This window comes from Anomaloglossus baeobatrachus, chromosome 4, assembly GCF_048569485.1.
Source record: "Anomaloglossus baeobatrachus isolate aAnoBae1 chromosome 4, aAnoBae1.hap1, whole genome shotgun sequence".
NCBI classification, from domain to species: Eukaryota; Metazoa; Chordata; class Amphibia; order Anura; family Aromobatidae; genus Anomaloglossus; species Anomaloglossus baeobatrachus.
The window spans coordinates 53715747-53859925 of NC_134356.1; the positions used below are offsets into that span (position 1 = coordinate 53715747).

Genomic DNA, 144179 nt, shown 5'->3' on the forward strand with positions numbered 1-144179 from the left:
TCAACTGATAAATGTCTTTATTTTCTAAGCTTCCCCATTTCTGAACCCCTTTGTAAAATATTTAAAAAAAAAATCCAGTTTAATGCTGGAATGTTTCTAACTATCTGATCAGTGTGAAAAAAAGCCCACTGAGCTACAAGCTGTCATGCTAGGTATGGGGAAATACAGAGTGAACAGCGGAAAGAGAGGGGAGGGAAGAGAGAAACCCTGTGTCTAGGGGAGGGGGAGATGGTGACCCCTGATAAAGTCTTTTGCTGGCCCCTGGCTCCCCTGACGTTCCTAGATAGGTTCCCTACCTTTGTGCCGAGCAGGATACCTGGCCTTGGTTGACCCTGAACTGGGCCTAAAGGCCGCTTTATACACAACGATATCACTAGTGATCTCGTTAGCGATGTAACACGCCAGATCGCGCATACGATTTGCCGAGATCGCTCATAGGTCGTGTTTTATACAGCGGTCACATGAGCGATCTCGGCAAATCTTATCTGCGATGTGGCGTGTCACATCACTAACGAGATTGCTAGCGATATCGTTGTGTGTAAAGCAGCCTTTAGGTAATGAACGGATGGGATGAGCGCTAGTCAACCTAACTGAGTGCTAATCAACACACAGGTAAAACAAACAGAGGAAAGCAAACAAAAAACTTGTCTCCAAGATGACTGAAGGGTGCTTTACACACTGCGACATCGCTAATGATACATCGTCGGGGTCACGGTGTTTGTGACGCACATCCGGCGTCGTTAGCGACATCGCAGCGTGTGACAGCTAAGAGCGACGATCAACGATCGCAAAAACGACAAAAATCGATGATCGTTGACACATCGCTCCAAATCATAATGTTGTTGGTGTTTCATTCCGCAGGTTGTTCGCCGTTCCTGCGGCACCACACATCGCTGTGTGTGACACCGCAGGAACGACGAACATCATCCTACCTGCATCCACTGTAAAAGAGGAAGGAAGGAGGTGAGCGGCATGTTCCGGCCGCTCATCTCCTCCCGTTTTCTTCTATTGGGTGGCCGTTTAGTGACGCCGCTGTGACGTCGCTGTGACGCCGAATGCACCTTCCCCTTGAAGAAGAGATTGTTCGGCGGTCACAGCGACGTTGCTGAACAGGTATGTGCATGTGATGCTGCCGTAGCGATATTGTTCGCTACGGCAACGATCAACACATGTCGCATGAACAACGGGGGCGGGTGCTATCGCTAGCAATGTCGCAGCGTGTAAAGCACCCTTTAGGGTCCCGTCACACGTAGCGACGCATCAAGGATCCCACCAGCGATCCGACCTGACAGGGATCGTTGGTGCATCCTACATGGTCGTGGGTGAGCTGTCAATCAAGCAGGTCTCACCAGTGACCAGCCACCAGCGACTCGTGTAACGATGCTGCACTTGGTAACCAGGGTAAATATCGGGTAACTAAGCAAAGTATTTTGCTTGGTTACCCGATATTTACCCTGGTTACCAGCGTACACCGCTTACAGGCTGCCAGCGCTGGCTCCCTGTATACGTAGCTAGGGTACACATCGGGTTACTAAACAAAGCGCTTTGCTTAGTTATCCGATATTTACCCTGGCTACATGTGCAGGGAGCCAGTGCTGGCAGCCTGTAAGCGGTGTACACTGGTAACCAGGGTAAATATCGGGTAACCAAGCAAAGCACTTTGCTTAGTTACCCGATATTTACCCTGGTTACCAGCTTACGCTGCTTACACAGAGTCGGTGCTCGTTGGTCTCCCGCAGTCAAACACGCCGATGCGTGTTGCACAGCGGGAGACCAACGAGCAAAAAAAGGTCCTGATCGTTTTGTAACGATCAGTGACCTCACAGCAGGAGCCAGCTCACTGCTACGTGTCACACACAGCGACGTCGCTAGCGAGGTCACCAATACGTCACAAAACCTGTGACGTTTCAGCAATCTCACTAGCGATATTTCTATGTGTGTCGGGGGCTTTAGGGTGAGGAACAGCAACATATAACAACGTTTCTATAGAGGATTACAAGCCAACTGCTTGCCATCAGGACCGTATAGAGTCTTAACTCTATCACCAGCAATATACCAAGGAGAAATGCAGGTATATAAAGAGACAGAGGGATAACGATTAGCAGCTGAATGGAAAAGATCTCCGCAGGGTCCTAAAGGGGGAAAGAGTAAACCCTAACAGGGAAGACACACAAAACTCCATTCACACCACAGATTAAAGGATGGAATATCAAGGAGCAGTTTGTGCAGCCAAATGCAGCGACCATCTGCAGCCGGACACCACAGGGTTGTCTGTCAACCGTGACACATCCATGACAGAAGCTTGATAAGGGCATATGGATATTAGAGAGGGAAGAAAACCAAAATGTATTTTGATATTAATGTAATTGACCTAAGCACCAATTCATTATTTGCAGGGGGTTTTATGCATTTTTTTTTTGGTCTTCTGTTGTTTGATAACCTTTTTTGTGGCAAATTCTTCCCAATGCTACATAGGAGTTCATCATTTTTGCACAAAATCAAAAATTCTCTTTGGGTCCAATTCATCATTACATTTTTCCCATTTTTTTGGGCATAAATACCTGTCAATAAGTGACTTTTTTATATGCGAAAAAACGTTTTCTGCCTTTTTTTTTTTTTTAAATTGTCCTTGGTTATATAGTTCATTTTTTTATTTTTACGCCTATGTGGTTTTTCCAAATGTTTCAGGGGGACTCATCAAATGTGACTTTTTGCACAAATGTATCCCACCCACCATCACAAGTGATTTTTTTTTTTTTTTTTTGAATGGCAGCAAATTTTGCTAAATTTTATGGAAAGTGCAACTTTTTTTTGTTTAAAAAGACACAATAAAAAAAAATGAAAAAAAAGTGTTACTTTTTGAAAAATACATAAGCCACGCGCAACTTTTTGAAAAATTTGGCACAAAAACTGTCATAATGACTATTGCAAAACAAAAAAGGAAAAGTGACCAAAAAAAAAAAAATACAAATGATGAATCAAGGGCTGGGCGTCTCTTTTTGTGTGTTTTTATTTATTTTTTTAGCCTATGCGATTCTGCTGAAATTTCACATTTGTGCAAACATTTCAGACCAGAAAAAAGTCAAGTGTCGAGTGGACAAATATAAGAAAAACAGGCAAATACATAACCGTAAATGGAATTCAGAAAAAGCACAAGTGAAAAAAAAGGGGAAAAAAGGAAAAAAAAAAAGCAATGAACTTCAAAATTTACAGGAAAAAAAGCAAAAATGCAATAATAAATCGGGTCCTTTCAGCTGCGATTTTACAGTATTCCAGCTCGGAACACTAGGTGGCGCACTAACAAAAGTTAACCGCTACATGTAGAAGTATGAATTACTTCACCAGCGAACACATATATAGCGGTATAATATAATGCATATGTTTTCTGTTTGTTATGGAAACCTTGTATCCATGTAACTATGTACAGAGAACACGGCCTATTCTAGAAGATCAATACGGCCAATAGCGGATGCAAATACACAGGAATGAAACTATAGCTTGTGATGCGTTAGACAGTTGGAGTAAGATAATGACTGTAACTTCATATTATACTTATTTGTAAGTAAAAAACCAAGGAGAAAAATTGTAGGAAAAATACCCTGACTATAAATAAATAAATTGCAAGTGCTTAATAACAGGGTACTTAGTATATACATTTTTGCAAAAAGGTAAGAAGCTGTCTCACCTCGTCACGGTGTACCCATCTGAGACAGTCCCTAACCTACTAAAGTTAAAAACATATTCTGTACCTGACTTGTGTCATGTCCAAACTTCAATATGAATGGTAAAGTGGTCAGCTGGGTCCCAGATTAAATACACAGCAAAAAGTGAGACGCAGGTAATTGTTCAGCCTCAGTATCAGGAGGGCTGCACCCCCAACTTGCATAAAAGCAAGATAACAGACAAAAAACACAAAAAAACTGAGCTGTAACAAATGTTCAATAAACATGCAACATTACAAGCATGTGAATTGCAGCCTCAAGACAAGAAAAAAACCAAGGAGAAAAATTGTAGGAAAAATACCCTGACTATAAATAAATAAATTGCAAGTGCTTAATAACAGGGTACTTAGTATATACATTTTTGCAAAAAGGTAAGAAGCTGTCTCACCTCGTCACGGTGTACCCATCTGAGACAGTCCCTAACCTACTAAAGTTAAAAACATATTCTGTACCTGACTTGTGTCATGTCCAAACTTCAATATGAATGGTAAAGTGGTCAGCTGGGTCCCAGATTAAATACACAGCAAAAAGTGAGACGCAATTTATTTATTTATAGTCAGGGTATTTTTCCTACAATTTTTCTCCTTGGTTTTTTTCTTGTCTTGAGGCTGCAATTCACATGCTTGTAATGTTGCATGTTTATTGAACATTTGTTACAGCTCAGTTTTTTTGTGTTTTTTGTCTGTTATCTTGCTTTTATGCAAGTTGGGGGTGCAGCCCTCCTGATACTGAGGCTGAACAATTACCTGCGTCTCACTTTTTGCTGTGTATTTAATCTGGGACCCAGCTGACCACTTTACCATTCATATTGAAGTTTGGACATGACACAAGTCAGGTACAGAATATGTTTTTAACTTTAGTAGGTTAGGGACTGTCTCAGATGGGTACACCGTGACGAGGTGAGACAGCTTCTTACCTTTTTGCAAAAATGTATATACTAAGTACCCTGTTATTAAGCACTTGCAATTTATTTATTTATAGTCAGGGTATTTTTCCTACAATTTTTCTCCTTGGTTTTTTTCTTGTCTTGAGGCTGCAATTCACATGCTTGTAATGTTGCATGTTTATTGAACATTTGTTACAGCTCAGTTTTTTTTTTTTTTTTTTTTTATTTGTAAGTAAGGAGGAGGCTCTGACTTGAAGTTGTTTTTTAATATTAGTCATAAAGAGTTCTGCCCTCTTCCATATTAGAACCCTATCGAATCAGTTCTCAGAGCAATTTTTGCCCCTGATACCACAAGAGGAAGCTGCAAAACATTCAAAAGGAGAGGGCTCCGTCCTGGAGTTGTCCTTTAATATCAATGACAAAGAGTTCTGCCCTTTTGACAAATTAGAGTCCTACCTAATCAGATATCAGAGCAATTTTTGCCCCTGATACCCCAGAGGAAGCTGCGAAACATTCGAAAGGAGAGGGCTTTGTCCTGGAGCTGTCTTTTAATATCAATGACAAAGAGTTCTGCCTTTTTAACATATTAGAACCCTACCTAATCAGCTTGCAGAGCATTTTTTGCCTCTGATACCCCAGAGGAAGCTGCGAAACATTCAACAGGAGGGAGCTCTGACTTGGAGTTGTTTTTTAATATTACGGTAATGACAAAGAGTTCTGCCCTTTAACATATTAGAACCCTACCTAATCAGTTTTCAGAGCAATTTTTGCCCCGATACCCCAGAGGAAGCTGCGAAACATTGAAAAGTAGGGGGCTCTGACTTGGAGTTGTTTTTTTTAATATTATTGACAAAGATTTCTGCCCTCTAACTATAATTAATAGATAATTAGTGATGTGAAGTGAAGGCTAATGACTGAATCTCCTGGAAATTAACCCCATAACCCTCCATGATACTTATATCCATCATGACCATTTTTAAATTAATGCTCCATGATGGATCAGATGACCATGAAGCTTACAGATAAAAGGACAGGGCTTGTAGGGTAGAGGAGCAGAGCAGATAAAAGTGTAATGGGAGGTAGGGGAAAAGTTAAAGGGTAAATTAACTTTCATATAACTTTTCAGAACAAGTTTTCTTGTGTGTACATAGGGAATAATACAGTTTCTGGTCATTAAATGGGCACTATTGTTTCAAGAGAGTGAGAAAATGTGCAGAGATAGACCAGACAGGAAGATTTGGCTACAGTTAGTGAGTAATTTAGTGTATCCAAGTGCTGGATTCACAGCCACACAGCTCAATACTGCTGTATTATCTCTATAATAGTTGCTCCTGCTTTGATTTATGCAAAGTTACCCACATTGCTTTTTTATGTTTTTTTTCCTTGCTTCTTTTAAATCAGTAAAAGCAAGGAAAAAGCATCCCTGCAAAATCTATGAGAATCCTGACTGCTGTGCACACGCTGCTTCTTTTTTCATTACAGTTTTTGTTGCTGAAAAAAAGAAGCAGCGTGTCAATTATTTCTGCGTTTTTTTCCCCTGTTTTTTTCACCAATTAACTTCAATGGAGTCAGTGAAAAACGCAGGAAAAAAAAACGCATGTGTAATACACACGTTGCTTTTTTTGTGCTTTTTTGATGTCACCGGGGTTCCCTGCAGCCATTTCCTCATCTCGTCTTTACTGTGCGACGTTGCTGCAGGGAACTACGGTGATGTCACAAGGTGAATCGAGTTCATGTCAGTGGATCACCAGGGTTTCCTGCAGATCCGGTGGCATGAACTTGGTTCACCTTGAGATGTCACAGGGGTTCCCTGCAGCCATTTCCTCATCTCACGGTCTTTACTGCTGGACCTTTCTTCAGGAAACATCGGTGATGTCACAAGGTGAATCGAGTTAATGCCGTTGGATCACCGGGTTTTGCTGCAGATCCGTTGGCATGAACTTGTAGCGCCCCTGAGCTGCTCAGGACACTACTAGGTACTGCATCCTCACAAGGATGCAGGGCCTATCCCCCCCCCCGGGACCTGGAACACCAGTGCCAGTAGCACCTGCACACACCAGGGAGCATGGACTAGTCATACCCAAGGGAATGGCCACCTAGAGGGTGGAGCCAGACCAGGGGACTAGACGTCCTGGTGGGAGTGGACAGTAGTCAGTCGAGTGAGGAGTCGAGAAGTAGTGGGTGGGGGAGTGAAAGGTGCCTTGAGCTGGGTCGTGTAACGGTGATCTGGGGGCACAGGAGAGTAGTCACCAGGGTCGGTAGACCTGAGTACCACTGGAACCAGAGAATCGACGGGGCACAGGGCCCTAAGTCAGGTGTCAGTTTCACACGGCCTGGCAAATACCTGCACAGTGAGAGGACCTTCATGGACCTCACTAACTCACAGATCCAGGTGCACCAGCAGTAAAGCAAGCATCAGGGTTCAGGACACAGACCAGCCCTACAGGGTCCACACTGCCCGCCGTACGAACGAGGAGACTGCCACAACAAGGGACAGTCGGTCCCCAAACTTCTCCAAGCTACGGGGACCCAAAACACACTGAGGGTGCCGGGGACAGTGCAACCGAGTCATCAAGCTGGCACTGGAAGTACAAGGACCTGAACCAGCCGTCCAAGGGCCCATGAGTGAGTAGAGACTGTTAATTACACCCACGGTTTGGCCTCCCTTATTCTGGCACAAGTCATCACCATACAGCTCCCTAGGCTCAGGCCTACCTGCGGAGGACCTACCACCACAGCTGCCATTGCCACCAGCCCTAGGGACAGCCAACCCAGCAATGGCGGTTCCACTATCTTAACCGCAACCCGCAGGTAGTGTCACACTAATGACTCTAATCTTCCCTGTAAATACTCCACATTAAAAAGCCCCCCAAGGCATGGGACTGGGCAACGGCCACCAAAGTGACATTCCCCAGTGATACACTGCCCGGGACTGAGTACCCCATTCCCTGGGCGACACAAACTTGATTCACGTTGTGAAGTCACCAGGGTTCCTTACACCTAGGTCACATAGCCAGTGTCAGCAGGCATTTTCTCATCTTGCGGTCTTTACTGCGGGACCTTGCTGCAGGGAACTCTGGCGAAGTTGGTGCCCTGGTCTGTGCGGCGATCCGTACCTCAGTGAGCCAGGGTCGTCCTGGTGACGACCCAGGGTTACCATGGCAGCGATGGGGTCCCTGTGATCGCATTACAGGGACCTGATCACCAGGGAGAGGTAAGCGAGTCCTCTCCCTGCCTCCTGAATGCTGCGATCGCACTTGGAAGTGGGGCTTGTGGTATAAAAAGAAGATCATGCAGTCAGGCTATGTGCCTTGCCTTCTGCCAGCAAGTGAGAACACCCACCTGCCCTGGGCTTGTGGTAAGGGATTGTTTTTACACTTACTGGTCATGGTTTAGAGTTGTCACAACATTGGCAGTGTCTTACCCATACTCATAGAGCATGAACGTTTTTACCAATATGAATGTGCAATTAAATAAGTACTTAATAAATTTAGTATAATAGTATAAAAACTAAATATAAAGAAAACAAACTATAAAAAGAGTTTCTAGTATACTTTAAAAAAAGACAATTGGAAGATGCCCGAGTGCCTTTTTGAGTATATTTGTAGTGTTTTTGGTTTAGAAACCACTAGTTGTTTATTCATAATTGAGTTAAAAATAAAAAAGTGACCAGAAAACAGTAAGTACAAAAGAGGACCCCAATTGTCATAAGTGTATCTTGCTAGGGGAAGACCCCGGGTGAATCTGGTGTCAGAAAGTCACTGGCAGGTTCACTACTGTTATTTGATAACATCTTCTTCCTTGTGGGGCTGTAACGATTAAGCTCCTTTTCCTGCCTGGCTGCGGGCTGTAGCTTCCAATCTCAGGTGTGGCTCTTTGGGATCACTCCCCTTCACTATTTAAGTCATGTGATCTGATTACATCATGTCTGTGATAGAAACTGAATCCCTCATTTCTACATGGTCCACTTTGGAAGGAGCGAGCTCTGGAAGAAGTTTGTCTTGTTGTGTGCAGCAGTGGTGTTTGCTGCACTGAAGCCGCCTGGAGTGTTTTTCCATTGCATGTCTATATCCCCTGTTGTTTGTATTTCCAACCTTGTGTTTCTGTATTGAAGTGGTGAGTCTAGTGATCTCGTGCTTCTACTCACTAGCCAGGGTGAGTGTAGGGCTATCTGAGGGCCCAAGGTATCCGGCTCAGCGACAGGTTGCAAGAACCTGTATAGGGACACTAAGGAGCTCAGGGATCAGCTTGATGGGGAGTTCAGGAGGTGTCCCCTCATCCCTCTCCCTAGGGGCAGGGACCTCCATTGTATTGTGACCCCTGTGTGTTCTTATATCTTCTGAGGCTTTACCAGGTATCAGGTAAACCCTGCTAGTCACGTGAGTGACACCAATAGGATGGAAAAATGCTCCAACAATAAGGAAACGATCAAATGCATGCAACAAAAAGAAACTTTAGCACAAGAACGCTGACATGTCCTAAATCATCTTCCTCTTCGAGCACTCAGCAGCTTCGCCCACATCTAAAAGACATCATGGGAACATACCCTAACCCATAAGATGTCTGCGTCTTTAATTCAATGGATTAGGAAGGTCCCACAATTGGCTGTGAGAAAAGATATCATGTTCCTAAAATCATATGAACTGCTGAAGCCTTGATACACTCAATTCTGCTCTGGCTGAAACAGAGAAAGACGGCTTTTGTCATAGCAACTCAATAAGGTTCCCATGTACAGACTTGGCGTTACCCACTTCGTCAGCAGGTCTGGAGGAATCCTGAGATTCCTTTCAACCTCAACTCCTATATCTAGATCTGAATTTACCACAGGGCCCTCTAGGTTGCATCCACGGAGAAGCAGCTGGTCAAAGATAGTCACACTAGTTTCCCAGTCAGTAACTGCATTGACAGAATGAACCTGAAGGCATGAACAAAGCCAAATTGTTATTAACCTGTCCCGGATCCGTGCTCTGCTTCTTACACCCCAGTCCATTAGACACTGTTGTGCTCCACGTTGGGTTTTGCAGATTCCCCTGCATGATTTCATGTGATCATCCACCAGTGCCTGTATATAAGGCTCACCAAGACACACACCTGTGTCTTCTAAGACTTTCAGTTGGTCTGTGTACCTCAACCTGCTCTATACATCTCCTGCCTCTGGTTTCCATATCGCACCCACCTGGATTTGGTCATTTGAATGTCCCCTGCCTGTCAGCAGTTTCCATATCGCACCCACCTGTCTGTGGTCTTCTGATTTCCATATCACACCCACCTGTCTGTTAACAGAGAGAAGTAGAGAGGGGTGTTTAATGCCGCGCCAAATGATCACTGTTCAGTAGTCAGATTAACGTGTCTTTATTGTTGGCATAGGCCTACGCGTTTCAGGAGCTCTGCTCCCTTCCTCAGGACCGTCAAGCACCAAAGAAACATCAAGTGATTTGATGTTTCTTTGGTACTTGACGGTCCTGAGGAAGGGAGCAGAGCTCCTGAAACGCGTAGACCTATGCCAACAATAAAGGCACGTTAATCTGACTTCTGAACAGTGATCATTTGGCGTGGCATTAAACACCCCTCTCTACTTCTCTCTGTTATCTGCCTCTGGAGTGGCTGCAGCCTTGATCAAAGTTATACACGTGAATAAAGTAGTTGTGACTGTCACAACTTCATCTGGTGAGTATATTACTCCCCTCTCCTCACCCCGCATATATTGGGGTAATACCCTATCTGCGCTTTTATTTCCACAGTTTTTTCTGTCTGACCCACCTGTCTGTTGTCTTCTGGACATCTCCTGCCTCCTGGCGGTTTCAGTATCACTCCCACCTGTATGTGGTCCTCTGGACGTCTACTGCCTGCCTTCAGTATCCATATCGCACCCACCTGATCGTGGTCCTCTGGATTCTGGATGTCCCCTGCCTGCCAGAAGTTTCCATATCACACGTACCTGTTTGTGGTCTTCAAGATGTCTCCAACCAGCCTGTGGTCTCCAGTGCCTCAGCCATCCATGGTATGTCCTGCATGGTCCACCCATCTGCTGCACCGACGCTTGTGTGCCCACCTTGGACCTTTGGTTTGGAGGATCCACCTCATTAACACAATTGAATAGCTAAAATCAGATGCCAGAAGATCAGTCAGTGTGATCAGACAGGTTGAGATCAAGATCATGGAAATTACAGATGGTGACATAGTAAGGGTACAAACCAGGTCAAGATCACGGTAAAAACAACAAGAAACAGGACCAGAGTAACCCAAGCACAATATCTGGCAACTCTCAACAGTAAACTGGGAGTTGAAGTAGGGTGTGGTACAGTCTCATTGGCCACAGTAGGGCGCTTATTACTCTTGCAGAGCTGCTGGACAGCTCATTCCCAGCCCAGTACTGGCCTTGACGTCTCCTCTCTAGCCAGAGAAGCAGGTGTCATGGAAGCAGGTCTAGGAAGAGAAGGGACAAAGCAGAGAACATAACTATGGGCCCGTGGTTGCCGTAATCCGCATATTAGACCCAGCTACTATAAGTATTAGGCTAGTTTCACACTTGCGCTCAGCGGAGTCCGTCACTATGGAGAATAGCGCAGTCCGTTAACGCACTGCGCTATTCTCCATAGACTTGTATGGACAACGCACTGTAACGCAAGTGTCTGCGTTGCATCCGCTGGACGACGCAGCGTCGTTATTTTGACGCTGCGTCGGGCGGAAGGAACACAGCATGTAACGTTTTTTTGAGCAGCGGAATCCTCTGGATCACCAGGCGGATTGCGATATTTTGTACGATCCGTAGCATTGCGTTGTGCCACTATATGCAACGCATCCGTTGCATGCGTCACACAACGCAATGCTACGGATCCCGTCCAATGCAAGTGTGAAACTAGCCTTACTTGTTAATATATCCTAAAAAATATTTAGTCTTCCTTCTGGGATCAGACGTCTGAATGAGCCCCTATGTGTCCCACTATCTCTAGAAATTCCTAGTGGCATTCTAAGAAGATGAAGAATGATGTTCCTCAGTGAAATATCTTCTCTAGTTCTAAGCTTAGACGAGTGCGTGACTCCAGGGTATCTCTGTATACAATAGCACTTTGAAGTCCGTCTCCCACACACCAGCGAGGTATGACATCTGCTTACTCTTATCTGTTGCCTCTTATGGACCAGAGGGTGGATATAAATAACTTCTTTCCATAGAAATCTCTCCACAGCTCTGATATTCCAATGTCCTTGGAAAGTGGGGAGCTCAGAGACTTCTGCTGGCACAAAGACTGCTATGCAGCGTAGTATGTACAGTATACCAAAAAGTAAGTACACCCTCACATTTTTGAAAATATTCTACTATATATTTTCATTGGCTAATACTGAAGACAGTTTTTAGAACAGCATAAATTTGGTGCCATCTAAACAGCACAACACAGCCATAATTATCAAAATTGTTGCCAAAAAAGGTGAGTACAACCCTAAGAGAAAATGGCCAAATTGTGCCCAATTTGCCATTTTACCTCCCTGGTGTCATGTGGCCTCATTAGTGTTACAAGGTCTCAGGTGTGAATGGGGAGCAGGTGTGTTACATTTGGTGTTATCGTTCACACACTCTCATACTGGTTCTCGAAACGTTAACATGGCACCTCATGGCAAAGAATTCTCTTAGGATCTGAAAAAAAAGAATTATTGCTCTACATAAATATGGCCTAGGCCAACACCCAGAAACGGAGCTGCAGCACAATGGCCAAGACCATACAGCGGTTTAACCACACAGATTCCACTCACAACAGGCCTCTCCATGGTCGACCAAAGAAGCGGAGTGCACGTGCTCAGCATCATATGGAGAGGCTGTCTCTTCAAAATAGACATAGGAGTGCTGCCAGCATTGCTGCAGAGGTTATAGGGGTGGAGTCCGCCTGTCAGTGTTCAGACCATACACCACACACTGTATCACATTGGTCTGAATGGCTGTCATCCCAGAAGGAAGCCTCTTCTAAAGTGAGGCACAAGAAATCCTGAAAACAGTTTGATGAAGAAAAGCAGACTAAGAACATGGATTACTGGAACCATGTCCTGTGGTCTAATGAGATCAATATAAACTTATTTGGTTCATATAATGTCAAGTGTGTGTGGTGGCAACCAGGTGAGGAGCCCAAAGACAAGTGTGTCCTGCCTACAGTCAGGCATGGTGGTGGGAGTGTCATGGTTTAGGGCAGCGTGAGTACTGCCAACTGTGAGAGCTACAGTTCATTGAAGGAACCATGAATGCCAACATGTACTGTGACATACTGAAGAAGAGCATGCTCCTCCAGAAACTTGGCAGTATTCTAACATGATAACGATCCCAAACACACCTCCAAGACGACCACTACCTTGCTAAAGAAACTGAGGGTAAATGTGCTGGACTAGCCAAGTGTTCCCAGCCCTAAACCCTATTGGGCATCTATGGATCCTCCTCAAATGGAAGGTGGAGGAGCACAACGTCTTTAACATCCACCAGCTCCGTGATGTGATCATGGAAGATGGAAGAGGATCCAGCGGCTCTTGTGAAGATCTAGTGGACTCCATGCCCAAGAAAGTTAAGGTAGTGCTTGAAAATAATGGTGGCCACACAAAATATTGACACATTGGACATAATTTGGCCTTTTTTACTTAGGGGTGTACTCTTTTTTGGAGCCAATGGTTTAGACATGGTTGTGGGAGTTATTTAGAGGGCACCAAATTACTACTGTTAGGCCACAGTAACTCACCAAATAATGTACACAGTAACTCACCAACACATGGCCTTATGGAAGCTGTACACTAACTACTTTACATTGTATCAAAGTATTATATCTTTAGTGTTATCCCATAAAAAGATAGAATATTTACAAAAATGTGAGGGATGTACTAACTTTTGTTATATACTGTACACAGGGCAGAGCATCTTTATATCTATATTCTCAGAAGAATAGATGGTATGTGTAATTTTACTCTGGCATAATTCATCTATTATGTACTGATCCTGACCTATAGTCTTGAGTTACAGTCCATATTGGAAACAATCAACAAGCAGGATGGCAAGCACCACCTTATAATACTTAAGGTGTATTTGTGCTTTGTGATGTGTAATATAATAAATTGTGCTTTACTTACCCTCCCCTGGTCCAGTGTTGCCTCCACGACACCACTGCGGCATCGTTCTTTCTTGATCTGCTGCAGCCAATGTCTGAGCTCATCTGATATAGACTGTATGAGCAGCTGAACACAGTGACTGGCTGCAGCGCTGTGCACATAATGCCACTGCTGCAGCCAGTCAACAAAGACCGGGAGAGCAGTGATTGCTGGACCATGGGAAGGTAAGTAAAGCATAATTCACAGCGCCTTGCGAAAGTATTCGGCCACCTTGAATTTTTCAGCCTTTTCCCACATTTCAGGCTTCAAACATAAAGATAATAATTTTAATGTTCTGGTGAAGAATCAACAACAAGTGGGACACAATTGTGAAGGTGAACGAAATTTATTGCTTATTTTAAACTTTTGTAAAAAATAAATAACTGAAAATTGGGGCGTGCAATATTATTCATCCCCTTTACTTTCAGTGCAGCAAACTCACTCCAGAAGTTCATTGAGGATCTCTGAATGATCCAATGTTGTCTTAAATGACTGATGATGATAAATATAAGCCCCCTGAGTGTAATCAAGTCTCCATATAAATGTACCTCCTCTGGCCTAAAACACACTTCCGCAAAAAAAAGGTCCGTGTGACACGGTCCGTTTTTCGGGTCCGTGTTCCGTTTTTTGGGGGCGTTTCTCCGGTATGTATGGCATCCGTGTGATGGCGTATGCGAGCCGTGTGTACGTGTAAAATGTCCGTGTTTGTGTGTAAAATGCCCGTGTATGTGTACGTGTAATGTCCGTGTGGAATGTCCGTTTGTGTGTTGCACAATGTCGTTGATACATGTCGGCTGACAGCAGACAGAGTTGCGCGATGAGAATGAACTCGGGTGAACTTCACCTGACTTCATTGTCATGCCGCGGCTCTGTCTGTGTGCCGCGTACTGAATAGCGGTCACCTGTGAAGGATTCACCAGTGACCGCTAATACCCGAGTGACTGAAGTGAGCAGCCCTCTCTCATACTTACCTTATACCTTACATTCCCTTCATTAGCTGCGTGGAGGTGACAGGAGCGGCGGTGTCCTCTGCAGCTCCGGTCACCTCCATGCAGCAGAGCTGGAAGTGACGCTGGACCATCCTGGAGTACACCGCACATGGAGGGCTTTTTCGGGCTTATTAAAGTGGTGAACCAGAGTATATGTTTGTGTTTTTTTTTTCTAATAAAGGATTGTTCGGGTGTGTGTGTTTATTTACTGTAATTTACAGATTAATCATGGAAGGTGTCTCGGGGAGACGCCTGACATGATTAATCTAGGACTTATTGGCAGCTATGGGCTGCCAAAAACTCCTTATTACCCCGATTTGCCAACGCACCAGGGCAAATCGGGAAGAGCCAGGTACAGTCCCAGAACTGTTGCATATAATGTATGCGGCAATTCTGGGCGGCTGCTGACTGATATTGTTAGGCTGGGGGGCTCCCCATAACGTGGGGCTCCCCATCCTGAGAATACCAGCCTTCAGCTGTATGGCTTTATCTGGCTGGTATTAAAATTGGGCGGGACCGCACGCCGTTTTTTTTTAATTATTTATTTATTTATTTTACTGTACAGTATAGACACGCCCACCGGCTGCTGTGATTGGGTGCAGTGAGACAGCTGTCACGTAGCGTGGGGGGCGTGTCTGACTGCAACCAATCACAGGCATCTGTGGGTGGGGAAAGCAGGGAATATGAGATTGATTAATGAGCGCCCAGCATATTCAAAGTAATTGTTGCCGCGTATTCTCTGCACAGCTGTTCCTCGCCGCGCTGGTGATTGGGGAGCGGTATGAGCCGGGGGAAGAAAAAAAACGAGCGCCAATGTAAGTATGACTGAGAACAGCAGAAAAAAGGTAAGTATACTGAATTTAATTTAAAAAAAACAAAAAATAAGATCTCTAGTGTAAAAACGCACTCGCACGAAGCGTGCTGAACACGGACATACTCCGTGTGCGGTACGTGCAGGCACGGACCCATAGACTAAAGCGGGTCCGTGCCTGCGTGCTGCCGGCCAAAAACGGACATGTCATCCGTGTAGAAAAGCGCACACATGTACTTACTACACGGTCACACGTTCCGTGTGATTTTACGTGTGTGTGCCATCTACCATTGAATAACATGGGCCTCCGTGTGTACGTGTCTACGGTACGTGCAAATACGTACCGCTTACGTACAAATTAAACGGATGTGTGTTGCGGGTCTCTGTGATAGTCTCAGTATTCTGTGTAAAGCACAGAGAGCATCATGAAAACCAAGGAACACAACAGGCAGGTCCGTGATACTGTTGTGGAAAAGTTTAAAGCTGGATTTGGTTACAAAAAGATTTCCAAAACTTTAAACATCCCAAGAAGCACTGTGCAAGTGATCATATTGAAATGGGAGTATCATACCACTGCAAAATCTACCAAGACCCGGCCGTCCATCCAAACTTTCATCTCAAACAAGGAGAGGACTGATCAGAAATGCAGCCAAGAGGCCCATGATCACTCTGGATGAACTGCGGAGATCTACAGCCGAGGTGGGAGAGTCTGTCCATAGGACAACAATCAGTCGTACACTGCACAAATCTGGCCTTTATGGAAGAGTGGCAAGAAGAAAGCCATTTCTCAAAGATAACCATAAAAAGGGTTGATTAAAGTCTGCCACAAGCCACCTGGCAGACACACCAAACATGAGGAAGAAGGTGCTCTGGTCAGATGAAACCAAAATCAAACTATTTGGGCCCAATGCCAAATTATATGTTTGGCGTAAAAGCAACACAGCTCATCACCCTGAACACACCATCCCCACTGTCAAACATGGTGGTGGCAGCATCATGGTTTGGGCCTGCTTTTCTTCAGCAGGGACAGGGAAGATGCTTAAAATTGATGGGAAGATGGATGGAGCCAAATACAGGACCATTCTTGAAGAAAACCTGTTGGAGTCTGCAAAAGACCTGAGACTGGGACGGAGATTTCTCTTTCAACAGACAATGATCCAAAACATAAAGCAAAATCTACAATGGAATGGTTCACAATAAATGTATCCAGGTGTTAGAATGACCAAGTCACAGTCCAGACCTGAACCCAATTGAGAATCTGTGGAAAGAGCTGAAAACTGCTGTTCACAAACGCCTCCATCCAACCTCACTGAGCTCCAGCTGTTTACAAAGGCAGAATGGGCAAGAATTTCAGCCTCTCGATTTGCAAAACTGATAGACACATACCCCAAGCGACTGCAGCTGTGATCGCAGGAAAAGGTGGCGCCACAAAGTGTTAACTTAAAGGGGATGAATAATATTGCACGCCCCAATTTTCAGTTTATTATTTTTTAAAAAAGTATACATTTTTTCGACTTCACAATTGTGTCCCACTTGTTGTTGATTCTTCACCATAACATTACATTTTTTATCTTTATATTTGAAGCCTGAAATGTGGGAAAAGGTTGAAAAACTCGTAACAAGCAGTCATAAATGGAAGACAGAGGGGATATTGAGCATTTTTCTGGAAGATCTTTCCTTTGACTGTCATTATATTCGGATAGTTGGGTGCTGGCCATTGAAGCGTCCAACTGCTAGTTACAACACCCCCGAGCATGGCAGTGCTCACTCATCACTATAAAGCAGCTTTATTTAAAGAATAACACATCAAACAGAGACAAAAAAATGCAGCATCCAAAAAGTGATAATGCATGTTAACCTCTTCCCGAAATATGATGTACCCCTTACATCATAGTTGAGAAGGGATTTTTTGACCAATGATGTGTGGGGTACATCATGGCGATCTAACGGGCATGCAGGAGCTATGCCCACGCAATCGTCATCGAGAGCTTGGTTTACGTGACAGCTGAAACCTGGCTCTTACAGCCAGAAATAGTGGCTGTTTAACCCCCTCAATAGTGTGACGCCCCTGGACTATCGGGTCGTCACAGGGTATTGCACAATCTGCCCTCCCGTGCAGCATCCACCTCCTTCTTGGTTTTGGGTCCCTAACTACATGGTGTTGCCTACATCAGCTAAACAAATCCTAGATACACCCTGCACCACACCCACCAAACACACCAGTGGACGGCCTGAGTGGAATAGAGTCGCCCACCTGGGGGGGGTTGGAGAGGGGAGGTGAGGAGTGTCAAAAGGTGAGTCTGAGGAGTGAAAGTGAGAAGAGGTCGGGAGCGGGGCTCCTGGGAAACGATCTAGGTGGCAGACGGTGGTCTGGGCCTAGAGGAGCAGGACCCCCGGTCGCAGGGGATTGTGGCAAGGGGAACGGACCTGTTGAGGAGGACAGAAGGCGGCCTTGCACCATCACCGGTCCGGGACCGAGGCACGACAAGGTACGTGGACCCTAGGTCGGGGAGTAGCTTCAGGCAACCCGATAATTTACCCAAGAAGAACGGAGCCTTCAAGATCCGCTCTCCACCCGCTCTAAAATCGGACCATTAGCGCAACGAGGGGGATAGAACTTTCCAATTCAAAACGGTCCAGAAAATCCCAAGCGTGAGCCCTGAGCCATAGTGGGGAGCGGGACCCAGCAAGTTTCATACTACCGGGACCAACAGAGAAGTAAACTTAGTGCCAGGAGGCAGGTCACGGATCACCAGGCAGCACCATCGGGGACGGGACTTGAACTAGCTCCCCTCAGCAGCAGCGGTGTCCAGAGCCTTGTTTGACTAGTTGTCGGTGTCTGCTTAATGGACTGAGTGAGCACCACAGTGATCCCCTGCATCCAGCAGCATCCCCCTCCCGATGTATTCCCCCTACCCGTGGAGGGTTACAACACCTGGCTGCCCCATTCCATCATCCCCAGGTACTCCCCAACTGCAGCGGTGGTACTCCTAGTTACCACATACCACGGGTGGCGTCACAAACTCTATAATACCCCTTGTAAATACCCCCTTCATTTGAGTGGCCGCACGACCCCCACGTCCGGAGTCCCTCGAGCCACTGAGAATCCGAATCCGAGCAGCTCGGCTGCTGACGCGGGGGCGGCACAATAGTAATCGCAGCATTTAGGGGCTGAGAGAGGGCGTGCACTCATCTCCCAAGCAATCGGAACCCCCATGATGTGATCAGGGGGTTGGGATAGGAGATGACAGTTGGTGCTTAAAGTTCTATGAAGAACTTTAACTGTCATTCCAGGAGAACTTGCAGCAGAATGTCTGTGTCTACCTGTAGCTCCTCCCCTCCATGGAATCTTATAAGCACCAACTGCCAACGTTCATCTCAGTACTTTGTTGAATACAGATTATATCCATTGAATTGAAGATCAATCCAGGAGAAGAAAGAAGCAGATTTCTCTGATTAGATATATTACAATGTTGCTTATTTTCTTGTGTACTATGGATTTATAGAATAAAAATTAAAAAGACGATTACACTTTAAGGAACAACAATACAAAAGACAAAGTAAAGTAAAATGTTGTACTTTCCCTTTAAGACCCATACTTTTATGTTGGAATTAGTAGTATTTTGCAGAAATGAGCGGCGGTGGTATCGTGCATAGAAAATGAGTATATTTTATTTCTGTAAAACACATTACAACATGACCATTTGGACTTTGAGACGACCAATGACGATCTATATCTGGTTTTTAGTCAAAGAAAAAATAAAGTGTAACCTTTGGCACGGTGGCCAGGATCTAGAGATGTGAGCGCTATAACAGATACAGTTGGGATAGAAATCAGTAACCACAACACTCAGTCCAGCCCCATCTACTCACATGGGAGGAAGCTAGTCCCAGCTACACACTAATGCCGTAATGATCCTAATAGAAGAGCTGAGCCCTAAGATGTGTGCTTGGTACTCGAACTGAGCAGATCAGTCCCTCGGACAGGCGCGACTCGTACTCTAGGGCTATGTTGGCCCATTATTCTGTATGGAGGACTATGTGGGGCCATTATTCTGTATGGAGGGCTATGTGGGGCCCATTATTCTGTATGGAGGACTATGTGGGGCCCATTATTCTGTATGGAGGACTATGTGGGGTCCATTATTCTGTATGGAGGGCTATGTGGGGCCCATTATTCTGTATGGAGGACTATGTGGGGTCCATTATTCTGTATGGAGGGCTATGTGGGGCCCATTATTCTGTATGGAGGGCTATGTGGGGCCCATTATTCTGTATGGAGGGCTATGTGGGGCCCATTATTCTGTATGGAGGGCTATGTGAGGCCCATTATTCTGTATGGAGGACTATGTGGGGCCATTATTCTGTATGGAGGACTATGTGGGGACATTATTCTGTATGGAGGGCTATGTGGGGACATTATTCTGTATGGAGGACTATGTGGTGCCGATTATTCTGTATGGAGGGCTATGTGGGGCCATTATTCTGTATGGAGGGCTATGTGGGGACATTATTCTGTATGGAGGACTATGTGGTGCCGATTATTCTGTATGGAGGGCTATGTGGGGCCATTATTCTGTATGGAGAGCTATGTGTGGTCCATTATTCTGTATGGAGGGCTATGTGTGGTCCATTATTCTGTATGGAGGGCTATGTGGGGACATTATTCTGTATGGAGGACTATGTGGTGCCGATTATTCTGTATGGAGGGCTATGTGGTGCCGATTATTCTGTATGGAGGACTATGTGGGGCCATTATTCTGTATGGAGGGCTATGTGGGGCCCATTATTCTGTATAGAGGACTATGTGGGGCCCATTATTCTGCATGGAGGACTATGTGTGGCCCATTATTCTGTATGGAGGACTATGTGGGGCCCATTATTCTGTATAGAGGACTATGTGGGGCCCATTATTCTGCATGGAGGACTATGTGTGGCCCATTATTCTGTATGGAGGACTATGTGGTGCCGATTATTCTGTATGGAGGGCTATGTGGGGCCCATTATTCTGTATGGAGGACTATGTGGGGTCCATTATTCTGTATGGAGGGCTATGTGGGGCCCATTATTCTGTATGGAGGACTATGTGGTGCCGATTATTCTGTATGGAGGGCTATGTGGGGCCCATTATTCTGTATAGAGGACTATGTGGGGCCCATTATTCTGCATGGAGGACTATGTGTGGCCCATTATTCTGTATGGAGGACTATGTGGGGCCCATTATTCTGTATAGAGGACTATGTGGAGCCCATTATTCTGTATGGAGGGCTATGTGGGGCCCATTATTCTGCATGGAGGGCTATGTGGGGTCCATTATTCTGTATGGAGGGTTATGTGGGGCCCATTATTCTGTATGGAGGGCTATGTGGGGCCCATTATTCTGTATGGAGGGCTATGTGGGGCCCATTATTCTGTATGGAGGGCTATGTGAGGCCCATTATTCTGTATGGAGGACTATGTGGGGCCATTATTCTGTATGGAGGACTATGTGGGGACATTATTCTGTATGGAGGGCTATGTGGGGACATTATTCTGTATGGAGGACTATGTGGTGCCGATTATTCTGTATGGAGGGCTATGTGGGGCCATTATTCTGTATGGAGGGCTATGTGGGGACATTATTCTGTATGGAGGACTATGTGGTGCCGATTATTCTGTATGGAGGGCTATGTGGGGCCATTATTCTGTATGGAGGGCTATGTGGGGACATTATTCTGTATGGAGGACTATGTGGTGCCGATTATTCTGTATGGAGGGCTATGTGGTGCCGATTATTCTGTATGGAGGACTATGTGGGGCCATTATTCTGTATGGAGGGCTATGTGGGGACATTATTCTGTATGGAGGACTATGTGGTGCCGATTATTCTGTATGGAGGGCTATGTGGGGCCCATTATTCTGTATAGAGGACTATGTGGGGCCCATTATTCTGCATGGAGGACTATGTGTGGCCCATTATTCTGTATGGAGGACTATGTGGGGCCCATTATTCTGTATAGAGGACTATGTGGGGCCCATTATTCTGCATGGAGGACTATGTGTGGCCCATTATTCTGTATGGAGGACTATGTGGTGCCGATTATTCTGTATGGAGGGCTATGTGGGGCCCATTATTCTGTATGGAGGACTATGTGGTGCCGATTATTCTGTATGGAGGGCTATGTGGGGCCCATTATTCTGTATAGAGGACTATGTGGGGCCCATTATTCTGCATGGAGGACTATGTGTGGCCCATTATTCTGTATGGAGGACTATGTGGGGCCCATTATTCTGTATAGAGGACTATGTGGAGCCCATTATTCTGTATGGAGGGCTATGTGGGGCCCATTATTCTGCATGGAGGGCTATGTGGGGTCCATTATTCTGTATGGAGGGTTATGTGGGGCCCATTATTCTGTATGGAGGGCTATGTGGGGCCCATTATTCTGTATGGAGGGCTATGTGGGGCCCATTATTCTGTATGGAGGGCTATGTGGGCCCCATTATTCTGTATGGAGGGCTATGTGGGGCACATTATTCTGTATGGATGACTATGTGGGGCCCATTATTCTGTATGGAGGGCTATGTGGGGCCCATTATTCTGTATGGAGGGCTATGTGGAGCCCATTATTCTGTATGGAGGGCTATGTGGGGCCCATTATTCTGTATGGAGGGCTATGTGGGCCCCATTATTCTGTATGGAGGGCTATGTGGGGCACATTATTCTGTATGGATGACTATGTGGGGCCCATTATTCTGTATGGAGGGCTATGTGGGGCCCATTATTCTGTATGGAGGGCTATGTGGAGCCCATTATTCTGTATGGAGGGCTATGTGGGGCCCATTATTCTGTATGGATGACTATGTGGTGCCCATTATTCTGTATGGAGGGCTATGTGGGGACATTATTCTGCATGGAGGACTATGTGGGGCCCATTATTCTGTATGGAGGGCTATGTGGGGCCCATTATTCTGTATGGAGGGCTATGTGGGGCCCATTATTCTGTATGGAGGGCTATGTGGGGCACATTATTCTGTATGGAGGGCTATGTGGGGCCCATTATTCTGTATAGAGGACTATGTGGGGCCCATTATTCTGCATGGAGGACTATGTGTGGCCCATTATTCTGTATGGAGGACTATGTGGGGCCCATTATTCTGTATAGAGGACTATGTGGAGCCCATTATTCTGTATGGAGGGCTATGTGGGGCCCATTATTCTGTATGGAGGGCTATGTGGGGTCCATTATTCTGTATGGAGGGTTATGTGGGGCCCATTATTCTGTATGGAGGGCTATGTGGGCCCCATTATTCTGTATGGAGGGCTATGTGGGGCACATTATTCTGTATGGAGGGCTATGTGGGGCCCATTATTCTGTATGGAGGACTATGTGGGGCCCATTATTCTGTATGGAGGACTATGTGGGGCCCATTATTCTGTATAGAGGACTATGTGGGGCCCATTATTCTGCATGGAGGACTATGTGTGGCCCATTATTCTGTATGGAGGACTATGTGGGGCCCATTATTCTGTATGGAGGGCTATGTGGGGCCCATTATTCTGTATGGAGGACTATGTGGGGCCCATTATTCTGTATGGAGGGCTATGTGGGGCCCATTATTCTGTATGGAGGGCTATGTGGGGCCCATTATTCTGTATGGAGGGCTATGTGGGGCCCATTATTCTGTATGGAGGACTATGTGAGGCCCATTATTCTGTATGGAGGACTATGTGGGGCCCATTATTCTGTATGGAGGGCTATGTGGGGCCCATTATTCTGTATGGAGGGCTATGTGAGGCCCATTATTCTGTATGGAGGACTATGTGGGGCCCATTATTCTGTATGGAGGGCTATGTGGGGCCCATTATTCTGTATGGAGGGCTATGTGGGGCCCATTATTCTGTATGGAGGACTATGTGAGGCCCATTATTCTGTATGGAGGACTATGTGGTGCCGATTATTCTGTATGGAGGGCTATGTGGGGCCCATTATTCTGTATGGAGGGCTATGTGGGGCCCATTATTCTGTATGGAGGACTATGTGAGGCCCATTATTCTGTATGGAGGGCTATGTGGGGCCCATTATTCTGTATGGAGGGCTATGTGGGGCCCATTATTCTGTATGGAGGGCTATGTGGAGCCCATTATTCTGTATGGATGACTATGTGGTGCCCATTATTCTGTATGGAGGGCTATGTGGGGACATTATTCTGTATGGAGGGCTATGTGGAGCCCATTATTCTGTATGGATGACTATGTGGTGCCCATTATTCTGTATGGAGGGCTATGTGGGGCCCATTATTCTGTATGGAGGACTATGTGGGGACATTATTCTGTATGGAGGGCTATGTGGGGCCCATTATTCTGTATGGAGGACTATGTGGGGCCCATTATTCTGTATGGAGGGCTATGTGGAGCCCATTATTCTGTATGGAGGGCTATGTGGAGCCCATTATTCTGTATGGAGGACTATGTGGAGCCCATTATTCTGTATGGAGGACTATGTGGAGCCCATTATTCTGTATGGAGGGCTATGTGGGGCCCATTATTCTGTATGGATGACTATGTGGTGCCGATTATTCTGTATGGAGGGCTATGTGGAGCCCATTATTCTGTATGGATGACTATGTGGTGCCGATTATTCTGTATGGAGGGCTATGTGGAGCCCATTATTCTGTATGGATGACTATGTGGTGCCGATTATTCTGTATGGAGGGCTATGTGGAGCCCATTATTCTGTATGGATGACTATGTGGTGCCGATTATTCTGTATGGAGGGCTATGTGGAGCCCATTATTCTGTATGGAGGGCTATGTGGAGCCCATTATTCTGTATGGAGGGCTATGTGGGGTCCATTATTCTGTATGGAGGGCTATGTGGGGCCCATTATTCTGTATGAGGGACTATGTGGGGCCCATTATTCTGTATGGAGGGCTATGTGGGGCACATTATTCTGTATGGAGGACTATGTGGAGCCCATTATTCTGTATGGAGGACTATGTGAGGCCCATTATTCTGTATGGAGGACTATGTGGGGACATTATTCTGTATGGAGGGCTATGTGGTGCCCATTATTCTGTATGGAGGGCTATGTGGGGCCCATTATTCTGTATGGAGGACTATGTGAGGCCCATTAATCTGTATGGAGGACTATGTGGTGCCGATTATTCTGTATGGAGGGCTATGTGGAGCCCATTATTCTGTATGGATGACTATGTGGTGCCCATTATTCTGTATGGAGGGCTATGTAGGGACATTATTCTGTATGGAGGACTATGTGGGGCCCATTATTCTGTATGGAGGACTATGTGGGGCCCATTATTCTGTATGGAGGGCTATGTGGAGCCCATTATTCTGTATGGAGGGCTATGTGGAGCCCATTATTCTGTATGGAGGACTATGTGGAGCCCATTATTCTGTATGGAGGACTATGTGGAGCCCATTATTCTGTATGGAGGGCTATGTGGGGCCCATTATTCTGTATGGAGGGCTATGTGGAGCCCATTATTCTGTATGGATGACTATGTGGTGCCGATTATTCTGTATGGAGGGCTATGTGGAGCCCATTATTCTGTATGGAGGGCTATGTGGGGCCCATTATTCTGTATGGAGGGCTATGTGGGGACATTATTCTGTATGGAGGGCTATGTGGAGCCCATTATTCTGTATGGAGGACTATGTGGTGCCGATTATTCTGTATGGAGGGCTATGTGGAGCCCATTATTCTGTATGGAGGGCTATGTGGGGCCCATTATTCTGTATGGAGGGCTATGTGGGGCCCATTATTCTGTATGGAGGGCTATGTGGGGCCCATTATTCTGTATGGAGGACTATGTGGTGCCGATTATTCTGTATGGAGGGCTATGTGGGGTCCATTATTCTGTATGGAGGGCTATGTGGAGCCCATTATTCTGTATGGAGGGCTATGTGGGGCCCATTATTCTGTATGGAGGGCTATGTGGGGACATTATTCTGTATGGAGGGCTATGTGGAGCCCATTATTCTGTATGGAGGACTATGTGGAGCCCATTATTCTGTATGGATGACTATGTGGTGCCGATTATTCTGTATGGAGGGCTATGTGGAGCCCATTATTCTGTATGGAGGGCTATGTGGGGCCCATTATTCTGTATGGAGGGCTATGTGAGGCCCATTATTCTGTATGGAGGACTATGTGGTGCCGATTATTCTGTATGGAGGACTATGTGGAGCCCATTATTCTGTATGGAGGGCTATGTGGGCCCCATTATTCTGTATGGAGGACTATGTGAGGCCCATTATTCTGTATGGAGGACTATGTGGTGCCGATTATTCTGTATGGAGGGCTATGTGGAGCCCATTATTCTGTATGGATGACTATGTGGTGCCGATTATTCTGTATGGAGGGCTATGTAGGGACATTATTCTGTATGGAGGGCTATGTGGGGACATTATTCTGTATGGAGGACTATGTGGGGCCCATTATTCTGTATGGAGGACTATGTGGAGCCCATTATTCTGTATGGAGGGCTATGTGGAGCCCATTATTCTGTATGGAGGACTATGTGGAGCCCATTATTCTGTATGGAGGACTATGTGGAGCCCATTATTCTGTATGGAGGACTATGTGGTGCCGATTATTCTGTATGGAGGGCTATGTGGAGCCCATTATTCTGTATGGATGACTATGTGGTGCCGATTATTCTGTATGGAGGGCTATGTGGAGCCCATTATTCTGTATGGAGGGCTATGTGGGGCCCATTATTCTGTATGGAGGGCTATGTGGGGACATTATTCTGTATGGAGGGCTATGTGGTGCCGATTATTCTGTATGGAGGGCTATGTGGAGCCCATTATTCTGTATGGATGACTATGTGGTGCCGATTATTCTGTATGGAGGGCTATGTGGAGCCCATTATTCTGTATGGAGGGCTATGTGGGGCCCATTATTCTGTATGGAGGGCTATGTGAGGCCCATTATTCTGTATGGAGGGCTATGTGAGGCCCATTATTCTGTATGGAGGACTATGTGGGGCCCATTATTCTGTATGGAGGGCTATGTGGGGCCCATTATTCTGTATGGAGGACTATGTGAGGCCCATTATTCTGTATGGAGGACTATGTGGGGCCCATTATTCTGTATGGAGGGCTATGTGGGGCCCATTATTCTGTATGGAGGGCTATGTGAGGCCCATTATTCTGTATGGAGGACTATGTGGTGCCGATTATTCTGTATGGAGGGCTATGTGGGGCCCATTATTCTGTATGGAGGGCTATGTGGGGCCCATTATTCTGTATGGAGCACTATGTGAGGCCCATTATTCTGTATGGAGGACTATGTGGTGCCGATTATTCTGTATGGAGGGCTATGTGGAGCCCATTATTCTGTATGGATGACTATGTGGTGCCCATTATTCTGTATGGAGGGCTATGTAGGGACATTATTCTGTATGGAGGGCTATGTGGAGCCCATTATTCTGTATGGATGACTATGTGGTGCCCATTATTCTGTATGGAGGGCTATGTGGGGACATTATTCTGTATGGAGGGCTATGTGGGGCCCATTATTCTGTATGGAGGACTATGTGGGGCCCATTATTCTGTATGGAGGGCTATGTGGAGCCCATTATTCTGTATGGAGGGCTATGTGGAGCCCATTATTCTGTATGGAGGACTATGTGGAGCCCATTATTCTGTATGGAGGACTATGTGGAGCCCATTATTCTGTATGGAGGGCTATGTGGGGCCCATTATTCTGTATGGATGACTATGTGGTGCCGATTATTCTGTATGGAGGGCTATGTGGAGCCCATTATTCTGTATGGATGACTATGTGGTGCCGATTATTCTGTATGGAGGGCTATGTGGAGCCCATTATTCTGTATGGAGGGCTATGTGGGGTCCATTATTCTGTATGGAGGACTATGTGGGGCCCATTATTCTGTATGAGGGACTATGTGGGGCCCATTATTCTGTATGGAGGACTATGTGGAGCCCATTATTCTGTATGGATGACTATGTGGTGCCGATTATTCTGTATGGAGGACTATGTGGAGCCCATTATTCTGTATGGAGGACTATGTGGAGCCCATTATTCTGTATGGAGGACTATGTGGAGCCCATTATTCTGTATGGAGGGCTATGTGGGGCCCATTATTCTGTATGGAGGACTATGTGGTGCCGATTATTCTGTATGGAGGGCTATGTGGAGCCCATTATTCTGTATGGATGACTATGTGGTGCCGATTATTCTGTATGGAGGGCTATGTGGAGCCCATTATTCTGTATGGAGGGCTATGTGGAGCCCATTATTCTGTATGGAGGGCTATGTGGGGTCCATTATTCTGTATGGAGGGCTATGTGGGGCCCATTATTCTGTATGAGGGACTATGTGGGGCCCATTATTCTGTATGGAGGGCTATGTGGGGCACATTATTCTGTATGGAGGACTATGTGGAGCCCATTATTCTGTATGGAGGACTATGTGAGGCCCATTATTCTGTATGGAGGACTATGTGGGGACATTATTCTGTATGGAGGGCTATGTGGTGCCCATTATTCTGTATGGAGGGCTATGTGGGGCCCATTATTCTGTATGGAGGACTATGTGAGGCCCATTAATCTGTATGGAGGACTATGTGGTGCCGATTATTCTGTATGGAGGGCTATGTGGAGCCCATTATTCTGTATGGATGACTATGTGGTGCCCATTATTCTGTATGGAGGGCTATGTAGGGACATTATTCTGTATGGAGGACTATGTGGGGCCCATTATTCTGTATGGAGGACTATGTGGGGCCCATTATTCTGTATGGAGGGCTATGTGGAGCCCATTATTCTGTATGGAGGGCTATGTGGAGCCCATTATTCTGTATGGAGGACTATGTGGAGCCCATTATTCTGTATGGAGGGCTATGTGGAGCCCATTATTCTGTATGGAGGGCTATGTGGAGCCCATTATTCTGTATGGATGACTATGTGGTGCCGATTATTCTGTATGGAGGGCTATGTGGAGCCCATTATTCTGTATGGAGGGCTATGTGGGGCCCATTATTCTGTATGGAGGGCTATGTGGAGCCCATTATTCTGTATGGATGACTATGTGGTGCCGATTATTCTGTATGGAGGGCTATGTGGAGCCCATTATTCTGTATGGAGGGCTATGTGGGGCCCATTATTCTGTATGGAGGGCTATGTGGGGACATTATTCTGTATGGAGGGCTATGTGGAGCCCATTATTCTGTATGGAGGACTATGTGGTGCCGATTATTCTGTATGGAGGGCTATGTGGAGCCCATTATTCTGTATGGAGGGCTATGTGGGGCCCATTATTCTGTATGGAGGGCTATGTGGGGCCCATTATTCTGTATGGAGGGCTATGTGGGGCCCATTATTCTGTATGGAGGACTATGTGGTGCCGATTATTCTGTATGGAGGGCTATGTGGGGTCCATTATTCTGTATGGAGGGCTATGTGGAGCCCATTATTCTGTATGGAGGGCTATGTGGGGCCCATTATTCTGTATGGAGGACTATGTGGAGCCCATTATTCTGTATAGATGACTATGTGGTGCCGATTATTCTGTATGGAGGGCTATGTGGAGCCCATTATTCTGTATGGAGGGCTATGTGGGGCCCATTATTCTGTATGGAGGGCTATGTGAGGCCCATTATTCTGTATGGAGGACTATGTGGTGCCGATTATTCTGTATGGAGGACTATGTGGAGCCCATTATTCTGTATGGAGGGCTATGTGGGCCCCATTATTCTGTATGGAGGACTATGTGAGGCCCATTATTCTGTATGGAGGACTATGTGGTGCCGATTATTCTGTATGGAGGGCTATGTGGAGCCCATTATTCTGTATGGATGACTATGTGGTGCCGATTATTCTGTATGGAGGGCTATGTAGGGACATTATTCTGTATGGAGGGCTATGTGGGGACATTATTCTGTATGGAGGACTATGTGGGGCCCATTATTCTGTATGGAGGACTATGTGGAGCCCATTATTCTGTATGGAGGGCTATGTGGAGCCCATTATTCTGTATGGAGGACTATGTGGAGCCCATTATTCTGTATGGAGGACTATGTGGAGCCCATTATTCTGTATGGAGGACTATGTGGTGCCGATTATTCTGTATGGAGGGCTATGTGGAGCCCATTATTCTGTATGGATGACTATGTGGTGCCGATTATTCTGTATGGAGGGCTATGTGGAGCCCATTATTCTGTATGGAGGGCTATGTGGGGCCCATTATTCTGTATGGAGGGCTATGTGGGGACATTATTCTGTATGGAGGGCTATGTGGAGCCCATTATTCTGTATGGAGGACTATGTGGTGCCGATTATTCTGTATGGAGGGCTATGTGGAGCCCATTATTCTGTATGGATGACTATGTGGTGCCGATTATTCTGTATGGAGGGCTATGTGGAGCCCATTATTCTGTATGGAGGGCTATGTGGGGCCCATTATTCTGTATGGAGGGCTATGTGGGGCCCATTATTCTGTATGGAGGGCTATGTGGGGCCCATTATTCTGTATGGAGGACTATGTGGTGCCGATTATTCTGTATGGAGGGCTATGTGGGGTCCATTATTCTGTATGGAGGGCTATGTGGGGCCCATTATTCTGTATGGAGGACTATGTGGAGCCCATTATTCTGTATGGATGACTATGTGGTGCCGATTATTCTGTATGGAGGGCTATGTGGAGCCCATTATTCTGTATGGAGGGCTATGTGGGGCCCATTATTCTGTATGGAGGGCTATGTGGGGCCCATTATTCTGTATGGAGGGCTATGTGGGGCCCATTATTCTGTATGGAGGGCTATGTGGGGCCCATTATTCTGTATGGAGGGCTATGTGGGGCCCATTATTCTGTATGGAGGGCTATGTGGGGCCCATTATTCTGTATGCAGGGCTATGTGGGGCCCATTATTCTGTATGGATGACTATGTGGTGCCGATTATTCTGTATGGAGGGCTATGTGGGGCCCATTATTCTGTATGGAGGGCTATGTGGGGCCCATTATTCTGTATGGAGGGCTATGTGGGGCCCATTATTCTGTATGGAGGGCTATGTGGGGCCCATTATTCTGTATGGAGGGCTATGTGGGGCCCATTATTCTGTATGGAGGACTATGTGGGGCCCATTATTCTGTATGGAGGACTATGTGGGGCCCATTATTCTGTATGGAGGACTATGTGGGGCCCATTATTCTGTATGGAGGGCTATGTGGGGCCCATTATTCTGTATGGAGGGCTATGTGGGGCCCATTATTCTGTATGGAGGGCTATGTGGGGCCCATTATTCTGTATGGATGACTATGTGGGGCCCATTATTCTGTATGGAGGGCTATGTGGGGCCCATTATTCTGTATGGATGACTATGTGGGGCCCATTATTCTGTATGGAGGGCTATGTGGTGTCCATTATTCTGTATGGATGACTATGTGGGGCCCATTATTCTGTATGGAGGGCTATGTGGGGCCCATTATTCTGTATGGAGGGCTATGTGGGGCCCATTATTCTGTATGGATGACTATGTGGGGCCCATTATTCTGTATGGAGGGCTATGTGGGGCCCATTATTCTGTATGGATGACTATGTGGGGCCCATTATTCTGTATGGAGGGCTATGTGGGGCACATTATTCTGTATGGAGGGCTATGTGGGGCACATTATTCTGTATGGAGGGCTATGTGGGGCCCATTATTCTGTATAGAGGGCTATGTGGGGCCCATTATTCTGTATGGAGGGCTATGTGGGGCCCATTATTCTGTATGGAGGGCTATGTGGGGCCATTATTCTGTATGGAGGGCTATGTGGGGCCCATTATTCTGTATGGAGGGCTATGTGGGGCCCATTATTCTGTATGGAGGACTATGTGGGGCCCATTATTCTGTATGGAGGGCTATGTGGGGCCCATTATTCTGTATGGATGACTATGTGGGGCCCATTATTCTGTATGGAGGGCTATGTGGGGCCCATTATTCTGTATGGATGACTATGTGGGGCCCATTATTCTGTATGGAGGGCTATGTGGGGCCCATTATTCTGTATGGATGACTATGTGGGGCCCATTATTCTGTATGGAGGGCTATGTGGGGCACATTATTCTGTATGGAGGGCTATGTGGGGCACATTATTCTGTATGGAGGGCTATGTGGGGCCCATTATTCTGTATAGAGGGCTATGTGGGGCCCATTATTCTGTATGGAGGGCTATGTGGGGCCCATTATTCTGTATGGAGGGCTATGTGGGGCCATTATTCTGTATGGAGGGCTATGTGGGGCCCATTATTCTGTATGGAGGGCTATGTGGGGCCCATTATTCTGTATGGAGGACTATGTGGGGCCCATTATTCTGTATGGAGGGCTATGTGGGGCCCATTATTCTGTATGGATGACTATGTGGGGCCCATTATTCTGTATGGAGGGCTATGTGGGGCCCATTATTCTGTATGGATGACTACGTGGGGCCCGTTATTCTGTACGGAGGGCTACGTGGGGCCCGTTATTCGGTACGGAGGGCTACGTGGGGCCCGTTATTCGGTACGGAGGGCTACGTGGGGCCCGTTATTCGGTACGGAGGGCTACGTGGGGCCCGTTATTCGGTACGGAGGGCTACGTGGGGCCCGTTATTCGGTACGGAGGGCTACGTGGGGCCCGTTATTCGGTACGGAGGGCTACGTGGGGCCCGTTATTCGGTACCCATGTTTTTCTTTGGAGTTACTCACACAGACAGTGTGACCCCTCGTGGCCCTGCTTGCACACACGCAGACATGTCCATATTTTTTCTCCAGCAACACAGGTGTCACACAGACCAAACACTGATGTGATCCATGTGACATGTACTGGAGAAAACACGGGTCTTTAAAATAAAAAGATTTTCTTTATTCACCTGTATCCAGCGATGTTGTGGTCTTTGGCTCTGCTGTCTCCCGCTTCTGACCCCCTCTCATTATATTCATTGATTATTCACTGCACTGAGGACCTGGAAGCCGGAGCATCGCTGGGACAGCAACGCCGGGGACAGGTGACTATTCAGCAAGCAGTGTGTGTGACTTAAGCTACGTGCATACGCTCAGTATTTGATCGCAAAAATTTCTGCACCAAATCTGCATCTCCTGGTAGAAAAGAAAAAAAAACTGCACATTTTTTGCAGTGTGTCTTTTTGAAGCGTTTTTCATGCATTTGGTATGGGAAAAACATTGGCAAAAATTAGAAAGAATTGACACGCTGCAGAATAATTTTCTTCACCAAATTGATGGGAAAAATAAGCTACGTGCACACACTGCAGAAGGTTTCTGCACCTCAAAACTGCATCTGGTGTCAGAAAAACGCACATTTGGCCGAAAAATGCATAAAAAAAACGTACTTTTTTTGCCTTGTTTTGGTGCGTTTTCAGTATGGTTTTTTGGGTGTTTTCCCCATGCATTTTATTTTTTTTACTGTATTCAATGGAAAAACACAGGTCAAAAACGCACAAACAATTGACATGCTGTTTCTTTTTTTTCTGCATTTAAAACTGCAAGGAAAAAAGAAGCAACATGCGCACAACATTTCTGAATTCTCAGACTTTGCTGGGAGGGTAGACATGCAATTTTGGGCAACAAACTGCACTCAAAAAGGTGGCAAAAAAACACAGCGTGCGCATGTGGCGCCCCTGAGGCTTCAGGCACCACAGAGGTACTGCACTTCAGCCAGAGGTGTGGTATCCCATCCCTGGGTAAGGAAGAGGTCATCCACCGGTTCACACAAAACACAAACACGCACTCATTTAGCAACACTTCACTGGGACCGTGCTTAGGGCTAGTTGATGCGCCATTAGAACACACAGTCCAGGCCAGACTGGGGGGGTGGAGTCTAGTTAGTGGGGGGCAGACTGTAGAGAGTTAGACAGTTGGAAGGAGCAGTGGAGACCTGTGGTCTGGAGCTGGTGCAGCTCGACCCAGGCACAAGACAAAAGTGGTCCTAGGGCCCATGGGGAGTGCGCCAAACCCCTGTGGACTTGTTCCACATACAGAACATAGGAGTGGAGGGACTTGGTCACAAACGGGGATCTGGTCCCTAGACTAGAGAAGAACCAACAAGCTCATCTAGTAAAACCAGAGGCTTAGGTCACTTCAAAGGCCAAAGCCAAACCCGCTGGAAGGTGACCACATAGAACCAAAGGGACCAGGCCGACAGGCTCCCCTTGTGAAGGATCCGCGGGCACCGGCTCAGGGCACTGTGCGTAGGCGAGGGGAGTAGTCAGCGCAGGAAGACAACCAGGGAAGGAACACATGAAGGGTGCAGCGGTATTGAACTCCGAACTACCCGGGATCGACTGGGGCCCATCACGGTGAACCCAGCACTCCAAAGACAGCATTTGATTGTCCGGACGTGATAATCTGGAACCTGCCTCAGTCAGTAAAAACATTGAGACTGCATCCCTGTGTCGCTCTGTTATTCGCCTGTGCCTCTGGCCCTGCACCCCCACCATCATTGACTACTACCCCCATCCACCCTTGGGCCCCGCTCTACCTGTGGAGAGCTATACCAACCAAGCTGCGTCACCCCGGAGGTCCCATCCCACAGCGTCGGCCATCACTGGCTGAATACCACAGGGGACATCACGACAAACTACTATCCCCATCATTTCCCCTTTTTAACGGCACCGCCAGGGTCACGGAACCGCAGCTTCCCAGAAACAGAACCGCAGCCCGGTAACGAGTGATGCACAGCCCCGGTGGGCGCGTCACGAACAGGGCCGAATTCTCAACGACATTGCTGGCAAAAGAATAGGTATGCAGATTAGTAACAAAACTGCATTTAAAACCGCATAAAAAAGGCAGTGTGTGCACAGGGCCTTACACTTTCCCTCTGATTGTTCCACTCCTGGATTCGGCTACAAATACGGAGGTAAAAACTCCACAAATACTCAGTGTGTGCACAAGTGAGAGGAAATGCAAAAAAAATAAAATAAAAATAAAGCAACAGGTACAGAAAAAGTTTCAGGAAATGTAACCACAGAGAAAACCGCTTGAGGACAAAACAGCACCCAGGAGCGTCTCCCCCAGAGGTGGTAAACCCCTTGGCACTGGCAGAGCCCCTGTACCAGGCTCCAGACTGCACCCCGTGCCAGGGCAGGCAGCCGCCATCTGGAATATATATATCTAAGCACAGGCAGCAGCTGTCACCTGGGGCCCTCCCCTCCAGACTCTGCCGCTGCGCAGCTATTCGGGTGATTACGGCCACAATAGTTTTCTATTGCCTGAAGTTTGTGAGAAGTTTTGTGTGGAGGAGACTGAGCAGCTACAGGAAGGAGACCCAACGGGGCAAGATGTGACCCCCACACTGCAGGCTGCAAACCCTGGGGGCAGGCATGGGCTGCCGGGCCAGCAAAACCTGCTGCTGCTGCCTCCATGGAGCCAGGAAGAAGGTACTGTGTCCTCTCTGCTTGTATTCCAAGGGAAACACCATTAGAGGAAGTTGTGGGTTTGAAAACGCCAAAGTTTAGCCTCCTGGGAGGGAAGGGGTTAACGCTCTGCACTGGGCATTAACCCTTACCCATCCTGTGCAGATGATGAGTGCAGGGGGGCGCAGTGACGTCATCCACCTTTGCAAGTGACCGAGTGACCCTAGGCTGGGAGCCATGGCTGGTGGTCGGAGAAGGAAGCTACCCAGAAATTTTTTTTTTTTTTTTTTTTTTTTTTTAATTTTATTTGGGCTTTACACCTAAAAGTGTGTTTTATGCATCACTATAAACTGTCATTCTTTTTTTTATGGGGAGGGTATTAGTATGTTATGAGTATGTAGAAAATGACCCAAAATAAAAAATGGCGCAAAAAAAACCCCTTGATCACGTTCACATGTACATGTTTTTTGACGTGGACAAAAAAAAAAATTGACTCGAGTGTCACCCTAAGTGAAGGGTGAAAGCCTGTGTCATGCAGGTGAACGGGGGTGCACAGGCAAAGAGTAAAAAGTCAGTCGGGTTTTTTTTTTTTTTTTTAGCACCTTGTTGCGGACCCCTAGAGGTTGCAATATGACCCACCCATTACGCCGTGATGTAGAAGTGGCGCAGCGCCATTTTTGGTGGCACGCGTAGAGTCGCTTCTGATGTCAATGTGTAGCTCCAGGTATGAAATTTGGTAAAGTCTAATCTTTGTTGCTACTGTAATATGTTATGGAGGAGTGTTGGAATCAGACTCACTTTATTCATTACATAGAATGTCCGCAGATTTTTTTCTATGTAATCTGACAGCATCATAATATAGGTGCAGAGACCCTGATTCCAGCCATGTGTCACTTACTGGATGCGGCAGTTTTGATAGAATCAGTTTTCTCTGCTGGAACGCTCGGAATGCTGAATTATGTATAACCCCGCCCACACCACTGATTGGCAGCTGTCTGTGTAATAATATAATAATAATATTTATTCATTAATATAGTGGTATTAATTCCACAGAGCTTTATATACATTGGCATCACTGTCCCCATTGGGGCTCACAATCTAGAGTCCCTATCACCCCTTTGGAGTGTGGAGGAAACCTGGAAACCCAGGCAAACACGGGGAGAACATACAAACTCCTTGCAGATAGTGTCCTTGGTGGGATTTGAACCCAGGACCCCAGTGCTACAAGACTGCAGTGCTAACCACTGAGCCACTGTACCGCCCATACACTGTATATTGACAGAATCAGTGCTGGGCGCAGGGTTGGATCAGGAAGCACAAGCCACCTACTCTTGTAATGATAATCTCTTGCTGATAAAACACTGATTTTATTGAAAGAGCAGCACACAGCCCAGTAAGTGACACATACTAAGAAGAGAACTCCGGCACACTACCCCAATAATTGTAAAAACAGAATTTCTGATTTAAAGGGTTCTTTATTACATAAAAAAGTCCATACAGAAAAAGTCCACACTGTATGGACTTTTTTCATGTAATAAAGAACACTTTGAATCAGAAATTCTGTTTTTACAATTATTGGGGTAGTGTGCCGGAGATCGCTTCTTAGTATTGATCTTTTTTTCCCCTGAGCACCTAGAAGGTGAAGCAGGGTCCTAACTTTTTTGTCAGTAAGTGACACATGGCTGGAATCAGGGTCTCCGCTTCTACATCATGCTTATTTCAGATTACATAGCAAAAACCTGCTGACAGATTGGCATTAAGAAACACTTTGCCATAGGGGCTGCAGTAAAATTGAGCTAAATGCACAGGCGCGAGATTATGGGCGGGTACAAGGATGACGCTGGTGAGGTCATGCACAGCACCGCCCATAATCTCGTGCCTGCGCATTTAGCTTACCGCCGCGAGCGAGGGCAGCTGTTTTCTGCTCTGCCTGCGATATGGCAGAGTGAACTGCGCCTGCGCGAGCCGACAAAAAAAGATCCAAATGCAATAATGATTTTGGCCTGAGAGCAGGTTGGTAACTGGATTGCAGTGATTTTTATTTTTTCGGACTGCTGTGGCGGTCAATATGAGGACACCTGTGGTTGGGACATACTGGTATGTGGGCCTTAGGCTACTTTCACACATCAGTTTTTTTCCATCAGGCACAATCAGGAAAAAAAAAAAGATAAAACGGATCCGGCGCCGGATCAGTTTTATCCCCATTGATTTGTATTAGCGCCGAATTGTGCCTGATAGCATTGTGTTGCATCGGGCTTATGCCGGATCCGTCATAATTGGCTAACGCGGCGGTCGGATGGAACGTCTCTTGCAACGTTTTTTGTCTGACAAAAAAATGCATAGCGCCAGATCTGGCGTAATTTACAATGGAAGCCTATGGACGCCGGATCCGGCGTAATGCGGCAAAAAAAACGGATGCGGCGGCCGCCGGATCCGTTTTTTTAAACTGAGCATGCTCCAATTTATTGTAAAAACACGGATCCAGCAAAAAAAACCGGACAAAATGGATGCAAAAACGGATGCGCCGGATCCGTTTTTTGGCGGATCAGGTATACTGGATCCGTAAAAAAAAGGATCTGGCGCATCAGTTTTTGCATATTCTGTGCCAGATCCGTTGCATCAGGCGCACGCCAGATTGGGCCTTATCCCAAAATACTGATGTGTGAAAGTAGCCTAAAGGCCCTGTCACACACAGAGGCAGATCTGTGGCTGATCTGTGGCTGATCTGTGGCTGATCTGTGGCTGATCTGTGGCTGATCTGTGGCTGATCTGTGGCTGATCTGTGGCTGATCTGTGGCTGATCTGTGGCTGATCTGTGGCTGATCTGTGGCTGATCTGTGGCTGATCTGTGGCAGATCTGTGGCAGATCTGTGGCAGATCTGTGGCTGATCTGTGGCTGATCTGTGGCTGATCTGTGGCTGATCTGTGGCTGATCTGTGGCTGATCTGTGGCTGATCTGTGGCTGATCTGTGGCTGATCTGTGGCTGATCTGTGGCAGATCTGTGGCTGATCTGTGGCTGATCTGTGGTTGCAGTGAAATTGTGGACAATCAGTGCCAGGTTTGTGGCTGTGTACAAATGGAACAATATGTCCATGATTTCACTGCAACCACAGACCTGCCAAAAATGTATCTCTGTGTGTGACGGGGCCTTTAGTGGCCAGAACATTACTGCTGCCATTGTTATCTATAGGGCGGTGGTCTGTTACGTTCATAGGGCGGCTTGTGGTTTCCAAAAGTTGAAATCTGCTGTGCGGAATACGATTTTTCTGTTTCTCTATGGCAACTTCCCACTTCTAAATCTGTCGCTGGTTGATGACAGGACCTGGCACACGGCAGTGCGGATGTCTGGGGGGGCTTTGGAGACTTAATGCCAACCTGCTATTGCTGGCGTGCCCTCACTAACAGCTGGGTGATGGTGAGCGGCCTCTTTGCTCAGCGCTGTGTTGATGGGCAGGAATGTTCACTGGCTGTTTTCAGCGATGGCAGAGCTGACCTGCGCTGCTCCTCGCATTCTCACACGTGTGTATATACAGACACCACTACACCCACACACTCCGCCACTACCAGAGAGCTCGGAGCAATGGCAGCAGCAGATTATGTTCTAGAAATCGATTACTTACTTACCAATGGTTCCTAATTTCGGATAACCGTCCCTAGACATGTTACATTAGGGTATGTGCCCCCAATCGGGCTTCCCCGTGTTCTAGATGCTGCATCTTTCCTCTTGTGGAGACGGTGTTCTTTGCGGAGACATACAATCAGGGATCTGGGCACAGCGGATTTTCGCTGTGTTCGCTTCCACAGTGCCTTACAAACATCAGCACTGTCCCCATTGGGGCTCACATTGTAATTTCCCTATCGTTATGTCTTTAGAGTGTGGAAGGATTCTGGAGGAAACCCACCCAAACACGAGAAGAATATACACACTCCTTGCAGATGTTGTCCTTTGTGGGATTTGAACCCAGGACCTGAGCCACAAAAACAAAATGTATTATTTCCCGTCCACAGTGTAGGGATCGCCGATTCAGGGGGTCCAAAGCATGGAGCAGTAGTGAGCATGTGCAAACTCCACTCCTATAGACTGTGAATGGAGCAGTGGTTGTGTCACGGGCGGAGGAGGGGACGCTGCGCTCTCCCACTGCTCGGGTCCGGCTGCTGCTGTGGCCGCTGCTGCTCGGTGGCTCGAGCGATGTGCCGGATCCCGGGGACTCGAGCGGCGCTCCTCGCCCGTAAGTGAAAAGGGGATTGGTTTTGGGGATTTATTGTCCGTGACGCCACCCACGGTTGTGGTGATTTTTGGTAACACCACCGCTACTCTGTATGGGGATCCCGGGAGCGGTGACAGGGAGCAGCAGAGCTGTTAGATCTTCCCTCCGTGGGTAGGGGTTGGTTGTCCCGGGGCCCAGTGATGGGGTAAGGATGGGTGATGGCAGGCCAGGTGTGGGGCGCAGCGCTGTGCCTCACGGCACGGTGGTACTCACTTAGCCTGAGACGATGACACTGTTCTAGGTAAAACACACGGCTGGAAAGACGGTTCCCACGGACGGCTGCTGTTGCTTTTCCCCGGTAGGTAACGGTGACTGTCTCTTTTCCTGCACCTATGTTCAATGTTGGTAGCGATGGATTCCCACCGGTAACCCGCTCCCCGACTTGGATATGAGCCAGAGGAGCCCCTCTTGGCCCGCAGGCGCTGGCCCTGAGAAACTGGTGCCTTGGCGGTGGCGGTGTCTCTCTCATACGGTTGGACGGTTGTCTTCAATCGGGACTTAGTTGTTTGGAGACCCGGAGGTCCCCTTCACTGACGGATTTGGCAAATTAACGGCAACTCCTACCCTTGCCGGGATCCGAAAGGCCCCTGCCAATGGTGCTGGCTTCTCCTTGTGTACCGGTCCGGTACCGCCGGGCCACCACCTGTCCGCGGTCCTTACGGTAACTCCGATAGGCTACTCCTGCAGACGGTCACCGCCGTCTGCTAACCTTGCTGTCTCGGTCAGGGCACACACCCGGACCAACTTCAGGCTTTCAAACTGTCACTTTTTCTCTTTCACTACTGTCCCTCCTTCTACTTCAAACTCCAAACCTAATCTGCCTGTGTTTTCCTGCCTCCAGGACTGTGAACTCCTTGGTGGGCGGAGACCAACCACCTGGCTCCACCCCCTGGTGTGGACATCAGCCCCTGGAGGAAGGCAACAAGGATTTCAGGTCTAGCTTAGGTGTACCTAACCGGGGTGTAGGGTGTTACATCTCGTGGCTCTCCTGAGGCAAGGACTGAGGCAGTCTCCCATTCCTTGCCTGCCACGAGCGCTCCTGCTCAGCAGCGCCGAAGGTCTGCCAGACTGCGCAGTGTGCAGGAGATACCTTCTCAGAGAGGCAGCAGAAGGGCGACACCTAGTGGTTCTCCTGTTACAAGGAGTGAAGCGGTCTCCCATTCCTGGCCTGCCGCAGGTCCTCCTGCTCAGCAGCCCCGAAGGTCTGCGAGGTTGCGCAATGTGCAGAGGTTTACTGCTCAGGGAAGCAGTGAGACTCCCGTTATCTCTGCACATTGTGAGACCGAGGATCCCGCCTCTATTTCCCAGAGGCAGGAGGGTGAGCATGTGCTATGCGTGGTGGGTTCTGATTCGCCCACTGACGTCACACGGCTTGATGACAAGGCAGGTGACGCGGTGAATCCTGACTGGCCAGGCTGGGACGTCGTGGACCCTGATTGGGTCAAGTCCGTCATCTCCGCCTCGCGCCCGCCCTTGGGTGGAACGACACCTCCTTAAAAGCTCCTCCTGCCATCATGGCGGCGCGCGACCGTCCTTCTATGTTTGGATGTCTGGCAGCGTGCTGCCACGCCACTGCTCAGGCATTACTGTCTTCTGTGGGCTTGGCCCTTGCTGCTTAGGCAGTACCTCGTTTGCAGGCCGTGTTCCTGCCTTGCTGCTCCGGCAGTATCCCCTTCAACAGGCCGTGTTCCTGTCCCAGGTGAGCTCCTCAAGCCTCCACCGGACTCACCTGGTTATTGAAAGCACACGTGCGTGGGCACCTCTGTGCTACCCTCGTGCCATATTCTCGTGACTTCCACTGGCACACGTGCGTGGGCACCTCTGTGCTTCCCCGTGCAACAGGTACACCGAGCCGTGAGATCCCTGCCATACAACCCTCACGGGTTAGGGCAGATCGGTGTACATAGATCGTCTGTGACATTCCAGACGATCGCTAGCAGCAACCCGCTCACTCTTCACCCACCATAGCGGCGGTCCCTTACACCGCACAGTGGACCTTGACCGGCGGAAGCTGTCCATTTCCCATCTTGGCACACTTCCCCGGGTCCCCCTCGTAACAGTAGGGTGTGGTGATGTCATTACCTGTGACCCCTGGCTTGTCCAGGGCGTCACATTTGCACATGCTCACTACCATTTTATTCAGACAGGACTTTGGGACCCTTGTTCTTATGATCAGCATTGATGTCAATGGTTCAACTCATAGCAATATATGCATCACCTCTCATGGAGATGAGGTGGGCATCACAGTAATCCTGCAGTTACTCCATACATCTCGGCCTATTCTCGAACTTTGAATGTTGTATGTGTCGCACCCAAGGATATGGGGTACTCTGTTCCGGGTAGTGTACGTCCTGGGAATGCCATGATGGTGGCCGTTATCCTGTTCCGTACCTTGGGCCCTTTTTGTAATGGGGATATTTACAGGGGATTGGTGAATAAAGTTATTCGTGACGCCACTTGCGGTGTTGCGGCTAAGTGTAGGGAGCCGCCACAAAATGCCTCTACTGGGGCTGATGGTATTAGCAGCTAGTATGGTAGTCCCTCCGCAAGTAGGGTATTGCCCCAGTAGGTGTATGGTGCAGTGAGCGTCGGAAGAAGGAGTCCACACAGGTATTCAGTGCAATTGGTTTACTCACTGCTGACATGTTAACTGGTTGCCCGAGGCCGGCTGGTTTCACCTCCAGGTCCCCGTCGTCCCAGTCCCAGTCTGGTTCTCTGGTACATTCTTCCCCTGCACATGTCTTTGTTAAGTGGGTCCCCGTGGTATGGAACACTGGGGGTCCGCGGTCTGTGGTTTGTCCACTTTTGTCCGCCTGACTGTAGCGTGAACCCTGTGGGGTTGGAGTCTCTGGTCCTGTCTCCCTTTGCTACTGAGTCTTTGGATTCTTTAGGGTCAGCAAGGTCCTTGATGGTCCCCTTGCTGTGCAGGTATTAACAAGTCGGCTTCAAGCTCTTTCCTATCCTAGGGTCCTGTACCCCGTCGGTGCGTAGTTCCGGGAGTACTCCACCGGCAACCACTTCTCTTGGGTACCAGGTCACCGTTAACCCAAGTTAGGGTCACTTCATTTCCCTCTTCACACCTCTACAGTCACTACTCAACTGACTATACTCCACAGTCTGCCCCTCCCACCTGGTCAACTAGTGGACTGCAGTGGCCCCACCTCTAGGCGCCCATCCATGGTCCCACCCTAGCTGGGTACCATTGTATGGGGGATTTGTTGGAGAAAACTGGGATTACCTTAGTTTTTGGTGTTTCCGGCACTGAGGTTCTGGGTCCCTAAGGTGGTAGGTCCTGCATCCTGGTGGGGATGCGGAACCTTGTAGCACCCTGATGGATTCAGGGGCGCTATATATGCGTGAAGCTGGCCCAGTGTAATACATTGTTTATGACACAACTCCTTTTTAAGGGTGAGGTTTTATTGCAGCTTTGTGGAGTCATTTTTGTTTAAGAAAAAATCAGGTAGAATACACTACTTTTAAGAGGAACACTCAGAGTGCCTACAGATCCATGTCCTCCTCGCTGTGTGTACGAGGCCTTGTAGACACACTACAAATAGACATTACTTTATGGTGAGCGAAGTCTTCGGGGAATGGGTGCTCGTAACGAGCATTTTGATGCTCAATATTCGTTTATTGGAAGTCACGGAGAACTACAGCATTTTTCTGGAAAATCTTCCGAGCACCGAACAGTTCACTCATCACTGATTACTAGTGATGGCCGAGCATTACAGTGCTCAGTACTTGAAATAATGAGTGAACACTACAATGCTCGGATGTCAAGTCGAGCAAGTCAGACGCTTGGACAGGTTCAACTCGAGAATAATGGAAGTCAATGATTGGGCAGAACGGCTGTCCGACCACATACAGCTAGCCATAATCAGAGCATTTTCGGGGAGGAGGGTTTTTTTTGAGTGGGGGCAGGGGTTCAGTACATCTGAAAATGTTTTTACCCTCAGTGAGAGCCATTCAGAGACTGCAAGTGTCTCTCAAAGGGGGGCCGGCTCCCATCATGCAGCTTTGTGCTTTGTGGTCGCTGTTATATATATATATAATAATTATTTATCTTTTTTTTTTTTTAGCCTTGACACTCAAATTTAAAGCATATGTCATCATAAGGGATTCACCTCAGAAGTGACATGTCACTTCTTTATTCTTTTTTTCTTTCTGGAAAGCGTTTTTTTAAATTGCCTGGTCGGAAAAAATAAAGGGCTCCAATAACTTTTCTCATGACCGCCAAGTTGATTTTACATTGAAATGAATGTCCTTGAAGCATATTTGGGACATATCTGTCTCAAAATCCTCCTCCTAAGACTTAGTGTGCCTAGCCATGGTACTAGCAGGTAATAAGAAGGGTAAGGCCACACATAGACAGAGCCTCCTGGCCATAGATTTGACCATGTCTGGTTTAGGCCTGCCTGGTCATTAAATGGTGCATGGTTTACTTCTCACACATCTAGTATTCCCTGCTATTTGCGGCTCCTAATCTGTGCCATCCCGGCCGCAGAGCTGGTGCGCTTAGACGCTCCACGCTCGCTTTTTATTACCAGACAGCAGAAATCTCGTAAACACTGTGTGACATTACAAATGTGGTTGGCATGAGCTGTGGATCTGTTTCCCAGCACATCGCATATTCCTTCTAGGGATCTGTCCGAAGTACAAAGCCAGCCGTGAGGACAAAGGGAGGGAGGGAATACATTTTTGTAGTACGATGAGTGGTAAATAGTCGTGAGTGAGCGTGCTCGCCACTGCTCCTTACTCCATCGAGCATCAGGGTTCTCAGGCGCGAATCGAGTAGCGAGTATAATGGATGTCAATTGGAAACGCGATCATTTTTAAAGTCCAATGCTTGATCGAGTAACAAGCACACTCTCATAGCTACTGGTAAAGGATAGGATTATATTGAGAATATTGCTCCTCCTTGAGGAGACTAACAGCTGGCGTAGAGAGTCTTATAAGCCAGGCAATGCATCACTTTAAAGACATTAGGCCCTATACAGCTAGACCTGCCTTTTGGTGAGGAGATCGTCTGGAGTTGGATGCTCCAGGGTCATTAATGTGGGTGGACAGTGAGGGTCCTAGATCCTCCAGAAGATTGATGTGCATGGACAGTGAGGGTACTAGATGCTCCAGGGATTGATGAGCATGAAAAGTGAAGGTCCTAGATGCTCCAGAGTCATTGATGAGTGGAGACAGTGAAGGTCCTAGATGCTCCAGGAATTGATGAGGATGAAAAGTGAAGGTCCTAGATGCAACAGAATCATTGACCTCCATGGACAGTGAGGGTCCCATATTCTCCAGGGTCATTGACGTGCATGGACAATGAAGGCTCGCCCATTTGACCTCTTCTCACAGAAGATCTACTGTAGCACAGATTGCTAAAAACATTAATGCTGGCACTGATAGAAAGGAGTCTGTGCACACAGAGCATCGCAGCGGGCTATGAACCTACAGATATAGGTCCATACCTTCTTTTTTTTTTGGGGGGGGGGGGGGGTAGGTGAGAACAGTCCCCACAGGAACATTGTCAGAGCAAAGAGTTAACTGTGTTACTGTAAGAAGAATTTTTCTAGCCTTCAATGGTTAACAGTGACTGTCCTGTGTCTCTCGGATTAATATGGCTGCAAGCGGGTCACTGTCATGAGACACTGAGCAAGGAGAATGTGCACTGTTTGGGCTGGATTCATGTTACTTATTCTTCCTAATTCCAAGAAAGTAGGGCGTTGTGAAATAAATCAGAAACCTGTAGATGAAGATGATATTTCTTAAAGGGGTTGATGACCTGTTCTTAGGACATTGGTGATCTGTGTAGGTTCTAAATGTGCAGCTCCATTCACTATATAGTGGCCATTCTCTGGTTCTATTTACTTCAATGGGTCATCAAAATCAAAGTCCTACACAACCTCTTTAAGAAATTATTTTCACCATCTTTCATTTGACTCCTTATTAAAGAAGTACTTTCTGTCTTAGTATGTTATGTCTGAGAACCTCATTATTGAGGGCCCTACACCCAGAACCCCCATAAGTGAGGAGAGCAAAAGGGCAATGGTGAATTATTGTAGTACCTTTTCTTCTCCTTTCGAGCTTCCAGGAGTCTCAGTAATTGGGTTTGTCGCTGTAAATCTCAGCTGGGACATTTCCCTCTTTCCTTTTTTAGGCTTTGGTGAGATGGAAACTGCAGTATAAATATCTGCACCTCTGAGTCGTGAAAGATGATGGCAGCCATCACAACAGCGAGTCACCGGCAGAAAACATATAAATTTACACCCGCACCAAGGCCTGGCTCATTGATGTTCGCACATTCCTCCTATAGTCTCTGTCATCAATCCCTTTTTTTTCCACTCCGCTTTCCTGTTTTTCATCTGAAACCCACATTACAAATATCTCCTCCATCAAACGTGACAGGGCTGTGTTGGAGCGGGGGCGAGGGGATGTCATCCGTGTGAGCCCCCTCCCCGACAGTTTTCATCCCTGTAATGGTTTCACATGTGCGACCGAAGAAAGTTTTTCTCTCGGATCGCTATCATGTATCCTAGATGCAAAATATTTCGTAAATGTTCGCATTATCTCATGTTCTAACGCTCATCTCCCATTTCTTCCGGATTGCAGAGGTAGTTGATAAAATCTTTGCAATTGGTTAAATATCTACCCTCAGGCTATAAGCGCACAACATCCTTTTAATCTCAGGCGAGCCCAACAAGTTTTTCAGGCAGATGACATTAAGGAATGTCTGGCATTTTTATTTCATATTATTTTTTTTTTCTTATCGATTCCCAAGCAGGTTCGTATTGGATTTTCCATGGTTGTTGTGAAGGTTTTACCTGGTTTTCCATGGTTGTTGTGAAGGTTTTCCCTGGCATTCCATGGTTGTTGTGAAGCTTTTCCATGGTTTTCCATGGTTGTTGTGAAGGTTTTCCATGGTTGTTGTGAAGGTTTTACCTGGGTTTTCCATGGTTGTTGTGAAGGTTTTACCTGGGTTTTCCATGGTTGTTGTGAAGGTTTTACCTGGGTTTTCCATGGTTGTTGTGAAGGTTTTACCTGGGTTTTCCATGGTTGTTGTGAAGGTATTCCATGGTTTTGAAGGTTTCCATGGCATTCCATGGTTGTTGTGAAGCCTTTCCCTGGTTTTCCATGGTTGTTGTGAAGCTTTTCCATGGTTGTGAATGTTCTACCTGGGTTTTCCATGGTTATGAAGGTCTTCCATGGGTGTTATGAAGGTTTTTCAAGGTTGTTGTGAAGGTCTTCCATGGTAATTGTGAAGTCTTTTCTCCCCCCTCGCTACCATGCTCGGGTGCTCGGTACTCGTAACTAGTGATGAGAGAGCCGTAACATGCTCGGTACTCGTAACTAGTGATGAGAGAGCCGTAACATGCTCGGTACTCGTAACTAGTGATGAGAGAGCCGTAACATGCTCGGTACTCGTAACGAGCAGTTGGACGCTCCCACGGCCTCGACTCATGTACCAAGTACAATGCAAGTCATAGACAGTAGTGAAGCACTTGCCCCACAGTCATACCTTGTTTATATGTAATTGTGCTGGAAAAATTTTGTTAAAATCCCCTTAAAAGAAAAACCCCTACAATCTTATCATAACTGACATTTCTTCGTAATTTTTTCCAAAGAGACCTAACCAGAACAGGTTTTCTACACGTCCCGGCATAATACAACACCCCGGTCATAATCACGATCACTACATTTGTCGCAAAGTCCTGGGGTGAGAGAAGACGCTTCTTAAATTCTAACACTCCTTCCCGCCATCCCCATAATAATGGCAGGACCACCATTCTATGCCAGCCTCCATTTACCTTGAGCCGTCAGCCTGGCCTGCATCTGCCAAGAGGGACCTCCTGTGCTTACCTGATTAGATGCCCTGCATGCAAAGCTTACTGTTAATTTTGCAAGCATCATTGTACCAGCCTTCTTATAATTTTGCATCACTGATTGCACAATGTGATCTTTGGTGGAGATGGACTTTTGCAGAGTGTGGTCTTGAATATATGTGTTTCAATAAAACTTGGCACTCAAAATAGAATGAAATAAACTCTTGTATTAAATATATCATTGTATTTTGAGTGCCGAGTCTTAATGAAGCTACGTTACGAATTTGGATCCTACTTGCGCCCCATTTTCTCCATTGACTTTACATATTGGGTAGTGTCCTTTACACAACGCTTACACCATGTAGGCGTATTTTGTTTTGTGCAGCTCAATTAAAGACTTCGCAGTGTACAGTTTAATGACAGAGTGTTATTACTTTGATTGTGGTCACCAGCATTCGCGTGTATCTGTAATTATACAATATGCTTGGCGCCTCTTGCTGGGAAGATATTCCTAATCTATGCTCTACTGCAGTAATCTGGAGATGTCCGTAAAAAGAAAAATCTGGCCCCAACAGGGACCCACGTAGTATAGAGCAGAGTTATGGAGAAATTAGAGGATGACGATCACAATGTTTCCCTGTCGAGAAAAGTGATCATTGCAAAAAATCCTCCATGGTTAGGTTTCCTGTTATTGTTGCTTACAAATTATTTTTTGGGGGGTAAGGAGTTTTTATGTTCTCATTTTTGTGTGGGTTTCCTCCTTGTACAGTGGGTACGAAAGTATTCAGACCCCTTTACATTTTTCACTCTTTGATTCATTGCAGCCATTTGGTAAATTCAAAAAAAGTTCATTTTTTTCTCATTAATGTACACTCTGCACCCCATCTGGGCAGAAAAAAACAGAAATGTAGAAATTTTTGCAAATTTATTAAATAAGAAAAACTGAAATATCACATGGTCATAAGTATTCAGCCCCTTTGCTCAGTATTGAGTAGAAGCACCCTTTTGAGCTAGTACAGCCATGAATCTTCTTGGGAATGATGCAACAAGTTTTTCACACCTGGATTTGGGGATCCTCTGCCATTCTTCCTTGCAGATCCTCTCCAGTTCTGTCAGGTTGGATGGTGAATGTTGGTGGAAAGCCATTTTCAGGTCTCTCCAGAGATGCTCAATTGGGTTTAGGTCAGGGCTCTGGCTGGGCCAGTCAAGAATGGTCACAGAGTTGTTCTGAAGCCACTACTTTGTTATTTTAGCTGTGTGCTTAGGGCCATTGTCTTGTTGGAAGGGAACCTTCGCCCAAGTCTGAGGTCCAGAGCGCCCTGAAAGAGGTTTTCTTCTAGGATATCTCTGTACTTGGCCGCATTCATCTTTCCTTCAATTGCAACCAGTCGTCCTGTCCCTGCAGCTGAAAAACACCCCCATAGCATGATGCTGCCACCACCATTTCATACATAAAAAAAAACAACAAAAAGAGGAATAATTATCCTCCAATAATTAAGCAAAAACTCACAGCAAAGAAGGCAGCAGTTGTGATCTGCCCAGGCCAAGCAACTAATGCACTACCAGGATGCAGCAAGACCCCCAAAAAATGGAGGCATCACAGGTGCAAGAGGAGCAAATCACTCACACACTTCTAAAAATGGAGGGGGTGATTGCTTGGTGGTAAAATTGCACACTTATGGCTTGCATATGCCAGTGTTCACACATGCAGGTGCACAGTATCTGGTAAGCAGTCTATTAGTTACTCCCATATTAGTAGATCAGGCAGGCTGCGTCAGTACTACATATGTGCTCCATACAGGGATGGGGATAAAATATATATGAGGTATTGGTTGGTATTACGGCCAGAACACGGAAGCCCACAATCCACTTCACGGATCCTCATTCTTGTGGGTCCCCCTACACTAATATGTGTGTGTGTGTGTGCGCGTGTGTGTGTGTGTGTGTGTGTGTGTGTGTGTGTGTGTGTGTGTGTGTGTGTGTGTATATATATATATATATATATATATATATATATATATATATATATATATATATATATTTATTATTATTATTATTATTATTATTATTATTATTATTATTATTATTATTATTATTCAACAAAAAGAATAATTATCCTCCAATAATGAAGCTAAAACTCACAGCAAAGAAGGCAGCAGTTGTGATTTGCCCAAGACAAGAAACTAATGCACTACCAGGTTTCCGCAAGACCCTCCCTCACCTGTCTCTCAGACCCTCTGGGGTACTGCAAAGTTCTCACAAAATTGACGCCTCCTCTAAGATACGATCTTTTGACGTCCAACTTGTCATTTTTCCCCAACTTTATAATACGCAAAACCTTAACAAAGTCCAAGTCTGGCCGAAAAGTTGGCTTTGCTTAATCTGGTTGAGGTGTAATTTTCCTTTTGCAGATATTCTATAAATAAAACACGTTTTGCATTATTACAGACTCTTGTCCTATTGAGTGCTAGAGATTTGTTTATTATTGCAGTTTGTTTCCCTTTAAGAACCCTTTTGTCTGCAGTTGAGCCTGGCCTTATTCCTTGACTCTTTGTAAAGGGAACCTGTCACCAGGTTTTTCCCTTATAACCTACAGCCACCACCACTGAGCTCTTATATACGGCAATCTAGAATATTGTATATGTAGCTCCCCTGAGTATATCAGGGTGCCACAGGGAACTGCATTCTGTCACCAGGGTGCAGGGCCTACCCTCCATGGTTCCAGGTTCCCGGAAATCGGTGTCACTACCATCAACACCACAAATCCCAATCACACCTCACATCGTGACCTGTCAGACACACCAGTGGGTTGGTCAAGCTGGAATAGGGCCACCCACCTAGGGGTCAGGCAGACTGGTGGGAGGGAGGAAGAGAAGAGAGTAGTGAGAGCCCTCAAGGAGTGAGGCGCTGGAGTTGTTGCTCCCGGGGAGCTAGACCGAGGTTGTTTTCCCCGTGCTCTGTTTGTTTGTTTGCCCCGTGCTCTGTTTGTTTGTTTGCCCCGTGCTCTGTTTGTTTGTTTGCCCCGTGCTCTGTTTGTTTGTTTGCCCCGTGCTCTGTTGGCCCCGTGCTCTGTTTGTTTGCCCTTTGCTGGCACTGTCCCACCTTGGCACAGCCGCACACAGCTTAAAAATAAAAAATAAAACTTCACCTTCCAGCCCCCGCTCCTCCGCTGCGCGCTGCTGGGTCCCCAGTCAGTTCAGTTCCCGTGCGGTCACAAGACGCCGGCGCCGCCTACTGACGCTCCACTGTCTCCTAGGCAACAGGCCTGCGGCCCAGGAGAGGGGGAGTGTCAGAGGGAGGAGAAATGTCTCCTCTGCTAAACACAACTTTGAACTGCCGGCGCAATCACACCGATCATACCGACAGTTCAAATTGGCTCAGTGTGGTGACAGCGTGCGTGCAGGCACAAAGGGCTCTGTGTCCCCAGTCTGGCACCCGTGCCATAGGTTCGCCGTCCCTGGTCTAGGTGGACTGTCGGCATCAGAAATTCAAAATAACTGACGGTTACCAAGCACGACGCGGTACAGGACCCTAGGTCAGGAGCCGATTCAACATCCTGATAATTAACCTGGGAGGGAGAGTTTCTTCATGAACTTCCCTAAGAGCTCAGAGATTGAAGGTGACAGCACACCGCGGGGGATAGAGCTTTCCAGTAAAGCAGCCCACTGAAATCCCAAGTGCCAGCCATCAAGAGCACAGCTACACTAGACCTAGTGAGCAGGGCCCCAACAGCTTCATGCCAAGGGGCCACAACAGACAACTAAATTGTGCATGGAGGTGGGCTCCGGATTACCAAGTGACACCGGTGGGAGCGGATACCTGGACGGGCTCCCCGCAGTGACTGTGAGGCACATAGACTTTGGTTTACCTTCGGTGTGTGTGTTTACTTTATAATCCCCATCCAGCACCTTGACTACCCACAGTGAGTACCTTGATTCCCCTGCGCTCCCAAATATCCACCAAAACCCCAGAGGTCGGGGCTTTCCCTACCTGCGGAGGGATTAACATCAGGCTGCTTAACTCCATCTGCCCCAGTACTCCTTACAGCAACGGCGGTACTCCCATTACCGGAACCCACAGGTGGCATCACGAACTTCTCCTTTGTAAACAATCCCCTTTCAAGGATTGGAGTGTTTGCCAAGCCCAGGTCCGGACCCCTCGAGCCACAACCACCCCGGTCTCCGTCGGGGCGACACATATATAAGAGCCCAGGCCGCTGTGTAGAACATAAAAAAAACAAACAACTTTTAGGCTAAGCTCACACACTGCATCTATTTCCTGTGGTCACAGAAAATGCAGCTTGTGGTCCAAAAATCGCATGATATTTTTGTTAATGCGTTTTTTAAAGGAGAAACAAAATATGATAGGCGAGAAAAATGAATCGCTAGAATTGATAGAAAAGATAGAACATGTAGAATAGATATAACATAATAAATAGAAATAAATAACAGTATAGAGGGATAGCTAGCTTGGATAGCTGTTTTTTTTTTTTTTGTTAAAAAAATGACCGAGTCCCCCCCACCCCCCATTTTTCTAAAGCAAGCCAAGGTACAGCAGACAACTGGGGGCTAAATTTGCAATGAACTGAGGGCAGAGACACAACATATAAGTTTAGCAGAACACAGCGGGGATTGATCTGCCAGTCCTTCGAAACGCATGGACAAAATGCAAAAAGAGTTGACATGCTGCGTCTTGGCTGCCTATTCAAAAATGCAGCCAAAAAAAGATGCACTGTGCGGACAGCAAAATAGAAATCTCACAGACTTTGCTGAGGGAAGGAAATGCATGCATTTCAATGCATCTTTGCCACCTCAAAAATGCAAAAAAAGATGCAGTGTGTGCCTTTTATTATACTCACCTAGGGGACGGTCCGGTCCAATGGGTGTCACTGCTTTCAGCACCTCATCTATCTTGTGCGATCTCCGTCCTGCTGCCCAGCCCCTTGTGGATGAGGCGTCCTGTGTCATTCACACACAGGCCACATCGCGCTTCTGCACATGAGAATTTTGATCTGTCCTCGGCTGGGCAGCGCAAAGTACTCTAATGCGCAGGTGCGAGGAAAGGTCAAAGGAGCGCAATGGAGGCCTCTGTGTGAATTATGTAGCAGTTGTCAGCCACATGGGGCTGAGCAAGAGGACGGTGATCGCATGAGATGGAAGAGGCGCCAGATCGAGAGCAGCGACACCCATCGGACCAGACCGCCCTCTAGATGAGCATAATAAAGGTGTTCTTTATGATCTATAGAATGGCTTGGGCTCTTATATACAGTACTAGCTGTAGTACCCAGGCGTTGCCCAGGATAGTAACTGTCTTTTTCTCTCTCCCAGTCTGTGTCTGTCTGTCTCTCTCCCAGTCTGTGTGTGTGTGGCTCTGTCTCTTTCCCAGTCTGTCTTTGTGTCAGGCTTTATCCATGTCTGTCTGTCTGTCTGTCTGTCTGTCTTTGTATCAGTCTCTCGTTCCAGGTCTGTCTCTTTTCCCCCTCTGTCTATCTTCCTCTGTCTGTCTCTTTGACTGTCTGTTTCTTTCCCTGTTTGCCTCTTTCTCTGTCTGTGCTTATGTCTGTCTGTGTCTGTCTCTCTCTCTCTCTATCTGTCTCTCCACTGACATCTTATTACCTCACACATAAGCTTCTTATACTAACAATTTATTTTGTTCCTATAGCAACCAATCACAGCTCCTATTAATAAGCTGCAGCTCCTATCTCCATTGACTTTAATGGAGACCGGTGTTTTGGAGAGTAACTGTAAAGCGGGGGTTACATTTTCCTGTCAAAACATAGTCTATGACGTTCCCTGAGTCACATGGAGCATCTGTGCAAAATTTCGTAATTGTAAATGCGACGGTGCGGATTCCTTTAGCGAACACACACACACACACACACACACACACACACACACACACACACACACACACATATATACACTCAGCTTTAGATATTGGATTATAGAATGTAGTATATAAGGGCTCACTGGTGGTGGCCGCAACTTATAAGGGAAAAACCTGGTGACAGGTTCCCTTTAACATACTGGATCGGATGCAGCTTTCTACTACACCGACATTGTACTGCAATGATGTAGTGTGTGCACTCAATAGTCATTCTGGAGTTTTTACCAATTGCCAAAGCTGTTACTATAGTCCCGGCCAGAACTCTTTATGGGGTGTGAGATTAAAGAATGTGTCAGGTTATACAATATCATTTCCTCAGTGTCTGACTCTAATCCAAAAATATACAGGTTGCTGCAAACGGCTTCTTGTTTCATTAAATCGTATTATTCCAACTGTGTTCTGCCAAATGTCTATATTGCTTCTCTGCCCTCAGTTCATTGCAAATTTAGCCTTGAGCTGGAAATCTGCTTTGTCCATATTTATTTTACTCGCTCATATATCGTCATTAATTCCACAGTGCTTTGCAGACATCATCATCACTGTCCCTGTTGGGGCTCACAATCTAAATTTTCTATAACAAAACAATCCTGGAAAACAAAGGAGCGCAAAATGGGGTCTTATGAGAGGACAATCAGGTGAAAAAAACACACTGGAGCAGCTCACCTTTGATGGTTGCAAAAAACCCTATAAAAAATGATGGAAGATAATGTACAAGAGTAGTTGGAAACTTAGCTGGCTGCAATCCACTAACTGCACAAACAGAACTAGAAGTAGCAGTAGAGCGTTCCTAACCAACCTAGACGCCTCATCACCGCCGGAGAACTAGCTAACCTCAAAGATGGAATGAGGAATCCTGACTTGCCTCAGAATAGCCCCAAAGGAAAGAGACAAGCCCCCAACATATGACGGTGATATAAGAAAAAAACAACACACAGATGGAAAGTACAGGGGTTAAGCAAAGTGAGGCTCTGCTAGCTAGATACAAAAGGATAGGATAGATTTGCTGGTTGCAGCCAGTAAAAACCCTAAAAAAATACCAAAACCTGATCATCAAAAATTCCTTTAAAAGATCACACAATCTTTTCTCCCATTATATCAGGAAATCTTGTGCAAATACATGAAATACAAACTCTAGATCAGACAGGGAGGAAAACTCCCTTTCTTGCCGGGAATAAATCGTCCTCCAATCAGAGTGTAGGGAGAGCTCTTATTCACACGCAAGAAACAAAAAGGTGCATGAGAGCTAATTAAATCTCAGAAGGAAAAAACAAAAATACTTATCAGGCATAGCTGCAGACCAGGATGACATGGAAACAAAACCAATGCAAAGGAACAAAAAATCCGCTGCAGACATTCCTGAAGAATCCAAAAACAAGCAGAAAAAATGCAAAAACAGAACCTACAGGGAAAGGCAAAAGCCTCAAGGCTGGAGGACAAAATTCAGGACATTCTCATGGAGCAGAAACAATTATCATCGGCAAAGGCTAGACAGAGACTGCCTTCCTTTATTCCCCCAGGCTAGACTCCATAGGCTTCCTGGAACAGCAATCATCTCCTACACCTGTCTGAGCGACAGATGCAGGATCAGACTCACTACCAGCATTAGCCACCACAGGGAGCCCAGAAACAATCTCGGGAACAGCACCAGCTCTTATGATATTCACAACACAGTCTCCCATGGATGTAGAGTATGAACCATTAGATAGAAGGGGTGATGCTGTGCTGTAATAAGGTGTCTGTATAAATTCCCAGGGGAACACCCCGACACACGTTTCGAATTAACTTTCTCAAGGGGAGTCGGTAAGACTCCTAATGAGAAAGCTAATTCGAAATGTGTGTCGGGGCGTTCCCCTGGGATTATGCACAGGCACCTTATTATGATGCGGCATCACCCCGTCTATCTAAATACCCTGTTACACGCAACGACATCCCTAACGAGATGTTGTTGTGGTCATGGAATTCGTGACGCACATCCGGCCTCGTTAATGACGTAGTTGCGTGTGACATGTACGAGCGACTGCTAACGATGCAAAATAATTACCAAATCATTGATTGTTGACACGTCGTCCATTTCCCAAATATGGTTGCTGATTTTGGACGCAGGTTGTTCGTCGTTCCTGAGGCAGCACACATTGCTACTTGTGACACCCCAGGAACGACTAACAACACCACCATACCTGCGTCCTCCAGCAACGAGGTGGGAGTGACTTTCATGCGGCTGCTCTCCGCCCCTCCGCTTCTATTGGACGCCTGCCGTGTGACGTTGCTGTGACGCCACACAAACTGCCCCCTTAGAAAAGAGGCTGTTTGCTGGCCACTGCGACGTCGCTAGGAAGGTAAGTATGTGTGACGGGTACTAGCAATATTGTGCGCCACGGGCAGCGATTTGCTCGTGACGCACAAACGACGGGGGCGGGTGCTTTCACGGGCGACATCGCTAGCGTAAAGCGCCCTTAACGGTCCATCAATCTAAATTCATTGTCAATCTGCCATGTATTGTGGTGGGAAACCCACGCAAACATGGGGAGAACATACAAACTCCTTGGAGATGTTGTCCTTGGTGGGATTTGGACCCAGGAGCCCTGCAGCTAATCATCCGCTTCACTCTCTCACTTCCTTCGGACAGATCTTTGGTGATCGAGAAGGGGTTGTCTGAGCAGTGAACAATCCCTTTAAGATTTGACAGCTGCACAGTACAGGATGAGGCTGAAACAATGTAGAGAAGTGAGAAAATGTCTATATCGGCCCCTCATCTCCCCTCATTCTCGTTTTCAGCCCTGTGAACCCTGAGTGAACAGGATGTGGTACCGCTGCATCCTGTTCCTACCCTGAGGGAAGACGTCATCACCGTGGTCTCGCTGCAGGAATGAGATCAGCTACGGTGAAAAATAAAGAGATTTGGCCAAGTATCAGCTCACACGTTAGATCTAATTACCTGAGTTTCTGTAATACTCTGCAATACATAACCGTTTCACTGCCAGGAATTTCACTATTTTCACACAAAAAAGTGTGAAATCTAAATGTATATTCTTAAAGTAGATTCTTGGCAAACTGATACCTAGTTCATGTACTGCTGGGTTTAGATGGCCATATTGAAAATCAGACGTGACTGGCTCTGTGTGCAGCTCCGTGTGCTTGTCCATATTGCTGATGGATGCAGGATCCTGCCATTGTATTGAATGCATTCTAGTCCAAAATGGATAAAAGGAGAGCGTGCTATATGATATTTTCCATGCAGATAATTGGTCCATCTGCTCTTTTTGGAGTACATATGACGGTTTGAACGCTTTTTACTGCTTTTTTTTTTTATTATTTATTGTTATTTTTACAACATATATTTTCCCTGCGCAAAAAAATAGACGTAATAACAACCTAATTTACCTTACAGAAATGCTGCAGATAATCTGCCACATCAAAAACTCAACAATTATTTGTCATGCGAAAGTAGCCTAAAGGAGCTTTTTTTTTCAAGATATTAAATTGCTTAGTATGAAATTAAGCAAGTTTGCAATTTACTGTCACTCTTCTACAATGAAAGCTTTTATCTTACATAGTGCACAGCTTGTTTCCATGTAGCTTGGCCTTCGGAGCCTGGGTAAGTGTGTGCACTATTAGGCTATGTGTGCATGCTGCGTTTTTTTGATGCTGTGTTTTTGTGCGTTTTTGGCCGCACAAAAACGCACCTGTGGCAAAATCGCACTTTGTCAGCTCAAAAACGCAGCTAAAAAAAAAAAGCACTCTGCGGATAGCAAAAATGAAAACTCATAGACTTTGCTGGGGAAGCAAAGTCATGCAGTTTTCTGGCGAGAAACGCACCTGAAAAACATGCAAAAACGCACCGTGCGTACATAGCCTTACATTCCAGGAGAGGAGTAAACTCCTAACTCTCCTCTCTTCAGCCCAATGATTTTTATTCAATAGTTAGATGCTCATTTCAGTCCTAAAGAATCAGAATTCCCTGACATCCAGTATCATGACTCTCACTTTCTCGAGCTGTGTGCTTGTTCAAATTCCCAGTTATCTCAATATATAAATAGAACGATAGTAGTGTAGACTCCTGAAGAAAGCACTGATTGTTGAACCTGTTACAACAAAACATTACTACTAATAATACAGTTCCGTTACTCACCAGAACTGTCAATAAAGGAGAAGTTCCTGCCCTGCCACAACCCAGGAAGTAAGGAGACCACAGAGCTGTGAGCTGCTCAAGAGACAACTTCAAAATAACCTTTTTAAAGATAGCAGGAACATGAGCCTTCTGTAAGCCCGTAGCTGTGCTGATAGCCCATATTGTGATAAGAGTACACGTCCTTATTGTGGCAATCATCTTCAAGTTGGTACATAGAAAAAATTAAAGTGCACTGAGGAGCCGTACCGAAGTTCAGTACACACACACACGCGCGCACACACACACGCACATGCGGTGTGTGTGTATGTGTATGTAATATATATATATATATATATATATATTAGTGTGTGAATGTATATATAATGAAAAAAATCATTATCACAAGTTGTATCTGGTGACCTCATACTCTTTAAAGGGACTCTGTCACCCCATCTACTCACCCCATCTGAGAGCAGCGTAATGTAATGACAGACCCTGATTCCAGCAATGTGTCACTTACTCGGCTGTTTGCTCTCATTTTGATAAAATTAATGTTTTCTCTGCTGCAGATATAGTTATACAGAATTCGTGAATATGCTGGACTACCTGGCAATACACGAAGTAGTCCTGTAATGATGATCTACTGCTGATTAATCGGTGATTTTATCAAAACTACACTAAGCAGCTCAGTAAGTGACACATCGCTGTAATCCGGGTCTCTGCCCCTACGTTATGCTGCTCTCAAATTAGGTGGCAAAAACCTGCTGACAGATTCTTTTCAATTTATTTTTTTACTAACCAGATTGTTCTAGTGTATCTAGCTGCGTAGTGCTAACACGTACAGTAGATTATACACATACATGGATAGAGATTCTTATAATGGCATCTCTTTATCTTTTATTTTAGAGGCGCCACAAGGCAAAGAACGGGCAAGAGTTAAATGACGTAAACGGTGAGAAAGTTCTGAGTAATTCTTTGTTGTACAATTAACATCTGAGCATAGGGGGCCGGCAGGGTGTTGTCCATTTCTAAGAATAAACCCATTGCAGTTCTTTTTAAAAAAAAACGAAGAAAAAAACCCCCCACTTATCTAAGGAATCCCTGTTGTTCCTCCATACTGTTTCCAGTGTCCATGGCCAGATTCCGCTTCCTTTATGGAGCATCAAGTGACCGCTGCAGAGTGACCGCTGCAGCCAACTGGCAGTTGGCTGCAGCGGCCATGTTCTTTTGGAGTATCCAACCCCCCAAATTGGTTTTGTTTTTTTTTTTTTGTTTTTTTTAAAAAGTCGCCTGGCACTTTTTTCCACCTTGGATGGAACGTGACCCACTGCAGCCAATGAGCGACCTCGATGAACCCGCCACTAAAGAAAGAGCAACCCAATCGAGCTGCAGAGGGCACTTGTGGAAGTCGAAAGCTGAATTCAAGGTGTTGGGTTTTTGTTTTGTTTTTTTTTTTTTTTAGTACCATCATGGGCCCATTTTTTTTTTTTTTTTAAATATTGATAAGTAGCGGACATCTTTTAATGTTGACCCTCATGTGATCATTATCATAGGTGGTTTACTTCTACGTTGTCCGCAAATGGTTTTCTATTTGATAATGTTATGACTGTATAGAAGTTGCTGGTTGGATTCCACCATGGTCATATTTTTTGTTTTCTTGACCTAATCTTTAGATAATGGGACTCAAAAGACAAAGGACTATGAGCAGGAAATCAAAAACCTCCTTCAGAGATTCAAGGAGGAAAAGGTGGCCCTGGAAAAGGCCAACATCCTCAATCTAGAAGAGCTGGAACATGAGCTGAAGGGACAGGTTCGTTCACATATAGTTTATTAAAGTACAGATTGGGGAGCAGCTCAGTGCTGCGTGTCCGGCTTTGGACGTTGAGACATTTTGATGAATATTCCCATGGGTCGGCCTCTTAAACAAACCTTGATGCTCCCCTCTGCTATTTCCTCTGTCCTAGCAGTGGATTACCATGCCAGTCTCGGTGCATCCTGGCCTCCACCTGTAGTGATCACAAATGATGTAATGTCTCCAAAAGGAGACTAGGATGTACAGAGACCAGCATGGAAACCCTGCTTGGAGACGTGAAATCGTCAGCGGGGTTTCCATGCCGGTCTCTGTACACCTCAGTAGTCATTTGTGATCACTACAGCAAGAGTGCAGGATGCACAGAGACCGGCATAGAAACACCACTGACTATTTCACCTCTCCTTGCAGTGTTTGTCGCACCCAGGGATATGGGGTACTCAGTTCCAGGCAGTGTACGTCTGGGGAATGTCACAGTGGTGGCCGTTACCCGGTTCCGTGCCCTGGGCCCTTTTTGTAATGGAGATATTTACAGGGGATTATTGAATAAGGTTTATACGTGATGCCACTTGCGGTATTGCGGCCAAATGTAGGGAGTCGCCGCTGCAGAATGTCTCTACTGGGGCTGGTGGTATTGGAAGCTAGTATGGTAGTCCCTCCGCAAGTAGGGTATTGCCCCAGCGGGTGTATGGTGCGGTGAGTGTCGAAAGAAGGGAGTCCACGCAGGTATTCAGTGCAACTGGTTTACTCACTTGTTTTGAGTTGGGAACTGGGAGCCCGAAGCCAGCTGGTTTCGCCTCCAGGTTCCTTTCATCCCAGTGCCAGTCTGGTTTCTCTGATACCTTCTTCCCCTGTACCTGTCTCTGGTAACTGGGTCCCTGTGGTATAGAACTGGGGGTCCCCATTCTGTGCTTTGTCCATTTCTGTCCGCCTGACGGTAGCGTGAACGCTGTGGGGTTGGAGTCTCTGGTCCTGTCCCCAGTTCTCCCTTTGCTACTGAGTCTTCGGATTCTTTAGGGTCAGCAAGGTCCTTGATGGTCCCCTTTGCTTTGCAGGTGTTAACAGGTCGGCTTGAAGCTCTTTCCTGTCCTTGGGTCCTGTACCCCGTCGGTGCATAGTTATGGGAGTACTCCACCGGCAACAACTTTTCCTGGGTACCAGGTCACCTTTAACCTGAGTCAGGATGTCACTTTGCTTCCATTTTCACACCTCTACAGTCACTACTCAACTGACTACTCCCCACAGTCTGCCCCTCCCACCTGGTCAACTAGTGGACTGGAGTGGCTCCACCTCTAGGCGGCCATCCATGGTCCCACCCTAGCTAAGTACCATTGTATGGGGGATTGTTGGGGAAAACTGGTATTTCCTGGGTTTTTGGTGTTACCGACATTGGGGTTCTGAGTCCCTAACGGGGTACACTTCATCCTTTTGGCGATGCAGAACCTTGTAGCACCCTGATGGGTTCAGGGGTGCTACATTTCCATGCCAGTCTCTGTACATCCTGGTCTTCCTTTTGGAGACATTACATTATTGGTGATAACTACAACAGGAGGCCAGGATGCACCAAGATCGGCAAAGAAACACTGCTAGGAGAGGTGAAATCGTCAGCGATGTTTCCATGCCAGTCTTGGTGCATCCTGGTAATCATTTGTGATCACTACAGGAAGAGGCCAGGATGCACCAAGACCGGCATGGAAACCCGCTGACGATTTCATGTCTCCTAGTAGTGTTTCCTTGCCGATCTTGATGCATCCTGGCCTCCTGCTGTAGTGATCACAAATGACGGAATGTCTCCAAAAGGAAGACCATGATATACAGAGACCGGCATGGAAACACTGCAAGGAGACGTGAAATCGTCAGCAGAGGGGGAGCATCGAGGTTTGTTTATTAGGCTCAATAAATCCGCATCAAGAACCACATGATTTGGTGCCATTCTGACTGCCTGTAATCCACCCCGTCACCCCCTGGGAGGTGCATTCGCTTTCTGCAGCAGATCCGGTGCATGTGAATAAGCCGTAAATGTTTGGTGTTGCAGGCAAAAAGAGATGCGGATGCGGAAACAGAGCAGCGACTTTTACAGCAGAACTCAGAAATGAAGGCTGAAATGGATGTGAAAATTGCAGGTAAATAATGTACTCTACAGTGAACTACACTGCTGTCAGGGGAGACAATACACAAAAAATGGTGTACATATTAATATGTATTATGGAACTGAGGAGGACTGACAGCAGGGGGAACTGGAGAACACAGCCGGCCAGTGAGGTTATGCTTTACTAGAGAACAGGCTTGGAAACCTTTGCTAGGCCCAACCTGCCATGGCAACCCTTAAGAATTAGTGATGAGTGAGCATGCTACCTGAAACAAGCGGGTCGGACGCTCGAACGGGCTAGAGTATAACGGAAGTCAATGGGGAACTTGAGCATTTTTTTTCTAGAAGATCTTCAGCTTGACTTCCATTATCCTTGGTACTCGAATTGAGCCCGTTCGAACGTCCAACCTGCTCGTTCCGGGTACCGGGCATTCGATCATGGTGCTCAGCTTTATTAAGAATGCCATTAGTGTGTTTTGAGGGCATCACCACAGGAGCTGTGGTGGCTATTCACCATTATCTAAGCAGTCATGTTCTCACCAATCGTGCCTTGATTTATTTGGTTTATTTTCATGAGTTGTAGCATGATACGCGGGACACACACACACACACACACACACACACACACACACACACACACACACACACACACACACACACACACACACACACACACACTATAGAATGGACCGGTTGCCTATGCCTAGGCAACCGTACGATGCCCTTTATCACCAGTTGTCTACACAATAAAGGTGTTTGGTGTCCATACTGCTGACTTGTGCCTCTAGCTGTCACCTCAGACTTTGAGTGAGAAACATAGGGAACATGGAGACGTTAGTGTTGTGTGGTGTTTTTTTTTGTTTTGTTTTGTTTTTTTGTATGATTTTACTTTTTTTAATACTATTAGTGATAAGCGAGTACGACCACGCTCGGTACTCAAAACGAGTAGGTCAGACGGGCTCAACTCAAGCACTGAGCATAATGGAAGACAGTGGTAAACTCAAGCGCTTTTTCCCCAAAGATCTTTCAGAAAAATACTCAAGTTTCCCATTAACTTCCATTATGCTCATTACTCTAGTTGAGCCCATCCCAGCGTCCAACCTACTCATTTCGAGTACCGAGCATGGTAGTGCTCGTTCATCACTAATTACTAAATGATTAGCACATATTTAGTATTTATAATATAGGTTTTGTGATTTTTTTTTTTTTTTTTATATTATTTTAGTTCTTGCAATCCTTACATTTTTACGAATTGTCGTTTTTTTGTTTTTTTTTTTTCCCTTCCCCACAGAGCTGCAGAAAGACTTTAAAGAAGAAAAGGCCTCACTTTCAGTAAGAAGCAAAAAAAAAAATTAAAAGAATATTTTGAATATTTTCATGCGCATTTCTGGGTTTTCCATTGCACTTGTCCGCAAAATAGGTGTTTCTGCTGGAGGGTAATGAATAGAGAGGTAGTCACATATCCGCATATCATGGCCACCTCTCCATTCTTTCTCCCTCTTGATGCAATGGCTAATGACGACCCCTTTTTAGATGTTCATATGTATAATGCGGAAATAAATTATCCCATATATCTACTTTTACTTTTTTAGGAAACCATCACTGACCTGAAAAGCCAGCTGGAATCCCTCCTACAAAAAATTCAGCAAAGCGAGGCATCTGCCTTGAAACAAAACTATGAGAGGCATATTAAGGTAAAAAAAATATTCACCTTTGGTAAGAGTGGGTCACTACAGGACAATTCCTTCTTCAAGCACTACTACTGCGATTATTTATATTTTTTTTTTTTTTTTTAGCGCTATAATGGTGTTTTAAGCACGAGTCAGGTCTTATACTCACCCTTCGGCGTCTTCCTCTTTTATCAGCCCATTCTGGTCCCATGGTGCCCATCTTGTGACTAACGTCTTGCTGGCTGGAAGTCAGACGTTATGTTATAAGCTCCCACTACAAGTCTATGAGAGCCAGAACGAGGCTCTTATAGAGTTGTATTGAGTTGTGACCAATGGCACGCTCCATGATTCCCTGGAGCTGCAGGTCGTCACAAATCGCCGGACACCTATGGTGGCGACACTAATAACAAATGAATATGGTGGCAACTGAGTATTAGACAGGGGGAAGGGGACTTAGATTTAAAGCACCGCTGCAGCAGTGAAATAAATAAAACAAAACCCTGGAGTGGTGATTTAAATGCTCCATGTAGACGAAAAACACTTACCCCCCAGACCCACGCCATCCCGGCAATGTCACCAATCCCAGCTATCACATAACACGTGCCTCTTTGGTATAATAGGCAAAACAGCCACTGATTGACTGCAGCGGTCAGATGACATAACAATATCATGTGACCATTGGGAATCACCGCTCCAAAATCCCGGGAACTGCACCAGTCCATAAGGTGATTATATGTTTTTATTTATTTTACAATAGGCACTATAGCAATGTAGAAGGAATTGGCCAATGGTGGACAACCCCTTTTAGATACAACCAACACCAATGTGGTACCATCACTCATCTTCAATGGGGTTTTCCCTACGAACTCTTAAGCGGGCTTTACATACTGCGATATCGTTAATGAATTATTGTCGGGGTCACGTTGTTTGTGACGCACATCCGGCGTCATTAACGAAATTGCAGCGTGTGACACTTAAGAGCGATCTTAAACAATCGCAAAAGAGGGCAAAATCGTTTGCCATGGAGAGGTCGTCCTGAAACAAAAAATCGTTTTCAGGATGTTGGCGATGTTGTTCCTCCTTCCTGTGGGAGCACACATCGCTGTGTGTGACACCGCAGGAGCGAGGAACATCTCCTTACCTGCGTCCTGCCTGCAATGAGGAAGGAATGAGGTGGGCGGGATGTTACGTCCTGCTTATCTCCGCCCTCTGCTTCTATTGGTCGAATGTCGTGTGACGTCGCTGTGACGCCGCACAACCCGCCCCGTTAGGAAGGAGGCGGGTCGCCGGCCAGAGCGACGTCGCTAGGCAGGTAAGTTCGTGTGACGGGTGTAAGCAAGGTTGTGCGACACGGGCAGCGATATGCCAGTGTCGCACAACCGACGGGGGTGGGTACGATCGCTTGCGATCTCGCTAACGAGATCGCAACATGTAAAGCCGCTAAACACTGTCCAGTAAGTGCTGACAGTTTAAGACTTAACATGCTACGATATCGCTAAAGCGATCTAGTTGGGGGTCATGGTACTTGTGACGCACATCCGGCCGCTTTAGCGATATTGTTGCGTGTGACACCTATGAGCGATTTTGAATCGTCGCAAAAACGTTCAAAATCGCTCATCGGTGACATCCCCCCCCCCATTCCCAATTATCATTGCTGCTGCAGGTACGATGTTGTTCCTCGTTCCTGCGGCAGCACACATCGCTACGTGTGACACCGCAGGAACAAGGAACCTCACCTTACCTGCGGCTGCCCACAATGAGGAAGGAAGGATGTGGGCGGGATGTTACGTCCCGCTCATCTCCGCCCCTCCGCTTTGATTGGGCGGCCGCTTAGTGACGTCGCTGTGACGCCAAACGAACCGCCCCCTTAGAAAGGAGGCGGATCGCTGGTCACAGCGACGTCGCTAGGCAGGTAAGTAGTGTGACGGGTCCTAGCGATTTTGTGCGCCACCGGCAGCGATTTGCCTGTGTCGCACAAATGATGGGGGCGGGAACTCACGCTAGCGATATCTGTAACGATATCGCAGCGTCTAAAGCGGCCTTTAGGGCACATTCTGTTGACAAAATTATAGTATATCGCTCACTTGTCAGTTTGAGAGAATTCCAGGAGGAATAACAGAGTAAAAAAACAAAATAGGGTTCTAAAAAAAAAAGAAAAAAAAAGTTACAGCATTGTTAAAGGGAATCTGTCCCCAGGCTTTTGCTCCCCCATCTGAGAGCAGCATAATGTGGAGACAGAGACCCTGATTCCAGTGATGTGTCACTTATTGAGCTGTTTGCTGTCATTTTGATAAAAATCAATGTTTTCTCTGCTGCAGATCTAGCAGTTATACAGATCTCATGAATATGCTGGACTACCTGGCAGCATGCCAAGTAGTCCTCTAATGATAATCTACAGCTAATTAAACAGGCATTTTATCAAAACTACACTAAGAAACCCAGTAAGTGACACATTGCTATAATCAGGATCTCTGCCCCTACATTATGCTGCTCTCAGATGAGGAGGAAAAAATCTGGTGACCGATTCCCTTTAAATAAAAGTGTTAAAACGGCCATGTCAGGAGTAGTCCCTTTAGCACCTGCATCGTTTTGCATAGAGCCCTACTGTATTTATGGTGTACGTGCACAGTTTAATCCTTTTGGCAAATCTGAATTCCTCAGATCTGTGCGTTACTCATTGTTATTCACATTGTAGTTATTTTGGGGCACAGTGCAGTAATCCTATTCCTTTGATAATCTCTCCACACTTAGGTGTGTTTTGCATTCCTGGCCTCCCTCTAGTCTTGCACATAAAGGCTTAAAGGGCAGGCTTGTATTTTCTGAGCCAGGGTTCTCTTTATCAAACAAAAAAAGTTCAAAAGTTTAAAATTTAAAAGTTTACATTTTCCCCCTTTTGTCCTTTCTGCCGTATGTAATGCTTATTTGTTTTAGGGTTTTGTGTTTCGAGGATGGAATCTGTTTCGTTTCAGTAACGTTCGGCTCACATCATGCTGTGCAGAATCTCCCAACTTATGCAAACATCGTATATATTACCAACGTTGGATCACAATCGTATACTATGTGGTTTACTTTTCTTAGATGGATCCGGAATACTTTATAAATCTTTCTAGTAGTTGCGGTCACAGGATAGAATTGTATCTCCGCACATCCACCACTAGAGGGAGGTTATTGCATACTGATTTTTTTTCCCCCAAAAAACTCAATAATCAGTATGCACAACAGTGCCTCTAGTGGTTGATGTAGGAAGTCATAATTTTAACAATTTTCAATCTTCATACTCCTTTAAATAAACCCTCACCAGATTTCACAATACAAACTGCATACATTATTAAACTGAGATTTTATGACATTGGTGTACTTACTATTAAATTCTACTTAGTTTCTTAAAGGGAACCTGTCCGGTGCAATATGCACCTAGAACCATGAGCAGTTCATATTGCTAATCCCTGCCTAACCGTCCCTGCATCTAGTAGCATAGATAAAGAGATCTTTAGAAAAAGTATTCTAAAGATCCTTTATGATATGCTAATGAGGCCAGGGACTAGTCGCAAGGGCGTTAGTTCCCTTGGCTAGTCGGCCCCCTTAGCATGTATGCACACCCCTTTGGGCTAATGAATGCACAGCATCAGAGGATGGTCACGCTCACCTCTCTGCTGCCATCGCATCCGACTCCTGGATTTCAGCTCAGTGCGCATGATCCCGGACTTTTGGTCTTGCAAACCATGAAGCAGGGTGTACGCATCCTTTCTTCAAACACGTATACTGTGCGTGACTGGAAGTCCGGGATCATCCCCACTGAGCCAAAGTCCAGCGTCAGACGCGATGGCAGCAGAGAGGTGAGATCGACCATCCTCTGACGTTGCGCATTCATTAGAATGTTAGTAGGCCCTCAGGGGCCTGCTTACATTCTAAGGGGGCCAACTAGCCAAGGGAACCAACGCCCTTGTGACTAGTCCCTGGCCTTACTAGCATATAATGAAGAATCTTTAGAAACACTTTTCCTAAAGATCCCTTTATCTATGCTATTATTGGCTGGAATTGATAAGCAAGGATTAGAAATCTGCACCCAGAACAGCTCTTGGTTGTGGGTGCAGATTGCACCTGACAGGTCCCCTTTTAAAGAGTAGCTGTCACCATTCTAAAGAGGGCACTTTTTGCTCCTATTCTATTCCTTCTGCTTCCCAGTGTATTTTCTTTTAAAATCTATTATACCATTCCAGAGAGATGGACCCTTTTATTTAATGGTAATTTGTATGGCCTTTATGAAGGGGGTGTGGCTGAATGGCTCCTCGGGGGCATGTCTTTAGGCTGGTGTGCATTAGTACTATATGAGCCACACCACTTGGTAAAAAAAAACAATAAAAATTTGCGTAAAAAAAAAAAAAAAGCCTGTATCTCTGGCAATATATCACAGATTTATATCAAAAGCAATATACAAAATAAGCGGGAATAAAAGAAGAGCAAAAACATTTGACCTTGTGACAGGTCCTCTTTAAAGGTGTTTTCATTTCACTTACTAATAGTTTTCCAGTATTCTGATATGCACAAGAGTTGGTGCACATCGATTCACACTACCCGATGTCATCGTGTCCTGGTTATATGTGACGTTGCGACAAGTTGGCTAATCAAAATAAGAGCCGTGTGTGCGGTCAGGTAGGAGGCAGTTCTCACGGCTCCTGTCCAGGGGTCAGATTTTTGTAGGGGCCAATGAACCGGTTGCACAAAACTATTTGCATCAACTCTAAGCTGCGCCAATCCTGCCGCACTGCCAGGTTCGTTTTTACACGCATAAGTAACTTTCCACCCTTTTTAGTGTTGGAACATGCCAATGGCTGGCTTAAAGGGAAGCTGTCATCAGGTTTTTCCCTTTTGAGCTGTGGGCATCAGCAGTGAGCCCTTATACGTAGCATTCCAGAATACTGTATATAAGAGCTCAGGCTGCTCTGTACGCTGTAAAAAACACCTTTATAATACTCACCTAGGGGGCGGACCTGTCCGATGGGTGTCATTGCTCGCGAGTCCGGCGCCTTCTATGTCCCTTCCATAGCCGTCCTCCTTCTTCTCAGTCCAGTGTGGATGATACGTCCTATGTCGTCCTGCGCAGGCGCACTGTGATCTGCCCACAGAGGGCAGATCAGTGTTTTGTAGTGCGCATGCGCGGGTGGTCTTTGACCTTTACTCGCGCCTGTGCATTACAGTATTTTGCTCTGCCCTCAGCAGGGAAGATCATACTGCGCCTGGGCAGGAGCGCAATGCTGGCCTGTGTGGATGATGTAGGGCGCGTCATCCACACTGGGCTGAGAAGGATGAGGGTGAACACAGCATAGAGGAGGCGCAAGACCCGCGAGTAGCGATGAATATCGGACTGGACCACCTCTTATGTGAGTACTATAAAAGTGTTTTTTACGGTATACACAGCGGCCTGGGCTCTTATATACAGTATTCTGGATTGTTGTATATAAGGACTCACAGCTGATGAGGGAAAAACCTGGTGACAGGTTCTCTTTTAAAGGTCTATACTTCTAGCATTTGCAGGGTAGTGGTGGGTAATTCCGAGTTGGCCCCATAAGAAGCGCCTATACTTTGTTTGCCGGCTATCAGTCTACAGTAGTTGTACAAGAATAATCTTCTCGTTAAGATCCCAGTACACTGCGCTGTTTCTGATCCATATACACACACTCCGGTCATTGAGGCCAATGCTGCGCCTTTGTTTCCTCATGATATCACCTTTATGGTATTTACTAAGGATTATGGGAGCCCCGGAGAGTTCTGGGAACAGGAGTTTCACAGCTTATACTTTGTCATCGAGATGAAGAATAACCTGATCAAGGAAAAAGACAAGAAGCTACTGAACCAGCAGGGCATGGTGAGTTATATCATATTGTTCCTGTATTTCTCTTATAGAGGATTTTCACCAGATTTCACAATATATAAGCTGCATTAGATCTGATGAGGCTTATGTACTTACTATGAAAATCATGTATAATCTTGATTAATAAAATTTAGCATTTTGCGTGTCCAAGTAATGGATAAGAACTCATGAGGAGTTCAAGTGTATTCAGTTTCCACTCACCCAGCTAGATTTGCAGCTGCAGCTTGTACTGCGCAGCAGCGGGGAGGAACCTGACAGCTGATACATGCTGCCTGATCCATTGGGCACAGCTGCACAGGATACTGCACAGGATACTAGTAAGGCTGCTTTCACACTACGTTTTTTTTTTAACATGCCTCATGAACCGTTTTTGTTTTTTTTTTGCTGCAAAAGCAGATCCTGTGTTTGCAAAGAGAAATGCATGTAGTATTTTACAGAATCCTGTCACTTGAAGTTTATGGGCGGGCATTGGAGTCATGTGATCGTGAGTGAGTGGAACTGAACGTGACAGACTGGAAATTCAGACACAGCTGGGGGCAAAAGAGAGGAGAGAGAGAGAGGAGAAGAGAGGAGAAGAGAGCAGAGGATAGAGAGGAGAAGAGAGGAGGAGGAGAAGAAAGGAGAGAGAGCGGAGAGGAGAGAGAATAGAGGAGGAGAGAGAGGAGAAGAAAGAGAGAGAAGAGGAGAGAGAGAGAGGAAAGAGGAGAATAGAGGAGGAGGAGAAGAAATGAGAGAGCGGAGAGGAGAGCGAAGAGAGGAGAAGAGAGGAGAGAGAAGAGGAGAGAGCAGAGAGGAAAGGGGAAAAGAGAGGAGAGAGAAGAGAGCAGAGAGGATAGAGAGGAAAGAGGAGGAGGAGAAGAAAGAGATAGGAGAGAGAATAGAGGAGGAAAGAGAAGAGAGAAGAGGAGAGAGGAGAGAGGAAAAGAGAGAAGAGAGGATAGAGAGGAAAAGAGAGACTGAGGAGAAGACAGGAGAGGAGAAGGGAGGAGAGAGAAAAGAAGAGAGAGCAGAGGAGAGAGAAGAGAGAGAGGAGAAGAGAGCAGAGGAGAGCGGAGAGGAGAGACTGTGATCACGCCAGGCTGATTTCTGGCCAAGCAGGATCCTGTCTATCAGCATGCCAGCGTTCACATGCGTTTGTGAGCTGTTTAGTCAGGATCCAGCGATTTGCAGTATTTGCACGCAGTTCAAAACGCTACAAGTAGCGTTTTGAAAAAAATTAAAAAACTGCAAGTCGCTGGATCCTCACTATAACGCACGCAACCGCATGTGAACGCATGTTGACGCGAGTCCACTGCAAATGCATTGAAATGAAAACGCATTTGCACTGGATCTATTTTTGCGTTAAAAAAAAACGTTCAGGACGCATGTTAAAAAAACGTAGTGTGAAAACAGCCTTAGACAGGCGAGTCCCTGGCGGCTTCTTCCCTGGAGTGACAGATGTCCACCCGTACATGCACACAGGGAGAGACCTGTCAATCACTGGTAGTGGGTGGAGAGAAGTAAAGTACTTTTTTATGTGACACGCTGCAGCGTTAGTCTAACATGCATGGCTGATATGATAAAACCAGTGTCTGATACATAATGCCTGTAGATCGGATAGCATGTACCTCCAATCAACTTCTCTTTAAACTTTCATATAGGATTTTACAAATATATATTTTCATAGTAAGTACAACAGCCTCATAAGGTATAACTTCTGTTTTAATAATGTATTCTGTTTTATTGCTCAATCTAGTCACATCCAAATCAAAGGGATGTTCAGGTTAGAAGCAATTATGGTGATCAATACTAGATCGATTTGGGTTTGCCGGCCAAAATGTGGACAGATTGGTTCCACCACATCCACAGGATCGTGGCTATGAGGAGTTCGGATAAAGCAGTGATTAAGGATGGCCTGTAGAAATAGACGAGTATGGTGGCTGTTCCCATCAATACTATGGAGCCCCCTTTTTGGTGATCGGTGGTAGTCCTAGTAGTCAAACCCCTTGTCTTGCCTTATTTCTTGTGATCTTCATCCCCCTTTTAAATAAAACCTCACCAGATTTCACAGTACAAACTGCATACATTATTAAATGGACATCTTAGACCTTATGAGACTGGTGAACTTACTATTAAATTCTACAAGTTTCTTAAATTCTGTTTGACTTTTTCGGCCCTCACTTATTAACGTACGTATTATGCTTGCAAAACCAATTCTGTGTGTTATCGGCAGATGGAGAGGATCCTTGCCCTGGAGGACAAGATGAAGATGCTCCAGCAGGAGAATGAAGCTCTCCAGGAGCGGACCCAGAAGCACTCCACCATCGCAGTGTGAGCCCTGCACTCCGTTTTCTATTACTTTACATTTCGGCTCCACATTTGTTAGATGATTATCTGGGATTTTTGCATATTCAAAGCAACAAGAAAACAAACTTCTCACAATCCTGTCCTGCCGCCTTTATACAGCACAGGATAAATGTGATATTTCCTCCACAATATACCGTATTTTTCGGACTATAATACATACTTTTTTTTTCCCCGCAAATGTTGGGGGAAAGTGGGGGGTTTGTCTTATAGTCTGAATGTGGCTGCGGGAAATGAGGGTGCTGCGGTGGAGCGGGTCATCTGTGGCATGAGCAGGCTGTACCAGCCTGCCGTGACCACGTGGGCCCGCTCCGTTCGTATGCACGCCCATCATCCCTCAGCGCTGAAGCCGGCGGGATGATGGGCGGGGGGTGCGCGCATAGTAAAGATCCTGCCCGCGTTATCACCCCTGGCAACTATAGCCTGGAGTGATCATGTGCGGCTGTATTCACTGCTCCCCGCCCATCATCATCAGCACGGGGGGCAGTGAATCAGTATACTCACTTGTCACCGTTGTCTGCAGCATCGCTCGTCCACCTGTCTGCCGGCCAGCTGATCTGTGTAGAGAGCGGTGAGCACAGCGATGACGTCATCGCTGTGCGCACCGCTAGTCTCCACACAGGTCAGCTGACCGGCAGACAGGTGGACGAGCGATGCTGCAGGGATTGTGGCCGGCTCCACACTCCAGCGGCGCTGCTGCCGACACTGACAGGATGAGGTGCGACGCTGCATGGAGTGAGGAAAGGTGAGTATAAATGTTTATTTTTTTTTGTGTGCCACAGGATACAGACCATATAGCAAGATGGGGGTATATAGCAGGATGCGGCCATATACCAGGATGAATGGGGGTATGTATCAGGATGGATGGGGGTATATAGCAGGATGGATGGGGGTACAGTGCCTACAAGTAGTATTCAACCCCCTGCAGATTTAGCAGGTTTACACATTCGGAATTAACTTGGTATTGTGACATTTGGACTGTAGATCAGCCTGGAAGTGTGAAATGCACTGCAGCAAAAAGAATGTTATTTCTTTTTTTTTTTTTTTTTTTTTTTTTTTTTTTTTTTAAAATTGTGAAAAGTTTATTCAGAGGGTCATTTATTATTCAACCCCTGAAACCACAAGAATTCTGTTTGGTTCCCCTAAAGTATTAAGAAGTATTTCAGGCACAAAGAACAATGAGCTTCACATGTTTGGATTAATTATCTCTTTTTCCAGCCTTTTCTGACTAATTAAGACCCTCCCCAAACTTGTGAACCGCACTCCTACTTGGTCAACATGGGAAAGACAAAGGAGCATTGCAAGGCCATCAGAGACAAGATCGTGGAGGGTCACAAGGCTGGCAAGGGGTACAAAACCCCTTCCAAGGAGTTGGGCCTACCTGTCTCCACTGTTGGGAGCATCATCTGAAAGTGGAAGGCTTATGGAACTACTGTTAGCCTTCCACAGCCTGGACAGCCTTTGAAAGTTTCCACCCGTGCTGAGGCCAGGCTTGTCCGAAGAGTCAAGGCTAACCCAAGGACAACAAGGAAGGAGCTCCGGGAAGATCTCATGGCAGTGGGGACATTGGTTTCAGTCAATACCATAAGTAACGTACTCCACCGCAATGGTCTCCGTTCCAGATGAGCCCGTAAGGTACCTTTTACTTTCAAAGCGTCATGTCAAGGCTCGTCTACAGTTTGCTCATGATCATTTGGAGGACTCTGAGACAGACTGGTTCAAGGTTCTCTGGTCTGATGAGACCAAGATCGAGATCTTTGGTGCCAACCACACACGTGACGTTTGGAGACTGGATGGCACTGCATACGACCCCAAGAATACCATCCCTACAGTCAAGCATGGTGGTGGCAGCATCATGCTGTGGGGCTGTTTCTCAGCCAAGGGGCCTGGCCATCTGGTCCGCATCCATGGGAAGATGGATAGCACGGCTTACCTGGAGATTTTGGCCAAGAACCTCCGCTCCTCCATCAAGGATCTTAAGATGGGTCGTCATTTCATCTTCCAACAAGACAACGACCCAAAGCACACAGCCAAGAAAACCAAGGCCTGGTTCAAGAGGGAAAAAATCAAGGTGTTGCAGTGGCCTAGTCAGTCTCCTGACCTTAACCCAATTGAAAACTTGTGGAAGGAGCTCAAGATTAAAGTCCACATGAGACACCCAAAGAACCTAGATAACTTGGAGAAGATCTGCATGGAGGAGTGGGCCAAGATAACTCCATAGACCTGTGCCGGCCTGATCAGGTCTTATAAAAGACGATTATTAGCTGTAATTGCAAACAAGGGTTATTCCACAAAATATTAAACCTAGGGGTTGAATAATAATTGACCCACACTTTTATGTTGAAAATGTATTAAAATTTAACTGAGCAACATAACTTGTTGGTTTGTAAGATTTATGCATCTGTTAATAAATCCTGCTCTTGTTTGAAGTTTGCAGGCTCTAACTTATTTGCATCTTATCAAACCTGCTAAATCTGCAGGGGGTTGAAGACCACTTGTAGGCACTGTATATAGCAGGATGGGAATATATACCATGATGGCGGTATATAGCAGGATGGGAATATATATCAGGATGGGGTACATATATACAAGGATGGGGATCATATACAAGGCAGGAGGATCAGTACGAGGCTGGGGTACCTTAGTAGAGAATTTGGGGACATTACCCCTATAACAGTGTCAGTAGCAGATCCTCGCCCCATAACAGTGTGTCATGATCACATTTTTTGCTTAAAATTTCATTTTCCTATTTTCCTCCTCTAAAACCAGATATAGTCCGAAAAATACAGTAATAGTAACCGATCTATAGGTCTTGATTAAAAATGTCCTATTGTACAAATTACTCTCAGATATACCAAAATTCTGCATTTGTAATATACCCTCAGTGTATAAGAATTTCCGATCAATCTATTTTAGCAATGTGACAGGTTCAGCATTTATATAGTGAATTTGTACAAATTCCAAAGTGAATATTGTCATACTTTCATTCCATTTTTATTTATTTTTTTTTAAGAATTTTTCCCTCTTAATGGTAATCTTTGGGTTTGGGGGACCCTAAAAAAGGACCTATCGTTTTGCATCCACAGTTCCTTACAGACCTATGTATCTCTATGGTATCAGACAACAAACAAGTCTTACATTCTATCAGTCAGTAACTAGGTAGAGAGCGGCTGCAAGAAACTGCAGGATCATACGGCATCGGGGTTTTGGTGTCTTACCATAGAAATACATAGGCCTTTATAAGATCTGTGAAAAAAAAAAATCTTAATCTGGGCCTGTTGTAAAGTTTTTTTTTTTTTCATTTTAAAAATTCTGCTACAATAACAAATGGTTGTGTAGCCAGGTTTCCTAATAAAAATAAAATAATATATATTTTTATATATAAACATTTAGAAGGAGCAGGTTTTTACTACCTCATCTGAGAGTAGCATGGTGTAGGGACAGAGACCCTGATTCCAGCAATGTATCACTTAGTTTACTGGCTGCAGCTGTTGTGATATTACACAGTATTATACACTGCTCCAAATGCTGAGCTGTGGATAACCTGCCCACACTACTGATAAGCAACTTTCTGTCAACATACCGTGTACAGAGAAAGCTGCCAATCAGTGGTGGGGGCGTAGTAGGACTAGGCGATACAAGACAGCTAGTCCTGTAGTGATAATCTACTGCTGATAATACACTAATCTGTATTGAAACAGCAAAACAGCCCAGTAAGTGACACATTGCTGGAATCAGGTTATTTGCACCTACATCTCAGATTACATAGCGAAAACCTGCTGACAGATTCCATGTAAAGTGTACTTGACAGCTGATGTGTGCTGCCCAATGTATCAGACATAGGTTGTACGATCTCAGACGGGTATGTCAGCGTTTCGGAGCAAAACCTAGTGTAAAAGCCGCTGGGTCCCAAGCTGTGTTGGAGATTAGTTGGAAAGGTGGGTTCCCTGCGGTTTCATCCCGCTTGCTTACCCTGGACTGTCAGGTCTCTGTCTATGTGAGCGTAAAGGTGGACTCCTGCCCAGGGCAGCGGGTGAGGGGAAGCCACTGGGGACCGAGCTGTGCTGGAGATTAGTCAGAAAGGTCGTTCCATAGCGGCTTCTTCCCGCTTCCTTTCCCTGGATTGACAGGTCTCTGCCTATGGGAATGTATAGGCAGACACGAGAGCAGCAAGCGAGGGAGAAACCGCTGCGGACTGATATGTACTGGAGATTAGTCAGAAGGGTAGGTCACCGGCTATTTCTTCCTGCCTCCTTCCCCGGACTGACCGGTCTCTGCCTATGTGCGCGTATAGGAGGACACCTGTCCAACCAGGCCAGCCGGCGAGGAGAAGCCACCAAGGACTGAGCTGTGCTGGTGGTTAGTCGGCAAGGTGGTTTCTTCCCGCCTGCTTTCCCTGAACTCACAGGTTTCTGCTTATGTGCGCGTATAGGAGGACACCTGTCCAACCAGGGCAGTGGGCGAGGAGAGGCCGCTGAGGACCAAGCTATACGGGAGGTTAGTCGTAAAGGTGGTTTCTTCCCGCCTGCTTTCCCTGCACTGACAGGTTTCTGCCTATGTGCGAGTATAGGAGGACACCTGTCCAGGGCAGTGGGCGAGGAGAGGCCGCTGAGGACCAAGCTATACGGGAGGTTAGTCGTAAAGGTGCTTTCTTCCCGCCTGCTTTCCCTGCACTGACAGGTTTCTGCCTATGTGCGCGTATAGGAGGACACCTGTCCAGGGCAGTGGGCGAGGAGAGGCCGCTGAGGACCAAGCTATACGGTAGGTTAGTCGAAAAGGTTAGTTCCCAGTGGTTTCTTCCCGCCTGCTTCCCCCGGACTGATAGGTCTCTGCCCATGTGCGCGTAAAGGTGGCCACCTGTCCAACCAGGGCAGTTGGCGGGAAGAAGCCACCGGGGAACTACCTTTCTGACTAACCTCCAGCACAGCTCAGTCCTCGGCGGCTTTTGCAGTAGGTTTTTCCTGTGAAATCCCGCGACTTTTCACAATCGCACATACCTGGTTGAGAGCGTACAGCCAGTTCACTTTAAAAAGATGAAAACATTTTTTTTTTAAACTATGCTTTGTATTTTTAGGAGTCTATCACTTGACTGCACACTAGTATATAGTGCCTATGATGAGGCCTAACAGCTGGCACCCACCACATATCAAGCATACTGCGCAATGCATGCCCCCTTCACCTGTAAGCTGAGTGCTCCCTCTAGTGGCCACTACAGGAATAGCAATGCAGCAAGAAAATAATTCAGCGGCAGGTCCCCTCTCACCGTAGGCCACACAGGAGTGGTGTGATTTTCTTCTAAGGTGTCCCACTGTTTATTTTTCTGCTTCTGATCTCGTAAATATCCACCGTATATTGAATTATGTTCCGGATTATCAGACTCTGTTATAATGGATGTGAAGTAATCCTCCATTGTGTTACAGGTGTATGACCGAGGAGCTGCTGAGCACTAAAGCGGCCCTAGAGAAGGAAGTCCAGCTCCGGGAGCAACTGCAGCACGATAAAGAGCAGCACGTGTACCGGGCCGTCAGCGGAGATGGATCCCGGCCCTACTCTTTGTCTATATCCTCACAGGACGTGGCGGTTTTGGTGACTTAGACCAAAGAGCGGTGGAAATAACGGACTGATTGTTCAAGAATCGTTTTATACTGACTGAAGCTTTGATCCGAGCATCATCTCCTCTCCTGGACGGCATCGGACGCAACGTTTTATTTATTTATTACTTTTAATTATAAAATCAATAAACCCAGTTCTTGTCACTGGAGCGCATGACGGAAGTAGTGCTTCGCCTCCACCACTACTCCCATCATCCATCTTATTATACTCTGTCATTAATCCCAAAGTGAAGAACACAACTGTCATTAAACTCGCTGTATATCTTTACTTCATGTTACTTTGTGACCTCCGCAGGATGAAGGCGTATAAGTGAAAATGATCCTGTACGTCCTAGATCCTCATGACCTCATGATCTCCGACCCCCACTGATCTGCAGAAAAATAAATATGTTTTACAACACAGAAAGGGTCTGATCTTCAACCACCACTAATCTGCAGAAAAATAAATACGTTTTACCGCACAGAAAGGGTCTGATCTCCGACCACCACTGATCTGCAGAAAAATGTTTTACAGCAAAGAAAGGGTCTGATCTCCGGCCACCCCTGATCTGCTGAAAAATACGTTTTACAGCACAAAAAGGGTTGTCTCCAACTTTATGCGGACACTTACGCAACAGAGATCCAGCGAGGTCCCTCTTTGCATTAGATTTCTCCGCCTTTGTTATTTTTCAGTCGATGGCATTGTATCAGTGCTTTTGTTTTTTGTAGTACGTGCTGTACTTTTTATCCTTACTACTTTGGGGTACATTATACTAGATATAATCTATTTTTTGGGGGGTGCCCAAAAAACAGCAATTCTGTGATTTTCAATCTCCTTCCATTCGGCGTTCATCCTGTCATTTTATTATATTGAACAGTTACACTGTGATACCAAATATGTAAATTCGTTCTTTATTCTTTATGTTCTGAGAAAATGTGGTGATGCGAAGTTTCAATTATTTTTTTATTTCGTTTACATTTTTTTTTGGTATCTCCTAAGTGATTTTTCACAATAAACTACAATACTGTAATATTGCAGTGTATTATAAATCTTTGTTGGGCGTCTTTTTGTTAAAAAATACCATCAGCGGCCCAAATCGGGTTGTGGGTTCATTGATTGGGGTTACGGTAACTGATTGGGGTTACAATGGCGGTTTAGGTGAATGATTTGGGGTTACAGTGGCGGTTTAGGTGACTGGGGTTACGGTGGCAGTTTAGGTGACTGATTTGGGGTTACGGTGGCGGTTTAGGTGACTGGGGTTACGGTGGTGGTTTAGGTGACTGGGGTTACAGTGGCGGTTTAGGTGACTGGGGTTACGGTGGCAGTTTAGGTGACTGGGGTTATGGTGGCAGTTTAGGTGACTGGGGTTATGGTGGCAGTTTAGGTGACTGGGGTTACAGTGGCAGTTTAGGTGACTGGGGTTACAGTGGCAGTTTAGGTGACTGGGGTTACAGTGGCAGTTTAGGTGACTGGGGTTACGGTGGCAGTTTAGGTGACTGGGGTTACGGTGGCAGTTTAGGTGACTGGGGTTACGGTGGCAGTTTAGGTGACTGGGGTTACGGTGGCAGTTTAGGTGACTGGGGTTACGGTGGCAGTTTAGGTGACTGGGGTTACGGTGGCAGTTTAGGTGACTGGGGTTACGGTGGCAGTTTAGGTGACTGGGGTTACGGTGGCGGTTTAGGTGACTGGGGTTACGGTGGCAGTTTAGGTGACTGGGGTTACGGTGGCAGTTTAGGTGACTGGGGTTACGGTGGCAGTTTAGGTGACTGGGGTTACGGTGGCAGTTTAGGTGACTGGGGTTACTGTGGCGGTTTAGGTGACTGGGGTTACGGTGGCGGTTTAGGTGACTGGGGTTACGGTAGCAGTTTAGGTGATAGATTTGGGGTTACGGTGGCAGTTTAGGTGACTGATTTGGGGTTACAGTGGTGGTTTAGGTGACTGGGCTTACGGTGGTGGTTTAGGTGACTGGGGTTACCATGGAGGTTTAAGTGACTGATTGTCGTTACGGTAGCGGTTAAGGTGACTGAGGTTACAGTGGCGGTTTAGGTGACTGATTGGGATTACAGTGGTGGTTTAGGTTTACCCCGAAAGGAAAGTACACCCCCTAAAAGAATCGCACTTACCAGACCCCTAACCACTACAGTTGGCAAATGAATGGGCTCTCACATACAAATGTGCTTCGGTGTTGGGTCTCCCAGTGTTCTATAGCGGTTGGCTTCCCTGGTGACTGGAATCAGTATCACTTGCACGGAGTGATATTTTAAGCATACTCAAAAAAAGCCCCAAAAATCCTACTAGGGCTTATTTTCAGGGGAAGGTCTTATTTTCAGGGAAACAGGGTATGTACATTTGCACAAGTGAGAAGGGGTAAAAAAAAAAACCCAAACAGCCCCATGACACAGATTGCGTGTATAGATAACATTTAGGTGGCCCTTGGGTGAATGAGAGGCTTTTTGGGATTTGGGCACAGATGTTCAATATGGACGATACAGAGGGGATAAATCTGGAAGCCCCCCCCCCCCCAACCCCTTTGTGCTATGATGAAATTTTGTTAACAATTCGTACATTTTTGCTTATCTTCACGTGTAGCCAGCTGTATGTGACAACGTATAATGTGGTGACCGGGGTGTCAACCCACTCGAGATACCACCACTTACCACAGTTATAGGAATATATGTCTTATTAATATTCAGAAACTTAAAAAATTGCAGTCATCTTTGGCCCCAATCTCCTCTCGGTCATGTCCTGACTAATGAAACGGTGCAAATTGCTCTGGACACCGCTCATACACATAGAGGAACTCGTCAGACGGTGGCAGCAACCGTGGTACACGCTACAAACGTGAATGAGAAGGATTCCCAAGAAAGCCACGTTTTTCTTAATATGTAAATGAGCTGGAAAGATCTCTGTAGCAGATTATCACAGGGCAGAGATCTCTTCGGCTCATTTACATATAAGAAAAACCTGCACTTTTTGGGAACCATTAATTGGATCGCAGATATCAAGGTATCATTTGATTCAACCTTCTACGCCCTACATGCCTATATAGATGTGACGCCCCTGGACTATCAGGTCATCACAGGGTACTGCACAAGCTGTCCTCCCGTGCAGTATTCAAATCCCTCTTGGTTCTGGGTCCCTACTTAAGTGGTGTTGCCTCCAACAGCAAATCAAACCCTAGAGACACCCTGCACCACACCCACCTGACACACCAGTGGACGGCTTGAGTGGAATAGAGTCACCCACCTGGGGGGGTCAGGGAGATGAGGAGTGTAGTCAGTCTAGTCTGTCTGTGAGTAGAGAGAGAGTTGGAAGTAGCCCTCGAGCTGAGAGGAGCTCAGAGGAAGTCAAGAGTGGTGACTCCTGAAGTAACTGCCTAGGTTGCAGACGGTGGTCTAGGCCTAGAGGAGTCGGACCCCCGGTCGCAGGGGATTGTGGCGAGGTGCTCGGACCTGTCGAGGAGGACAGCCGGCAGCCTAGCACTATCACCGGTCCGGGACTGAAGGTACGACGGGGTACACGGACCCTAGGTCGGGGAGTAGCTTTAGGCAACCCGACAATTCACCTGAGGAGAACGGAGCCTTTACGATTCGTTCCCACCCACTCCAGAATCTGCGCATTAGCGCAACAAGGGGGATAGGACTTTCCAACCAAAATGGTCCAGAAAATCCCAAGCGTGAGCCCTGAGAGCAAGCTCCCACACTTAGCCATAGTAGGGAGTGGGGCCCAGCTAGTTCCATGCTACCGGGCCATCAAGTTTAAGTCAAACTAAGCACCAGGAGGCAGGTCACGGATCACCAGGCAGCACCACTTAGGGACGGGACCCGGACGAGCTCCCCTCAGTGGCTACAGTACCCAGAGACTTGGTTTAACCCAATACTGACAACTGCTTATGAACTGAGTGAGTACGAGAGTGACCCCTGCACCCCACGGCACCCCTCACCGAGTCCCGGGGCACCCCCTACCCGTGGAGGGTTACAACACTTTGCTGCCCCCGATCCATCATAGCCGGGTACTCCCAATGGCAGCGGTGGTACTCCCAATTACCACACACCACGGGTGGCATCACGAACTATAATTCCCCTGTAAATACCCCCTTTCACTCCAGTTGCCGCATGACCCCCAGGTCCGGAGACCCTCGAGCCACAGCAAACCTGGATCCGAGCATCTCGGCTGCTTCCACGGGGGCAGCACATAGACGTCTTAAGAAGGTCCGTCCTACTGACCGATGCTCTTTTAAGATCTCTAAAACATTACAGTACTCAGCCAAAACAGTTTTCAGGAACCCATAGGCCACACAGTTTTTTTTCTCCATGTTCCAGAATTCATGCTTTCGTACAATCCCACCTCTTCATTCCTGCTCACCTCCTCCATACAATCTCCCCCGGGTGCACCTCCCCTCCTCCTGTAAGGAAAACACTGTGGATTCCTGTGACCCTCCATTGCTGTCCTCTACACACATTTCTCACTCTGGAGAGGAATTTACAGGACTAGTCATGGATTATAAACTGCTGCTGATCCTTCTACCCGGCCTCATACTTCTAGGTAAGTTCTGTCCCGTCTGTTTCCCCCATTTCTGATGATATATCTTATCTTCCCCTTAGCTCCGCTCACACATCTAATGTACGTCAGTGGACAGAGGGATTATTGTACTGTACGAGGAGTAAATTTACAGCCAGATTTTTTCCTTAAATCCTGAAAGTCATAGTTTTTTTTTGTACATTTTGAGACGTTGCCGCGTACATAATGCAGCCCAATTAAATTACATAACAAATGCATTTGATTAGTCCATATTTATATGATTCCTTGCTTATTTTGTAAGTTATTATTATTATTTATTATTATAGCGCCATTTATTCCATGGCGCTTTACAGTGAAAGAGGGTATACATACAACAATCATTAACAGTACAAAACAGACTGATACAGGAGGAGAGAGGACCCTGCCCGCAAGGGCTCACAGTCTACAGGGAATGGGTGAGGGTACAATAGGTGAGGACAGAGCTGGTTGCGCAGTGGTCTACTGGACTGAGGGTTATTGTAGGTTGTAGACTTGTTGGAAGAGTAAAGGCTACTTTACACGCTGCGATATCGGTCTCGATATCCCTAGCGTGGATACCCGCCCCCATCTGTTGTGCGACACGGGCAAATCGCTGCCCATGCCACACAACATCGCGCAGACCCGTCACACATACTTACCTTCCCGGCGACGTCGCTGTGACCGGCGATCCGCCTCCTTTCTAAGGGGGCGGTCCGTGTGGCGTCACAGTGACATCACTGAGCGGCTGCCCAATGGAAGCGGAGGGGCGGAGATGAGTGGCCGGAACATCCCGCCCACCTCCTTCCTTCCTCATAGCGGCCGGGAGGCAGGTAAGGAGAGCTTTCTCGTTCCTGCGGCGTCACACATAGCGATGTGTGCTGACGCAGGAGCGACGAATTACATCGTTACTGCTGCAGTAACGATAATTGAGAATGGACCCCCATGTCACCGATGAGCGATTTTGCACGTTTTTGCAACGATGCAAAATCGCTCATTGGTGTCACACGCAGCAACATCGCTAATGCGGCCGGATGTGCGTCACAAATTCCGTGACCCCAACGACTCCGCATTAGCGATGTCGCAGCGTGTAAACCCCCCTGTAGGTCTTCAGGTTCCTCTTGAAGCTTTCCACAATAGGGGAGAGTCTGATATGCTGTGGTAGAGCGTTCCAGAGTATGGGGGAGGCACGGGAGAAATCTTGTTTGCCCTTGACAAAGACATGAACAGTCTATAATTTTAAGGGTAGGTTAATTTTAACAGTGAGAGATAGAATATCCTAAATATAATCCAAAAATATCACATTGTATAAATTTATTTGCATTTTGCAGAGAGAAATAAGTATTTGATCCCTCTGGCAAACAAAACTTAAAGGGAAGGTGTCTTAAACAAAAAACAAAAAAAACTGAAAAAATGTAAAGTATTAATGTTCTATTGATTTGTTTAAATATTATTTGTTTTTAATTGAGCAAAATATAAAAAAAAGTTTTATATTTTCCACTCTTTAACACTAGGGGGAGCAGCTGCTGAAATCCTACAGAAATCCTACTGTAGAAGTAGCTCACATTACAGCTGCAGTAAAAGTGGGTGGAGTCTGCTCTTGTGTGTGATGTCACACCTTCCCCTCCCAATCTGGGTGTTTCCAACAGAAACATTACATTCACAAGACCGTTCCGTTTTTGCGCTCCACAAATCACGGTCCGTTTTTTTTCACGGATGCATCTGTCTGCCTTCCATTTTTTTTTTTTTTTTTTGCAGACCGCAAAACACGGAAGCAGCTAGATAGATATATAAGTGGATAGCTAGATATAGATGGATAGAGGGATATATAGAGAGATGAATGAATGGAGGGATAGATAGAGGGATAGATAGATAGATAGATAGATGAGAAAGACATATATAATGTCCCACTCCCCAGCATTTTGTAATCTTGCACCCTTTAGTGCCTTTCATTTGGCACTAAAGGGTGCTTAGCCTTGTATTTAGCCAAAAAATATATGAGTAAAAAAAACGACGTGGGATCCCCCTATTTTTTGCAGCCAGCTCGGGTAAAGCAGACGGCTGCAACCTGCAGACCACAGCTGGCAGCTTCATCTTGGCTGGTAATCCAAAACAGAGGGCACCCCACTCTGTTATTTTAAATTAAATAAATAATTTAAGACAAAAAACGTGGGGTCCCCCCCAAATTGGATCACCAGCCAAGGTAAAGTGGATTGCTGTGGTCTGGTATTCTTGGACCTTCCCCAGCCTAAGAATAGCAAGCCGCAGCCGCCCCAGAAGTGGCACATCCATTAGATGCGCCAATCCTGGTGCTTTTTCCCAGCTCATCCCGATGCCCTGGTGCGGTGGCAAACGAGGTAATATATGGGGATGATACCAGATATGTAATTTCACCTGGCATCAAGCCCTGTGGTTACTGATGTCACGGTGTCTATCAGATACCCGACATCACTAAGCCAGTCAGTAATTAAAAAAAAAATTAGATGACAAATGTTTATTTGAAAATAGAACTACCAAACACATTCCCTCTTTCACCAATTTATTGAAAAGAAAAAACAAATCCGGGTTCGGCGTAATCCAATAAGGGGGTCACAAGACGATCAATACTCACTGTCCCAGTCAATGAAGAACAGAACATTCCCCATTGGCTGGGAGAGCAGTGCAGTGACCTGAGCTAACATCAATAGGTCAGCCCAGGTCACTGCAGGGGATGACTAGTGCTGACTTTAGGAGGTTAGTGAGGTGCATTACCTGCGGTGATGGAAGCCCCTGCAGTCCTGACATCAGCGCTTGTCACTGAGTTCTATGCCGGCCGTGTTCTAAGATCACCTCTCGCAAGCGGCCTGTGACATCACCGCTAGTCACAGTCTGAGGCCGCCTGCGAGAGGAGATGTGAGAATGGGGCGGTCAGTGACAAGCGCTGACGTCAGGAGTCCAGGAGTTCGTCACCGCAGATAATGAACTTTACTAACCTCCTGACGGTAACGCTTATCATCCCCGCGGCTACTCGCATTGCAATGTGGAAGCAGGAGATAAACTGTGGAAAAAGAAGCGCAATAGGGTCTTACTAATCCACAACTCTCATGATCGGCTAGTCATTGGCGCGGCTTGGAAACCCTTTATCTACTACTCCCTGTTATCCGCATTGCAATGTGGGCAGATGCGGACACATTGCAGTGCGGGCATATGTAGAGTGAGGAGTCTAGAGTGGACAGTGGAGGTGAAAAGGTGTGACTGAGCAACGTCCTGACTCGGGTTAACGGTGACCTGGTAACCAGGAGAGATGGTTGGCGGTGGAGTACTCCCGGAACTACGCACCGATGGGGTACAGAACCCTAGGACAGGAAAGAGCTTCAAGCTGACCTGTTAACATCTGCACAGCAAGGGAACCATCAAGGATCTTGCTGACCCTAAAGAATCCGAAGACTCAGTAGTAAAGGGACAACTGGGGACAGGACCAGAGACTCCAACCCCACAGGGTTCACGCTACCGTCAGGCAGACCGAAGTGGACAAACCACAAACCGGGGACCACCAGTGTTCCATACCACAGGGACCCACTTAGCAGAAACAGGTGCCAGGGAAGAAGGTACTAGAGAACCAGACTGGCACTGGGACGAAAGGGACCTGGAGGCGAAACCAGCCGACCTCGGGCAACCAGTTAACATCTAAAGTGAGTAAACCAGTTGCACTGAACACCTGTGTGGACTCCTTCTTCCGATGCTCACTGCACCATACACCTGCTGGGGCAAAACTCTACTTGCGGAGGTACTACCATACTAGCTGCTAATATCATCAGCCTCAGTAGAGACACTCTGCAGCGGCGGCTCCCTACACTTAGCCGCAACACCGCAAGTGGCGTCACGTATAACTTTATTCACCAATCCCCTGTAAATATCCCCATTATAAAAAGGGCCCAGGGCACGGAACCGGGTAATGGCCACCATGGTGACATTCCCAAGACATACACTGCCCGGAACCGAGTACCCCATACCCATGGGTGCTAAAACCCTTTTTCCTGGCGTCACGAACAGGATTGAACTTGACCGGTCAAACCGGGTCACGTGTGCCTTAAATGCTGTGTTATATGAACTCAACTTTATTGTTTGAAAAACCACCACCATTTTGCTGTGAAAAATAACTGCGCCACAGCAGACCAAAAGGCGCTACAGGCACCCTGCAGGGCGAGCAGCCGCGGGGCTGGTGCGGGAGCGGGACACAGACTGCACCGGCACCCGACGGAGGTCACATGGAAGTGCTTTCGTGCGGCTTCTGGGGATTTTGCGGGCACATTGACTTGTATTGAGTCACGGTTCGTTATTACGGAACAGAATAGGACATGTTCCATAATAACGGAACGGACATACGGCATCCGATGTGTTTTTTGTAGGATCGGATGCACACGGAAGTGCTACCGTGTACCATCCGATCCTACACAAAAGACATTGAAAAAACGGTCCTGTCAGTAGGTCCACAAAAAAACAGGAACTGACCAGGACAAAGGGAACGGTCATGTGAATGAGCCCTAAGGGAAGATGAAATGTAGGGACACAGTGTGGAGCCATTTTGTTGGTGACCGCAGTGATCCTAATGTCTGAAGTATCACCAAAGACAGCTGCATAGTGCTTCAATGTATATTGCGCTCCCCGCTGTATCGCTGTATACCGCAGACCGTTGCTCCTCCTGACACATACACAGGGATATATAGCCTGCAGATCGTCGTTCCTCCTGACACATACACTGGGATATATAGCCTGCAGAGCATCGCTCCTCCTGATACATACACAGAGATATATAGCCTGCAGTGGCAAAACCCTTGTTTGCAGCACAGCAGGCAGATGTTTTTTGTAGTTGATGATGCGGTTTGTGCACAAATTTTGGTTCATTCCTCTTTGCAGATCATTTCTAAATCATTAAGATTTTGAGGCTGTCGCTTGGCAACTCGAAGCTTCAGCTCCCTCCATAAGTTTTCTATGGTAGTAAGGTCTGGAGACTGGCTAGGCCACACCATGACCTTAATGTGCTTCTTTTTTTCCTTGGTTACCTCTATGTTTTGGGTCATTGTCGTGCTGGAAGATCCAGCCACAACCCATTTTTAATGTCCTGGTGGAGGGAAGGAGGTTGTCACTCAGGATTTCATGGTACATGGCTCCATCCATTGTCCCATTGATGCGGTGAAGTAGTCCTGTGCCATTAGTGGAGAAACACCACCAAAACATAATGTTTCCACCTCCATGCTTGACAGTGGGGACGGTTTTCTTTGGGTCATAGGCAGCATTTCTCTTCCTCCAAACACATCAAGCTCTATTTTTGTCTCATCTGACCACAGCACCTTCTGCCAATCACTCTCAGAATCATCCCGGTGTTCACTGGCAATCTCCAGACGGGCCGGCTGCACTTGGGCCTTCTTGGGCAGTGGGAATTTGAGGGCACTGCAGGATTTTAAGACATTACGGGGCGTAATATGTTACCAATAGTTTTCTTGGTGACACTGGTCCCAGATGCTTTGAGATCATTAAGAAGTTCCCCCATGTAGTTTTAGGCTGATCTCTCACCTTCCTCATGATCCTGGATACCCCACAAGGTGAGATTTTGCATGGAGCCCCAGATCGATGTCAATTGATGCTCATTTTGTATTTTTTCCATTTTCTTACTATTGCACCAACAGTTGTCTCCTCACCCAGCGTCTTACTTATGGTTTTGTAGCCCATTCCAGCCTTGTGCAGGTCTATGATCTTGTCCCTGACATCCCTAGAAAGCTCTTTGGTCTGTCTTTCCCATGTTGTAGAGGTTAGAGTCTGACTGATTAAGGCTGGTGTCACATTAGCGTTTTTTTGTCTGTAGGTAAAATACCGCAAACCGCATTTGACTGGTATGTTATTTTACCGCATCCTTCTACTGCTACTTTTCATGGCTGCTGCAATGGATGCAGCAGGGCACAGAATTTATCGGCAGGCACTGGAGTCAGCTGAACTCCTGATCTCACAGCCCGCACACGCTTTGATGGATGTGTCGCGGGCGGGGAGGGCGCTGCACTCACCGCGCTCGGGTCCGGCGCTGCTGCTGCTACTCGGTGGCTCGAGCGGTGGGCCCAATCCGGGGACTCGAGCGGCGCTCCTCGCCCGTGAGTGAAAGGGGTGGTTTGTTGGTGTTTGGGATGTCGGTTTGTGATGCCACCCAAGGTGTGTGGTGAGGTTGGGGTGTTTCGCCCGGGGACCAGGGGTACTCAGATCCGGGCCACAGAGTCACTTCTGTGGGTATCACGATGGCGTGACCCGGTCTGTGATCCCAGGCTCCACAGTAAAAGGGGATTTGGGTAAGGGAGATTGTCCATGACGCCACCCACGGTTGTGGTGATGGTGGAACACCACCGCTGCTCTGGAAGGGGATCCCGGGAGCGATGACAGGGAGCAGCGTAGTTGTTATGTCCCCTCCGTGGGTAGGGGGGTTGGTTGTCCCGGGGCCCAGTGATGGGGTAAGCAGGGAGCAGGGCGCAGTGCTGCAGTGCGGTGCCCGAGGGCACGGGTGTACTCACAAGAAAGTCACACGGAGTCACTGGTGAACTAAGAATTGCCGGTGTCCGCGGCCTCTGGTACGGGGGTGTTAGTGTCCCACACACGGTGCAGCAGCCCTGGTTGTTCCTTCCCTGCAGCAAAGTGCCTTTTTCTCCTCTCTCTCTCTCCTTTCTGCTCAGCCGGGAACGGGGAATCCTCTCCCCTGTAGTGATCCGGGTAGCCAGGTACCGAGGGGCCACCGCCCGGCTCCGGCTACCTGTTCTGGCCCCTTCCTCACTACGGCCTGCCCCGGCCCTTTTGGAGAACGCTTCACTCCCAGCCTGGGAGTTAAACTCCAGACCTCTGTCCTGTCTGCCCTCCACACACTCTCTGCTCCAGCCCCTCCCCTCTCCTCTGCTTTTCCCTTACACGGGGGGCTGTGCTTTGTCTGGCTGCACCGGTGTGAGATCAGATTACCAAGGAGGATTAACTCTTTATGTGACAACCTGGCTGTGCCAGGGCATCACAGGGGCACCACCGCTGCTCTGTACGGGGATCCCGGGAGCGATGACAGGGAGCAGCTGGGATGTTTCTCTTCCCTCCGTGGGTACGGGGATTTTGGTAGTCCCGGGGCCCGGGGTTGTTGTCTGTTTGGTGGATTGTGGGGCTTGGCCAGGTGCAGGGTCGCGGGGCAGCGCAGTGCCAGACGGCACGGTGGTACTTACTCAGCCAGGAACGCACACGGAGTCTCTGGTAAAACAAACGGCTGGATGGACGAGTCCCACAGACGGCTGTGACGGCCACTCTCAGTAGGTTGACGGTAACTGTCTCTCCCTGCACCGGTGTTATGTTCTCGGCCCCGATGGCTTCCCACCAGTGACCCGCTCCCCAGCGGTATGCTGGCTAAGGGAGCCTCTTTTTGCCCGCAGGCTCTGGCCCTGGGAGCTCTAGCTCTGGTGGTAGCTTTATCTCCCTCACGGTTTGGACGGTTGCCTTCAGTCGGGTCTTTACTGCTGGGAAACCCCGGAGGTTCCCGTCACTGATGGATTTGACCGGTTTAACTGCGACTCCTAGCCTGGTCGGGGTCCGTAGGCCCTGCCAGATGGTGCTGGCTTCTCTTCGCTCCCCGATCCGGTACCGGCGGGCCACCGCCCGTCCCCGGTCCTTACGGTTGTGCGTCAATCGGCCTCTCCTGCAGTCGGTCACCACCGTCTGCCAACCTTGCTGTTTCTGTGCCCGGGCCACGCACCCGGACACGGCCAGTCAGCTCCTCTACTACTACTTCCTCCACTCACACTCTAAACTCAACTGCTCCCTTTTCCCGCCTCCAGGACTGTGAACTCCTCAGTGGGAGGAGCCAACCACCTGGCTCCACCCCACCTGGTGTGGACATCAGCCCCTGGAGGGAGGCAACAAGGATTTGTGTCTGACTTAGATGTTCCTAACCGGGGTGTGGGGTGTGTTGTTGCAGTACCTGTGACGTCCTGGCTTGTCCAGGGCGCCACAGATGCAGTCACTGCCTGCTGCCAATCACATGTGACCGTGTGCGGGCGGTGTGGTCAGGAGTTCAGCTGAGTTCAGATCAGCTGATTCCAGTGTCGGCCGATTACTTGTTCTGTGTCCCGCTGCATCCATTGCAGCGTGTGTGGGCTGTAGAATTCAGCTGAGTTCGGCCGGCACTGGAGTCAGCTGATCTGAACTCAGCTAAACGCCTGACCTTATACCAGCAGAACAAGTAATCAGATCAGCTGACTCCAGTGTCAGTCAATTACTTGTTCTGTGCCCCCTTGCATCCATCGCAGCGCGTGCGGGCTGTGAGGTCAGCTGAGTTCAAATCAGCTGACTCCAGTGCCAGCCGAACTCAGCTGACCTCACAACCCGCACACGCTGCGATGGATGCAGGGAAACAAGGAACAAGTAAACGGCCGACACCGGAGCTAGCTGATCTGATTACTTGTTCTGCAGGCTGTGTGGTCAGGAGTAGGGATGAGTGAGCAGTAAAATGCTCGGGTGCTAGATGGGCGAAGCCCATGTCGATTTGTTGGGTTTTTTTTTAAATTCATTAAAAAATAAAAAAACAAAAACCCGAAACACATAGCCCTAACCCTAAGGTTAGGGGTAAAAAAACAATGCATGGGCTCCCGCTGCATTTTCAATTGGTAAGGGTAACCCAAGTAGCTACTGGCTGCTAACCCCCACTGCTTGGACTTACCTTCACTGGCAATGGAAAATCCAGGGAAGCCCTTTTTTTTTTCTTTTTTTCTTTCAGTTTTTTGCCCAAAAACTAAAAACAAATGACATGGTCTTTGCCATATTTTTGTATGCTAGCCACACCTGCCCCAACCCCCAGCTGCCTATTTGTACCCAGCTGGGAACCAAAAATATAGGGAAGCCCTTTTTTTAATTACTTCATGACAGAATTTAAAAAAAAAAAAACAATGTGGGCTTCTCCCAATTTTTGTGTTCAGCCAGGTACAACTAGGCAGCTGGGAATTGGAATCTGCAGCACAGGGTGGCCCAAGCTTTTTGCCCTTGCTGCGAATTACAGTCCGAAGCCGCCCCAGAAAATGGCGCTTTCATAGAAGCATCATCTTCTGGCACTATATCCAACTCTACCAGCGACCCTGGTGCCGGGTGGCATGCTGGGTGATAAGGGTTAATACAAGCTTTGTTTTACCAGCTGGTATAAAGCACAAGATTCTTAATGTCAGGCCAAGTTTGACCCGACCATTAAGAATCTCCAATAAAGGGTTAAAAAAAAGACACCACACAGAGAAAAAAAATACTTTATTAGAAATAAATACACAGATACACTTAGGGACTCCATGTTTATTACTCCCTCTCACCCCTCCACGATTCTGGTCTTCTATCTTCTGTCACCAATCTAGCCCTGCTGTATCAGAAAGTACAGGGGGGAGGAATAACTACTTTCTGGGCATGCTCAGTACAGACAACAGGATCCTGCCTATCAGAGTGCGGTGACTTCCGGTAGAGCAGGATCCGGCACACATTGAACTACATTGCAGGTACTGCCGCAATGCATCGGATCCAGTGACATGCATTATTTTATCCGAGTTCAAAAACGCTACAAGTAGCGCTTTTGAAAAAAGATAAAATACCGCAAAACACCAGATCCAGTGTGTGCCGCACGCAACCGCAAGTCGCCTCTTGCATCTTGCCGTGATTCCATTGAAAATGCATTGAAATGACAACACATTTGTAAAGGATCCAGTTTTTCGGCAAAAAATCCATTCTTGCCGCAGTTAAAAAAACGCTGATATGAAACCAGCCCAATTTACTCTGTGGACAAGAGTCTTTTATACAGGTGACAATTTAAGACAGCTGTTTTAATGCAGGTAATGAGTTGATTAGAAGCGACTAAGTGTCTGTAGGAGCCAGAACTCTTAATATTTGGTAGGGGATCAAATACTTATTTCTCTCTGTAAAATGCAAATACATTTATACAATGAGATTTTCTGGATTTTATTTTGGATATTCTATCTGTCACTGAATTGAATTGATGATGCCCTACAATTTTTTAATTCACTTTTTTTCTCTATCTCGTTCCGTTTTCGAGATAAAAATGATAACTCCGTTGTTTTCCACCAGGTGGCGCTATAGGTGGTCTCATTGCGTAGTGCATGGCTAATTTACTATACCTAGACACCACCTCTATGCCTATAGCTGCCGCCGTTCTCAAGTTAATGGCGGTGGACAGGATATGGGTGGACACACTGTATATTGATGTTTAACGGATTACATCATGAATGTATTTCCAGCTGAATGTGATGTCAAACAAAGACCAGAGAAGGCGGCAGAGAAGAAAGCGGCAAAGCAAGCGGCCCTTGGGGTACCAACCAAATCTACGACAAAGAAGCCCAAGCAAGATCTCATGAAACGTCAGCCCAAGGCTAAACCTGCTCCCCCTTCTTCTCAGGGCCACACAGCAGGGTCCATTCTGTCTCAAGTTGTGGAGAAAGGAAGGTTTCAACCAGTCAGTGACACAGTGACAATAAAAGCTGGTCAGAACCTGGATCTCCGCTGTAAGGGCACTTCTGTACGCTGGAACTATCCTCATTACTTGCAGGAGGATGATGAGGGAAGATTAAAGTAAGTAGGACTGCCAAAATATGGTGTAGACAAGGTTGTACAAGTCATAGATGAACAAGGAGCAGTGTCAGTTAATATGCACACACCACAGTATCGGTATAGATGAAAATATTCATAAACAGTGTTATCTGTATGGAAAAAAAGAAGTACCTATTGAAAATACCAATGTTTTCAATACAATGGTATTTAAATAGCTATATATAGAATGGTTGGATTTAATGCAATAACATAAGACATGAACATTGTCATATAATAGACCTCGAGTTGGGCACAGTATGAAGACAGTTAAAGGGAATCAATCACCAGGATTTTCGTATATAACCTAAAGCCAGTGCTATACTGGCACTATCAGGCTGACTCTATACATACCTTTAGTGGTCAGCTCGGATGTATAGGATTTGAAATCCAAGAAAGTAAAGTTTATAAAATCGGCAGCTGCTTGAGTGACAGCAGCTGTATGTAAAAGATTATGTGGAGGCTCATACTGTATGTAAGGAGTGCTGTGTTTGTGCTCATACTGTATACAGGGGAATGTCAGCATACTTAATACTGTTCAATATTAAGTGATACAATTAATATTAATATAAAATAATAATTAAAATTAATACTAATATTGAGTAGAATTAATTTCAGCCTTTTGCTCCAGCCCTCTCCAAAAGTCACGTGGCCCTTCTGGAAAATTAATTTCCCACCCCTGCTCTATTATGTTATCTATAGTGCTGTACATAAGGGAAAAAATTGTGCAACGTGTTATACAAGTCTTTCTCCCTTTATGTCTGCACATGTGCACATGTTAATATTAATATTGAGCAGAATTCATTTCATCCCATTGGTTCTGTCCTCCACACCAGTCACTGTCTCTTATGTGGCCCTTCGGGAATATTAATTGCCTACCCTTGGTCTACAGTATTTCAGGAATGAGTTGGTGGCCAGAGGATTACCTACTTTGTCTCAGACTCATCTCCACCTTTTCCTGTGACCTAAACTGACCATAGAAATCTGATTACAGTAGAAAGTATAGAAGACTGTTCGGCCCAGGGGCGGACACAGACAGATGAGGGCCCTCTGAGCAAGAACAGTATATGGGCCCTCTGCCGTCCAAAAACCCGTCACAATGTACCCCTTTATGAGTTTGGGACAGAAGTTGCTTCCTACTTTGGGTATGGAAGTGGGCCTCCTTGTCTCTTAGGCCTCTTGGGACCCTGTGAAAATGAACAGGCCACACCAATGTTATGTCTGCCCTGGCTTGGCCATAATTTCACATTGGTCACTTAGGATGTTTGGCTTAGTCAACATTGCAAGGTAAATCAACAAGACAACGCTGTTTCTTTAATTGAGCAAAAATTAGGGTACTGGGCTTAAACCAAGGCTCAAAAACATTGTAAGGAGCAATGGCGGTGCCTTGACATCGGCTGGTCCAAGCCCCAAATTGTGCAGACCATATAGATGTGTTTACATAGCATATCTGAGTAACCCACAATGTCTTTTGATGGCACTTTGTCATCCCATCATCCTTATTAATCATGGATATTGGCTACAAAGTTCTACAGTTTTGTTGTTCTCTCAACCAAAGAGAATCGCCCATGTGCAGTAGGTCATTTGCTTCTTCATGTAAAGATATTAATTTTTGAAGTAATGAGACCTTTTATTCCATTCAAGGATAAAACACTTTGGACGCTACAGTCAGCTCATCCTGGTTAATGCCTCAGCAGCCGATACTGGGGAATTTGGCTGTGGTGGTTACCAGTGCAGTGGACATGGCTGCCATGATGGAGAAGAGAAAACCAGCAAGACCTTTGTGTTTGTGGCAGGTGAGCGTAGAACACTACCACTTGTGTAAAAATATCGAACATGGCCTTACTATGAAAGGATATATACTAATTGATTATACCCTGTCTTCGATTTTACACACTTACATCCTTTTCTCTAAACCTTTTCCTGTAGATCCTCAGGAACTTTTTGTCCCGACAGAGGACTATTATGTGGCTGTCCAGCTTCGAACACGACAGCCAGCATTACTTCCGTGCCAGGTTACCAACCCACTTGCCAAAGTCACTCTACACAGAGAGTTCCCACCTGAGCAAATCCCCGTGGATGGGGCGAAGATTGCTTACGACCAGAAGAAGGGAATGATCATATACCAGCCACAGCCATCTCTTGCAGGATCACTATTTTGCATTGCTGAGCTCGGAAACCTTCGACAAATGTCGACCAAGTACATGCTGATATATGTGCACTGTAAGTGCTCCTACCATACTCCGTTTCCATAGAAGGATCACATCTAATAAGCCCACAAGATCTAACCCTTCCTTAGGGGTGATTTAGTTGTCAATGATTTTTTAAGTACTCAAAAATGGTCCAAATTCCATCCGATTTTCATCAGTGTTTGGTAAATTAAAGGGAACCTGTCACCAGATTTGGGGCCTACAATCTGCGGCCACCACCAGTGAGCTGTTATATACAGCATTCTAACATGCTGTATATAAGAGCCCAGGCCGCTGTGTAGAACATACTGTAAAAAACACTTTATAATACTCACCTAAGGGGCGTTTTGGTGCAGGCTGGTTGATGGGTGTCTCTGTTCTCTGGTACCGATGCCACCTCTTTCGGCCATCTATGTCCTCCTTCTTCTGAAGGTGCATGCCTGGGTGCATGACGCGTCCCACGTCATCCACACTAGCCGGCATTGAGGTCCTGCAGTGGCGCACTACAATACTTTGATCTTCCCTGCTCGGCATTTACAATGCCATGTGCAGGAGCCCTAAATATCATCGTTCAATATGTTTCTTAATCCCTAGATGTACTAAATGATACTAAGAATACAAGTTTTCAATTTCAAAAATGTATACATTTTTTTACAGACCCATCAGCTCCACCCAAACCCACCATTGAAGCATCAGTGAAGTCGATACGAACCGGAGAGAATTTTATTGTCACCTGTACCGTTTTAGGTGAACTGGAAATCAGTGTGGAGTTCACCTGGGAATATCCTGGGCAACAGGTAAAAGATAAGTGACTGGAGCATGTTGGATATTGTAGTGACGCGCCCACGGGGTCGGAGGTTAGCCGTCACCGGGCCGCGGGTCTTCTCCTGGGTCGCCGCGGTGGCCTAGCCCAGTTCCGTGACCCTGTCCGGTGTCAATAAAAGGCTTTTGGGAATGGGGATTTATGGGGGTAGTTGTTTGTGACGCCACCTGTGGTGTACGGCCAGTATGAGCCGCCGCTGTGGGTGCTTTCTCTGCTGGGGCGGATGATGACGCAGCTCGGGTGTTGCAGCTCTCCACAGGTAGAGCTAGGCCCCAGGGAGGATGGGAGTGGAAGTCTTTCAGGTGCTGATAGCACTGTGGCGCGATGGTGAGGGCGCCGGCAGTAACGGGACGACACAGGCGGTGCAGTTCAAGGTCTTTTACTCACTGGTCACACGCTACCATTGGAGCACCGGGCTACGCTGTGATGGGCTTCAGCCGATCCCGGATACTTCAAAGGTCGATGCCGGTGTTTTCCTTCTGTGTGTCACCTTTCGACACCTTTCCCTCCACCTCAGCTCCTGGGCTGTGGAACGGATCACGGGTGCCTTCTGCACTTCCCGCGAACCGTGGGATTCCCCTTCTTTCCTGAGAGCCCGGGTCGAGCCTCCGGCTCCAGACCACGGGCCCCTGACTATTCGTGTCTGTGCTTGCTTGTTCCTAAGTGCGTCCTCACTTGGACGCTGTCCGGTGCTAACTGCTCTCTGTGTGTCTGATGACTCCTAATTTCCCCTGTGGGTGCCCCGCCTCCCAGGTTCCTGAACTAGTGAATATGAGGTCCCATACCTCATGATGGCCACCCCAGCACCTACCCTACCCTAGTCCCAGTGGCAGAATCCCCGTGTTATATGTTGTTTGAGTGTGGTTGTGGTTGTTACAGGCTGTGATGAAGACTTCACCTCAGGTGAGGTGCAGTACCCTGCGGCACCTGCAGCCGCAGGGGCGCCACAGTAGTGATTAGATCTTTGAAGCCATTGTAACCTATGCACTGGCATCAATTCACAGCTCTCTGTTTCTACAGATCGGCAGGCCTCCTTACGTCCGGGAGAACACGTCACAGACAAGACGAGGAGGAACGTTAATGCAGGAGTCCCAAAGTATTTTGTATATTGATGAATCTCGTGCTGTGGATGACGGCACTTATACCTGTACAGCTCAAAACTTACAGGGGAGCACGTCTGTAACCACAAGGGTTAGCGTCCTCCCACCCACGTCTACAACCCGAGTAAGAAACCAAGGATGAGACACCCAGGACTCTATCTGTAGGGAGTAGATGGAGGTTTGTTGCCATCATTAGCTCTTTATGACTGAAAAATGTATTAATAAAATAAAATGTGTCCTTATAGTTTTAATATTTTTGAAAGACTGGTTCTACAGTCTCCTAATAAACACATTGTAAATGTAATTGTATCCAATATGCTTAAGGCCTAATAAAGTTCCAGATTTCAGGGTCTCACCTTTCTGGTGTCAAAATTCCCTTTCATCCAGATCAGTAATGGATTGAGATTCTTGTACTTCTCTTTAAAGGGGACTTGTCACTTTTCCATAAATATGTAATGTTTTCGCATGGTGTAAATGTCGCTGTTCTCCTGAATCCGGCGCTATTTTTCTTTTTTTCCTGCACCTCTCCGTTCCTGAGCTATGGCCCTCTCTTCCCGTATATACATCTAGTATCATTAGCAAAGTGGGCGTGATCATTAGCTCTTCTTGGTAACCACGCCCATTTGGCTAATAAGACTAGATTCCTATACAGGGAAGAAAGAGCCAAATCTTTGGAATGGAGAGTCACAGAAACAAAAGAAAAGCAACGCCGGATTTAGGAGGACAGTGGTATTTACATCAGGTAAAAAAATGACATATTTATGGCAAGTGACAGGTCCTCTTTAGGGGCTCATGAACATGGCTGAATTACCAATTTAGTATTGAGGTGTATATTTGAAACCAAGAATAAAATCAGGTCCAGTTCTGTGATATCAACCCATTTTGCTGAAAGTTCTCCTGATCTCGGAAGTCAGGAGCCAATTCTACCCTCGAGGTTGCACATATGGCACAACTCATGGTCCATTACACAGCAGAATGTCAATCACAGCTGAAGATTATTGTCCATCGTTAAAGACTTGTCCAGAACAGATGCTGAAAGATGAGATGAGTCTGTCATGAGATGAGTCAGGAATGGCCACAGATTGTGTGATTTAGAAAAGGAGAGGAATTTAGAAAAACTATTGCACAAACCCCATTAGGAGATCTTATGTTAATAGAGAGGTTCAGTATTTTCATCTCTTACACCAAAGAGCGTAAAGCTCTGAGCACTGTGTAAAACTTCATTTTCTCTATATATACCACCAATATCACAATCCACTAGTAGGGCCTCAAAGCATATAATTTGATCATATCAACACCAAAGAAGAAATATGCAAGCCAAAATAAAATTAATTATACAAATATCTTTTATTAAATAAATTGGAAAGTCATCAATCACAAAAGAAAGTGAACTATCAATGAGCCCGGTTCAAACAGGGATGAGGAGCGGTTTCCCTGTATACTCGACTCGCATTTCACAACCTCAGTGCTGGACGAAGCACTGAGGTTGCGAAACGCGCGTCGAATGTACGGGGAAACCGCTCCTCATCCCTGTTTGGACTCGGCTCATTTGTATTTCACTTTCTTTTGTGATTTCTTTATCTTACTTGTGATTGATGACTTTCCCATACCGCTGTTATATTTAATTAGCACTTGTGAGTATTTAATTACCTATATACACAGTTTTGTTGCGGTTTTGGGATGTCATTTATCCTTTTAAATTTATTTAAATTGCATTGGACACTCATACACTTGTGTGATGCTGGATTCCATTTAGTTATTGTATTAGGGTATTGCCGGATTTCCCCAATTCATACCATCCGTCTCTTGAGTTGTTCTATTTTTTATTATATTTTTATATTTTAATTTATTTAATAAGTGATATTTGTATAATTATTTTTATTTTGGCTTGCATATTTCTTCTTTGGTGTTGATTTCATTTTCTTTGTTGTGGCGCTGTAGGAAAAATATACAATTACTGGTTTGATCACAGATTACAATGCAATGGATGGAAGGGGAAAGGTTTGTGATCATCTCATTACAAAGGAACTCTATTAACAAACAGCTATATGCATTGATCGATGAACTGTATTTGCAAAATAAAGAAATGTTTTTTTTTACATTAAATCAGTCAATTCCAGTAACTGATTGTCACGATGACTTTAGGATAGTGGGGAATTGGGTCTCCTAAGCTATCTCTCAAGCTATGGGACGCTATGCTATCTCTAATCTCTGCGATACTCCTAATGGTGGAGATGCCTGAGTCTACTTCCTGGCTGTGCTACTTACCAGTCCTGAAGAAAAAACAAAAAAGCTAGCACTAAATGTGCACTACAGCACTAAAAATTCCAACTGTACTTATTATAAATTTGAGATTTTTGGCAAAAAATTGCAATTTCTTGAGCCACCCCGCCACTCCACGGCAAATCTCATTTGGGGCAGTCCTAACACTAAAATATTCTTATAAAATGTGCCAAACGGCCTCACATATGAAATAGTAGAACTGCTCTTAGCAGCACTCACCTGGTCTATTTCAGTCCCGTACCCATGACTGAATCATGGCTGTGGGCGTGACAGGTCCAAGCAAATGCTGCATGAAGTAAATAGCCTGTGGACAGGGCCTGATAACTGAATGTGAACAGTCACCAATCGCCAAAATCTAGACAGATGGAATACATCCCAAATTGGGGTGCATAGCAAGGTGGAGGTCAGCCACCGACCAATTCAATTCAACTTACCAGTCCTGGTCTGATTCCTCCTCCCCCTTAGGGAGGGACATAACAGGAGTGTGTATAAACCACAGAAAAAGACAGACAAGGGAAAAAACAAAATTCTGTCACACAGCACACACTGTTTTGAGAAGTATTTAAAGGGATCGGATACGGCTTTAAAGAAGGCGATTAATTTTATTATAATGATTCAATTATTACAGGAAATAGTGTATGGTGAATAGTGCATAATATAAATCACAAAGGTAAAGTACTTACAATGCACACTACATAGGAAAAACTTCACCAGGAGTTACACGCATCATCTGTCCGGAAACATCAGCTGTGAGAAGCAAAACAGCGAAGACAAAGAAACTCCTGGGATCCACACTGTAGTTTCACAGGTATCCCCTCTACAGGCTTCTGACTTTGCTGTAATCTTCACCAGCTCGCATAACCAATTCTTACACACACTCTAACAGGTTTCATTTGTTCAATATAGTATCCCTTTTCTGAGTGGCCAACTCTTCAGATGTCAATCTACACCGGACAAATACGTCACTGGATGTGACATGCCAAAGCTCCTATTTTCAGACGTTTTACCATACTATAAACACGTACATTCTCACTAAACATTGATAGGAAAACTATGTGATACTATAAACATGTACTTTCTCGCTGACTAGAACTATATCTCCAGGTGTCTGGGAAATTTACAGAAAAAACACTTAATATAAACTAAACTATTACAGTCTGATATCTTAAAGGGTTTCTTAAAGACAAACGACTAATATGGATTCCTGATGGCCACTAACATGTTAGCACTACATGTACACATGAAGGTAAAGACAATAATAGATTCAGGAGGAAAAACAAAAGCAGGAAGGAAGTATAAAACAACAGGGGTAACCGCCACAACCGCTCCAAACAATAAGCACAACTTAAGTGCAACTTTCACCAGAGAGTTTGGGACACCACTCCTTACAGACCAACATAGAATAAACTATAGCTGGCATAGATGGAAGCCTTCCACTAGCATTAATAGGAGGGGAACAGATGTGATAGGCCTCCCTATAACATGTGAATAAAGGAACAAGCAGACTAGCAGAGATTAAACTTGTTAGCCTGCCTAAGAATCAGCACACAGCAGGTCAACGCCCGAGTTTGCCTGTGTTGATTCCAGACACTAGAGAAACCATCTGGCGGAGTGACAGAATCTGCAATCTGTACAGAGTCCAATACCACCATGACAGTCAGCGAAGTTTGTGCAAAACTCTGTGTGACCCTGATAAAGGAATAACACAAAGGCTTCATATTTGCTGCCAAATATGAAATTATGTGTACAGTAGATAGTGGCTACAGAATTATTTGAGCTCCATTGTAGCTCTGTGTGCTGCCGATTTTGGGCCGTGTTCACAAATAGCATAAAATCTGGGGGGGTTTTCCCCCGATTGCGTTTTTTTGTGCAAAAAATCTGACTCACTGTCCAAGCAAACTGGATGTGCTTTCACGAAAACTCATGCCCACTTTGTGTTTAACCCCGTAAGGCTATGTCCGCACGTTGCTTTTTACCTGCTTTTTTGCTGCTTTTTCAACTGCAGCGTTTAATGCCAAAATGGTTGTGTTCTGCTTTTCAAGCAAAGTCTATGGGAATTTGGGTTTCTTGTCCGCACTATGCAGTTCAAACTGCAGCCTTTTTGTTGCAGAACTTTGGTCAAAAACCCAGCTTTGCAGTGCAAAACCCAAATGGCAAAAACAATTGACATGTTTTTGCCATTTGGGTTTTGCACTGCAAAGCTGGGTTTTTGACCAAAGTTCTGCAACAAAAAGGCTGCAGTTTGAACTGCATAGTGCGGACAAGAAACCCAAATTCCCATAGACTTTGCTTGAAAAGCAGAACACAACCATTTTGGCATTAAACGCTGCAGTTGAAAAAGCAGCAAAAAAGCAAGTAAAAAGCAGGTAAAAAGCAACATGCGGACATAGCCTTACACTCCATGACAGATGTATCCATCATAGAGTATGTCAGAGGTAAAGTGCCAGCCATATTATATTGTTGCCATCTGCCTCTAGCAGCAGCTATCGGTGCGCCCACCGATCGCTACTGTTATCTCCATAACTGCCGCTGTCAATTGCTGATAGCGGCATTTAATCACCTCCATCTGTGCCTGTCACATGATCCCTTACAAAAATACAGCTGCACTCTGAAACGCTAAGGCATGTAAGCATTGAACACAAGAATTTGGATATGCATTACTGCTAAGGAAATAAATTAAAAAATTGAGACACAGCGCTTAAAAAGGCCAGTGTTATGTAAGCCCAGCAGCCAGCATCAAGGCGTATCTCTTTTTGCTTGGATCCATACCTAAATACCTCTATCCGGGATGAACAGCCTAAAATTTTAGGGGCAGGCAGGAACCTGCTAATAGTAAATTAAAAATCACCTTAAGCTGGGGGGAAGCTTGGGTAGAGGCATTTAGGTAGACACCTATCAAAAAGAAATACACCTTTACAGTGGCTGCTGGGCTCACATAAAACTGGCCTTTTTATGTATAATCTTTCTTTATTGAGCAAGAAAACAACAAACATCACAACATACATATCAGGTTACAAACAGTCAGATTTCAATCTTAACAACTACTATATATTGTATATATCATCAGATACTTTATTAATTCCTCTATTTACAAATATTCATATATTTCAACAGGTAACCAATACAACTTTTAGAATATTATACCTCACTCCAACCATTCTCTTAAAGCGACTTAGAACTAAATCTTTTAATATAACAGATCATATAAGAACATATTATTCCAAAAGGGGAAGGAGGAAACACTGGCACTATTCAGCGAGCTAACCGCTCAATCCACTTATTCTAGGCTGATGAACGCACTCTCTGGCAGTAAAATCCAAAGCACATTGGTCATGGTGCTCATTCCAATAGACAACAATCCAAACAGTCCATAAGAAGAGACGGAAGGCATACATTCATGGACTCGTGGAAGCGTCGGTTGTAAAGACGTGAAACGGCCGTCGTCCAGACGGACTGTGTGTTCCCACCTCCCTCACGCCTTTCACCTGAGCTGATGGTCGAATAAAACTTTTTTTTACCGCATATTTGGTGAGTGTCTTCCGTCTCTTCTTATGGACAACGAAGAACATATTATTATATGCAGGTAAAGGCTTATCAGAGAGAGGTTAGAACTTAGAAGAAGAAAGAAGAAAGGTGAAAATATGAAGGAAAAACTAGGGAGGGAAGGAAGGGAAAGGGAAGAAAAGCCACCAACCTCAACGACAAATACGTAACATCTCTAGACCCCCGATTACCAGAGACAGCGCGCTCAGAGCTCAAGCAGCTCCCTATAGTCATTAGTGTCTTTAAAGGGAACCTGTCACCACTTTTTTTTGGCTATAAGCTGTGGCCACCACCACCGGACTATTATATACAGTACTTTAAACCTTATCTCATGATTATACTCAAGAGATACCCAGAGCATATTGATGCAAAATAGAAAAATCAATAGACTTTTTTGGATAAAAACCAAAACTTTATTAGACAATCAAATATATAAACTTTAAAATAGACAGAAGGACACACCTTGTTGAAGGACGGAAAATATGCCTCTAATTCAAACACACATCGGTATTATTGTCAGATACGGTACTAGTACGCACGTTTCGCACTAGCTTCGTCAAAAAGAGCATCTTTTTGAAGAAGCTAGTGCGAAACGTGCGTCAAAGGTGGAAGGACGGGCTGCCCTGCACCTAGGTAATGATTTAATGTCAGATTTTTTGAACTATTGTGTCTTTCTATTCATATATGTCTAGCGTCATGTAGTGCGCCTACAACAACAGAGCGATCGCCATAGGTATTATACTAGTATCTTGCAGTACTGGATATATATGTGCATTCAGTGATCTATAACAGGTGTGTCAACCGAACTTTAATTATGTGGTGGACTGCCATCAACTAGGTGAATGTTTTACTATCAGCATTCACTTTGCTGTATTGAATGAGGTTTCCCTGCACTTGGATTTGTTGAATTTTTAAAAAAAGCCATAGGTGTAAATTCTGCTTAACACATTTGTGCTGTCTATGACTATATGTACTTTTCAACTAAATAATTTGGATTTGCGCATTTGCTGTGAATTAATTACTATATCACATATATTTTTTTTTAACCAATCAGTTTTTATTAAAGATTTCCATAACAGAAACAGATTAAACATAACAAGCATACAGAAAGAAAAATAAGAGAATATTAGCCACTTCAAGTTCCGTAGGTGGGCCCTTGGTGTTTATACAATCTACATAATATATTACTGACAAGAATGTATTTCCACCCGTGTTTTGATAGGTTATCTGTGACTATTCCATATTCATAGGTTACAGTTTGTCACCTTTTACTTCCAAAGGGCTAGACCTGTCTGTCTATATGATGAAGAACCTTACTAGAAAAGTGGTCAAGATATAGAGTGAGTAGATAGCAGAATAGAAAGAGAGGGGAGAAGGAAAAGGAAGGGACTTATACAAGGGGTTGCGGGAGGGAGATAAGACGGGGGTTGTTTATGCACTGTCACTAGAACAGGCTCCTGAATGCAGGGGACTCCTTGAACAGTATCCACGGCTGCCATAGTTTGGTAAACTTCTCATTTGTGCCCGATACCCAAGAGGAGAGTTCCTCCATGTGACAAAGATGCGTTAACTCTGTCAGCCATTCCCTTATTCCGGGGGTCACTGTGGTCCTCCAGTGTCGTGGAATGACTGCTCTGGCCGCAATCAAAAAGAACCGCAACAGGCGCTTCTTTTGGCATCCCAGTGAACCGGGTAAAATAGACAGAAGGGCGATCTTAATGGAAGGAGTTACGCTTTCTCCTGCCATTTGGTTGTAGGTCGCAAACACCTGAGTCCAAAAGTTGGATAGTTTGTTGCAACCCCACCAAATGTGTGGCAGCGTACCTTTGTCTGAGCCACAGCACCAACACTCATCCGGGACCATAGGGAAGGCTCTATGGAGGTTGACCGGGCATTGATACCATCTTGCCAGTAGCTTAAAGCTCTTTTCCTGGGCATTGCATGCTACTGAGATCTTGTGGGAGAACGCATACGCCTTTCGTTTTTCGTCCTCAGTAAGGCTGAAACCTAATTCCAATTCCCATCTTCCAATGTAACTGGGGTCCTCAGAATAGAGGTTCCTGTTCATCATATTGCAAATGAGGGAGATCTGGTGCGTCGGAGGCAAACTCTGCAGGAATAAGTGTTCAAATGGGGTGGATGTATCCGGGGAGGGGGGCCTCTTCCCACCCAGCCAGGATCGCATAATATATCACATATATTTTACATGTTGATTATGGTATGTAGCCTGTTTATGATAGTGGAGATATGTGCTCATGGGTGAAAACCTGTATCACATTTTTATATACCACAGCAAAGACGCAAATGTAAATATTTTTTGAGTATGGTATGCATATTGATACATCCATATAGTGACAGCCAGGTGAATACAACCAGTATATTTTATCCACCCTGTTCTGTCGGTCATTGACACCTTGGATGAGTGCGATAGCGGTGCCGTGCACTTAGAGGTGTGAATTGCGCCTAAAATATTGTTACTTGCGCTACTCTAACAACCTGGATGTGCGGTACTGCTGTGAATTAACCACTACATCATTTATGCATATCTGTCAACATTCTTGTGCGTTGATGACAATATATAGCCTGATTCTGATAGCGGTGATACTTGCCTATGGGTAAAACACTATTATTATATTTTGTGCAAACCATAGTAAAAATACTAATATAATTATGGTCATGATTGCTTTGTGTATATTGATGTATCCATAGGGTGACAGCTGGAGACCCGCATCCATGTTGTGAACTATGCGTGCTTGAAATTAATAACGGCATATCAGATTTCTAGGTGCACACAGTTGGAGAGCACTGGCGGCAATGCACATATACTGGTATTGGCTTACTATGCCTATTTATTATTGAATAGAGTCTGCACTACAACAGCCGGTGCTGTTCACTGTTGACAATTATGGCATCGACAGTCTGTTTTTGTGATACATAATAGTTTGACACATGTATAGAGATTAAAGATCTTTGATACTAGTACCGTATCTGACAATAATACCGATGTGTGCTTGAATTAGAGGCATATTTTCCGTCCTTCAACAAGGTGTGTCCTCCTGTCTATTTTAAAGTTTATATATTTGATTGTCTAATAAAGTTTTGGTTTTTATCCAAAAAATTCTTTTAATTTTTCTATTTTGCATCAATATGCTCTGGGTATCTCTTGAGTATAATCATGAGATAAGGTTTAAAGCAGTTTAAGTGGAGTGATGCTTCTTGATTTAAAGTTGGGACAATTTTGCTAACTAAATCTTATATACAGTATTCTAAGATGCTGTATATAAGAGCCCAGGCCACTGTGAGATCATAAAAAACACTTTATAATACTCACCTAACGGTCGCGCGGTGGGCCATATGGACGTCTCCGTTGTCCGGTGCCAGCGCCGCCTCTTTCGGCCATCTTCGTCCTCCTTCTTCTCTAGCCGCGGTGCATGACGCGTCCGATGTCATCCACACTCACCGACATTCAGGTCCTGAGCAGGTGCACATTGATCTGCTCTGAGCAGGGGGCAGATCAAAGTATTGTAGTGCACCTGCGCAGGATCGGCGAGTGTGTATGACGTAGACGCGTCATGCACACAGGCTTCAAAAAGAGGATGAAGATGGTCGAAAGAGGTGGCGCCGGCACCGGACAACGGAGATGCCCATATGGCCAACCGAGCGACCGTTAGGTAAGTATTCTAAAGTGTTTTTTTATGTTATACCCCCGGCCTGGGCTCTTATATACAGCATGTTAGAATGCTGTATATAAGAGCCCAGTGGTGGTGGCCACAGCTTATACGCCAAAAAAGTGGTGACAGGTTCCCTATAAAGAGAATCCATGAGTGCCACACTTTTAAAAAATTCTCCTGTTCTCCCTCCGCTTCTGCCGACAAGTCCTCCATGTAGTAGATAAATGCTAGCTCCTGCATCCATTCCCGTGCACGGCCGTTGTATGGCCGTTGTATGCCAATGCCTCGGAATGACCGACATTGGCAGAATCTCAGCAAATCCCCCCTTCTGAGACTTAGGGTTCCTTTGCACGTTGCGACATCGCTACTGCGATATCGTCGGGGTCAAATCGAAAGTGACGCACATCCAGCGCCAGTAACGACGTCGCAACATGTAAAGCCTAGAAGCACCGATAAACAATCGCAAAAGCGTCGAAAATCGGTGATCTGTGTAGTGTCGTTCATTTCTATAATTTCGCTGCAGCGACAGGTACGATGTTGTTCCTCGTTCCTGCGGCAGCACATCGCTGTGTATGAAGCCGCAGGAGCGAGCAACATCTCCTTACCTGCGTCCCGCCTACAATGAGGAAGGAAGGAGGTGGGCGGGATGTTTACGTCCTGCTCATCTCCGCCCCTCCGCTTCTATTGGCCGCCTGCCGTGTGACGTCACTGTGACGCCGCACAACCCACCCCCTTAGGAAGGAAGCGGGTCGCCGGCCAGAGCAATGTCGGAGGGCAGGTAAGTGCGTGTGAAGCTGCCGTAGCGATAATGTTCGCTACGGCAGCTATCACAAGAGATCGCATGTGCGACGGGGGCGGGGACTATCGCGCTCGGCTAGCGATGTCGCAGCGTACAAAGTACCCCTTAATGGAGCCCGGGAGCATGGATAACAATGCCACCTGAGGGGAGGGTCTTATTATCTCTCCAGTAATTCTGGAGTATGTCCTAAAAACCATCTCCCAAAAATGCTTCAGTTCAGAACATTCCCACCAGATGTGCGTCATATCACCACGACCCGGCCCACAACGCCAGCACTCCTCCACCACGGGAAAATTTTATGAAGTGTCACCGGACAACGGTACCATCTCGCTAGAATCTTATAGTTTTTTTCTTTAGCGTACCCGGCTATGGACATTTTGTGAGTAAATGCAAACACCTTCTGTTTTTCCTCCTCTGTGAAGGACGTCTCTAAGGCTAGTTTCACACATCCAGCTTTTCGCCCATTTGCCACATTCGGCGCACGCCAGTAGAGTGTGTACAGTACAATGGCAGCGCGACAAGCTCCGGTCACATGCTTTTATGTGACCGGAGCATGTGACCCGGAAGTTGCAGCGCTGCCACTGTACTGTATACACTGTACTCGCGTGTGCCGAATCCGGCAAACCGGCCTAAGGCTGCTTTCACACATCCGGTTTTTGCTGAGCGGCACAATACAGCGCTTTGCATAAAAAACGCAATCGTTTTTTTTTTTGCCGCCGGTTGCGTTTTTTCAGCATAGACTTGCATTAGCGCCGTATTGTGCCGCATGGCCTTGCGTTGCGTCCGGTTTTTGCTGGATGCGGCATATTTAGCCCATGCGGCGGTCGGATGGAACATTGCCTGGCATGTTTTTTTGTGCGGCGAAAAAAACGCATTGCGCCAGGATCCGGCGCGATGCGGCGCAATTTACAATGCAAACTTATGGACGCCGGATGCGGTGTCCTGTGGCAAAAACCGCATCCGGCCACCGGATGCGTTTTTTTGCACTGCGCATGCTTAGTATCAAAAAATGGACGGGCCGCATGGAAAAACTTATGCAACGGATCCGTTTTTTTCGCCGCATCCGTTGCATAGGTTTTTGAGCCGGATTGAGCCACACTGGTTCACACCAGTGCGTTTTGTTTGCGGCGTTTTTGCCCGTTTTTCGGGTGCGTTTTTGGCCTCAAAACTGCATGACTTTGCTTCCCCAGCAAAGTCTATGAGTTTTCATTTTTGCTGTCTGCACACAACTTTTTTTTTAAGCTGCGTTTTTGAGCTTAAAAAAAAAAAAAAAAAATGGACATGTCAATTCTTTCCTGCGTTTTTCTGCGTTTTTCCCCCATGCAGTGCATTGGAAAAACGCAGAAAAACGCAGAGATCAAAAACACAGCAAAACGCAGCCAAAAACGCACCAAATCGCGGTAAAAATGTCCAAAAACGCAGCGTCAAAAAAACGCAGCGTGTGCACATAGCCTAAACTCTGCTTCCCAATTAGGCTGCTTTCACACATCAGTTTTTTGGCATCAGGCATGATCCGGCGAAAAAACTGATGCAACGGATCCGGCGAAAAAAACGAATTAGTTGCATCAGTTTTTTCCGTCAGTTCCTTCAGTTTTTTTACGGATCCATTGTGTTACTGAGCATGCTCAGTTAAAAAAATTCGGCGGCCGGATACGGTTTTTTTGCCGCATTATGCCGGATCCGGCATCCATAGGGTCCTCTTATAAAACACATCGTATGGCGCGATACGGTTTTTCGACGGAGACAAAAAAGTTTCCCCCAGCGTTCCATCCAGCCTCCGGACAATCAAATTTTGGCATTGGAACGCAAGGCCATCCGGCACAATCTGGCGCTAATACAAGTCTATGGGGGAAAAAAACGGATCCGACGACAACAGACGCCGGATCCGTTTTTCAGGTTTTTGCCAGATTGTGCCTGATGGCAAAAAACTGATGTGTAAAAGCAGCCTTAGTAATAAAGTTCGGGTCCGAGTCAGCAGAAGGTGCCACCTGACTTAAAAACCGGCCTTTTCAATGCGCTAAGTGTCTCAATTTTTATATTTATTTCCTTAGCAGTAATGCGTGTCCAAATTCCTATATTCAATGTTTCCATGCCTTAGCGTCTCAGAGTGCACCTGTATTTTTGTTGCAGTATATTTCATGTTCAGTATGCACCTGTTCACATTTATCTGTTAGGCAGTGCCATCAGTTTTCTCATATTATTATATTATTGCGGCTTTGGCATCATAGAAGAAAGTATTTTGGTCTATACACAGCAATGCTGCGGTATTGTTGTATATAGTACAAGCGATCAGGTCCCTAAGGGGACTAACAAATACAGTGAAAAGTAAAAAAAAAAAAAGTTTGTTTTTTATTTAAAAATGTGTAAATATTCTACTCTTTCCCCAGTTAACAATTAATACATGTAAAAAAAAATAATAAAAGAAATCCATATATTTGGTATCAACATGTCCTGAAAAGTCCGATCTATGAAATTATAAAATTAATTAACCCGATCTGTAAAAATTGTAAAGAGAAAAAAAATCAAAATGGCAAACTTGTGTGGTTTTGGTTGCTACAACTCCACAAAAAAATGCATAAAACTAATGAAAGCTTCAGCTATGTCGCAAAATAGTATAAATAAGAAAATCAGATCAGCACGCAAAAAAATACATCAGTGACCAAAAAATACAAATGTTACATGTTTGGAAAATGATGACTTAAGCAAATTTTTAATTTTTTTTTTTTACGAATTTCGTTTTTTTTTTTTACCAGTTAAATAAAAAAAAATATGGCAAGTTTGGTATCGCCGTAACCGTACCGACATAGACAATCATATCCTTAGGTCATTTTTACTGCAGAGTGAAAGACAAGAAAACAAAACCCAAACTTACTTTACTTGAAATTTTTTTTTTATAATTTTCAAGTAATATGTATAATAAAATGGATTATTTCATTCAAAAATACAAGAAAAAAAAACAAGGCCTCACATGGCTTTGTCAGTGGGAAAATAAAACAAAAGTTACAGCTCTTGAAAGAAGGGGAGGTAAAAATGAAAGTGCAAAAACGAAAAATTGCTTGGTCCTTAAGGGGTTAAAGACGCTGTGGTATGGTGATTTTTTTCGGGGCATTTTTCTTTCTTTATAAATTTCAAGGGTAAGGGCTCACTCACACATCCTTCTTTTTGCCGATTTCGCGGATCCGGCGCGCTCCCGTACAGTGAATACAGTACAATGACAGCGCTGTAACTTCCGGGTCACATGCGCCGGTCACATGACAGCACGTGACTGGCGCTTGTTGCGCTGTCATTGTACTGTATTCACTGTACGGGAGCGCGCCGGATCCGCGAAACCGGCAAAAAGAAGGATGTGTGAAACTGGCCTAACCAGAAAAAAATGCATCTAAAAAAACTCAGTGGCATTTATAAATGCAGAATTAAAGCTAAAAAAATGCATTAAAAAATGCCGCCTCAACTATGCAGTAAAAAACGTGCCCATCGCGGTACCTTGCGGGTTACAATTCCACCCCCACTCACCTGCACTGTAGCAGCTGCATACAACAATCTCTGGTCCCCTGACTTGTATTAAAGTTGCTGTGTAGCCCCAACCTAAAAAAAATAATTTTTAGACTGCATTTGAATTCTGAATTCTGTGCATTCATGCACATCTGCGTGCATTATAACAGCCACATGTCAACTATACGGAGGCCGCCATGTTCGACAACTCTATCCTAAATCCCATTTGTTTTCAGTTATGCATCTGCAATTCTTTTCAGATATTCCATAGTCAACTGCTTTAACTGTAAAGAACCCTTTCATATAATGTCTTGTTTTGACAAACATTTTTAAAATGTGGGGGGGGAAAAATTACATGTAATAACCAGAGCGGTGCATGTAAACTATGAAGGGGTTAAGGTTCTTTATGCTGATACTAGAGTCCACTAGTGAAAACTGGTGAGATGACCGGCACCTGATGCCACTTTAGCTCTTGTCCTATCTGATGGGCTCTGGTTTATTCACAAGGTATAAAGTTCTGGACTGTGGTGGACTGTGGTATAGGCAGCTGCAGACAAGATGGGCTTGTGCCAGGAATTGGTTGGGCTTGCAGTTGTGCTTTTGGTCTCTGGTCTGGGGTCACTGGTGTGTGCAGTACAGGACCATTGGGATGATCCATCACATCTACATTGTGGATCTGATGATATGGAGTTCTCTCTTCCTTCCCTGCTGGGGGATGCAGTGTTTTCCTTGGCTGTGATTGGTAAGTACTACAATGTGGTAAGCAGGCCCAAAAGGAATGTCATCTTGCATGGGATGTAAGTCCTGGGGGGGTTGTAGGAAGTAAAACTGCTAATGACGACATCTAAAATATTTAATCTACAGTGTGATAATTGGTGTGCTCCAGTGGTGTCTGACTGGCCCTATGCCTAGGAATAAGCAGCTTCAGGGAGAAACGTATTCTTTTTCTCCCTGTAGCTGCTGCTCCAGTAATCTGGCTACACAATAATTTAACATTTACCTGCAGATTACCACTATCTGAAGGTGAAGATTTCCCTGAATGTATATTGGTGCCTTGGGGGAGGAAGTGCTTGATTTTTGGTGGGGGTTGAAAACCAACTACTGCTGCTTGGCTACTATAATGTATATAGATCTTCAGAGTATCTAAGTGCTACACTCTCCAATAGGAAAGACCCACTGATGCCTGAAAACCATGTTTACTTCAATAGGAGTGGGGCAGAAACTACTTAAGGGAACACTATTGAAAATGTGCTGTCCCACGGTCTACTGTTGAGCTGTTTTCAGCTCCAGCTGGATGTAAGCACTGGAGCCCTTGATCTACTAGTGACACTAGGGACCCAGACAGAAGAGGCCCCTGTGCAAGAACTATATATGGACCCTTTGCAGCCCAATAGCTCATCATAATGCACAATTTCTTCTTTTGGAGCTGGCAATGGGTCCCTTACCTCTTGGACCCCTGTGTGGTTGCACCAATGATGTACACACCTGGCTAGTGACAATAAGACTGGACAGCCTCCTTGGGCAATTGTGACCCAACAAAATTTTGTAGCTAAAACTACAAGTTGTATCAATTTCCTTTCCTTGTAGACAAGAATGGAAAGTCTCATTATCTTCACAATGACTCCACTTGTGGCACCTGGATTGGACAGAAATCTGATGGCTCACTCATGGTTGGTTCTACATTTCATGGCTGTTATGTGCGAGAGGAGGTAAGTTGTAAAGGAATCTCTGGTACTGGTAATGGTTTTTTTTTTTTTTTTTTTTTTTTTTTTGCTCCTCTCCATAGACTTCTATGAGCAGCAACTAGTATCTGCTTTTACTGATGTGACTCTTCAGACCAGAAGGAGACTTCTGTTGAGATGTATTACATATCCTTGTCTTCACCAACCTTAACTCTACTGAAGATTACATTTTTATGGGATTGGCCCTTACCTCCATGTACACAACTTCTGTTTTCTGGTTTCTTTATATTAACAAGCAATTTTATTCCAGAATGACAACTATGTGATGACTATCACTTTAGAAGAGGTTCTTCGGGATGGAAAAGCCCGGTATAACAAGAAGGATCTGATGTGCCCTATTCTTCTAGGTAAATATAAAGGGCATGAAATCCTCTGCCTAGATTTCCTTAACATCTATCGCCTTAAAAGTAAATGCCCTAATCTGTAGATAGTCATTGCTTAGTACAACAAGCGGTACTGTAAAACTCCCATATATGAAAGTGGGCAGCTTCCCGGAGGAAATAAATTCATTTTCTCCTGGCAACCATGCTCAGTACCTTTTTAACTAGACAGCATTGTAGTGCTATTACCCTGCAGGTAAAAGGCATATCTGAGGTGATGGGTTCCCTTTTAAAAGAAGTTGGCACAATGACTGTTCATACCAAGCAAAATGCTTGGCATGGCTAAACTTGGTGCACCTTTAATCATTCCTCCTCATAGGAATTTGAGACTTCCTAGCCAAAATGGTCTCGTGTCTACACCCAATCCTTGGCCTTCTGTATAACTTCCTTAGGATTTGATAAAGCACCACACTAACTCGGGGCTGATTCATAAGGCTAATGTTTTGTACACATCGGTCTCATAAACTTAATTACCCAAGTCCGTATCCTGTCTAGATCTGAAGGTAAACCCCCCCCCCCCCCCCCCCCCCCCCCCCCCCAACCTTTTCAACTTTGAGAGCCACATTCAGGCCTACAAGAGGGTTGTGAACCACATCCAGCTCCTATTGGGCTGACACACGCACACACCATTACTAGTTTGACAGTCAAAGCTTCACAAAAAATCACCCCACCGAGGCAGTACACCAAGATCCCAGGAGTTCCTACTTCCATTCAGATCTACTCTTCTGTGCTGGGCTAGTTACAATCTGGAGACTGGCTCTTCATAGCTGCTTGGTAGACCTGGTGCTTCTGCACCAAGATGGAAGACAGCTGTGAACCACACATTATGAGCCGTATGTGGCTCCCAAGCTACAGGTTGGGGACCCTTGGTCTAATTATAAATCACATATGCTGAGTTTGCACCAGTAATCTAGGGTGACATATTTACTAAAAATGCCAATGAAATAGGTCATCTGTCATACCAAAGCCAATATTTCTTCTGGCTTCCTCCCACAGCTATGGATGCTCCGAGCCCCAGTGACTGTGCTTCAGTTCAGCCGGCCGACCGTCTACCATGTGCTAATGACTCAGTATCTAGAGATCTCTGTGAAGGACTCGGCTGCTGCTTTTCCCAGTATGACCGTCTGCGCTGCTACTATGGAAAAAAGCGTAAGTTCACGTGATTAGTTGTACATTAAAGCTATTGCTCAGTATATAGTAGGACTGAACCTGGCATAATGGCCATGTTGTCAGGTGATACTTGGCATTTCTTGCATGGGACTGCAGCATTGCTAATGTGGATAACACTCAACAATAGCTTTAACACTAGAACTACTGAGGTAGTCATTTTCACTACTTTGCACTATGTATTTCTATATAGGTGTCACGAGCCCAGTAGTTCTAGTGTTAAGGTCCTATAGACCTTTGACTATTATCAATGGGTTTGGCCAACACTGGGGACACACAACAAATTCCCTGACAATCGGTTGACCTTTTTAGCTTCTAATCACTCTGCTCTTCAGAGGTGTCCAGTGGTTCTCATAGGAAATGCCAGATAACTCAACTAAAGCAATGGTGTATTTGATCACTTGGCCACCAATCATCTAATGTGCATTACTGGCTTCAATCTTATGAACTCCCTGGTGGTGTACTCAGCTGGTTAAATGGCCTTAGGTTGTAAAACAGAATTAGATCATTGTATAAAACATCCAATATTGCTATGCACAGTGCAGGTGTCAAACATTCTTCCAGTTATATGTAACCTATGATCTAAAATGTTTGGATTACCCATGAGTCTTCTCTACCCAGTGACGGCTCATTGCACCGCTGAGAACAACATGGTGGTCGCAATTTCAAAAGACCTGACTTTACCATCTTTAATTCTGGACACTGTTCATGTTGTTGGTGTGGACTCTACCTCCTGCCCAGCGCTGAGAACAGCAACAACTACATCATTCATTGGGTTCCAGTTCCCACTGTCTTGTGGAGGTGCAAACCAGGTATTAAAGTCCCGCTGTAATCAACTGCAAAAGTCAAGGTTGTTCCTTGCTTTGATCAATACCTGCAACTGATACTCATAATTATGGATCTCGGTAATGCTTTGGTTTTACAGGTGGCAGATATGTCCACTGTCTATGAACGCACTTTTGAGGCAACCAACCGTGTAACCACTTGGCAGATGGCATCAATCACTAGAGACACTACACTGAGGTAGTAAAAATACAACGCTTGAGTTTTGGATCAAACCAATACTGTAGGTTCTTATGATGCTCCTCTTTAATGTAGGGTGACTGTACGCTGCAGCTATGGACAAGTTGGCATTGTCCCTCTGCAAGTTGAAGTTTTGACTCTTCCACCACCCCTCCCGGTGTCCACCTCTGGTCCTCTAGCCTTGGAAATGAGAATAGCTAAAGGTAAGTATTCTGTTCCTGCAATTAATGGTAGGTTAAACTAGTCACCATATTATGAGGCTAATATTCTATGAGAAATTACTGGCTTGGCATGTAAGTGGAGTGGCACATAAACAAGTACTCATCTATAAAATGCCACTTGGTTATGCAAGCTTTGGCTCTGTAGACTGAAAATTTTGGCCATGACCTTCTGACTTTTCCATAGCCAAGGAATTATTACCCATCACATGTTTTGCAGATGAGCAGTATATCTCCTACTATACTGATCGAGAGTATCCCATTGAGCGCGTCTTAAGGGACCCTGTGCACACAGAAGTTCGGATCCTGCAGAGGACTGATCCAAGCCTGGTTCTCGTATTGAACGACTGTTGGGCCACCAATTCTCCAGTGCCTAATGACCAGCCCCAATGGCCTATCTTGTTTAACAGGTGAGGATTTTACAGCAGTGAATAAAATCTCCATGTTTAGGATTTCCATGGTTTTAATACATCTTGTTCTCACCCCCTCAGCTGCCCTTTTCAGGGAGACAACTATCTCACAGAGCTGGTTCCTGTAGTCTCTTCACAGGCCGTGCCTATCCCAACACACTATAAGCGCTTCATTGTTAATGCATTCACCTTTGTGGATCAGAACACCCAAACTGCTCTTTCTGGACTGGTAAGATCTTCGCTCATAGATGGCTCATTTCTCATGGCTCTGCAAAGCAAAATCCTAGTAAGGGAATGACCTATGGATATCATGCCTTGACTGGCTTCAAATATCAACACGTTTCCACCCCTTCTGTTACAGAACCCTTTTGTAGAGCAGCCATGTAGCTGGGCTGGCTCCTGAGTGGCTACAACTTCTTGCTACTTCAACACAGCAGCAAAGTACCAAAATGGGTACATATGGCCCGTTGTGGCATAAGTCTGCAGATCTGACTCCTTCCATAGTGTGCACTGTCAGGTATTCTCAAATTCTATAGCAGGCAGTTATGTATCTTCAAGTGTAGCCCAGACACATGCAGACTAGACATGTATGGCCTCGTTCTAAAGTGAATTGAGCATGGCCATGAATGTCATACTTGCAGTTATGACCACCCCGTCTTATCACCAGCACAGCAGATTTCAGACTTTTGACAGACCTGGACAACCCCTTACGTTGGATTCACATCTATCCACAGAATAAGTGATACATGTAGGGCTACACCTTTTTAGAACTTCTATGCTTCACCACTACTCCATTCTATACCTGGCTTTTTCCCACCTGGTACTGGGATAAATGCCCCAATTTGGTGCAAATCCTAGTGCCTGAGCCATTGCTTTCTGTGGTCCTACAGGTGTTCTTCCACTGCAGTGCTTCCGTGTGTGTTCCTTCTGCCATGGAGTCATGTTCCATCAACTGTGCCCGAAGACAAAGTAGGTGCACATTAGGAATAAAATATTCTCTTCCTAGTGGCAGAAGCCTGGTCTTCAAGCTTTGCTTCTGCCCTGTGCAAGTTTTAGGGGGTGACATTCAGATTTGTCTTGCAGAAAGAATGGCAGCTGCATGGGGGTCCGATCTTACAACAGTGACTTCAAATGGGCCGATCATGTTTAACACTGGAATGGAAAAGGCTGTCCATGAGGAGGAAGGTGAGGTGCTACATCTTAACACGGCTGTATGGTACAATAGGTTTGACCCAACAACTGATTAATGGCTAGCCCCTGGTGTCCATGCATAAGTTACAAGTGGACTATCTAGACTATACAGTAATTTCTGCCTCCCTCCATTCTAAGACTTTATTAATGTGTTTCTTCACAGGCCGTCCTGACGTTCTCGTTTCTTGGCTACAAGCCGGAGCAGCTGCTGTTGGTATAATCCTGGCTGTGTCTCTTCTGGGGATTTATCTGTATAAAAGACACAAATGTGTTGTCTCCACACTGAATGCTTGAATAAAGTGGGCTTTTCAGAAACTCTTGTCATGTGTCGTTAATGATACTTGTCCTATTTATGTTCCTGTGTCTTAAGGTTACGCTATAAAAGCATGGTGGCTTGTTACTCGCCCAACATATCTGGTGTAACTAGGTAGCTAATATGGTGTTCCCATATCAAAGAGTCTATCACAATATGTAGTAGGTGTAATGATTCAATTAGAAATGTAGTATAGTTCTCCGCCTGATTAGCTGTGCCACTTACCTAATCTGCAGGGTATTAGGTTATCATGGTTCTGACCAGGCAAAGTAATTTTTCAAGTGGTTGTAATACAAGTACCAAAGGTTCTGCAATGTCCAGAATGTGAGGCAAGTGACATGATGAATGTTGCTAAATGCTTTCTTAATGTTCAGGGCATTGCAGGATTTTTGGTATCCATAGTTAAGACCGCTAGAAACTGTCCACTCTCTCCCCACTTCAGGACCATCAGGAGGGATTGGGAAGCATGGCGATAACCCCAACACTCCCTCCTCCCTCCCTCTGTTCAATGACCCCCCCCCCCCCCCCACCCCCAGCACCCAGGCCACCACTTGAATCCAGATCTGCGGTTGCTTGAGGGGTCTCTGGACTAGAGTTGGGTCGCGTGGACACTCTAAGTGGGTATTTACAGGGGAATTTGTGGTTGGAGGTAGTGATGCCACCCACTGTGTGTGTGGTAAGGTGGGATATCACCGCTGCTGTTGGGAGCGCCCAGTGGTGGTGGAATGGCAGTCAGATGTTCAACACTCTCCGTGGGTAGGGAGAAGATGTCCTGGGGCTTGGTGATGGTGAGAGGGGAGCACTGGTGGAGAGGAAAGGGGCACTGCGTACTCAGTCCAATAATGCTGACAATTTGTAAACCAGAATTCTTAGCACCACTGCAGCAAAGAGGGAGCATGCTGGGATCCCGTGCCCCACGGTGTTGCCTATTAGCCTGTGACCTAGACCTTGGCACCTCCTATCTGTAGGTGGTCCCTCTCAGCTTGAAACTGGTTCCCGCTCACCCATATGGCTAACGGAGTGAGCTATCTCTCAGGGTTCATGCTTGGGATTTTATGGACTGTATATTGGGAAAGTCCTATCTTCCTCCCAAAACCCCCCCCCCCCCCCCCCCCCCCCCCCCCCTGTTGTGATAGTACCCCGATTTTGGAGTTGGTGGATTACGAATCATGAAGTCTTCACCCTCGTCGGGTAAATTACCAGAACATGTGAAGCTACTTCCCGGCCTAAGGTCCACATGCCCTGTCGTGCCCTGGCCCCTGCCCGGAGATGTTCAAGGCTGCCCTGCTTGGCGGTTCCGTGCCTCTTGACCCGATCCTCTGCGACCGGGGTTCCAGCTCCTATCAGGCCCAGACCAACGTCTGCCACCTAGTAATGGAGGAGCCCAGCTCCGAACCTCCTTCAACGACTTATGACCTCTCGAGTCGCACCACTTGACTGACTACCCCTGACCTCCCTTACCAACCCCCCCCAAGTGTCCAGCCCTATTCCCTTCAGGTGTCCACTGTTGGGTGTGGTGCAGTGTTTCTAGGATTTTGATTAGCTTGTTCTTAGCAACACCACAGGCTAGGGATCCGTAACCAAGGAGGAGATGGACACCATGCAGAAGGGCAGATTGCACAATGTCCTGTAACGACCTGATGGGTCAGGGCGTCACACTTGTATCTTTGTGGGGTTCCCCACCATATATAGTTCTCCAAATACAATATTGGCCCTCACAGCCTTACATAAAGGGTGCCACAACCCTTATATTATAAAGCACTTCCCATAGTCCATGTATTCACCATCATACTCCAGAGCATCCTCCCATCTTGGCAGCACACAGTGGTGATGTCACTGCACTCTGTACTGAGATGCAAAGCACAGGGGAAAAAAATGAAGCATTGAGTGTAGCTCTCCACCTCGATGCTTCATCTTGGCTGTGTGCGATGGGAAGGGAGGTGTGGACCCTGTAGTGTGGAACTAGTCGGGTCCCACTCACTCGTATGATTGAGTGAGCTTGCTCTCAGGGTTCACGCTTGGGATCTAGTAGACTGTCAGGGAAAATCCTATCCCAACGGTGGGCTAGTACCCCGATTTTGGTGAGGGATGAATCTTGAAGGCTTCACCTTGTCAGGTAAATTAGCTTGAAGCTACGTTCCGGCCTAGGGTCCACGTACCCCGTCATGCCCTGGCCCCTGCCCGGAGATTGCTCAAAGCCCCGCCGGCTGCCCTCCTCAGCAATCCGTGCCCCTTGACACGATCCCCTCTGACCGGGGATCCCTCTCGAGAGTCACCACTCTACCTCCTACTCCTTCCACACCTTTCTCAGTTCTCCTTTCACTTTTGCACTTTCCCCTACCAACCCCTCAAGTGGGCGGTCCTATTCCCTTCAGGCCTCTAATGGTGTGTCTGGTGGGTATGATGTAAAGTGTTTCTAGGTTTTTGACTGGCTAAGCTCTTAGCAACACCAAAGGACCAGGACCCGTAACCAAGGAGGATTGGATACTGTGCAGAAGGGCAGATTGCACAATACCCTGTGACGACCTGATAGGCTAGGGTGTCACATTCCCCCTTGGTTAAACGTAGCTCATCCCTGAGCTACAGGACACCAGAGGTTTATTTTTGTTTTCAACTGTAGAAGGGAAAAAAGAACATTTTAACATTATGCACTTTTATTAACGGGTTCCATCCCTCACAGGGGAGGCACTTTACTTAAACGTTACTAAGCTGTTAGAGTTCACCGTCCAACTGTGGGACGCTACCGGTTTTAGTGGTAACAGAGGCTCAACCTACTCTGTTGCAGCCCCTTCCTGCGACAGTCCAGTTCCAATGTCCCGGATCCCAATAACCCGCCACCCAAACAACCTGCTCCCCCTGGAAACCTATGGTGGGTCCGTGACCAGGTTAAGGTCCCGGGTGTTGTCTTTAGATGACTCTGGTTGGCACAGGAGGTGCAACTATGTACAAAACACAAGTTCGTGTTGGTCACGCCAGTCCTGTGACCATGGTCCATTTTTACTTAAATAAAACTTTAACCGAGTCCATGACACTTTTCTAGCAAATCTGGTAACTTTAACTCTTTCAATAAAACTGGTTGATTAGCACTCATTTACTAACATTTTCTACAGTCATGGCCAAAAGTTTTGAGAATGCTACAAATATTAATTTTTACAAAGTCTACTGCTTAAGTTTTTCTAATGGCAATTTGCATATACTCCAGAATGTCATAAAGAGTGATCAGCTTAACAGCAATTACTTGCAAAGTCAATATTGGCTAAGAAAATGAACTTCAACCCCCAAAACACATTTCAACATCATTGCATTCCTGCCTTTAAAAGGAGCAGCTAACATTGTTCTAGTGATTGTTCCATTAACACAGATGTGGGTGTTGATGAGGACGGGGCTGGCGATCAATCAGTCATGATTAAGTAAGAATGACACCACTGGACACTTTAAAAAGGAGGCTGGTGCTTGGTATCATTGTTTCTCTTCAGTTAACCATGGTTATCTCTATAGAAACACGTGCAGCCATCATTGCTCTGCACAAAAATGGCCTAACAGGGAAGAGTATCGCAGCTACAAAGATTGCATCTCAGTCAACAATCTATCGCATCATCAAGAACTTCAAGGAGAGAGCTTCCATTGTTGCCAAAAAGGCTCCAGGGCGCCCAAGAAGGACCAGCAAATGCCAGGACCGTATCTTAAAACTGTTTCAGCTGCAGGATCGGACTACCAGCAGTGCCGAGCTAGCTCAGCAATGGCAGCAGGCTGGTGTGAGTGCTTCTGCATGCACTGTGAGGCGGAGACTGCTTGAGCAAGGCCTGGTTTCAAGGAGGGCAGCAAAGAAGCCACTTCTCTCCAGAAAAAACATCAGGGACCGACTGATATTCTGTAAAGGTACAGGGAGTGGACTGCTGAGGACTGGGGTAAAGTCATATTCTCAGATGAATCCCCTTTTCGATTGTTTGGGACATCTGGAAAACAGCTTATTAGGAGAAGAAGAGGTGCGCGCTACCAGCAGTCTTGTCTCATGCCAACTGTTAAGCATCCTGAAACGATTCATGTGTGGGGTTGCTTCTCAGCCAAGGGAATCGGCTCACTCACAGTCTTGCCTAAAAACACAGCCATGAATAAAGAATGGTACCAGAATGTCCTCCAAGAGCAACTTCTCCCAACTGTCCAAGAGCAGTTTGGTGCCCAACAATGCCTTTTCCAGCATGATGGAGCACCTTGCCATAAAGCAAAGGTGATCACTAAATGGCTCATGGAACAAAACATAGAGATTTTGGGTCCATGGCCTGGAAACTCCCAAAATCTTAATCCCATTGAGAACTTGTGGGCAATTATCAAGAGACGGGTGGACAAACAAAACCAACAAATTCTGGCAAAATACAAGCATTGCTTATGCAAGAATGGACAGCTATCAGTCAGGATTTGGTCCAGAAGTTGATTGAGAGCATGCCAGGGAGAATTGCAGAGGTCCTGAAGAAGAAGGGTCAACACTGCAAATATTGACTTGCTGCATTAACTCATTCTGTCAATATAACCTTTTGGTACTCATAATATGATTGCAATTATATTTCTGTATGTGATGTAAACATCAGACAAACACAAATAAAAACCAGAGGGCAACAGATCATGTGAAAATATAATTTTGGTGTCATTCTCAAAACTTTTGGCCATGACTGTATATAGAAAACAACAAACTGTTAAAAATAACAAATAAAAGCATTGATTCCTAACGATTCTATGACATCGCAAAACTAACTGGCATTATAACATTTTTCAACTCAGTACCCGCTCACTGGGAGGCTGGTAATTGACGACAGCGGCCGGTACTACACGCTCATCAACTATAGCGAGCCGCTTCACATCTAGGGCGTACCCAGCCCCGTTCACCCCAGTGCCGGGTGTAACTGAACCACTTCTCCAGCCTCCAGGTTGTGACATGGGTGGCCACTGGGGAGATGTTGCTCAATATCTCACCGAGTGACAAACACTTCTTCGGAGAGATCTGCTTCCCCGAGGAAACCCCCATGCTTTCTCGGGGGTTAAACCGCCTGACGTACCGTGTACCCCGTCGTGAGCTGACCCCTGCCCGGTGATGGCTCAAGGCCGCTGGCTGCCCTCCTCGGCAATCCGTGCCCCTTGACACGATCCCCTGTGACCGGGGTTCCAGCTCCTACCAGGCCCAGACCAACGTCTGCCACCTAGTAACTCAAGGAGCCCTGTTCCAGCCCGGTGACCTCTCCCTCTGAGAGAGTCACCACTCTACCTCCTACTCTTTCCACACCTTTCTCAGTTCTCCTTTCACTTTTGCACCTTCGCCTACCAACCCCCCAAGTGGGCGTCCCTATTCCCTTCAGGCCCCCAATGGTGTGTCTGGTGGGTATGATGTAAAGTGTTTCTAGGTTTTTGACTGGCTAAGCTCTTAGCAACACCAAAGGACCAGGACCCGTAACCAAGGAGGATTGGATACTGTGCAGAAGGGCAGATTGTACATACCCTGTGACGACCTGATAGGCCAGGGCGTCACACATACCCTTTGATTTCCTAGCACTATATCAAACACTGCTGTTCAGTCCGCACTCATACTTAATATCTGATCGGAAGAGTTTGCTCCACAATAGATCCGTTCTGTTACCCTCTGCGCGCACCCCTCACTAAATTCTATAACTGATCTCTTCCAGGTCAGCATGGTTAGGGTGCATTTAAAATGGCACTGTTAAAATAAGTGGGGTGCTACATGTATTAAAACAATTTGCGCAAAAAAATAAATGCAATGTGCACACCTAATATCTTAATACAAAACTTTGCTAACACAAGTAAGGCTAGAAATCCATAATCCCTGGGTCTGTCTAATTGCATATTAATGAGGTTCATTCATAGCATAGAAATACACTAATGCTCTGTGGATATGGTGCCTCCTTGTGGCTATTAAAATGCTGATTACAGAAGATTAGTACAGTGTATTTAAACCAAAAAGGGCAAAGTGGGTTCCCAGATGTTTAATGACAGATAAGAGAAGCATGAAAGTGAAAACTTCCCGCTCCATTTGTCAGCGTTTCTAATAAGAACTTGCTGGATCGACTGGTCACTATGGATGAGACCTGGATTTATTTGTATGACCCTGAAAACAAGGAGCAGTCAAAAGAGTGGGGCACAGTGGTTCTCCTCATCCAAAGAAGTTCAGGATGCAAAAATCAGCCACTAAGGTGAGGGCGTCTGTGTTCTGGGATAAGTAGGGAGTGCTGCTGTGTCGCCCACCGCTCCCAGGGACATCCATCTGTCGCGGGCGGAGGAGGGGACACTGCGCTCTCCCTCTGCTCGGGTCCGGCTGCCGCTGCTGCTGCGGCCTCTGCTGCTCGGTGGCTCGAGCGATGTGCCGGATCACGGGGACTCGAGCGGCGCTCCTCGCCCGTGAGTGAAAAGGGGATTGGTTTTGGGGATTTATTGTCCGTGACGCCACCCACGGTTGTGGTGATTGTGTGGACACCACCGCTGCTCTGTATGGGGATCCCGGGAGTGGTGACAGGGAGCAGCTTTGTTGTTATTTCTCCCCTCCGTGGGTAGGGGGTTGGTTGTCCCGGGGCCCAGGGATGGGGTAGGGGTGGATGGCAGGCCGGGTGCGGGGCCTGGTGAGGTGCAGGGTCCCGGGGGCAGCGCTGTGCCGTACGGCACAGTGGTACTCGCTCAGCCTGAGACGTTGACACAGTTCTCGGTAAAACACACGGCTGGAAAGACGGTTCCCACGGACGGCTGCTGTTGCTTTTCCCCGGTAGTTAACGGTGACTGTCTCTTTCACTGCACCTAGTACTTCTGTTGGTTGCGATGGGTTCCCACCGGTAACCCGCTCCCCGACTTGGATATGGGCCAGAGGAGCCCCTCTTTGCCCGCAGGCTCTGGCCCTGAGAAACTGGTGCTGTGGCGGTGGCGGTGTCTCTCTAATACGGTTGGACTGTTGCCTTCAATCGGGACTTAGTTGTTTGGAGACCCGGAGGTCCCCTTCACTGACGGATTTGGCAAATTCACGGCGACTCCTAGCCTTGCCGGATCCGAAAGGCCCCTGCCAATGGTGCTGGCTTCTCTTTGTATACCGGTCCGGTACCGCCGGGCCACCACCCGTCCACGGTCCTTTCGGCAACCTCCGATCAGTCTCTCCTGCAGACGGTCACCGCCGTCTGCTAACTTTGCTGTCTCAGTCCGGGGCACACACCCGGACCAACTTCAGGCTTTTCAAACTGTCACTTTCCTTCACTTCAACTCCTCTCACTTGCTCCTCTACCACTTCCAACTCTCTCTCTCTTCAACTTCAATTCTAATCTAATCTGCCTGGTTTTCCCGCCTCCAGGACTGTGAACTCCTCGGTGGGCGGAGCCAACCGCCTGGCCCACCCCCTGGTGGGGACATCAGCCCCTGGAGAAAGGCAACAAGGATTTCTGGTGTAGCTTTGGTGTACCTATCCGGGGTGTAGGGTGTGGTGGTGTCATTACCTGTGACCCCTGGCTTGCCCAGGGCGTCACACATCCACCTGCAGGGACGCCGCGGGGTCTCCTCTTGTTGGTATCTCTGGTCACAGGTATGTCAGGTTTATTTACATGGGAGTCGTGCCGCCACTCAAGGTTTGCGGTCAGGGTTATGGGTGACCTCCACTGCAGATTTAACGAGCGTCTGGGGCTGATGGAGTCTGCAGTCAGGTGGTGTGGCCTCACGTGAGTGTGGCTGGCCCCAGGGCTCGGGTGTGTGTGGAACAACAGTTCGCAGAATAACTCAGTCGCAGTCAGAAAGTCTTTCAACTCGTTTACTCACGTTCAGCTGGTTTTGTGAGGTAACCCGGGCGATGCTGAGCTAAACCAGGGAGCACCAGGTATCCTTTAGGCTGGTCTAAGGGTAGCTGTTAGCTCGCCTTCCTAGCGCCTTCCTAGCCTTCCTTCCTACTTCTTGTTTCGGACAACTGTACCGCCCTGAGAGGGGCTCGGCCGCTCCGCTTGCCGGGCCAAGCCGATCGAGGTCTGGGCTTGGGTTGTCGGTGGCTCGAGCGCCTCCGGACCGGGGGCCACGTCGCTCTGTTAAGGGGAGGCAGTGGGGTGGTGGTGTGGGACGAGGTCCGCAGCCGGTGGCCGCGCTGTCGTTGGACGGGTCGTGACGCCACCCACGGGTCGTGGTGACGGGATGCACCACCGCTGCGGCTGGAGTGATGGGGGCTCCCGGGATCGGTGTTGAAGGCGCAGCCTGCCTGGATGTTAGCCCCTCCGTGGGTAGGGGCGGTGTGTCCCGGGGCCCAGCGGGACGGGCGATGATGTTGTCGGGGTGCAAGGTGCCGTACTGCGGTGTGGTGTTGTGCCCGGATGGCACTGGTGTACTCACTATTAATTCACACTTAGAGTCACTGGTAAACCAAAGTTCGGGTATGGTCGGGTCCCGCAGCCGGCTGCTTGTGTCCCTTATGAGGCTGATGGTGGCCCCTTTCCCTTGCACCTCTTGTTGTAGTTTTCGGCTCCCCTGCCTGGGCAGTGGTAGCCCGCTCCCCGGCGTTTAGCTGCCGGAAGAGCCCTCGGTTGCCCGCAGGCGCTGGCCCGTCAGATGTTTGGCCCTTGGCGGTGGCTCTCACCTGGTATCGGTGGGCTGTTGCCTTCTTTCGGGACTTTGGGTGAGGATGAACCCTTGAGGTCCAGACTGCAATCAGTTAATTTGCCTACACTCAGTGGCTTCTAAGCTAGGACGGGGTCTGAGCACCCGGTTTCTGGTGCTCCGGTAAACGGTTGACTCCCCGGTTCAGGGCCGGTGGGGTCCAACCCTGGCCCAGTCCCTACGGTTCCGCCGGTTGCTATACCGGTACTCATGCAGGCGGCCACTACCATCTGCCTGCCTGACGTTACGGGGATCCCAGGCTCCAACCCGGGTCCCTGACAACTCTGCTCCTCCACACCTCCTGTCACTGTCACTGTACAACTCCAACTGTTTGTATTTCCTGCCTCGAGACAGTAGTCTCCTCGGTGGGCGTGTCTTTCGCCTGACTCCGCCCACCTGATGTGCCCTACTTGCCCTGAGGGAGGCATCAGGTCTCCCTTTCGGGTGACTGGTGTGTCCTCACAAGGGATGGGGGTGTTGTGTGTTGTGAGGTGGGTGTTGTCACCTGTGACCCCTGGGGTCCAGGGCGTCACATTCCCCCTTGGTTTAATGCAGACCGTCCGCGGGCTGCCCGACCAACTCCGGTTTATTTTTTGTTTTCTTTTAACTGGAAAAAACGGGAAACACTTACAATTATAATAACATTTTTACAAACACAAGGTTACTGAAGGTCTTCCCATAACGGGAGGCATTTTACTTTAACGTTGCATAACTTTTATTAATGGAACGGGTTCATGTCCTTCCGCCTTTCCCACCCAAACAACCTAGCCTTGATGCTGCCCCTAAGAAATGGGCAGCACCCCTTTTCCCCAGTCCGGAAACAGTAACTTGAGCAGATCACCCCGGCGGGAACGGGTACGATGCGGCGCACCCGGCAGTTATCAAAGGGCTCTCTGGAAGATGGTCACTGGTCCCGGTGGTGACCGGACCCCAGCCTGATCTGCTGCGGGTCCTACCTCCAATCTGCCTCTCCGGAGGCTAACGGAACAGGAAGGCATGGTAAAAGGGGGCAGGATAGGGCAATATTTACAAGCCCAATAGTTTTTGGGTGGCCAGCAAGTCCACGGCCTTGTCCATGAGCAGTCACTCACGCAACAGGGGATTAAACGGGGGGGCAAACACAAGTTCCAATGGGGACGGGTACTTTTATAGCCAACGGGCTATCATCTTACTTTAGCTCTCCCTCCGACGCGGATTCAACCTCCGCCTCAAACATTTCCAGCATGCAACAGGCATGGTGGGAAAGGGCCATCCAGTATCCATTCCCACCGCTTCACGGGATGTAAGTGGCCGCCGGGGCTCTGCCGTTGAGATGACTCTCATCTGCCTCCTCTGATCCTGAGACAAGTTCTGTGTCAAGCCCGGAGCCACTGCTTTCCGTCTCCTCGTGGTCAGGCGTCACTCCCATCTGGACCAGGCGGGCCGCTGGGGCCATCTTTCCCTCTGCATCAAGCGGGTTGCCGTCAGCTGCTGTAACCTCCGGGCCTGCTGCTCCTGCAGCCACCCGACCTCCGGGCCTTCCTGAATCAGCGCTTCAGGTCCCGCTGCCATGGCAGGAGGCAGCAGGCCAGGCAGACCAGCCGCGGCGGTTCCCATGGGCCACGGCGGAGACCGTATAGAGGCCAGGGGTAGACCGGGTCCCTCAGCCGCAGCGGCCGGTCCCTGAGGGACATAGAGGCATGGGTTACTCACCAGCTCCTCTAACTCGGCTTCCATCTCATACACCCGGGCGATCGCAGCCAGCCCCTCCACCTCTGCGGTCCACTGCTCCATCAGGAGGCGTATCTCTTCGATGGCACTGACAAATCTCCGCTGTCCGGGCTCTCATCCACGCCGCGGTTCAGGGCGCGGGCTCCGGGGTCTCGGGACTCTGGACTGGAGTTGCCATGCTGCTGCTGGGGTCCAGGAATGGAACGGATGCAGGGTCCTGGAGTCCCTGCCTTTTTATCTTCTTGGTCACATCAGGCAGCCTCTCCGCCCGCCTCCCCCTTGGTTTTCTTTCAGCACTTCTCCTACGGAGGCGGGGCTTCACCTTCGCGCCTTCACTGCTCGGGGAAGACGACTCGAGCGGGAAACTTTCGCGCCAAGATGGCGGAACTTCAACTTTTTCGGCAGGATGCCGCTAACGGATACTTCTAAGGCGCACTTCCACAGGTAAGTGGACTGTCCGAATCCTGTTCATGACGCCAGAAGAGTCGATGTGTACCGCCCTGAGAGGGGCTCGGCCGCTCCGCTTGCCGGGCCGAGCCACTCGAGGTCCGGGCTCGGGTTGTCGGTGGCTCGAGCGACTCCGGACCGAGGACCACGTCGCTCTGTTAAGGGGAGGCAGTGGGGTGGTGGTGTGGGACGAGGTCCGCAGCCAGGGGCCGCATTGTCGTTGGACGGGTCATGACGCCACCCACGGGTCGTGGTGACAGGATGCACTACCGCTGCGGCTGGAGTGATGGGGGCTCCCGGGATCGGTGTTGAAGGCGCAGCCTGGATGTTAGCCCCTCAGTGGGTAGGGGCGGTGTGTCCAGGGGCCCGGCGGGACGGGCGATGATGTTGTCGGGGTGCAAGGTGCCGTACTGCGGTGTGGTGTTGTGCCCGGATGGCACTAGTGTACTCACTATTAATTCATACTCAGAGTCACTGGTAAACCAAAGTTCGGGTATGGTCGGGTCCCCCTCTCCCTTGCACCTCTTACAATTATAATAACATTTTTACAAACACAAGGTTACTGAAGGTCTTCCCATAACGGGAGGCATTTTACTTTAACGTTGCATAACTTTTATTAATGGAACGGGTTCATGTCCTTCCGCCTTTCCCACCCAAACAACCTAGCCTTGATGCTGCCCCTAAGAAATGGGCAGCACCCCTTTTCCCCAGTCCGGAAACAGTAACTTGAGCAGATCACCCCCGGCGGGAACGGGTACGATGCGGCGCACCCGGCAGTTATCAAAGGGCTCTCTGGAGGATGGTCACTGGTCCCGGTGGTGACCGGACCCCAGCCTGATCTGCTGCGGGTCCTACCTCCAATCTGCCTCTCCGGAGGCTAACGGAACAGGAAGGCATGGTAAAAGGGGGCAGGATAGGGCAATATTTACAAGCCCAATAGTTTTTGGGTGGCCAGCAAGTCCACGGCCTTGTCCATGAGCAGTCACTCACGCAACAGGGGATTAAACGGGGGGGCAAACACAAATTCCAATGGGGACGGGTACTTTTATAGCCAACGGGCTATCATCTTACTTTAGCTCTCCCTCCGACGCGGATTCAACCTCCGCCTCAAACATTTCCAGCATGCAACAGGCATGGTGGGAAAGGGCCATCCAGTATCCATTCCCACCGCTTCACGGGATGTAAGTGGCCGCCGGGGCTCTGCCGTTGAGATGACTCTCATCTGCCTCCTCTGATCCTGAGACAAGTTCTGTGTCAGGCCCGGAGCCACTGCTTTCCGTCTCCTCGTGGTCAGGCGTCACTCCCATCTGGACCAGGTGGGCCGCTGGGGCCATCTTTCCCTCTGCATCAAGCGGGTTGCCGTCAGCTGCTGTAACCTCCGGGCCTGCTGCTCCTGCAGCCACCCCGACCTCCGGGCCTTCCTGAATCAGCGCTTCAGGTCCCGCTGCCATGGCAGGAGGCAGCAGGCCAGGCAGACCAGCCGCGGCGGTTCCCATGGGCCACGGCGGAGACCGTATAGAGGCCAGGGGTAGACCGGGTCCCTCAGCCGCAGCGGCCGGTCCCTGAGGGACATAGAGGCGTGGGTTACTCACCAGCTCTTCTAACTCGGCTTCCATCTCATACACCCGGGCGATCGCAGCCAGCCCCTCCACCTCTGCGGTCCACTGCTCCATCAGGAGGCGTATCTCTTCGATGGCACTGACAAATCTCCGCTGTCCGGGCTCTCATCCACGCCGCGGTTCAGGGCGCGGGCTCCGGGGTCTCGGGACTCTGGACTGGAGTTGCCATGCTGCTGCTGGGGTCCAGGAATGGAACGGATGCAGGGTCCTGGAGTCCCTGCCTTTTTATCTTCTTGGTCACATCAGGCAGCCTCTCCGCCCGCCTCCCCCTTGGTTTTCTTTCAGCACTCCTCCTACGGAGGCGGGGCTTCACCTTCGCGCCTTCACTGCTCGGGGAAGACGACTCGAGCGGGAAACTTTCGCGCCAAGATGGCGGAACTTCAACTTTTTCGGCAGGATGCCGCTAACGGATACTTCTAAGGCGCACTTCCACAGGTAAGTGGACTGTCCGAATCCTGTTCATGACGCCAGAAGAGTCGATGTGTACCGCCCTGAGAGGGGTTTGGCCGCTCCGCTTGCCGGGCCGAGCCACTCGAGGTCCGGGCTCGGGTTGTCGGTGGCTCGAGCGACTCCGGACCGAGGACCACGTCGCTCTGTTAAGGGGAGGCAGTGGGGTGGTGGTGTGGGACGAGGTCCGCAGCCAGGGGCCGCATTGTCGTTGGACGGGTCATGACGCCACCCACGGGTCGTGGTGACAGGATGCACTACCGCTGCGGCTGGAGTGATGGGGGCTCCCGGGATCGGTGTTGAAGGCGCAGCCTGGATGTTAGCCCCTCAGTGGGTAGGGGCGGTGTGTCCCGGGGCCCGGCGGGACGGGCGATGATGTTGTCGGGGTGCAAGGTGCCGTACTGCGGTGTGGTGTTGTGCCCGGATGGCACTAGTGTACTCACTATTAATTCATACTCAGAGTCACTGGTAAACCAAAGTTCGGGTATGGTTGCCTGGGCAGTGGTAGCCCGCTCCACGGCGTTTAGCTGCCGGAGCCCTCGGTTGCCCGCAGGCGCTGGCCCGTCGGATGTTTGGCCCTTGGCGGTGGCTCTCACCCAGTATTGGTGGGCTGTTGCCTTCTTTCCGGACTTTGGGTGAGGATGAACCCTTGAGGTCCAGACTGCAATCAGTTAATTTGCCTACACTCAGTGGCTTCTAAGCTAGGACGGGGTCTGAGTACCTGGTTTCTGGTGCTCCGGTAAACGGTTGACTCCCCGGTTCAGGGCCGGCGGGCTCCAATCCTGGCCCGGTCCCCACGGTTCCGCCGGTTGCTATACCGGTACTCCTGCAGGCGGCACTACCGTCTGCCTGCCTGACGTTACGGGGATCCCAGGCTCCAACCCGGGTCCCTGACAACTCCAATCCTGGCCCGGTCCCCACGGTTCCGCCGGTTGCTATACCGGTACTCCTGCAGGCGGCACTACCGTCTGCCTGCCTGACGTTATGGGGATCCCAGGCTCCAACCCGGGTCCCTGACAACTCTGCTCCTCCACACCTCCTGTCACTGTCACTGTACAACTCCAACTGTTTGTATTTCCTGCCTCGGAACAGTAGTCTCCTTGGTGGGCGCGTCTTTCTGCCTGACTCCGCCCACCTGGTGTGCCCTACTTGCCCTGAGGGAGGCATCAGGTCTCCCTTTCGGGTGACCGGTGCTTCCTAACAAGGGATGGGGGTGTTGTGTGTTGTGAGGTGGGTGTTGTTACCTGTGACCCCTGGGGTCCAGGGCGTCACACAACCCCTGACATAAAGTACCATGGGATTCATCCAGGGAAGCCACAACTGCCTTTTCTCCCCTTTCTGGCCCGTTTGCTGGCAGCGTGGACCAAGGAAGATGGCTCCAGGCTCGATCCTCCTTATGGGCCCCCTCGTTGCTGCTGATGCTTGGACTCTGTAATGTCTGGTGAGGAACCTCTAGTCACTCCACCTGCAGGATTTAGCAGACCACTAAATGGATGTCTGGCTCTAGGGAGCTGTTCCCCGTGCGTGCCTAGTTACCAGGAGTCCCCGTACTTAACTGCCTGTCCTCTCTTCAGGTGTCTTTCAGGCTGACTGTGTGGCAACCGTTCTCCCCCACCAGCGGCTACTCCACATGCAGGGTCTGACAAGCGTGTCTGCACTACTGCGTCTCCACTATCAGACAGGCTCTCCTCTCCTTTCCTTCTCCTTCTCTGACTGCCACTGCAACTCTAGCTTCCAGCCTCTCTACCGCATCCCTTGATTGGATGTGGAGGCACGCCCCCTCCTGGGTCTGCCCAGGGGTCCCCTCAAAGGTGTGGGAGATCTGGTCACTATGTGTCTGTGCGTACACACCCTATTCCAGCCTTCAGGATTACCTGTCAGTACTGACCCAGCATGGGTGCAGTATTTAGTGGTGCCTGACCAGGTCAGGGGCGCCACACTGCTAGTGGACTACATTCAAAAGGGTTCCACCATCAATGCAAGGTATTAAATTGACCTTTTGGCCAATTGAAGGCATCTCTGAAGGCCAAAAGGCGCGGAAAGCTGTCTAAAGGAATCATGTTCCTGCAAGTCAATGCCTCCGCTCACACTGCACAAGTGACCACAGCAAAACTGGCAGAGCTGGGCTTCCAGCTGGTTGACCACCCACCTTACTCCAGATCTAGCTTCCTCCGACTATCATCTGTTTCCAAACCTGAAGAAACACCTCAAGGGTACCAAATTTCACACAATTTCTGATGGCATGGCTGCTACGGATGTGACGCGCCCACAGGGTCTGAGGGTCACCGAGTCTGTCGATTCGGGTTGTCGCAGCGGCTCCGTGACCCCGTCGGTATCAATAAAGATGGGGATGGGGATGATGGGAGTAGTTATTGGTGACGCCACCTGTTTTATGTGGCCAGTTATTGGCCGCCGCTGCAGATGCTTTCTCTTCTGGGGCGGATGGTGAAGAAGCTCAGGTGTTGCACCTCTCCACAGGCAGAGCTAGGCCCGAAGGTGGATGGTGGCAGTAGTAGTCGCCTATGGCGCAGGGGTGTGATGGTGAGAGCACCAGCAATGATGGGACGACACAGAGGGCACAGTTGAATTTCTTTTTACTCACTGAAGTTACTCTGCCCTTGGTGTGCTACGTCCCGCTGTGATGGGCTTCAGCCGATCCCGGATAGTTTGGAGGTCAAGGCCAGTGTTTCCTCCTGTACGTTTCCTTTTGACGGTTTCCCTCCACCCCAGCTCCTGGGCTGTGGAACAAGTTCTGGGTGCCTGCTGCACTCCCCGCGAATCCTTGGATCCCCCTTCTTCCTAAGAACCCGGGTTAAGCCTTCTGCTCCCGACCAAGGGCCCCTTTCTATTCTTGTCTTCGCTTCCTTGCTTGTCCCTTCCTGAGTCTGACCTGACACAGACGCTGTCTCTTCCTAACTGCTCCGTGTCCTTGTCTTTGCTGTCTGAGTGTCTATCTCTATCTGCTCTCCTCCTTCTGGTCCTGGGACAAATTCCTCCAGCCGCCCGTCCCCAGGAACCCTCTCCTGCAGCCCTGCTTCTTCCTTCTCTCTCCTCACTGTCACTTCTGGTCTCCTGTGTGAAACTGAAACTCAGTGTGTGTGTGTGTGTGTGTGTGTGTGTGTGTGTGTTTGTTTGTGTGTATGTGTGTGTGTGTGGCCTTACTCCTCATGTGTAGCTCCACCCCCGAGGTTGCTGAACTAGTGGGCAAGAGGTCCCATACCTCATGATGGCCACCCCCGGATCCTACCCTAGACCAGTCCCAGTGAAAGGGCAACTAACTGTGTATCGTGGTGAATGAGTGTGTTGGTGGTTTACCGGTGATGACCTCCTCCGTATGTGAGATGAGTACTGCACTTCTGTTGAGGTGTGGCGCCTGAGGCCGCAGGGGCGCCACAGATGCCTAGTTTGAGACACAACCGAAATCCTTCTTTTTACCATATTAAAGGGAACCTGTCACCAGATTTGGAGACTATGGGCGGCTTTGCACGTTGCGACATCGCACGTGTGATGTCGATGGGGTCAAATCGAAAGTGACGCACATCCGGCGTCGCAGTCGATATCGCAACGTGTAAAACCTTTTTGATACGATGAACGAGCGCAAAAGCGCCGTTATCGTATCATCGCTGCAGCCTCCGACATTTCCATAATGCCGGTGCAGCGACAGGTGCGATGTTGTTCCTCGCTCCTGCGGCAGCACACATCGCTGTGTGTGAAGCCTCAGGAGCGAGGATCATCACCTACCTGCCTCCCGGCTGCAATGAGAAGGACAGAGGTGGGCGGGATGTTTACATCCTGCTCATCTCCGCCCCTCAGCTTCAATTGGCAGCCTGCCGTGTGACGTCGCTGTGACGCCACACGACCCGCCCCCTTAGGAAGGAGGCGGGTCGCCGGCCAGAGGGACGTCGCACGGCAGGTATGTGCGTGTGAAGCTGCCGTAGCGATAATAATCGCTACGGCAGCTTTCACTAGATATCGCACGTGCGACGGGTGCGGGACTATCGCTGCAGCATCGGTAACACATTGTTACCGATGTCGCAGCGTGCAAAGCCCGCTTATGAGTTGCGGCCACCACCAGTGACCTCTTATATACAGCATTCTAACATACTGTATATAAGACCCCTGGCCGCTGTGTAGAATGTAAAAATCACTTTATAATACACACCTAAATGGACAGTGCAGTGCAGACTGGTCGGATGGGTGTATCCGTTCTCCGGTACCGGTGCCTCCTCTTTCGGCCATCTTTGTCCTTCTCCTTCTGAAGCCGGTGTGTATGACGCGTCCTACATCATGCACACGCGTCGGCATTGAGGTCTTGCACAGGCGCAGGACCTCAATGCCGGCGAGTGTGGATGACGTAGGACGTGTCATACACCCCGGCTTCAGAAGAGAGATGACAAAGAGGGCCGAAAGAGGAGGCACTGGTACCGGAGAACGGAGATACCCATCCGACCAGTCTGCACCGCACCGTCCGTTTAGGTGAGTATTCTAAAGTGATTTTTATGTTCTACCCAGTGGCCTGGGATCTTATATACAGCATTCTATAATACTGTATAAAAGAGCCCAGTGGTGGTGGCCACAGCTAATAGTTAGTCACCAAATCTGGTGACAGGTTCCCTTTAAATAAACGCTTGAAAAAGTTAGTGACTTTTTTGCATGAAATAATGTGGAAAAGGCATTAAAAATGCAGCAAGAATGCAATAACCAGAGCAGATAGTTATTGTATAATTTGGTGCGGACAGCAGCAGAAAACAAAAAACACCGGATTTCTACAACATGTGAACACAGCCTTATAGAGACAAAAAAGTAACATGTCATATAGTGACGCTTATATGAGCAAGTTCTGGCTGGTACAAGTACGAATGAGAATGAATGAATGAACAGTCCAGGGCATCTGCTGAACATCCCTCACTGCCAAATGGGTGTGGCTTGAGTGTGGTCAAAATTTGACGCCACGCGCAGTGTGCCATATACTTTGTCCCTCTTTCTGCCCTTCAAAAGTTGGGAGGTATGTGTTGTATCTTTCTTATATGGGACCTTTCACCAGTCCAAAGTGGCCAATTTTGCTCTTCTTTTTTTCCTGCTCTTCCCCTGATGTAATAAATGTTTAGTGTAAATTTTTATGGACTTTACTAAGGGGGAGTTGCCCACAGTGTAATAATGCAGGGCAGCTTAGACCCGCCTCCGAGGATCCTGTGAGCCAAACCCAACCATTAAAGACCATAAAAATTACCGATGGTGCAGGTGTTTTAACCTACTCGTTGCCGGACTGGGGATGCAGATCCTCTGAGTCGTTACGGAGTGGCTTGGCCCAGTTCCGTTGCTCCGAGGCGTACAGAAAGGAGGGTTGGAGGGTGGTAGGGAGGATGGAGGTGGTAATTGGAGGTTAGGAAAGTCTTTTAGGATCGTGTCACCACCTGTGGTACGCGGCCAAGGATGGGCGGCCGCTGCAGGGTCTCTAACCGGGGCAGATGTCGAGTGCAGCCAGGATGGTATCACTCCCCACAGGCGGAGCAGGCCCCGGGAGGATGACGGGGGGTGGTGGTTGTCCCCGTTGGCACCGAGGCGCTGTCGCCGGTAAAGGATAGGCAGAGACAGGGGCTGTGGTTCCAGATCTTTTTACTCACAGGTAGTTCTAGCGCTGACCCAGAGTACTGGTCTTCGCCACGATGGGCTCCAGCCAATCCCGGATCCGTGAAAGGTCAAGTCCGGTGTGTGTGTGTCAGCCTGTGAACCCTTTCCTCCTTTGATGCGCTAACTCTGGACCTCCATGGCGTGAAGCACTTGAGGGTCCTGGTGTCAGTAAAGTGTCCCGTTCTGTATGCTGATAGCGCGGTTCCGTTATGGGGCGGTCCACAACATTGGATCCTATATACAATTTGCTGCAGACTCAGTGGGACAAGTCCTGTGACTGTTCTAGCCGTTCCCCGTGACCTTTGCAGAGTTATTAGATAACGTGAAATATATCTGCCCTAGGATTCTGTATCTCGACAGCGCCGGTCCTGTGGAAGCAGCCGCCTGCTTCTCCCCAAAAACCGTGTTGAATACCTTTGGCCCACAGAGCTGCTTGTGGCACGTCCGCTCTGCTCTGTGTCTGAAGCTGTTCATTTTTTGTTGTAGTTGTGTTGTGTGTTCTGAGCTGTTGCCCCCAGTCGCTGCCACCGGCTGGTTCACTGCTCTCACTAGGTCAACCTGCTCTTCCCACTGTCTGCTCCTAACTCCTCCTAGCGGTTGCTTCTCCCTGACCCTGAGTCCCCAATTCCAGTAGATTGGGGAGCCCCTGGTGTGGGGGCGTCCTGTAAACCCACCGCTGTAGTGACCCCCTACTGTGTTCCGACCCTGGCCCGGTCCCCATTGTGGAGGGCAACCCACTGACTGTATGTTTGTGTGAGTGGAAACCGGCATCGACCTTCCCTGGACCCGGAATAAGTACTACACCCTAATGGTGGTGCAGTACCCTGTGGCGCCTGAAGCCGCAGCGGCGCCACACATGAATGCATCAATATAGTTTTATCAAAGCTAAATATCAAGAAGTAAGTACATGAGATTCCTTAAGTCTCATGCATACATTACTTATTTTTTTTCATGCAGATTTGAAACTGGCTATCAATCCTTTCAGCGTTTTTGTAGCGTTTGTCATCTATTCCAATGACTCAGAAAACACACAAGTAAAAAAACAAATGAAAACCGCACTAATTTTTCGTCGTATTTTTCCTTCCAAGTGACATGTTTTTGGTGCAGAATGTCTATGGCAAATACTTAGGCGGGCTTTGCACACTACGACATCGCAGGTGCGATGTCGGTGGGGTCAAATTGAAAATGACGCACTTCTGGCATCGCATGCGACATCGTAGTGTGTAAAGCCTAGATGATACGATAAACGAGCGCAAAAGCGCCGTAATCGTATCATCGGTGCAGCGTCGGCGTAATCCATGATTATGCTGACGCGACAGTCCGATGTTGTTCCTCGCTCCAGCGGCAGCACACATCGCTGTGTGTGAAGCCGCAGGAGCGAGGAACATCTCCTACCGGCGTCACCGCGGCTTCTGTAGGATATGCGGAAGGAAGGAGATGGGCGGGATGTTTACATCCCACTCATCTCCGCCCCTCCGCTCCGATTGTCCGCCTGGCGTGTGACGTCGCTATGACGCCACACGATCCGCCCCCTTAACAAGGAGGCAGGTCGCCGGCCAGAGCGACGGTCGCAGGACAGGTGAGCCCATGTGACGCTGCCGTAGCGATAATGTTCGCTACGGCAGCTATCACAAGGAAATCGCTGCTGCGACGGGGGCGGGTACTATCGCGCCCGGCATCGCAGCATCGGCCTGCGATGTCGCAGCGTGCAAAGTACCCCTTAGGCTATGTGCGCACGTTGCGTCGGAGTACCTGCAGTTTATTCTGCACGTTTTCCTTCCCTTGGTTTTTGACCAAATGGCTTTTGACCATTTTTTAGCGCTAAAAACGCATGCGTTTTTAGTGCGTTTTTAGCGCTTTTTACCTGCGTTTTCACCTGCGTTTCTGCAGATGCGTTTTGTAGATCAAGACACTGAGAAATAAAGTTGAAATAGTCAAAAAGAATGAAAAAAGAGAAAAAAAGTATAAAATTAACTTTTAATAAAACTATATGGGAAATTATCAATTTTAATGAAAAAATAGTGGTTATGCACATTTTATCAGAAAAATAGGTGAAGTTTATAATTTTTTAACATTTAAATTTTCGGTTATTGTGTGTGTGTAAAGGAACATTAGAACCCATTAATTTTTGTCCAGAAAAGCATGCGTTTTTGGAGCCAAAAACGCAGTGGAAAAGCAGGTAAAAAGCATGAAAAACGCAGGAATTGTGATTTTGGTTGCGTTTTGCCATTTCTCATTGACTACAATGTTAAGGAAACGCTGCAGAAATGGCAAAAACAACTGACATGCTGCTTCTTTTTCAGCATGGTTTTTGACCACAAATATGCAAATTAAACGCTGCAGAAAAAAAAGCAAAGTGCAGACAGGATTTCTGCTTTTCCCATAGACTTTGCTGGCAATCAAAAAAGCATGCGTTTTAGCGCAAAAACGCTGCTGCTAAAAACGCTGCAGAAACGCGGAAAAAAACGCAACGTGCGAACATAGCCTTAGGGTATTGTGCAGAAATATTAGGATTTGGTGCAGAAATTTCTTCACCATTTCTGCATCTCTTGGCAGGAAAAAAAACGCAGAGGCAAAAACATGCGAATCTCAGGAAAAAGGCAATAAAAACGCAATTTTTTTTACAACTTACAGAAAAATAAAACTAAAACTATACATATTTGGTATCTCGGACTGACCTGGGGAATCATACTGTCAGATCAATTTTATTATATAGTGAACATGGTAAATGAAAAAACCCCTCAAATTCTCAAGGAATTGAACTTTTTTTTGTAATTTCACGGCACTCATTTTCCAGTACAATATGGGGCAGAATGAATGGTGTCATTCAAAAGTACAACTCATCCCTCATATGGCTATATTGATGGAAAAATAAAAAAGTTATGGCTGTTGGAAGAAAGGGAGGAAAAAGTGAAAACAACAAATTGAAAATTGCTGGGTTGCCAAGAGGTTTTGGCTTATAACTATTAAGGTAAAAGACTAATAAAATACTCAACATGTGCATGTGGCCTAACAAATTGCTCATTACTTGTAGTCCCTGGGTCCAGGGCGGAGTCTCTGGGCTACTCTGGTGTCCAATATTGGCTGCGGCGCGGATGTCAGCGTTGAGTTCAGCGGCTCTGAGGGGACAACCTGTCTATGCTAGCGAGTCACTAAGCTAAATGATTAGCTGTTGATATTAGACACCAGAAGCAGCGCCAGAGACTCAAAGTTGGACCCAGACATATGGAGAAGTGTGGCGCCCCTGAGGCTTCAGTCGCCACAGGGTACTGCACCCCACGTAGGGTGCAGTATTCATCTCAGGTAAGGAGGGGGTTAATCACCGGTGTTTCCACATTTCACCTTACATACAGCTTAGGTACCTTCTCCCTGAGGACTGGACTAGGGTAGGCGGGGGGGTGCCCATCACGATGCATGGGACTTTCCCAGTCACTAGGACAGCAGGTGGGCGGGCACCACTTAGGGTAGAAGTAAGAGCAACTCTTCCACAAACTTCAGTCAAATCGGGACCTCAGTTCTGGCAACACAACACCAACTTCTTCCTTCTTTCTTCTTCACGGGGCCTGTGGCTTGGAGTAAGAAGCTCAGCCCCGCTTCCTGACTTCCAAAGTGGCAACCCTTAGGAAAGGACATTTCCAAATACCGGTGGCTATCTCCAACTTATCTGGGATCGGCTGGGGCCTATCACAGCAGAGACCGGTACCCTGAGGCTGCTTTGAAACTGTGAGTAAAAAGACCTGGAACAGCAGCAGCTGACTCAACCTCTTATTGCTGGCGCAGGCGCCCCGCGCTTCGGCACCAACGGCCACCACTACAACCCTCATCATCCTCCCCGGGGCCCACTCCACCTGTGGGGAGCAGAATCATCCTTGCTGCAACACCACCAGCCCCAGAGGACATCACCCACAGCGGCTGCTAATCTCTGGCCGCATACCACAGGTGGCGTCACGAGACAAACTACTACTCCCACCATCCTTCACCCCTTTTATTGTATACCTCAGGGCCACAAAGCCGTGCAGGGCCACCCGTGACATCTCCCTGACCCAACATCACCGGCCCGACGACAACTATATTTAACCCCTTGCCCTGTGGGTGCTACAGAAGCAGTGCCAGAGACTCAGCGCTGGACCCAGAGATGGGGAGAAGTAGCGTCAGAGACCCAGAGCTGGACCCACAAATGGAGAGAAGAAGTGCTAGAGGCCTAGAGCTGGACCCAGAGATGGGTAGAAACCGTGCCAGAGACCCAGCGCTGGATCCAGAGATGGGGAGAAGCAGTGTCAGAGGCCCAGCGCTGGACCCAGAGATGGGGAGAAGTAACACCAGAGGCCCAGCGCTGGACCTAGAGATGGGAGAAGCAGCTCCAAAGATCCAGCGCTGGACCCATAGATGGGGAGAAGCAGCACCAGACACTCAGCGCTGGACCCAGAGATTGGGAGAAGCAGGTCCAGAGGCCAAGCGCTGGACCCAGAGATGGGGAGAACCAGCGCAAGAGACCCAGTGCTGGATCCAGAGATGAGGAGTAAAGGGTGGATTCTTACATAACAAACTGCGGCCAAAGATGACGATTTTCTGAAAGAGGACTTTCCCTTTAAGCCATTGTATTTGTCTGTGTGACGCCCTGGCCTATCAGGTCGTCACAGGGTATTGTGCAATCTTCCCTTCTGTACAATATCCACCTCCTCCTTGGTTACGGGTCCCCAACTTACGGTGTTGCCAATACCAGCCAATCCAAATCCTAGGAACACTCTGCACCACACCCACCAGACACACCAGTGGACGGCCTGAGTGGAATAGGGACGCCCACTTGGGGGATTGGTTAAGGGGGGGTCAGGAGTGTCAGGAGCAGTTCAGTCGAGGGAGAGACAGGAAGTGAGAGGAGATGAGGATATGGGCTCTTTGGAACTACTAGGTAGCAGACGTTGGTCTGAGCCTGGTAGGAGCTGGACCCCCGGTCGCAGGGGATCGTGACAAGGGGCACGGAACTGTTGAGGAGGACAGCCGGCGGCCTTGTACCATCACCGGGCTGGGACCAGGGCATGACGGGATACGTAGACCTTAGGTAAGGGAGTATCTTCAGGCAGCCTGATAATTCACCCGACGAGAACAGAGCCTTCAAGATCCGCTCTCCACCCACTCCAAAATCGGGGTACTAGCGCAACGAGGGGGATAGGACTTTCCACTAAATCGGTCCAGGAAATCCCCAGCGTGAACCCTGAGAGCAAGCTCCCTCAGTAAGCCACACTGGGGAGCGGGACCCAACTAGTTTTACACTACAGGGTCCAACCAGCAGAGAACTCAGTGCCAAGGGAAAGTCACAGATCACCAGGCAACACCAGTAGAACGGGACCCAAACTATCTCCCCTCTGCAGCAGCGGTGTCCAGAACTTTGGTTTACCAAGTTGTCGGTGTCAGCTTTATGGACTGAGTGTGTATGCAATTGACCATTTCACCCCCAACGGCACTTCCCAACTCCATCACCGAGTCCCGGGGCATCCCCCCTACCCGTGGAGGGTCACAACACCTGGCTGCCCCCCCGTCATCACCCCGGGTACTCCCCAACGACAGCGGTGGTAGCCCCACCTTACCACACACCACGGGTGGTGTCACGAACTTTAACTATACAAACCCCTGTAAATACCCCCTTTATTTGAGTGGCCGCACGACCCCCCGGGTTCGGAGGCCCCTCGAGTCACCGTGGATCCGGATCCGAGCAGCCCGGCTGCTGACGTGGGGGCGGCACATTTCTGACATGTATGAAAAGATCTGGGTCCGAAAATAACTGCATATCTGTTCCAAAATCTGACCTGATCTAAAAGAAATTTAGCAGATTTGGATTTTTGGAGACCGCAGTGTTGCATTAGTAATGTGAGCACATGTATAAACATTACTAGTGATGATACAATATGATTTGTGTCCTGTGTGTCTCCCAGCCTAATGGGTACTTTGCACGCTGCGACATCGCTAGCCGATTGTAGCGATGCCGAGTGCGATAGTCCCGCCCCCGTCGCAGATGCGATCTCTTGTGATAGCTGCTGTAGCGAACATTATCGCTACGGCAGCTTCACACGCACTTACCTGCCCTGCGACGTCGCTCTGGCCGGCGACCCACCTCCTTCCTAAGGGGGCGGGTCGTGCGGCGTCACAGCGACGTCACAAGGCAGACGGCCAATAGAAGCAGAGGAGCGGAGATGAGCGGGACGTAAACATCCCGCCCACCTCCTTCCTTCCTCATTGCAGGTGGGACACAGGTAAGGAGATGTTCCTCGCTCCTGCGGCTTCATTCACAGCGATGTGTGCTGCCGCAGGAACGAGGAACAACATCGTACCTGTCGCTGCAGCGAAATTATGGAAATGACCGACACTACACAGATCACCGATTTTCGATGCTTTTGCGATCGTTTATCGGTGCTTCTAGGCTTTACACGTTGCAACGTCGTTACCGGCGCCGGATGTGCGTCACTTTCGATTTGCCCCCGACGAGATTGCAGTAGCGATGTCGCAACGTGCAAAGTACCCCTAAGAGTGTGTTCAGACTGAAAAAAATCTGCTGTTATTTTTAGGAGAAAACCAATGAAGTCTCTGTTGCGTTTTTTTTGTAGGATGTGGCTTTTGAGATCATTTATGTTTCCAGTCTTTTGAAACCCTCATCTGAAAAAAAAAAGAAAGAGGAGTAGATCTCAAAATTCACATCAAAAAGGTTTCAAATACTCTTCCTATTTGTTTCAATGAGAAATCCACTTCACTGTTCATATAGCAAGTGTTTGGAGAGCTTTTCTCACTACTTTGAGGCAGGTTTCACACTTGTGTGGTTTTGACGCAAACGGAATCCGTCACTAATGTAGTACAGTTCATTTATTTACAGTGGAAGCGCGACACTATGTGGACACAAGCGGGTAGTGCAGGAAGCATGGTTTCGCGCTTCCACTGTAACTAAATGAACTGTACTACATTAGTGACGGATTCCGTTTGCGTCAAAACAACGCAAGTATGAAACCGGCCTAAGGTGGATTCCTCATGATATGTCAAACCAAACCGCAGGGATAAAGAAAAATCTAAAAAAAAAAAATACGCAAACAAACCCCCCCAAAAATGTGATTCCTAAAATGAATTCTGCTTGAAAACTATGTTATCCACAACCTCCCCTCCCACCCCAAAAAAAGAAAAACTACAAAAAAAATACCCTCAAGTCAAAAACACTGAAAAAGAAATGCAATGAATAAAATTAAAAAAAATAAATAAATAAAAATACATGGAATAAAACAAATAAATAAATAAATAATAATAAAAAAAAAATACATGGAATAAAATAAATAAATAATAAAAAAAACCCTGCATGGAATAAAATAAATAAAAATGCATGGAATAAAATAAATAAATAATAAGCAAAAAATGCATGAAATAAAATACATAAATAAAAAATATGCATGTAATAAAATAAAAAAAATATTTAAAAAAAATGCATGGAATAAAATAAATACAAAAAAAATGCATGGAATAAATATACATAAAAAAATTGCAAAAAGAAAAGAAAATCCAGGGGGGCTGTATAAATGGATGTTAGGCTAGTTTCACACTTGCGTTGGACGGGATCCGTAGCATTGCGTTGTGTGACGCATGCAACGGATGCGTTGCATATAGTGGCACAACGGATGCTGCGGATCGTATAAAATAACGCAATCCGTTATAGGTTTTTTCCTTGACTTTACACATCTGGGCATGCGCAGTTGTGTAAAGACGGATGCGTTAACGGAATCCGTCAAATGATTCTAACGGAATCTGCCACCATAGGCGTCCATTTTAAAAACAACGGACGCCAAACGGATTCCTGCAGGTTGCGTTTTTTTGACACTCCGCCAAGCGTAGAAAAACGCTACATGCAGCGTTCCATCCGCCCGACGCAGCGTCAAAATAACGACGCTGCGTCGTCCAGCAGATGCAACGCAGACACTTGCGTTACAGTGCGTCGTCCATATAAGTCTATGGAGAATAGCGCAGTGCGTTAACGGACTGCGCTATTCTCTATAGTGACAGAATGCGCTGAACGCAAGTGTGAAAGTAGCCTTAGTAAAGATCAGGCTGAATTTGGGTGTATTAGGCCCTGATTGAAGACACCTGTAAGTACCCCCTTCCCCAACCAATCCCACTGGACCCAACCCCTCCTCCTCAGCATATAGAGATGTGCCGAGCCATCAATGGGAGTATTAGGAACTACAGGCACAATGGGTTGGAGCAAGCAAGAGCTGGTGGGATTGATTTTGTGCTGTAGTTTCCAATGTTTAGTTTGTGGCCTCCTGCAGAGTTTATTAGATGAAGTTTCCAATCTGCAATGTCAGCCCAATAGTATGAGGTTTTCTGTTCCTGCCATAAATAATGAATTTGCTTCTACTCTGTTGGTGTTGGGTAAGTAGAATTCTTTATTTTTTTTTTTATTATATATTTTTTTTTTTTTTTTTTAATCAATTTTTGGAGTGTGGAGGTTATTGGCCTTAATTCTTCCTCATTGGTGACTAGTACAGCAGTCTGGAGTAAGATGTGCCAAATTAGTGTTACCCTTAATGACTGGTGCATCCTTCAGCTGTTGTCTCCTCCCCCCCCCCCTATTTATTTTATTTTTTAAGTGGGGGGGGGGGGGGGGATCAGTTAGCTGCTTTCCCAATAAATGGGCCCATAACAAACCCCTTTTGTGTCATCTTCATAATGTGGTAACTTGACCTCTCCTCCTTGGCATTCACCTGTAATACCATATCCAGCCTCTATGCATGGGTGGCGCTGTTGACTTAGGTTTTTGTTAAAGTAAACTGAATATTGCGGGTTGGGTAATGCTCAATGTATGCCTTCATACACTAAGTTTGTGCTTTGCCTTTTAGACTCTAAGGGAAATGCACAAGATTTGCAAACTGACTCTATTTGTGGATTGTGGGTAGGAGAAAATCCAGACTCCTCAGTAACCATTAATGCTGCTTATGATGGATGTTATGTCAGAGAAGAGGTAAGATGTGAAACCTACCACCAATGGAGGAAATGGCTGGGTTTACAAGGCTGCATTATAATCTGCAGTAACCTCCATGGTGACTAGCTGCCTTTGGATCCCCACGACTAAGACCCTGTGCGCACACTGCGTTTTTACCTGCGTTTTTTGGTGCATTTTTTCCTGCACAAATTTTTTGAGAATGGTTGTAACTTTTCTGCAGACATTCCCCAGCAAAACCTATGTAAACAACAAGAAGAAAAAATTAGCTGTGGTTTTTTTTTTTTTTTTTTTTTTTTTTTTTTTTTTTATGATCCTTTCGGTAGAATTTCTTGAGAAAATGAGCATTTCACTACTTTTCTGCAGCTAACTGCGTTATTTATTCACTGCATTGGCTGTAATCATGAAATAGCCCAAGGAATAACGCAGGTAGCAAATTATGTGCGTTTCATTGCATGTTCTTGGTATTCCTGTGTTATTTTGCTTTCTTTTTTTTTTTTTTTTTTTTGGGGACATAATGTTACTCACTGCCCTGCATTTTGCAAGCAAGTGATATCATGACAGGAAGAGGAGATTTAGCACATAAATCACACACACAGACCTATATAATACCCACACCCCTATATATATATATATATATATATATATATATATATATATATATATATATATATATATATATATATATATATATATATATATATATATATATATATATATATATATATATATATATATATATATATATATTACACCCATCACACACAAAGAAATCAAACGTACATTTAAAAAAAAAAGTGGCCTCAGCCGTATCATTACTGTTCAGCCAAGGTAAACACACAGCGGCAGCCTGGTATTCTCAGGCTGGCGAGGGCCAGGGTTAATGACCAACTCCCTCCTCTCAC

At 47.0% G+C, this 144179-nt stretch overlaps 4 protein-coding genes across 4 annotated transcripts in view; all 4 read left to right on the plus strand.

Annotated features, from left to right (window-relative positions):
- The first annotated feature begins 34656 nt into the window (after positions 1 to 34656).
- CCDC69 (coiled-coil domain containing 69) lies at positions 34657 to 77363 on the plus strand. Its single transcript, XM_075342225.1, has 9 exons — positions 34657 to 34910; positions 57873 to 57918; positions 58640 to 58776; positions 60812 to 60899; positions 62157 to 62197; positions 62458 to 62559; positions 68282 to 68401; positions 70620 to 70717; positions 76171 to 77363. Exons 1-9 carry the CDS (start codon positions 34854 to 34856, stop codon positions 76343 to 76345), a joined length of 864 nt encoding a protein of 287 aa, XP_075198340.1. The 5' UTR covers positions 34657 to 34853; the 3' UTR covers positions 76346 to 77363.
- A 3400-nt stretch (positions 77364 to 80763) lies between these two features.
- On the plus strand, positions 80764 to 95949 carry LOC142301199 (platelet-derived growth factor receptor-like protein). Its single transcript, XM_075342226.1, has 6 exons — positions 80764 to 80887; positions 91150 to 91480; positions 93140 to 93291; positions 93425 to 93718; positions 94342 to 94481; positions 95528 to 95949. The coding sequence occupies exons 1-6, from the start codon at positions 80839 to 80841 to the stop codon at positions 95747 to 95749; spliced, it is 1188 nt and encodes a 395-aa protein (XP_075198341.1). The 5' UTR covers positions 80764 to 80838; the 3' UTR covers positions 95750 to 95949.
- Positions 95950 to 109953: 14004 nt separating this feature from the next.
- On the plus strand, positions 109954 to 115820 carry LOC142301200 (zona pellucida sperm-binding protein 4-like). The gene is made up of 12 exons (XM_075342227.1): positions 109954 to 110137; positions 110983 to 111104; positions 111388 to 111484; positions 112514 to 112666; positions 113306 to 113496; positions 113610 to 113707; positions 113783 to 113910; positions 114146 to 114335; positions 114417 to 114564; positions 115226 to 115304; positions 115419 to 115520; positions 115690 to 115820. The coding sequence occupies exons 1-12, from the start codon at positions 109954 to 109956 to the stop codon at positions 115818 to 115820; spliced, it is 1623 nt and encodes a 540-aa protein (XP_075198342.1).
- Positions 115821 to 142525: 26705 nt separating this feature from the next.
- Positions 142526 to 144179, plus strand: part of LOC142302299 (zona pellucida sperm-binding protein 4-like) — a 6622-nt gene continuing 4968 nt past the window's right edge. Inside the window, exons 1-2 of the mRNA XM_075343367.1 lie at positions 142526 to 142706; positions 143174 to 143295. Coding sequence (XP_075199482.1) covers positions 142526 to 142706; positions 143174 to 143295 — 303 coding nt within the window. The remainder of the gene's footprint in view (positions 142707 to 143173; positions 143296 to 144179) is intronic.

Excerpts from the sequence above, each read along its gene's own strand:
- CCDC69 (XM_075342225.1), top strand. The coding sequence starts at position 34,854 with ATGGGCTGCCGGGCCAGCAAAACCTGCTGCTGCTGCCTCCATGGAGCC. Across the intron at positions 58,777-60,811 it reads AACATGAGCTGAAGGGACAG|GCAAAAAGAGATGCGGATGC; the intron begins GTTCGTTCACAT and ends TTGGTGTTGCAG. Across the intron at positions 70,718-76,170 it reads AAGCACTCCACCATCGCAGT|GTGTATGACCGAGGAGCTGC; the intron begins GTGAGCCCTGCA and ends ATTGTGTTACAG.
- LOC142301199 (XM_075342226.1), top strand. The coding sequence starts at position 80,839 with ATGGATTATAAACTGCTGCTGATCCTTCTACCCGGCCTCATACTTCTA. Across the intron at positions 91,481-93,139 it reads GATGATGAGGGAAGATTAAA|GATAAAACACTTTGGACGCT; the intron begins GTAAGTAGGACT and ends ATTCCATTCAAG. Across the intron at positions 93,719-94,341 it reads CATGCTGATATATGTGCACT|ACCCATCAGCTCCACCCAAA; the intron begins GTAAGTGCTCCT and ends ATTTTTTTACAG.
- LOC142301200 (XM_075342227.1), top strand. The coding sequence starts at position 109,954 with ATGGGCTTGTGCCAGGAATTGGTTGGGCTTGCAGTTGTGCTTTTGGTC. Across the intron at positions 110,138-110,982 it reads GTTTTCCTTGGCTGTGATTG|ACAAGAATGGAAAGTCTCAT; the intron begins GTAAGTACTACA and ends CTTTCCTTGTAG. Across the intron at positions 111,485-112,513 it reads GATGTGCCCTATTCTTCTAG|CTATGGATGCTCCGAGCCCC; the intron begins GTAAATATAAAG and ends TTCCTCCCACAG.